This window comes from Adiantum capillus-veneris, chromosome 11 (assembly GCF_014529385.1).
Source record: "Adiantum capillus-veneris isolate H3 chromosome 11, ASM1452938v2, whole genome shotgun sequence".
Lineage (NCBI taxonomy): Eukaryota > Viridiplantae > Streptophyta > Polypodiopsida > Polypodiales > Pteridaceae > Adiantum > Adiantum capillus-veneris.
Window position 1 is genome coordinate 978,266 of NC_140941.1, and position 144,179 is coordinate 1,122,444.

Consider the following 144,179-nt stretch of genomic DNA (forward strand, 5'->3'; position numbering starts at 1 on the left):
AATTAGCCTCTAATCATTATTATGCATAAGTGATGAACGCATCTTTGCTCTACCCACCATAGCCTTCAACCATCAACACATCATCTCTAACATAAGAGTATATATGGTGTGTATAATCATAGCACAATACACAAATCCACACGAAAAGTGAACTTCACTTTACACATGAGATGGGAAGCCATTTGTCCATCAAAGTGGCATATACACATAACATAATGCATTGAAGAATTTCTACACATCAAATATGCATCAAAACTAGCATACTCATGGGCATGACCATGAGAATCAAGGATAAGAGCATACAAGATTTGGTGTTTACTACTTGCTTAATCAGTGCATGTACACTCAAAAACCTTAAGATTGACTACTCACTTACCAAAATATGAAAACTACACACAAGCCATGTGTTTTCCTTTTGCTCTCCATAAGGCCTTTTTCATTATGTGGATCTAATAGGAGTTCAAGGGAAGGCACATCCAAGAGTGAGCAAGGAGAGATAAGACCGTGTGTGTGGGTGAAGCAACACTTGCAACACTCCCTTATTTTATTATCAGCTATAAAGAATGATACAAGACAATGTTTAGCAATTAGTAGTTATGTTAGTGGCAATGTGATCCTAAAGACACATTGGTACTAAAAAAGGTTGTCCAAAACACATTTCTAGCACTTTCTAATTGTGCTACAAAGCACTTTGTCTCATTGTGATATATTAACTTCTTTTAAGCTCGTCCATAATGGGAATAATGTCATGTGTGCCAGCAATTCCTTGTATCTAGTTAAGGGAGTCATTGAAATTGTGCTTCCTACTACAAGTGGTAGTTCTTTCACACTTGTTGATACACAATGTGTACTTGGGAACAAGATGAATTCATTGTTTGTCTCTGCGCTTACCAGACTTGGTCTTGTAGTAAAATTTGTTGCATAACAGATGTATTGTTCTTGATCTGATTTTGCATGAGACAATCGTGGCATCTCATACTTTGTTTTATGGGTTGTATAAGGTCAAAGTTATAAAATAAATATGTGTAGAAGGAATAATTTCACTTCGAGGGGAGATTGTATCTAGTGCTCTATGTCTTTCTTGTTCCCTCCTCTCTTCCTCTCACCTATACCTTCACGTGCATGCATAGCGCTCCCATCTTGCAAGTGTGCATGATGCATTCTCTCCTTCTCACTTGTTCCTTTAGCATCTATACACACTTCTCAATCGGATACAACCCTCAAGGTATGTAGGATTTTCTTGTGCTATTCTGCATGTATGTGTTATTTTGCAAGGATGCCATGCCTCCAACTAATGCAATTCTAATTATTGTTCTCCGCGGACCAAATGAGAATCACATTGTTGATTTTAATAGTAATTTGTGTGCGTCTTTTGAAAGTCTAATTTGGGTCTTCATCATAATCTAGGTATAAATTTTAAGCAGTGCAATGAAATATTGTTTCATATCAGACAAAGTATATTGAAAAATTGTTGTGTAGATTTGGCCTTGAGAACTACAAGCCTATTGCTACTCCTATGAAGACAAGTTTGAAGCTTAGTGTTCATGATGCTGGAGGCTATTTTGATGTTGTCCTCTACCTATAGGTTGTTGGTTGCCTGATTTATGTATGCATTACAAGGCCAGATATTGGATATGCAACTTCACAAATGAGAAAATTTATACATGGCCCAAGGCAAAAGAATTTCCGAGCTTTATGTAAGCATTAGTCAATCTTTTTCTGCTTGAGTGGAGCTATACATGTTGGGTTGTTTTATCCCAATTGAGTATCATTGTCGTGAGATTTACTTGCTTTTTGGACTTAGAACAAGTTGGTTTCTAGCACGTGTGCCCCGTGGTTTTAGCTTCATACTTGGAAACTCATGCATATGTGGTTGAGCAAGAAGTGGCCTACTATGGCCACTTCTAGCTATGAAGTTGGGTACAAGGTAGCTTTAATATGGTTGATTGTGTTCTTGGAGGGGTCACTTACAAGAAATCACCAATATCACATGCGTTCAAAGGGTATCAAAAACCCTTGTATTTACATGCTATAAAGTAATAGAACAACCTTTTTTTCATAATAACAAAGTTACCAATTCTTTCCCAAAATGAGATAAAAATTCCCTTCTATAAATATAATTCTATTAATTCTTCCTAATAAAAAAACCCTTATGTTGAACTCATGTGCTATATTAGCATGCCTATGGGTGATGACCCCCCCCCCCCCCCCCCCCCCCCCCCGGGGCCCCTCGATTGTGTTTACCTCTATCTCAATCGACATAGCCCATTGGTCATTGGCAAAATCAAGTGTTTGATTCTCACATGAAGCACATTGACATGCATTATCAATATGTTAGGGAGAGACACGCTGCAGGAAAGATTAGTTTGGCTTATGTGCATGCGTGGAATAACCTTGCGGATCTTTCATAAAGATTCTATCTTGAAAGAAGTTTAGATAATTTTGCAAAGTTTTGGGCTTATTCTCCTTTGTAGATTGATTACATTAGGGCATGGAAATTACCTATACACTAGTGTCAGGTCATGTTCATAGCATCAGTCCCAGGGAGAAATTGTGACCATGATATGGTATGTGAACAAAGTGACTATTGAGGCACTCTTTTCCCTCATCTTGTGTGTATACCACCCATCATTCTAGGGCAACCCTAATCTTTCTAATACCCTACTTGGTAATATTACTTCCTTTGTGTATGCGTGCGCGTGCGCTTCCTTTCGTTCCAAGATTTGTGTATGTTTTCTTGCAACCTTGTTTTCAACATACCATAGACTAGCAACAATCAACTTGAGTCCTTTCTGAATTTTATGAAAAAGTTCAAAACGATAAGCTTCACTATATCTCACTTTTTGGAAGGCCAATTATTGCTTTAAATGTAAGATAGACTTATTCAAGAGTTCCAAAAGATAAGCATCACTTTATCTCACTTGATGGAAGACGACAATTATGGATTGTGAATGTTGAAAGGGAAACTTATTCAAGAGTTCCAAAGAGATGTCCTTTGTGCATGAAAGAAACGCCCATAAAAGAACTCCACATTTTGCAAGTTGTCCACTTCTTCTCTCTTCACTCTATTGGTTGTCTATGAATATATGGTACATATTTGAAACTCCATCGGTGCGCTCAACAAATTTCCTTATCATAAGAGGAGGGATAAGCATCTCTAGTATACACAAAATAGAACAAAGTATCAACTTTAAATAAATTCCTCATGGAATAGTATGAGAAATCAAGAATATTTATGGTTTGATTTGTATATTAAAAGATAGCCTGACTGACAACTTCCTTGTTCTTTTGTCCACATCACCTAACTTCTTCACTCTTCCTTTTTAAGATTCTTCACCTTACTCTTTCTTGATGGAACTAAGATCAAAGAGCCTTTAGTATTAGTGCACGTGGAATCCATGACTTACTCTTTCTTGATGGAACTAAGATCAAAGAGCCTTTAGTATTAGTGAAAATGGAATCCATGACTTATCTTGTCCAAGTGTTAGGGAACAACAATAAATACAATTGTTGTACCTGGCTTTCTTATTCCTTTCACGGAAGCCATGAGGATTGCAAGTTATTGAGAAGAATTTGCAATATAGTTTCAAAAGCAAAAATAAAAGCATGTGATTTGGAAGCTTCTTTAGTTGAAACACACATAAAACAAAAAAAAATGGAATGGTTTTAGTCATGCAAGAAATTCTCTCTAAATGTACCCATAGTTATGAATGCAACTTTGAATGAAGAGAATTGATGGAAGTTTTCTTCTTAATTGGAAGTCTGCACAATTCCAGCTTTTAGAGTACTTTCTTTTGGGTTTCTTTGTCAAAATATCTTAAATCTTTGTATATTCTCTTGTTTGATTTTTTTATATCCATGAGTTCAAAAATCTAACATGCTTGTGTTACAACACTTTCAATGCTTTGGATGTAAAAGTACCAACAAATTCATGTTAGTGGTCATATATGTGAAGATTATCTCATGTTAACTTTGAGGATGACAAACATACAATAGGCCATTTTGCTTCAAGTGCTACAATGTCCATCATGTCAAGAGTTCCATAAACTCAATGATTATGACAAACATTTGGATTGCTTTGATTGTGTAGTTCTAAATTTGCTTGCTATGTCATTTAAAAGTATTCATGTATGTTTAATCATCTTACTTTTGTTGTGCCCACAAAAGTTCATTAGGGTAGTCAATGTTTACTAAAGCATCTATGTAATCTTTGTTTTGGTTATTGCTCTTCCTTTCCAAAACAATTTTCAATAAGAGCTCCATGGAAAATCTCATTTGTGTGCACGAAGATGTTTGCAAACCATATGAAAAAACCATTTGTTAATGATTATTTGAGGCACACGTCCAAGATGTATTCTTAAATTTCAAAGTTTCAAGTTTTCTATACAAAAGGCAAAAAACTATGAAGATTACACTCGGCACACTTTGTTTTGATTAAAGAGCCAATACCTGTAAAAAGAGTTTTTAGCATTTTTAGGTTATCATTGAGTAAACTATGAATCTACAATATAGCTAAGAGGAAAAGCAGATCTTTCATGGAGATGGTAGTGTATGGTGAAGAAAGGCTTTTACTTGCTTTTATGTGTTGAAGCTACCATGTTTACCACTCATGTACGCAACACATGTCACAAAGGCTTGTAACTCAATATGACATTTAGCATGGCAAAAAGCCATATAATGTGCACCTTGTGTGTTTTGCATGCATGCCATATGCATAAGTGACCGAGCAATCTCTCGTTGAAACGGATGATAAGTAATGATATGCAAGTCCAAAATCAATATTATCAATTTTGAGAGAAATCCCATTAGAAGACGTGGAATGGAGTCTCAAGGTTTAGTTTGCTGAAACATGCACCACATCAATTGAAAAAATATCGTGCTATACACAAAAGCAAACATGCATATTTGCATATGCAGAGCTTTATAATAGTCCAACTGAGAGCATCACATAAGCTAAATGAGAAGTGCAATCATTACTTTGCACATGGACAATGTACTTATATTGCCGACTTGAAGGTTGATCTCATAGAGAGCCTCTCACAATTCTATTTGAAGAGTTAATCCTCTTCCTCATATGGAGGACAACTGACAGCATCACGCTTATCCTCACATTTATGATGGCCCGGAGGGATTTCACACAAGATTGAATCCCTGTACAAGACTTGTCCATGGCTGATTAGGTCATGTTTATCCTCACACTTGTTATGACCCATACGGGTATCACGTGGACTATTATTTGGAAAGGGAAACCTTCTCCCATTCTATGTCAATGTGCTGGAAGAAGGTAAGTATAATACAGGTAATTATGCATGCTTTGCGGGTTTGAGATGAAACTCAACTTTTCTTGGTGTCACAGAGAAAAGTACGTTGGCTATCACGGTCTTCCACAACCTGGGCAATGACGAGGTACTTTGGAATCTTTGGTGGGTGTGGCTGCTTTGCTGGTTTCAGGTTCCTTCAAGAATTTTGCTTTTCCTTTATTATCCCCTTTGTTTTGAGCACCGAGAGCATTATTTTGCTTGTTCTTTCTCTTATTCAAACATTTGTCATTCAAGGTGTAGAGAATGGTCCATTGTTGACCATTCCCCCGGAATCTAGGAGCATGGATTCAGGGTGAATGGTCAGCAAGGGAGTATTCCCCGCCGTAAAGTGTCGGTGGGAGGGGGGCCAACACACTGGGCACTTGGAATATCCTCCACAACGTCGCTTTTGCACAATCATCCTCATGAAACTGGCACCGACCTTGCACAGCGTTTTATACACCGAGAGCATTATTTTGCTTGTTCTTTCTCTTATTCAAACATTTGTCATTTAAGGTGTAGGGAATGGTCCCTTGCTGACCATTACCCCGGGATCTGGGAGCATGGATTCAGGGTGAATGGTCACCAAGGGACCATTCCCGGACGCAAAATGTGGAGGGGAGGGAGGCCAACACATTGAGCACTTGGAATATCCTCCACAACGTCGCTTTTGCACAATCATCCTCATGAGACTGGCACCGACCTTGCACAGTGTCTTTATACCCCGAGAGCATTATTTTGCTTGTTCTTTCTCTCATTCAAACATTTGTCATTTAAGGTGTAGAGAATGGTCCCTTGTTGACCATTCCCCCGGAATCTGGGAGCGTGGATTCAGGGTGAATGGTTAGCAAGGGACTATTCCCGGCCGTAAAGTGTCGGGGGGAGGGGGGACCAACACACTGAGCACTTGGAATATCCTCCACAACGTCGCTTTTGCACAATCATCCTCATGAAACTGGCACCGACCTTGCACAGTGTCTTTATAAGTCAAAGGTGCACCTCTGTTCCAAGTCCAAGCTACAACAGCACTCTGCCCTACATCAGCGCTGCACTACTATGGTCCTTCCACCGCATCGGACATTCTGGGTGCTGACGTGGGGAGCTGTAACTGGATTTCAATAGTCAATTCTGGCTGCAGATGTGTCAGATGCTGAACGCATCCCAACTGCTGAGACGGCGGCCATGGTTCTGTGACGTCGTCGTTGTCGTGGGGAGGTAGGTTTTCTTATGTATCTGCTGAGGTGGCAGAGATCCAATGGCCAGCTCCGAAGTGCTGCTGTATAATGTACTGCAGATGGAGGGGCAGATCTGCCTGTAAACCAGGCCCCAACCTTGACGAGAGATGAATTGGTCATAATGAATGCAGTATTCCTGCCTTGAGAAGCCCGGACAATGTGCGTGTTACACATTACCAAACTTGATAGTGTTGAGAAAACATCGACTTTCTGAGCCAACATGGAAGCCACGTATGCTGAACTATCAAGACTACATGCCCACCCAACCAGTGAATGAAATGCCACTCTCTTCTAATTCTAATTCCAACATCATCTTTGATGTCACACGTTGTTGGCCACTCTATAAATAACAAAAAGAATACACCTTCAGCCTTCTCAACCCAAAAAGAGTAGGCACGGCTTGCATGCATCTTAAATCTCTACATTTAAATGATTACAATAGAGAAATTTCAGTGTGACAAAATCTGTTCGGCTCAGACAAGGTCGTATAACCTAGCAAACCCTTGGTTTTGATTGGGCTATTGCACTGGCCTAAGCAGGAGTACATGAAATCAGAAACCTAATTACAACAAGTCATCAAAGAAACCTGAAGCTGAGCCTGAACTTTGTGCTTTCTTTGGGTTTCTTTTAGCTTTCTTCCTCTTTGGAGCTGTCAAACATCACATTTAGTTCAGTTGCTGGAAAGGTTTCAACAAAGAATTCCTTTTCTTTAAAGAAAACTACTGAAAACATTGTCCTATAATATACAGTATCTAGATACATCCAGGGTCGATCTACATGCAAAACAGCGTCTGTGGGTTGCTCCACTCTATTATACTACCATCAGCGATGGCATTCTAAGTTTCAAAATGAGGATTTGCAGCTACATCCAGGGTCAATCTACACGCCAAACAGCGTCCATGGGTTGTTTCAATCTGTTTTACTACCAGCAAGGAAGCATTCTGACGTCAAGAAATCTTAAAATGAGGATTTGCACAGACTGCTGACTTCAGAAAACAAGTCATACACTACACTTGTGGGATGAACTGCAGTGGCTGAGCTTAAACAACCCTTGATCTCAAATGATTTAGCCTAAGGTACATCTTGAAAAGGAACCCCCATTCATGAACCTCTTAATTCACATGCCAAAAGAGAAGGCAAATGGTAATAGAGGAGTTAACCTTTGGCCGCTTTTTCGTCAGAGTCCATATCAGAGTCTTGATCGACAGTTTTGTTGTGGTCTTTAGAAGCTTGACCCTCCAGTGCATTCAGTTCCCCTTCGTGCAAATAGCTTACATCCCATAACTGCCACAAAGCATGTTGATTACATACAGGATTATCCTCAAAGCTTTAAAAAAAAACCTTCAAGGAGATCACATACACACTACACATGCACTTACCATGCCAATAAAGGTACTGAAAATCGCAGGCATATAGCAAAGTCACCAGAAAAAAGCACCTTGGTTCAATAACTTGCTTGCATACATTCGAACTAGTCACTAAAGCACTCATAGATTGCTCTCAGGATTAGTTTGCATGCACAGAACAAGTATTAGAGCCAGTCAATTTGCATAGATTATGCAAGCTCTCATCTAGAACGAAAACAAGACATGTAACACCGAGAGCATAAAATCCTCTTCTTTGCAAGGGTTGCATTTGAACATGTTGGAAACACTAACAACTTTTCTAAATAACTTTTCAAGCATTTTTTAATCATTAAACAACTTAAATTCTTGACGGTTTTTTCAGAGGTATTTTCCCATGTTTCTTCATATATTAATGGTTCTTGGCACTTTATTGCTTTTTGTATGGGAGGCAATGGATCCCACATATATTTAAAAAAGGAAGACAATCTTCATGCCAGGGTATTAACTTTAAAATCATGTTTCAAAGGTTTTGAACACCATCTGTTTTTACGTCTGGCACTAGCTTGACGTTTGAGTCCTTTGTCCACAAGCTCTAGAAGAGTGTCACTTGTTAGCCAACGTGCACACCAAGCACATCAATGAATAATGCTGATCATTCTTCTAGATAACTCGGTACGAGTCTGTTTCCTGCCCCCTAGCTGGGCTACTGCAGGTTAACTACCCACGGTTAATTCCCCCCTAAAACAATATCTGTACCATCAGAGGCGTATAAGATAATGATACCCATTTGGAATAACCAGTGTCTGGCACAATATCTGAAAGATCATGACAGTTCCTTACCATAGCAGCTACATAATCTTACATGTTAAAAGTAACAGCCTCAGTCTGCTGAATGGAGGATCTTAAACAATGCCCTGGCATCCCCAACAGTGAAGGCCAGGCATCCTCCAAAAAAGAGAACACGATCTCTTTGTAATGTAGAGGGGTCCAAACAATTGCCTGCCTTGCTGAATAAGGAGCCCTCCGTCCTCTTCTTTAATGGTTGGTACAAATTATCATAGCCCAAAGTTACTTTTTTAGACGGCCTAGAGTTTGGTTAATTACTACCATGTCATAAAGTCTAGTCATCACTCATTGTCTAGTCATCTAGCATCTCACTTATTAATCCAGTCACATAGACAGCTCTTTACATTAATCTTGCCATTGTTTACACATCAATCTAGTGTCGGCCTGTGCCAACATTTAGAGGTTCCATGGTATGTCGAGCCTGCTCAACCATGCCTATTGAATGTTAATTTGTACCAGTCCTACATGACCCAATAGTATATCCGGCACATATACCCTGATGATCATGCCTTTATGTGTGTCAGCCTAAGGGTACATTTCTCCTCGAAATTAAAAAAGCTGTAAATTCATAAAAAATTTATCCCACGAATGTTCAGTCTGGACCTCACCCTTTCGGTTAAACGGTCTTCATATTGCATTCTTTCACTAGCTCCTATCACATATCTATCAGGTATATAATCTTCTTAGCCAAAATGCTTCAATCATCTTCTTTCCTGCTGCTTTACAATCTTTAATGGAAGAAAAACTCCGGCTAATTTACTCTTCTTAATTGTAGCATATTGGATGAGATTGTACAAGAAAAAGAACGTGTTGAGATCTTAAACCACTAGTTGCAACACTTGACCGGTGGGAAAGTATCGTAGTAGACTTAAATCACAGAAAAGTGAAGAGACCAGAATTGAATCCACCATATGAGGTAGACAATCACCTTCAGATGAGAGGCAGAGGTCATCTCGGAGATTATTGGCCCCTAAGGTAGGCGTCCCTCGCAGAATTTATTTATGTAATAAACAGAGAGCACTCACATGCTGATTACAAGTAACTCATTACGTGGCTGGCTGGGCTTGTTTTGTAGGACTAAAATAAGTGGCAAACTCTCATCCATTATTACCCCCTAAAAAAAGTAAATTGGCTATAAAGAATCACCCGAAAGCATGCAAGATGTTAACAGAAGCGTGTTTCCTTGAGATCTCATCAACTTGGATACAATGGAAACCCTGAAGGTCCTCCGGATGGTTGTGGTCGTAACTTGTCTCAAAACTCAACTGTAAAAGGCTCAAAAGAATCTCTTCTCTAATCTGGGTAGTATGTTAGGCAGCTCATACTGGTTGGAAGATCTAATACCCTAAGCTAACACAAGTACACTATGCTGCCTAGTCCATTCTAAATGTGCTAGGGTCCTCCACAGCAAGAAATGAATTTAAGTTGCCAGGTTGTTGAAAACTTTACCATGCAAAAAAAAAAAATCAAAAAAGGATATGAAACATTGAATGTAGTTCTTTTACCTTTAAAACATGATCATGTGATGCACTCCCAACGACTTTCTTATTAGAACTGAGAGCTGAAAGGTTTCAAAATGAAAGTGGATAAGATTCTCTTCCATTTGACCTTTGTCAAGAGAAAGAACACTTAAATACTCGCAATAGTATACCTAATCGTTCAATAGGGAAATCGGCATGCTCTCCAATAACCCCTATCATCTTATTGGGAAGGATAGTAATAAGCCTGTCAAAAAAAAAAGCATACCAGACCTATGATAAGTCAAATCACATATAATGATTTTACCTCAAGTATGCAAAGAAATCCATGCACTGTGAATCATACAAAGCATCCAATGGCAACAATGCAAAACAGACAAGCTCCTCCATGAGTTTAAAAAGATTTTCATGCACAACTTCCTCAAGATGCAGTTATAGTCAACCATGGGAAGCTTTTTATCTATCAATTACAGCTAGCATTGTCCCTCCGCATGTGAGCTGCTGGGTTGTTCTAAAGCTCAGTGCTACAGAGAACAAGAATGCAGAAACTCAAAATATTAAATGGGCGTTTAATTTTCCTAAGCTATTGGAGATGTTTGAGCAGCTTCAGCCATTTAAACTTTAGCAGAGTATAAGTAGAAGCTTTCTGTAAAAATTTCAACCGGAATAATATGAAAAGATATAAAAATCAAAACCTCAAAGACCTACAAAAGCCCCTAATGGAAAATGTAGCACTCAGTTATCTACCACTCTTAGAACCTGTGATACCCTTTGTTCTTGCTGTATTAAAAGAGGCCTGGTACCTGATTAAGCCATCGCTTGATCCAGTCAAAATAGTATCTTCATCGAACTGCAAATGCAGAAATATAGTAAAACATAACCATGGCAATACATAAGAATCTCCATAGAATGCTACTCAGAGAAACCAGATGACAGCACCACAATCTGCCTATGCAAAAACCAAAGTCTTGAGTTTGATACACATACCTGATTAACTAGATCAAATTCCAAAATAATGCCAACTCTTTTAAAGCAAGCAAAGTATTAGTTTGTAAGAGGATAAAACATTACCTACAACATTATTGACTAAAGCTAGCCCTAGCCTCTGAAGAAAAAGAAAAAAGCGACGAGACTTTGCTTTGGTGAATCTATCAATCGCTTTGATTTGTTTTTTTCCATTTAGTGACTTAACTCCTTGATGCTGTTGTTGGGTGTGTGAGACATGCTCCACCGCATGGGAAAGCTCTCCACCAAAAATACTCTAGAAGCTTGATTGCATTTGCCTAGTGCGTGCACATATATCCTCTTGTATGCTTTTTCACCTTACCTAGGCTAGATGCTCTTCCACAATTGCTCAAGGTATCTATGATTGCATATCATATGTTGAAAGCCCAAGAGGCTGCCCAAGCCCTAGACAAAACTCTTTCGATACACTGTCATTGTAGGGTTTCATTTGCTTGTGCGTTAGTCTTGATTTCAATTCTTTGACCTTGAGTTCCAGAAGGTATGCCAAAATTATAGGAAGCATACCATTCCTCGTGCCCCATTTTGATGAAACAAGACATACTGCCCTCTATATAGCCTTTATGAGTTCAACTTCAACAGAATAAATAAACACTTCCTACCTAAGGGCGAACATGACCACTATGCTAATTTATCTTATTGACTTGCAACATGCCCGACCTTTGCTGATTGAAGGGCACAAAATGCAAATCTTGACCATTGCTTGCAGGCTAAAGATAAAAACCGGAACACTCAAATCAATTCATCCAACAGACGGGGGAGAGCCAGCTCTCTACATTTTGGACAGTGAACAAAGAGCAGAGGCTTTTCTTGGGTAAGTTGGAAGTTCTTTTTTGAATCAACTTGATGAGGTCATTGCTTTTAAGAAGTATATGACCAAGATTTATAGAAAGTCTCTCTGATTTCAAAATCCAAAGAGCAATTCAAGTACCTCAATCGAAGGGTGTTACTTTCAAGCTCATTTATTGGGCTTCTAAGAAGGTTTCTTTGCTAAGCTTCCAATTTCTTGAAGATTGAATCTTAATTCATATCCCCATGAGTGCGCTCTGATCATCCTACGGTTCTAATTTTGCACATAGCAGACTAGACATTGCCCAACCATTCAAGCAATAAGATCTTCCTCACTTAACAAAGGGTGCACCAATGGAGAAGAATCTCTAGACAAATTTGATGGAAAAGGCTTCCATACATTATGAAGAGAAATTATGGTCTGTAGTCAAGCCCAATTCCAAGTAAAGGATGAGCAAGCCTTTGGTATCCTTCTTGCTTCTTTGGATGAAAATTTTATATACTACCTAGGTACATGCAAAACAACCCTAGAAGGATGGCTAGCTTTAGTGAAATACTTTTGGAGCAAAACCTAAACTTCCAAAATTTCTGCAATTGTATGGCATTACTATGAAAGAAGGGAGGAAATAGACTCAATTGTACTCAACTCAAAAACATCTAATGCCCAGATGATGTAGAGGACCAGGTAGCCCTCTTACTCCAAGCTGTATCAGATGAAAATTATGGCCAAATAGTAATTCTACTAAAGGAAAAGGTGTTAAGAGTTACACCATTCTGCTACCTCACAAAGGATATGCATACTTGTGTATACGGCTAGTCTGCACTCGGGTTGGCCAGCCTTGCATTGACATTTAGGTTCCACGGGTCCTCGCCCGGCCAATTTGTGGCTGGCCAGACAATTTCCTGCAGTATTTTGTTGGGTCGTGGGGGTCTCTCTCTAGGTTGGCCGACCTAGCCCCTTGGTGGGTACATTCTCCAATATCCATCTTTCTTCAAAACAAGAAGCATTGGTGCACAAAAATGTGAAGTGCTAGGTTGAATTAGACCCTTCTTGAGACATACTTTTACTTGGTTCATTATTTCCTCATTCTAGACTTTCCTCACTTTGTAAGCTAGCCGGTTCGGTCGCGTCCTACCAGATATCAAATCAATCGTATGATCTTCATGTCTCTCAAGAGGTAGCTCTCCCGGCAAACTGGTAACCTTAGTTGTTGGTTTCTTTCCAATGATTTTTGTTTAATTTTTGAGACCCTCTTTTTGAAGTTGCAAATGGTCGGACATTGTATGGCCAATGTGAACGGTAGTTTCACACGCAGACGGGAAGTTGGTCGGCACTAGAACTGGTAAAGTAAAAGGATGTCTAGGCTCAGTTCAAGATCATGTAGGTTCCCCCATCGCACTTAGCAAGTTGGTGGATACTAGGAACTGAACTCAATAAAGGCATAAAGTCAAGGTAGGATCACCAACAAAAAGTATCCGGCAGTTGGGCCACATTGTACTTTTGGATGCGGTCCCAATGAGGATAGATGGTTAGATGATCAGTGGCAGCCCAATGGAAGCATCTCCTAAAAATTAGGGAACTGCTATTTTGGGCCGTGAAATGTGTTCACGTCATTACCTTCGGTATGACCAGGGGAACATTTTATTACTCTGCTGCAAAGTCAATTGATACACCAGTTGAGAGATTTTTAAGCAGGAAGTCCAATGCGGAGAAATTGCATGTATGAGTGCCAAGTGGCACTTTTTGGTCAATTTACCAAGTCTGGATAACTGACTTTTTGGAGTAGTTTTGGAGGCTGTTAACTATGATTTTCAGCCATTTCTCTCCATTTTTGAGCTTCCCATGACTTTACCTTGGACTAAGGAGCTCATTTTTAGCATTGGAAGGCATCATATGCGTGTTTACAGGGTTGTTTTGCTGCGTTTTCAACGATACGTAAGTTTTGGCAGCCATGGAAATCTTTCCCTTTTTGCATCTATTTGTTCACACATGCATTACAGGTCAAGGGCAGAAGAGGGGACGCTCAATTTATGTTGGGGGGATGCTTCATTGAGAACCTGTCACAGGTTAAGAGCTATGGAGTGCTTCCTTTCCCTCTTATGTACAGTGCGGTGCCAGGAGTGATGCCCTGCACACTACGCACTGCTCTCTCTCTCCCCTATGAGCAGTATGTTATGCCCCCCTAGTGGGCTTTTCATTTGACCAATGTACAGTTATGTGGGTTCATGTGCGATTGCCGAGGCAAGAGCCTCTTGCACAGGTACTGGATAAGCTAGCGGCTAATCCCCCGCAGGTACAGGTGAATTCGGAGTGGTTTCACGTCAGAAATCTCGTCCGATTCAAAGGGCAAGTAGCCCTACAGGTGCAGGAGCTCGAGGTCTTGCTACAAATGCGACCGGCACGCGAAACAGAGCCCAAAACAGGGAATTACAGCCTGCTGTGTATTTTTGCAGGTTTAGGGTTTCGGTGCTAAACGGACCCTAATACCCCCATGAGGTTCGGGGACGCGAGGGGACCGCTGTAAAGGTGATCTAGCGCATTTTCGGGGCAAAAAACAGAGAATTTAGCGTGCTGCAGATTCTCACCAGGTTTTGCAAAGTGTCCGTATGCGTCGGGAAAGTCATCTATTACGTCGGGATACTGATTGTGAAGTGTCCTCGTACAGTTATGCTGTTGAAATCGGGCCAGAACAGGTGTTTCTTAGCCTTGATTGTGCGGGGTAGCTCGTAGGAGATCACAAGTTTTATTCCCTTTGTTGAAGAATAAAGAAATACCGAAAGAGGTGCCAAATTTGGGGCCTACAAGTTGTCGGTGTCTGCTTGGAGCATTCTAGCTCCCGAGCCGTGTGTGTACTAAGGTGTTAATGCCTATTACAGGTTCCCTTTGCAAAGTGCTCTGTGTGTGTGTCTAAAGAAAAGAATTTCGGGTGAAAGCCAACACCTACCGCCCCACCCGCCGGTTTCAAGGTTCCATTGCCGGGACATCAATCACTTTTTCCTCAAGAAGTGAGCCTCGGTTGTTTTGGGTAAAGACACAGAGTACAAGAATGCGGGATTACACTATGGCCGACAAAGGGAAGGGCATTATGGAAGAGGGTTCCACATGTTCGCCCTGCCAAAAAGTGGTCAAATTAGGGCTGATTTTCTGCTGCATTTTTAGGGTTTGCAAGTATGAACCAAGATGAGATAGGGAGAGGTCTCACGGTGGTACATTGGCCACTTGATCTCTTGCGGCAGTGATGTGGGTCTGCCAGATGACACGTTGCTTGCCGATTCTCTGAGGTGATTGCTTGGATTCTATGACGCATTGGTAAATCATCTTGAAATTTGAGCTTGCTTGGTCGTGGGTGGTATGTCAGTGTTGTGGAATTATGCTCGTTTGCAGAGGCAAGAGCCTCTTGCACAGGTAAAAAGTTAAGGGACAGGTTGCAAGATGCTATGTGGTGAAGTTCAAGAACTATCCACCTATGGATGCAAAGTGGATGGAAGAGCATGAATTGTCAGAGTCACCAAATGTTTTGCAGCTTTACCTTGAACCCTTCGCGTTACAGCCTACATAAGCCCCAACCCAATGTCTGCAAAGGAGGGGTAATGATAAAGCTAGCACATCAAATGTACTCATGGATTCAGTGCAACAGCAGTGTACAGTTTGACAAAAGTATGAAGGTCTCTCATTAATATGTTTTGACAGTCTTTCTTGCGGATACATGCGATGATAAAAAGGTGCTTACCACAGAAGATCATCTATGGCCTGTATTTATGGTATGCAATCGAGGACGTTTGCGATTTCAAGAGGGGGTTGTGTCACGAGGACGTGGCAACTGCTAACCTTAGTTGCTGGTTCCTTTCCCATGATTTTTGTTTAATGTTTGAGACCCTCTTTTTGAAGTTGCAAATGGTCCGACATTGTATGGCCAATGTGAACGGTAGTTTCACACGCAGACGGGAAGTTGGTCGGCACTAGAACTCGTAAAGTAAAAGGATGTCTAGGCTCAGTTCAAGATCATGTAGGTTCCCCCATCGCACTTAGCAAGTTGGTGGATACTAGGAACTGAACTCAATAAAGGCATAAAGTCAAGGTAGGATCACCAACAGAAAGTATCCGGCATTTGGGCCACATTGTACTTTTGGATGCGGTCCCAATCAGGATAGATGGTCAGATGATCAGTGGGAGCCCAACGGAAGCATCTCCTAAAAATTAGAGAACTGCTACTTTGGGCCTTGAAATGTGTTCGCGTCATTACCTTCGGTATGACCAAGGGAACATTTTATTACTCTGCTGCAAAGTCAACTGATGCACCAATTGAGATATTTTTAAGCAGGAAGCCCAATGCGGGAAAATTGCATGTATGAGTGCCAAGTGGCACTTTTTGGTCAATTTACCAAGTGTGGAAGAACAGAACTCGTAATTGACTTTTTGGAGGAGTTTTGGAAGCTGTTAACTATGATTTTCAGCCATTTCTCTCCATTTTTTAGCTTCCCATGACTTTACCTTGGACTAGGGAGCTCATTTTCAGCATTGGAAGGCATCAGATGTGTGTTTACAGGGCTGTTTTGCTGCGTTTTCAGCAATACGCAGGTTTTGGTAGCCATGAAAATCTTCCCCTTTTTGCATCTATTTGTTCACAGATGCATTACAGGTCAAGAGCAGAAGAGGGGACGCTCGATTTATGCTAGGGGGATGCTTCATTGAGAACCTGTCAAAGGTTGAGAGCTATGGAGTGCTTCCTTTCCCTCTTATGTACAGTGCGGTGCCAGGAGTGATGTCCTGCACGCTACGCACTGCTCTCTCTCTCCCCTATGAGTAGTATGTTATGTGCCCCTAGTGGGCTTTTCATTTTACCAATGTAGAGTTATGTGGGTTCATGCGCGATTGCCGAGGCAAGAGCCTCTTGCATAGGTATTGGATTAGCTAGCGGCTAATCCCCCGCAGGTACAGGTGAATTCGGAGAGGTTTCACGTCAAAAATCTCGTCCGATTCAAAGGGCAAGTAGCCCTACAGGTGCGGGAGCTCGAGGTCTTGCTACAAATGCGACCGGCACGCGAAACGGAGCCCAAAACAGGGAATTACATCCTGCTGTGTATTTTTGCAAGTTTAGGGTTTCGGCCCTAGACAGACCCTAATACCCCCAGGAGGTTCGGGGACGCGAGGGCACCGCTGTACAGATGATCTAGCGCATTTTCGAGGCAGAAAACAAAGAATTTAGCGTGCTGCAGATTCTCGCCAGGTTTTGCAAAGTGTCCGTATGCGTCAGGAAAGTCATCTATTGCGTGCGGATACTGACTGTGAAGCGTCCTAGTACAGTTATGCTGTTGAAATCGGGCCAGAACAGGTGTTTCTTAGCCTTGATTGTGCGGGGCAGCTCGTAGGAGATCACAGGTTTTATTCCCTTTGTTAAAGAGTAAAGAAATACCGAAAGGGGCGCCAAATTTGGGGCCTACAGGTTGTCGACGTCTGCTCGGAGCATTCTAGCACCCGGACCGTGTGTGTACTTAGGTGTTAATCCCCGTTACAAGTTCCCTTTGCAAAGTGCTCTGTGTGTGTGTCTAAAGTAAAGACCTTCGGGTGAAAGCCAACGCCTACCGCCCCACCGGCCGGTTTCAATAGGAAACCTATTCTTGATGGTATTCTTATTCAACGCACGGTAGTCAATACACGTGCGCCATGAGCCATCCTTCTGCTGCACTAGGAGCACTGGGGAGCAAAAGGGTGAAGAACTAGGCTGAATCAGCCCCTTCTCTAATAACTCCTCAATCTGGCCCATAATCTCTTTCTGTTGCGCCGCACTAACCCTGTAGGGAGGTCTATTTGGTGGGCTACACCTTTGCACCACATCTATCTGATGGTCCTCAGGTCTCTCTGGCGGCAATTGCGGCGGTAATGAATCAGAAAAACAGTCAATAAACTTTTGCAAAAATGCTGGCCTTTCTTTATCTAGCACAGATAAATTTGATTGATCACTATCTGAGACATCACGTGCAAAGATCAAGTACACAGAAAGATGATTCTTTATTACACAAGTGATAGCAGAAGCAGATACAACAGGGACTGACTCTCCTTTAAGCTTTACATCCAAGATGTGAGTTTTGCCCCTATGCTGTACAGTGATCTTTTTGTTGTAGGCATCCAAAACTCCATGCACTCGAAACATTCACGGGATCCCCAACAAGGCATCACAACCTTCCAACGGCATGATGTAGAACTCTTCTGTGTCCACATGTGACTAGATATGTAGACGCAGTTTTCCAATGATGGGAGTAACACACTCTGAGTGGCCAGGACATGCCAACCCTGCCTCTGATGTGTACCCCATCTCTTCAGCTCTGATACCCAGCTTCATAGCTAACTCTGGTGAGATAAAGTTGGCTTTGGCACTTGGATCAAAGAAGATAAGTGCCGTCTGATCCCTAACTTTACGCCATGCCCTGCATAACTCACTGGCATCTGTGTTGGGCCTGTCACCCACCATGTCTGGCACTAAACCTGCCGTGGGTTTAGGCTTCGTGCCTTTCTGGTCTTCTTTATCCTCTGAGTCAGCTAGTCTTTTCCTTTGCGAACAGTTGATAGAAAAGTGACCAGGCTGCTCGCATATAAAGCATTTGTTCTCAGCCATCAGGACCTTCTTTTCCTCGAGCGACTTGCGCACAAAAGGCTTCCTTTTCTGTTTCTTTGCCTGCGCTCCAGAAGTCCCGGCTGAATCCTTGTCTTTGGTGGCCTTTTCAGACCCCTGTGACGCATCAGGAGCCGTTTTTACAAAGGGCTTCTTCGCTGAATTTTTCTTTTGCTACCCTCCTTTGTCGCTGCTCGGAAATCCACTGTCCTCTCCTTTCAACAAGGCAAGACCAGTGTCGCAACTTCCATAAGCTGATTGAGGGTAGCCACTCTGTTCTTTATACAGTAATCGCGAAACCCTTTAGGCAGCCCACAACAGTACTTCTCTATCTGCTCTGTCAATGGCACAAATCTGTAGGAGGTCACTGAGAGTAACGCTTTACAAAACCTCCTATTGTACTCCAGCAAGCTCTTGCACGAAGCTGAAGTAAGCTGGTGCTAATCTGTCATGACGTCGGCTACAAATTCATTTGATAGCCAAGCAGATGCAAACATTTGCTTGAAGTAAACCCAAGTGGCGGGTGCTTGTCCTTGCATTAACAATGTCGTCCACCATGTAAGCGCATTGTCCTTTAAGAAAGTGGCAGCTTTCCTGACCTTCGAGGCCTCTGTAAAATTCCCTCCCGCATAAGCTGTATCAAACTGCTGGAGGAAAGTGAGGGCCTTTGTCTTATCCTCGAAACCACTGAAGGTACTGAACTTTACAACTGCACCACCTTCTTTGTAAGCCTTCGGCTTCTCTAGTGCCCCCAAGTTGTCATAAGGGATGGTCTGCAACATGGGCACTGTAGTAGGCATGATCGGCACATCTTTGCCATTGACATTTTGCGTCAAAGGTGCAATATCTAGCTGCTGTCCAGAAAAACCAGCCATGCCAAAATGACCCTGTGGCACCCCAAATTGGCCCTGGTTGCAGTGAAAACCCTGCTGCATGCCCATACTACCATACATGGGGTTTGGCATAATGCCTTGCATACCCTTGAACACTGTTTCTGGCATGTACGGTTTACTTCCAGGCGTATAACCAGCCATACTTTGGAACACTGATCCACCCCCGAAATACCCACGATGTACCGTGCGTGGTGGAAAAAATGAGTGCATAGCCTGGTATCCAGTTCCCTGTCCATTCAAGACAGCATGCTAGCTCTGAAAGGTGGCGGACTGAACTGGCATAACCTGTGGAATAGGCGCTCTAGCCACATGTTCAAGCACAGGAGGAACCTGTTTTGGAGCCCCTGACTCCGCAACATACGAGTGTTCCCTTTCCTCCCGAGCCGCATGAAGTACCTGGACTTGAGCATCAACAAGCTCCGTACGCAGCGTAGGTTGCCTATTTTGCTGTTGCACTGGTGGCGCTTTCAAGAACTCCATAAACCTTGGATTCTGCACCAGCTGCGAAAAGACATTCACCGCGGCAACTAACTGAGTCTTGAACGCATCATCCTCAAGTTGCCCAGTCATAAAGCCCTGTACCACTCGAGGGACATTCACATTGACAGGAGGTACAGACTGACGTGGCCGTGAGCTCTCGCCAATCTCGAAAACCATAGGGATCTCCTGCCTGTCCTTTGAAGAGGAACCCTCTTCCATAATGCCCTTCCCCTTGTCGGCCATAGTGTAATCCCGCGTTCCTGCACTCTGTGTCTTTACCCAAAACAATCCAGGCTCACTCTTTAAGGAAAAAGTGATTGATATCCCGGCAACGAAACCATGAAACCAACGCGTGGGGCGGTAGGCGTTGGCTTTCACCCGAAATTCTTTACTTTAGACACACACAGAGTACTTTGCAAAGGTAACCTGTAACGGGGATTAACACCTAAGTACACACACGGCTCGAGAGCAAGAATGCTCCGAGCAAACGCCGACAACCTGTAAGCCCCAAATTTGGCGCCCCTTTCGGTTTTTCTTTATTCTTTAACAAAGGTAATAAAACCTGTGATCTCCTACGAGCTGCCCCGCACAATCAAGGCTAAGAAACACCTGTTCTGGCCCGATTTCAACAGCATAACTGTACTAGGACACTTCACAGTAACTGTACTAGGACGCTTCACAGTCAGTATCCCCACGCAATAGATGACTTTCCCGACGCATACGGACACTTTGCAAAACCTGGCGAGAATCTGCAGTACGCTGAATTTTCTGTTTTCTGCCCCGAAAATGTGCCAGATCACCTGTACAGCGGTCCCCTCGCGTCCCCAAACCTCATGGGGGTATTAGGGTCCGTTTAGGGCCGAAACCCTAAACCTGCAAAAATACACAGCAGGCTGTAATTCCCTGTTTTGGGCTCCGTTTTGCGTGTCAGTCGCATCTGTAGCAAGACCTCGAGCTCCCACACCTGTAGGGCTACTTGCCCTTTGAATCGGACGAGATTTCTCACGTGAAACCTCTCCGAATTCACCTGTACCTGCAGGGGATTAGCCGCTAGCTAATCCAGTACTTGTGCAAGAGGCTCTTGCCTCGGCAATCGCGCATGAACCCACATAACTGTACATTGGTCAAATGAAAAGCCCACTAGAGAGGCATAACATACTGCTCATAGGGGAGAGAGAAAGCAGTGGGTAGCGTGTAGGGCATCAAACCTGGCACCGCACTGTACATAAGAGGGAAGGAAGCACTCCATAGCTCTTAACTTGTGAGTGACAGAGAGCAAATGAGGCCTCTCCCAGCATAAAATTCAGCGCCCTTTTTTCGGTAGGAGAAAAGCGCATGAAAAGTTGACACTTGGCGCATTTACAAGCATTTTCCCGTTTGGGGTTCGCCGCTTAAAAATCTCCCGACCGGTTGCCTAGTTGACTTCGCAGCAGAGTTGTAAAGTGTTCCCGTAGTCATACCGGAGGTAATGACGCGAACACATTTCGCGGCCCAAAATAGCACTTCTCTAAATTTTATGAAATGATTCCGTTGGGCTCCCCGTGGTCATCAGACCATCTATTCTCATTGGGACCGCAGCCAAAAGTGCAATGTGGCCCAACTGTCGGATACTTTTTGTTGGTAGTCACACCTTGACTTTAGGCCTTTATTGAGTTCACTTCCTAGTATCCACCAACTTGCTAAGTGCGACGGGGGGACCAAGGTGGTAAGGTACATAAGGTACGGTACGTATTCGGTACGACCTGTACGTAGTACCGAATAGATAGAGTTGTTAGGTACGTAAAATTCGTAGGCTTTTTTTTTTTAATTCCAAAAACCTACAATATGGTCTATACTTGATACAAAATTCATAAGTATCACTCCAAGGATGTTAGTTCACTATTCTATAAACCAAGGCAAAGCTTTCATACGAGTTCCTGATCGTGCTTGCCCTCCTATATTCACCACCGCAATGACGTTCGTGTGTGCTCTATAAATGCAAGTTGTATCGAAATGTCTACAAAACTAGGTGTTGGGATAAGGCTAAAGAAGGGCAAACCAAAAATTCTTGCCACAATAGGGTTTATTTCCACATATTACCCACAGCACTGCAGGGGGGGGGGGGGGGGGGGGGGGGGAACCGTACAGTACGAATCCGTACGGTACGGTACCGTACGGTACGGACGTACCGTACAGATCCGTACATACGTACGGATCCTACCTTGGGGGGACCTATATGATCTTGCTCTACGCCTAGACATCCTCTTACCATACGGATTCCAATGCCGACCACTACCCATCTGCGGGTGAAACTACCGTTCACATTGGCCATACAATGTCCGACCGTTTGCTACTTCAAGAAGAGGGTCTCAAAAATAAAACAAAACCCCTTGGAAAGAAACCAACAACTAAGGTTAGCAGTTGCTAGTAGTTGCCACGTCCCCGTGACACATGATATAAAAGTCCTTGTGCCCTAGTTATACCAATCCACCAGCTATGCGCCCAACGTGGTGACCAGATATTGCGACCTCTTTGTAATTTCAGGCACGATGATGTATGTGCCCTCCCTACTGTACTTACAGGGCACTCTGTGTGAAGTAGCAAACATATGACCATAACATGTAGCTTGTGAGGAAGAAGTAGTGTTTACCATGCAACTGTAGTTTGCCTATGACAAGGGTAATGTCGACATTACTGCCCTGGAGCCGCTAAAACCGCAGCCATCTGTGGTCCCATTCCTTCAGGCATTATCCCAAGCCGATCCGCTGGCTCTGGTGAGATGAAGGTGGCCTTGGTTCCTCCATCGAAAAATATCAGGACTTCCTAGTCTCGTACTTTGCTCCACGCTCTATAGAGTTCACTACTCCCATCCTTTTGTTCCAAGGTCGCTCCCACAAAATCTGGAACCAGTCCTACCTTTGTCTTTCCTTTCTTTCCAGATTTGGAACTCTCTGACATGTCCTCAGCTTGCTCCTTTGGCTCTTTCTTAGGACACTTTGCAAGCATGTGTCCTTGTTCCCCTAAACCATAACACTTGCCCTCTTTGTAGTACTCTGCACGTTGCTCTACTGTCAATTTCGCGCCATTGGGTTTCTTCTTCTGTTTCTTGCCCTTCCTCTTTTTCGGAAGTCTCTTTCCCTGTTGATATGGACACTGACTTGTCTGATGGATAACTCAAGGAGCTTACTTTGGATACTCTAGGACTTTTGCTTCAAATAGCACCGTCGGGTCTCTTTTGGTAAGCCACAACAACACGCTCCATCTCCTCCAAAAAAGGGATCTTTTGAAAAGAAGCCACTGGCAAAAAGGTAACCAAAACCATTGACAATAAGTAGCCAAAGTGTCGTCTTTTGTCATCCTCAGATGGTTCCAAGCCGTAATGATACCCTCCTTGGTCAACCATGCCAAGGTGAACAATCTCTTGAACTTTACCCACATTTTCGGAGCTTTCTTATGGAAGAGCAAGGTCGACCACCATGTCTGAGCATTACCTTTAAGATAAGATGCCGCCTTTCGTACCTTGGAGGCTTCTGAGAAGTGACCCCCAAAGAAAGCGGTGTCAAACTATTGTATGTGGGCTCTTAAGAGCTCGATGGGCATCCTTAAAACCTAAGAAAGTGTCAACCTGTATGGCTTGACCCCATCCCTTAACTCTTTGGTCTTCTTTTTCTTCTTTTCCAAATAGTCATACTGAGCCAGTCTCATAAGGTGGTTCTATTTCTTACCATAAATGGTTCCAAAAGTGTAAGAATCACTATCCAAACTTTTTGAACAAGACAAGGTGTCCCCCTCTGAACTTCTAGATTGCTTTCTGTGCTTTCTAGACTTTGTCTTTGATCTGCTTTTCTTGTCCTTTCTTCGCTTCTTCCGCCTCCTCTCATCCTCACTAGAATCAGAGGACGAGGAATTTTCCTCAACGCGGTCTTGTATACATCTCCAATAGCAATGATGATAGTCACTTTTATAATCAATTCTACTAAAACAAGTAGAGCCCTATAATCTATCACGTATATCATCAATCTCGAGTATTAGAAACCTATTCTTGATGGTAATCTTATTAAGAGCTCTGTAGTCTATACACATCCCGCATAATTATGCTTCCAAAAACATAGTTGAACCCATAGCTAAAGCCAAACATGCATAAGACAAAAAACACTAAAACAATTGTCAACATTAACACTAGTTCTGTAGTTGGACATTGAAGTGCCCTGAGCACTAAAGTGTCTTGTTTTCCTACCAAGTTTTGGCAATTTAATTGTCAAGATAGAAACAAGTCTTTTACACCTTGTTTCTACCATAGGTTATGAGGGAAAAAAAACATTGGATTTTTCTCCATGTCAAAATACAAGCCCTATGGAGAGAATTATGGTAAGTTCTAAGCAATAAATTTTAGTAAAATTTTATGCTATTTTGCCAAAACAATAAAATGCTTATATCCTTTTGTAGAGATGGTCTTTTTTGCGTTTGTAAAGGCAAGTGTTAGTACTTAGTGTTTCAAAACAATGGAATGACCTTCAAGGACTTGTTTCTAAGTCAGTTGCAAGTTATACACATAATTGCAGACTTAAGCACGTACTGACTAAGAGCATAATTTTGGTCTTCCAAAGGTCCTCTCATGGAATTGGGGCTATTCTAGTGCAGTTTGACAACTAAAAATGACTTTATATGTTGAAACCAAGAAACTACGTATTTTTTCAGCTCCCTACCTCAGTTAACTCTCATTGCTTGAACCTATCTTGAATTTTTTATTGTGCAAAATCTCTTGAAAATCTCGAGTCCTCCAAGGTTTTAGGTGCCCCAATTGTGTCCGTACCATGTACTTCGACACATCCAGTTGATCTACATGGAAAATTTGAAGTTATTTGAGGTTTTGAATGCTTATGTCCTAAAAATTAAAATATCAAAGTTTTTTCATGCGCAAATTTGAATATTTGAAACAATCCAATAATTGTTGCTTACCAAAGCACTTCTACTTGCCACCTTGAGTACTCAATGGAGAGGGTAAGCAATGTATCACTTTCTAAAACTCACAAATACATCCAAAACATATTTTTCTTTGTATACAACGATATGATTGAAATGGTCATATCAAACATGTAGAACTTCACATTATTTTATATACTCTCAAGTAAAATTTTTTGCGCATGAAACTTGCAATTATATATAGCACAATTGTGGAAAAATCATGTACGATTTTCTACAAGGACTCTTCATTTTTCCTTGAGCTTATAAAGTCAATTTCTTCAAAGCATCAATAGCAGGCTTACGAAGGTCCACTTGATGAGTAGTATAATTCTTCATCATGATAGCTTCTAAAATGAAAGGTTATATTTTTGAGACTCTCTAGCTGACATATTTAAGCATGTCGAGAGGGTTTTCTTAAAAACACCGTATGATGCAAGTAGCATTGAATCTGGATTTCTCAAAAGAGTGTCATGTTTTGGTACCAAAGTAGTGTTAAACCATCAAAATTTTTCAACTTACTAGTGATAACATGAGAGAGCAATGACTCTAGGTTAATGCAAATTCTCAATCCTACCAACCTAGAGAAAAAAAATAGCTCATTCTTAATGATGCTACCTACACCTATGCACAATTCTGGCTATAGACAAGCTAACCTTCTATTAGAACAATGTCAAAAGCAATAAATGGCACCGAGTTCAAGAACAAGGGGCAAGTCAACCTTGCAGAGTCAAAGGAAGAAGAAGACAAGGAAGAAGTAGGGAGCAATCTCCATGTTTACACAATGCAAAGTGATTACAATGAACAATGATGTACTATAGAGGATATGGATGATCCTCAACCTCTTCATTGAGTCTATTTTTGGGGTAGCTTAATAGCTTGGTCCTAGGTGATTCATTGTTTGAACATAAATATCTTTAGTCTATGTGATACCATGATCCAGTGAGACTTGTTTATAGCCTATGTGTCATATTCTATGTTACTTTAGTAGCCTGTGTAGCATTATGGTCTCTATGCAGTTCGATCACTAATCCAAATTGCAAGGTGAGGTTTGTTGGGCATGTGGTCTTTGTCCTGTGTACCAACATATGGCGTGCATCCTCACTTGTTTAGTCATAGCCTATGTGACACTTTTCCATGTGACCTCTTTATGACTTCATTATTTTTCACTTTGTTCATCTCTTGAGTATTGTGTCATTGATCAATACTTCAATCATCATGAATGCTTCACTGATTAGACCTCCATAGAATAACATGTGAGACATGCTCCACACCATGGGGAAGCTCTCCACCAAGAATATTCTAGAAGCTTGATTGCCTTTTGCACCTTTGACTAGTACATGCACATGTATATGTGGGTATACTCCACATATAGACATCCAAGTTTTTCACTTTACCTAGCCTAGAAGCTCTCTCCACATTGCCCCCCAAAATATCTATGCCTACACACAATGCAACTCATTTCATGCCTGCCCATGATTAATCATTGTAAAGAGTTTCATTTACTTGTGTCAGTTTTAATCTCAATGCTTAATATCATGAATTTATCCGCCCTAATAGGGTGTCTCAACAGCTACTTGCTTTTTCTGACCTATTGGTTGTCCGACAACCTGAACTGCTGCTATTGTACTTCTCCACAGTAGGCACTCCTTTCATTAGAAAGCCAAATAAACTTGAAGCAGGGTAACAAATTATTTGTTGATGCAGCAGGACATGATATCACTGTGCAGCTAGTAACACCTCCAAAAAAAAAAGGCTTCTCTTAGGATTCGATAGAATACGAGTGTTATAGAGGAAAATAACTCACTTTTAACATAGATTCAACCGATTTTGGATGCCCAACAAATCGATCACTGAAAAGGCAGAATCAGTTAGAACCTTTAAATGTTTTGCTAAGCTTACACTTCTGCACACAATTTATCTACCTGCAATCTTTGAAGTAAGGCCAAGAATATAAAAGGAGGACTCCTTCTTGTGAACCGCATACAACTTTACGCCCATCCTGCAAAGACCGTACAACCATTAGAGGGAGTTGAAAAGAAAAGTAAGTTGCTTCAGCAAATATTATTCTGCCTCCTGTTCAAAAGATATTTAACACAATCTTAGTTTAGCAAACAAGCAAGTATATGACAGAGAGAGAAGTAAAGAAGATCCTGTTGACATCTTTTAAGGCCAACATTGCCTAAGACAAATTTGTATACAACATCATCACATCTCTACAGCCACCAAATGGTACAAAAATAAAGTGACTATACAAATAAAATAGCTGCATGGGGACATTGTGAGAGCGTTGAAGTGTAATGCTGGCTATGCACCTCAATAATGCACGATGGCCTAACAGATAAAGAGAGGGGCCACATAATACTGAAATTAGGTGAAGGTCCAGCAATCCAGACCCCTCATGGCCAAAAAGTACAAGCTAGGATTACAAGAGTTTGCATGAGGGGCAATTTCGACACAGAAAACAGGGAAGTGGCAACAGTAACCAACATGGGCCATAACTATCCAAAACCAACACACTCTGGAGACACCTAGAGTGGGCACCGGGCAGCCCTAGCCTACCATGGTCACTCTGAGGTCGGATTCCTGGCTGTAATGCCTAGAGTTAGGTCATCCCATGAATCCCATGTCACGTCAGATTCCGTCTCTAGGGCATCCTAGGCCTTCTGCTTATCATCAACACACAAAAGCAGAATTCCTGTCATCAGTCCATTTTCCTTGTGGATGTAGAGATCCAGATAAGTTGCTGCTCTCTAGAAACCCACCCATTTCCAAAAAAAAGAAGTATCTATCCTCTCATTCTGACCTATGACGAGCCTACTTTAGGCCATTCAATGCCTTCTTCGACCAATATACATACCCTTGGATTCAGAAGTCTAAAATCAGGGAGGCTTACTAAATATACATGATATCGCCTTTAAGAAAGGAAGATGTCATGTCCATCTGGTGAACCAGCCACCTCATCTTGCTAGCTAGAACAAGAACCATCCTGATAGTCGCCATCGAAGCGATGAGGGCAAATCGTCCAACCCACTAGTGTACTTTTATTTAGAGGGGATATGAGCCCCAAACCAAAAACTGGCAACATTTGGACCAAACCTGTACATTACGAGATATTGCCCATGTTTCATATATTGGGTATGTCCAAGATATGCATAGGTTCACTAAATAAACATACCTTGACAAGTACAACAGAAAGCAACTCATCTTCGGAGAACTCAGAGTGGGCATCCACCTGTACAGGAGACAAAATGTGAACAATGCACTAATGTGTAAGCTTCTACATCCCAGAAAAGCTATAAAGTTTCGCACCTTGTTGCTCTGCAGATTGCACACTGAGAGTGTTCCATCACCACTGAACACCACAAAAATAACATTACACCCAATTTGAGCCAACAGTCGGCTATCAAAACCACATGTTCAGAAGGTAGAGATCTGAACTATAGTCACCTGACTCCCAAAAGTTGTGACGTACTTGCAACAAATTCAAGATCAGATATATAATCTTCATGAGGGCTGAAACTGGTGCAGCACTTGTTTTGCCGAGTGTCCCAAACCTGCTTATTACATCACAAGAACGTTCATGACTCTGTCCTTGCCTAAATTCCTTATTATATGCTCTCTCAAATATACAATTACCTTAATTGTTCCATCATCATCTCCCGATGCAATTGTGCACTCTGTAAGGTTGATCAATCGATTGATTGGGGAGCTTTTATCATTTCCAAACATGCATACAAAAACCAACTAAACTATCAGACCGGCAATAGTTTGCATTAAAAAATAGTCGTCCTTAAAACCAGAATCTAGGATCCTAAAGGAAAAAACATTTTAACAAACAAGGTCAGTGGTTGTGTCTGAAAGGGCCACAAAGTCTAATGATTTATAGATAAGATGATCAAGCGGTGACAACAAAGCCAAATACGCCATAGTGCCTTGGAGCATGGAAGAGAAAAGGCACCACAAGAAATAAGAGAAGTATAAGAGAGCGCTTCAGTTTTAGAAACGTGGAAACGAGTTTAAAGAAATGAAGAAGTCAAAATGCTTTTTCTTATGGCAAAGAGAATACAATTATGCTAAGGGATGGAAGTTTGCAACCAAAGAGTTTCCGAGGCCTTACCGGACCTTTCCTTCAATAATAAGCCAAATGTATGGAACGAGATCAGAGCAGTCCCAATTGGTGGCAGAATTCAAATTTGACGTTTAGCGCCAAACAGAATAAAGCTTTTTGCACGTAACAACAAAGTTCTTAGAACACTCATCATATAAAGTTACGATGAAATTTTCTAATAGCATGGAATTCAAACGAAGATGAGGTAAGTCTTCTAGAGATATCCTTAAGAAAATAAAACAAGTGATGCCTTTCCCTAAGGCCTCGAGGAGACGAGCCATTTGCACAAGTGCTCCAAAGAGATATTTAATGGCTTTGAGAAATCATAGACATCACCCTTGCCACACGTTCTTGTGTTGTTGTATGCAGTTGATATAATCTAGACTCTGTACCTAAGGTGTAATTGTCTCAAGATCAAAACCTAACTCTAAATAACCATTGTAACTAGCCTCTATCATGTAGAGGGTGGTCAAAGTCATCAAACAGTTGAGCACAGCTGAGCAAGTGGGTGCTCACCATAGTGTCATCACTTGATGATGTCGCACACATTTGACATGACGAAGTGTTACTGATGCGGCAAAGATGTGGCAGCACCCACCTGCTGATATGGTAGTACAAACAAAGGACGTGGCAGCCTGCTGACATGGCAACAAGTGGCTGGTCACTGACATGGGAGAGGGAGCAGGAGCGGATAAATTGCCAACGGTTGACATGGCTGGTTGCACATGCCTCAAAAGCAGCTTTAGCAACTGATGATGGGAGAGATTATTTGCACACAGCCAAAAACATCAGAACGCTGGTACGCAAATCGAAAAAGAATAGAACAAAAGAGATCACTAGTTTGAAAAAGAGCAGCCTGCCAGCGTGAGTTACTTTTGGAGTCACTCTCACATATGAGTTGCTTTCCAAAAGCACCTAGTTTTTGGGGCAGATGGGCTTTTTGTGATGTGGCTTTGCCAGTGTAAAAGAGCCCTTTAAGCGGATTTGGTGTGCAATCAAGGTTGCATTCCAAACTCGTATTTATCATTCTTTCAGTATTAGTACTTAACGTATTGGTTGTTACTTATACACACTCACCAGTACACATACAGGCAGCAATCTCATCCACTTGCAGTAGCGCTCAAATCAACCCCAATGTTTTGCAGAGAGCAAATCAGCCAGGCATTTTTGCAACCAGCAGCCTAGCATTTTTGCTCCAAGTCAGCAACCTGGCGTTTTGCTCCAGATCAGCCCTAGCACTAGCAATTCCCAGCAGTTTTCAGTTTTCAGTTTTCAGCTCATTGCCTCTCTAGAGATGTGCAAGATCTACTAACGGCAGCCATCCACATGCGGTCCAATACTTTGACAGCCAATTGAGCCTCTTCTCGGCCATTCCTTCGCCGCATCGAGTGCTCCAATTTCTGTCCATCATCGGCATCATCAAAATCTGTGTTTTCAGCCCTTCATTCCTCTCACATCAAGAGCGCAAATCAGCCCCAGATCTACCCCTTGGTGGCCATCAGCAATCCCACATCGAGATGGATCCAAAGGTGCATCAAATCAACCCCAAAGGTGCTTCATTTTGAAGAGTTACCACGCCATTCAAGTCAGTAGAGTTTGCACTTGAGGTATTGCATGGAGGGTTGGTTGGGATTCCATCGAGTGTCATTCTCCTCTACAAATCTCTACCTCTCTCTCTCATTCCCTCTCTTCAGGGAAATACAAGGAACCATCATTCATGCTAAGAAACAATCATTAGCGCAACGAAAGAAGTAAAGATTTGTGGAAGTGTAAAACCTAGATCTTCACCATTTCAATTCCGTTGCACCTGACAACAAGAGTCTTCCAGTGAATAGAATGAACGAGGGGAACCGGATGAAAGTTCATCAGAGGATTCCGCAAAAGCAAGGGAATCAAATGATAGTGCATCCAAAGGTCCGACAACCCAAGGGAACCAGATGCAGTTTCATAATAGGATTCCAAAGAAGACAGGGAATTTGATGATAGCACATCCGAGGGTTCAACTGAAGCAGGGGAATCAGTTGATGGTACATGAGAGAATTCTGACGATTCAAATTGAGGTGCCAGTGGACAGGGGAGGCCAACAAGGCTACCAAAAGGTCACATGGCACAAGAAAAGAACAGAAAGATAAGCTACGTCCAACGGATAATTTGATCAAGGGTACTTTTTGGGCCCTCAATGCAAAGTGCATGGAGGAGGAGAACATTGCAAATTCTCTTCATAGAGAGTTGTACCTTAAAGCTTTTAGAATATTAGCAATGCCTATGCCTAAAGTTGTTGGGTTAAAGGCCCAAATGGCCCCCTTTGTGTATAGTTTTAAAGGTTATTAACCTTTGGCCAAGTTCACATTGAACTTAACCACTAACTTTAAATTGGTCCTATACATTTTAATAAAGGGAATGTGAGTTCATTTTTAACTCAACCTACAACCCTAAAATCTGCCAAAAACCCTAAAATTGTAGAAACCCTAACCCTAACCCTAATGGCAGCAAGGGAATCCTGGAAAAAGCGCTGACATGATGACGTGGCACCGTACGGCAACTTTCCAGAAATTGCGGAGATGCTTTTACGGAAGATTTGCTTTTTGTTCCACGCAAATTGCAAAAAGAGAGAGAAAGAAACTTTGCTTTATTTTATGAAGCTCAAGAGAGCTCGTGAGAAAAAGAGCCTTTGCTTTTATTTTTAGGCTTTTGATTTGAAGCTTTTGGGGCTCTGCTTTTGGCATCCCTTGTAAACAATAAATATGTGGATTGGACTCCCACTCTGTAGAGCATCTCGACGCAAAGTCTGAGAGTGAGACCCGAACCACTCTTGTACTTTGAACATTGATTGATACAAAAAGAAATACCGAAAGGGGCGCCAGTCTTTGGGGCCAATATCTCTAGGCACGGAACTCCACCGGGCCAGTGCAAATCTATTATGAACTGTGAACTGTTTTGAAGTGGTTATTTGGTGCTGTCGCGATTGATTCTTGACTTGGAGTGTCCAAGTCTGTTACAGTGGTATCAAAGCACGGCCGATTTCTCTTCTACAGGAAATCCGATCCCAATTTTTTTTTCTGCAGCACCCATGGCTTCACGCTAGGATCAGTCGACTCCCTTTGCATTCGGAGATGCGGGAAGGGATCACAACGAAGATTCCGGCAGAGAGTACAGCCCGCCTCAGCCTACTCAAGCTGAGCAACGAGAGATGAAGCGTCGTCAATTGATCGGCGATGCAACAAAGATGATGCTCAGTTTTGCGAAGGGCCCAAAATTGGCAAAATATATGAGCGAGACTTCTTTTCAGGAAGTGCACGAGCAGTGGCAGAAAACCACAACACCACCCACGAAACCCGCTCTCAAAAAACCTTCTGCTCTCAAGACATATTCAGAGAAGGAATTAAAAGAGGTGGTTGATGCACGGATTGCTCAGCATTTTGACGCGCAGAACAAAGCTAAAAAGCACGGCAAAAAGCAGAAGAAACGCACTGACTTCCTGGGTTATTTGGGTCGTCAATCGACTTTTGATTAGGCAAAGAAACAGAAGAAGCGTGTTCGATTTGAAGGAGTAACGAGTTCTTCTTCTTCTTCTTCTTCTTCTTCTTCTGGCAGTTGTTCTAGCTCTTCAGATTCGAGCGAAAAAGAGTTAAAAGGCAAAAAGCGAAGCAAGAAACAACGCTTCGGAAAGGGTAAGAAAAAGGCAAAGAACTAAATCTCGCCCAGTGAGTGACAGTTCTACAGAGGACTCGTCTACAGAAAGTTCAGACTCTGATAACGGCAACTTTTATGCGAACAAGAAGAATTTTTATAAAGCCAACTAGTATGACAATCTGGAAGATAAAAGCAAGAAAGTCCAAGAGTTTAAGGAAGCGGACAGTCGATCAAATTTGACACTTTTCCAGGATATAAAGATGCTTCGAAGGCTTTGTCTTTTATACAGCAGTTTGACATCGCTTTCGCGGGAGGACGCTACTCAGAGCACTCCAAGATTCGGAGAGCTGCCACTTATTTTAAGGGGAATGCTCAAACTTGGTGGTCCACACTTCTTTTAAACAAGACTGCGCCAGTTAAATGGCTGAAATTTAAGAAGCTTTTTATTTCTTCTTGGCTAACTCAAGAGTATGAACGCGATATACGAGCTGCTTGGAACCATCTTCGGATGACCAAGAGACATACAGTGGACGCTTATTGCGAGAGATTCTGGAGCTCTTTTCTACCCGCCTCTTCATTCAAGAAGATCTCGTTCAGAGAACAGATTGAGCGGTTTACCTTGGGTCTACCTACAGAGATCCGAGATCACTGCTTAGAACAGAAGTCAGCTTCTATTCAGGAGATGATGAGTCATGCGAAACGGGGCTTTGCCATTCACTTTGGCAGTCTGACTACCCCAACGATGAGGTCATGACACAACAAGCCGACAGACTTCAGCGAATGAAAGTAGAAAGAGAAAGAGCAACCCAGAAAAGAAGGATGCACGACCCAAGCTTACTCCTCAGGAGAGAGCTCGCTTCATCAAGGAGGGGAAGTGCTTTAGATGCGGGGAACATGGTTATATCTCCGCGAAGTGACCTAAAAAGGCACAAAAAGGATAGAATGACAAGGAGGACGAAAGGCCTGAGAGTTCGAGAGCAGCTGAGGAGCGTGGAAGAAAAGGCAAGATGAAAACAGGACTGGTTCCAGATTGTGTGGGTACCGATCCCAACACCATGGACGAGAGTACAGAACTTTGCCGAGCTTGGGACAAAGTGAACGACCAAGAGGCCCTGATCTTCTTTGATGGAGGAGCCAAGGCCAACTTCATTTCACCAGAATTGGCGGCGCGGCTCGAGATCACCCCCGATCGGATGGGTCCACTTGCGGAGGCTATTCTAGCGGCACCCAGCAGGGACGTAGCCATTACACCGGTCATTGGCAAACTTCGGTTGCATTGTCAGGGGTATTTGAGGCATGATGACTTTTTCATAATACCTTTGGAAGGTTGTGATATTCTCTTAGGGATTCCCTGGTACCACAAGAACAACGCCATGGTCGATTATCGAGCGAGGAAAGCGACATTGACTACAGAGAAGGGCAGAACCATTGTACTTGACATTAAACTGAAGGGCGAGTCTGTCCCTATCGTATCGGCTTCGGCCATTTCTAAATTAATGAAATCCAGTCTATTTGTTTATTCGATCTTTATGAAAGAATTGAGCGATAAGGATAGGACAAATATGTCTAAACTTGATAAAGAACATCAAGATTTTCTCCACTCTCACGCCGATTGCTTCTCAGAGGGCCTACCAAGCGAGTTATCACCTGCTCGTCCTCAAGATCATACGATTGATCTGATACCTAGAAGCACACCACCGAACCGGCCACCTTACTATGTGAACCGAGCACAGAATGAAGAGATTATGAACAAGGAGAAAGACCTCTTGGAAAAGGGTCTTGTCCAACCTGGTACTTCACCGTATTGCTCTCCAGTGTTGTTGGTTTTGAAGAAACACAGATCTTGGAGAATGTGCATCGATTATAGAGCTCTCAACAAAATCACCATCAAGAACAGATTTCCGATTCCTAGGATCGATGATATACTCGACAGGTTACAGAGATCCTCGTGCTTTTTAGCAGGATTGATTTGAAGAGTGGATATCATCAGATCAGAATCGCGCCCAGAGACGTCTACAAGACAACTTTTCGGACGACTTTTGGGTTATTTGAGTTTTTGGTAATGCCTTTTGGCTTAACCGATGCTCCTGCGACATTTAACCAGATGATGGACAGGATTTTCCGAGAGTACCGACTATTTGTTGGCACTTTCTTTGACGATATCATTGTTTTCTCCAAGAATGAGGCAGAACACAGAAATCATCTGCTTCAGGTCTTTCACGCATTACAAGATCACAAGTTAGTGATTAATGCAAAGAAAAGTGAATTTTTCCTACCAGAGATACACTTTCTGGGACACATTGTCTTAGCAGCGGGAGTGCAAATGGATCCGGCCAAGATAGAGACTATCCGCGATTGGCCTGATTTTAGGAATTTCCATGAAGTTAGAAGCTTCTTGGGATTGCGTTCATACTAAAGGCGGTTCATTCGAAAGTTTGCAGAGGTTGCTTCCCCTTTGCATATCTTGACACAGAAAGGAGTCCCTTTCTCGTGGGGACCCACAGAGGTGACTGCCTTTCAGACATTGAGAGAGAAATTGACTACGGGACCAGTTTTGACTTTGTCGAACTTGCAAAAGTCATTTGAAGTATATTGTGATGCTTGTGGTCGTAGTCTGGGTGCGGTCTTAATGCAAGAAGGACATGCCATTGCTTATGAGAGCAGATTCTCAAGGCCGGAAATGACAACACAGATTTATGAGAAAGAGCTTTTGGCAATTATCCATGCTCTTACACAGTGGCACAGATACAGATTTTGCATATGTTTTCACAATGATACGGGATGGGGAGACAGTAGGGGGATATTCCATTCGGTATGGCTGCTTGATGAGAAAAACCATGTTGTGCGTTACACAGCCGTTGAGGGAAAAGGTTATGACTGAATGCCACTGTCCACCTTTTACGAGTCACCGCGGCATTGCTACCACCATGAAAGGGGTAGAGAGATACTTCTCTTGGCCGAGACTCAAAAAGATGGTGGAAGAGTTTGTGCGCAGTTGCTTAGTATGCCAGGAGGTCAAGTTTGGCACGCATAAAGCACAGGGATTGTTACAGCCTTTGCCCATACCCACCCGCCCTTGGGAAAGTATTGCAATGTATTTCATTTTTTATCTCGCGAGAACACAGAGTGGTCACGATGGTATCTGGACTGTTGTTGACAGATTTAACGAACAAGCTCATTTCATTTAAATAAAAAAAACAATCAAGCGGATCACTTAGCGAGACTGTTTGTGGCCTAGATCTTCAGATTACATGGCATGCCTGAGACGACTGTCTCCAACAGGGACCCCAGATTTACGAGTTTGTTTGGGAAGGCAATTTGGGAGAACATTGGCACGCGGTTGCAGTTCTCGTCATCGTTCAACCCGCAGACTGATGGGCAATCTAAGATTGCAAATTCAGTGGTTTTAGATTTATTGAAGTCTTATATCTCGGATCAGAAGACTCAATGGGAAAAGTACCTACCTTTGGTGGAATTTGACTACAATAACACAATACACTCTTCGACGGGGAAGGCACCATTTGAGATTGTTGAAGGTGCTGCGAAGGTTCCACCGTTCCTAAGCACGAAAGATAAGATTTTTGAAGCGGATGAATATACGCGAGACTTGGATACGGCTTTTGCCAAGGTTCGCGAGACTTTGCAGAAATCTCAAGAACGACAAAAAAAGGCAGCAGATCGCCATCGGCGCGACTTGAAATTGAAGGAGGATGATTGGGTCCTCTTACGTTTTGAGAAGGCACGCCTGAGAAAGAAAAAGAGAAAGGAGGGGCTTTTTCCAAAGCTTAGTATGCGATACTACGAACCTTTCCAGATCTCTGAAAAGATAAATGATGTCTCCTTCCGACTGAAACTGCCTGATACTTGGAGAATTCACAATGCATTTTATGTGAGTCTCTTGAAACCTTTCAAAGGTGATGTGCCTGATGATGGGGAGCCTGATTAGCAACCCGAAGTGGAAGAAAACGAGGAGATCCTTGTTCTTGAACAGATTTTGGAACATAAGTATACGAAGAATAAAGGTAAAGTCCGAAGGCAGTTCTTGGTTAAGTTCAAGAACTATCCTGCATTGGATGCGAAGTGGATGGAGGAGGAGGCCCTAGCAGATAGTCCTCAAATTGTGAAACTTTACCTCGAGGCTTTTGGTTTAGCATAGTCTACTCCAAATGGAACCCAGAATTCAGCTTGGCGGGAGATCTCGTGCAGTGGGATGCACAAGAGGAGAGTCACTCCGCTCCTTTGTCAACAGATGCCTTGATTTTGATACTAGAGTCACTGATGTCTCTTTGAGCTTCAGGGATATTGAAAGCTAACAGTATTCTACTGTATGACTTTATGAAATGGAAATCCTGAATATGATACTGATTTGTTCTTGACTTCTTTTTTAAGTGCAGGAACTGATAGTCGAAATGACTGCAGCATTTTGGTCTGATTAATCTCGAATAGACATGGTTGCAATAGGGGTTAGTCAATCGGACATCAATGAGGTCCCGATTGGATCTAGATGCGATTGCTAGCTATATTGCCGATAAATCATGGTCTAAGATCCGAATGAATGTTGAATGTCATGTGATGTCCTGTGATGTCTAGTGATGTCCTGTGATGTCGTGTGATGTGACTGTCGATTGGTACATGTGCTAGATGTGTGTTCCTAGTACGTAGGTACTAACAGTCAGTGTCTGCTAAGACGGTTTATGGCCTCTGTCAGTTTTGCAGGTGTAATCGAGGGCGATTACAATGCTTTCAAGAGGGGGGTATGTCACAAAGTGATGACATGCCTGCCCGAGAGCCTTATGGAAACCCTAACCCTAGCTGCTGTTGAAAACCCTAATTCTGGAAACCCTGACCCGAAAATATGCCAAAAATCCTAACCCTAACTCTAATGGCAACACGGGAATCCCGGAAAAAGCGCTGACATGATGACGTGGCACCGTACGACAGCTTTCCGAAAATTGCGGAGATGACTTCTGCAAGTCCGGCAAAGTCAAAACTGGTCCTGTAGTCAATTTCTCTTTCAAGGTCCAAAAAGCAGTCACCTCTGTGGATCCCCACGAGAAAGAGACTCCTTTCAGTGTCAAGATATGCAAAGGGGAAGCAACCTCTGCAAACTTTCGTATGAACCGCCTGTAGTACGAACACAGTCCCAAGAAGCTTCTAACTTCATGGACATTCTTCAAATCGGGCCAATTACGGATAGTCTCGATCTTGGCCGGGTCCATTTGCACTCCATCTGCTGAGTCAATGTGTCCCAAAAAGTGTATCTCTGGTAGAAAAAATTCACTTTTCTTTGCATTAATCACTAACTTGTGATCTCGTAATGCCTGCAAGACCTGAAGCAGATGATCTCTATGTTCTGTCTCATTCTTGGAGAAAACAATGATATCGTCAAAGAAAGTGCCAACAAATAGTTTGTACTCTCGAAAAATCATGTCCATCATCCGGTTAAATGTCGCAGGAGCATTGGTTAAGCCAAAAAGCATCACCAAAAACTCACATAACCCAAAAGTAGTCCGAAAGGCTGTCTTGTGGACGTCTCCCGATGCGATTCAGATCTGATGATATCCACTCTTCAAGTCAATCCTGCTAAAGCACGAGGATCCCTGTAACCTGTCGAGTATATCATCGATCCTAGGAATCAAAAATCTGTTCTTGATGGTGATTTTGTTGAGAGCTCTATAATCGATGCACATCCTCCAAGATCCGTCTTTCTTCAAAACCAACAACACTAGAAGAAAATACAGTGAAGTACTAGGGTGGACAAGACCCTTTTCCAAGAGGTCTTTCACTTGGTTCATAATCTCTTCATTCTGTGCTCGGCTCACACAGTAAGGTGGCCGGTTTGGTGATAACTTCTAGGTATCAGATCAATGGTATGATCTTCAAGACGAGCAGGGGATAACTCTCCTGGTAGGCCCTCTCAGAAGCAATCAGCATGAGAGTGGAGAAAATCTTGGCGTTCTTTATCAAGTTTAGACATATTTGTCCTATCCTTATCGCTCATTTCTTTCATAAAGATCGAGTAAACAAATAGACTGGATTTCATTAATTTTGAAATGGCCGAAGCCGATACAATAGGGATAGACTCGCCCTTCAGTTTTATATCAAGTACAATTGTTCTGCCCTTTTTTGTAGTCAAAGTCGCCAAGGTAGGATCTGTACATACGTACGGATCTGTACGGTACGGTACATCCGTACCGTACGGTACTGTACCGTACGGATTCGTACCGTACGGTTCCCCCCCCCCCCCCCCCCCCCCTCTGCAGTGCTGTGGGTAATATGTGGAAATAAACCCTATTGTGGTAGGAATTTTTGGTTTGCCCTTCTTTAGCCTTATCCCAACACCTAGTTTTGTAGACATTTCGATACAACTTGCATTTATAGAGCACACACGAACGTCATTGCGGTGGTGAATATAGGAGGGCAAGCACGATCAGGAACTCGTATGAAAGCTTTGCCTTGGTTTATAGAATAGTGAACTAACATCCTTGGAGTGATACTTATGAATTTTTTATCAAGTATAGACCATATTGTAGGTTTTTGTAATTTAAAAAAAAAAACCTATGAATTTTACGTACCTAACAACTCTATCTATTCAGTACTACGCACAGGTCGTACCGAATACGTATCGTACCTTACGTACCTTACCACCTTGAAAGTCGCTTTTCTCGCCCGATAATCAACCACGGCGTTGTTCTTGTGGTACCAGGTAATCCCTAAGAGAACATTACAACCCTCCAAAGGCATTATGAAGAAGTCGTCATGCCCCAAATACCCCTGACAATGCAACCAAAGTTTGCCAATGGCAGGTGTAATGGCTACGTCCCTGCCGGGTGCCGCTAGAACTGCCTCTGCAAGTGGTCCCATCCGATTGGGAGTAATCTCGAGCCGCGCCACCAATTCCGATGAAATGAAGTTGGCCTTGGCTCCTCCATCAAAGAAAATCAGGGCCTCTTGATCTTTCACTTGCCCCAAGCTCAACAAAGTTCTGTACTCTCATCCATGGTGTCGAGATCAGTAGCCACACAATCTGGAACCAGTCCTGTTTTCATCTTGCCTTTTCGTCCACGTTCCTCAGCTGCTCTCGAACTTTCAGGCGTGTCGTCGTCCTTATCATTATGTCCTTTCTGTGCCTTTTTAGGGCACTTCGCGGAGATGTGTCCCTGTTCCCCGCATCCAAAGCACTTCCCCTCTTCGATGAATCGAGCTCGCTCCTGAGGAGTAAGCTTGGGTCGTGTATCCTTTTTCTCTGGGTTGCTCTTTTTCTTTCTACTTTCATTCCCAGAAGTCTTTTCGGCTCGTGGTGTCATGTTCTCATCTGTGGGGTAGGTCAGACTGCCAGAGTGAATGGCAAAGCCCCGCTTCGCATGACTCATCAACTCCTGAATAGAAGCTCACTTCTGCTCTAAGCAGTGATCTCGGATCTCTGTAGGTAGACCCAAGGTGAACCGCTCAATCTGTTCTCTCAACGTGATCTTCTTGAATGAAGAGGCGGGTAGAAAAGAGCTCCAAAATCTTTCACAATAAGCATTGATTGTATCTTTCTTGGTCATCCGAAGATGGTTCCAAGGAGCTCGTATATCTCGTTCATATTCTTGCGTCAACCAAGAAGAAACAAAAAGCTTTTTAAATTTCAGCCATTTGACTGGCGCAGTCTTGTTTAAAAGAAGCATGGACCACCAAGTACGAGCATTCCCCTTAAGGTAAGAGGTAGCTCTCCGAATCTTGGAGTGCTCTGAATAGCGTCCTCCCGCGAAAGCGATGTCAAACTGCTGTATAAAAGACAAAGCCTTCGAAGCATCTGAGTATCCTGAAAAAGTATCAAACTTGATCGAGTGGCCACCTTCCTTAAACTCTCGGACTTTCTTGCTTTTATCTTTGAGAAAGTCATACTGGTTGGCTTTGTAAAAATTCTTCTTGTTCGCATAGAAGTTTCCAATCATCGGAATCTGAGTTGTCTGTAGACGAGTCCTCAGTAGAACTGTCAGGCTCGGGGCGAGATGTAGCCTTCTTTACCTTTTTCTTGCCCTTCTGAAGCTTTGTTTCTTGCTTCGCTTTTTACCTTTTCTGTCTTCTTCTCTCGAATCTGAAGAGCTAGAAGAACTATCAAAAGAAGAAGAAAAAGAAGAAGAACTGGGTACTCTCGAACACGCTTCTTCTGTTTCTTTGCCTTGTCAAAAGTCGACTAACGACCCAAATATCCCGAGAAGTCAATGCTTTTCTTCTGCTTTTTACCGTGCTTTTTGGCTTTCTTTTGCGCGTCAAAAAGCTGAGCAATCGGTGCATCAACTACCTCTTGTAATTCCTTCTCTGAGTACTGTTTGTGATCAGAATGTTTCTTGAGAGCAGGTTTCAGGGGTGGTGTAGTGGTTTTCTGCCACTGTGCATGCACTTCCTGAAAAGAAGTCTCGCTCATATATTTTGTTGATTTCGGATCCTTCGCAAAACTGAGCATCATCTTTGTTGCATCACCGATCAATTGACAACGCTTCATCTCTCTTTGCTCCGCCTGAGTAGGCCGATGCGGGCCATACTCTCTGTCTGAATCTTCGTTGTGATCCCTGCTCGCAACTCCAGATGCAGAGGGAGTCGACTGATCCTTGCGTGAAGCCATAGGTACCGCGGAAAAAAAAATTGGGGATCGGATTTCCCAAAGAAGAGAAATCTGCCGTGCTCTGATACCACTGTAACTGACTTGGACACTCCAAGTCAAGAATCAATCGCGACAGCACCAAATAACCACTTCAAACAATTCACAGATCACAATAGATTTGCATTGGCCCGGCGGAGTTCTGTGCCTAGAGATATTGGCCCCAGAGACTGGCGCCCCTTTCGGTATTTCTTTTTGTATTAAAAATCAATGTCAGAGTACAAGAGCGGTTAGGGTTTCACTCTCAGACTCTGCGTCTAGATGCTCTGAGAAGTGAGGCCCTCACTGCATATTTAAATGTTACAAGGGATGCCCAAAAGCAGAACCCCAAAAGCTTGAAAGCCAAAGTAGATTCTCTCTCTCTTTCAATGAGAGTAAAATAAAGCATGTTCTCTCTTTCTCTCAAAGAGTAGCCTCAAGAAAAAGCAACTTGCGTCACCTTGGCTTTTCCCCAATTTTTCGTTATTCACGCCGCAAAATCCAGAAGGCTCCGTACATTGTTGCCACATGGCACTGCCCCGCCTAATTAGGGTTTCCAGTCAGCAGTTAGGGTTAGGGTTTCCAGAAATTAGGGTTTTTGGCAGAAATTAGGGTTTGCAGGAATTTTAGGGTTTCTGGCAGAATTTAGGGTTTTTGCTGTCGGTAGCCACGTCATCACTTTGTGACATTGAATGCTTTTGGGAACAGCTTTTGGGGCTCTGCTTTTGGCATCCCTTGTAAGATCTATAAATTAGTGGTTTGGCCACTCACTTCTCACAGCATCTGGACGCAGAGTCCGAGAGTGAGTCCCGACCACTCCTTTGTACTTTGAGTTGTAGATTAATATAAAAGGAAATACCGAAAGGGGCGCCAATCTTTGGGGCCAATATCTCTAGGCACGGAACTCTGTCGGGCCAGTGTCGAATCAATTGTGAATTGTGAACTGTTTGAAGTGATTTATTGTGGTGTCGCCGTAGATTCTCGACTTGGAGTGTCCAAGTCTATTACAATGGTATCAGAGCACGGCCGATTTCTCTCCTACGGGAAATCCGATCCTTTTTACGCGGCACTTATTGCTTCAGACAGAGATCAGTCAACTTCCTCTGCATCAGGAAATGCGGAAAGAGACGTCACAACGAAGATTCACGCGAGGAGTACGGCCCGCCTCGGCCTACTCAGGCGGAGATCGAAGAGATGGAGCGTCGACGATTCATCGCCGATGCAACAAAGATGATGCTAGATTTTGCAAAAAGACCCGCAATTTGCGAAATTTATGAGCCAGACCTCCTTCGACGAGGTGCACTCACAGTGGCGACAGACCACAGAGCCACCCGTCAAACCGGCGCTGAAGAAACCTCCTACTCCAAGGATGTAACACAGAGCAAGAATTAGAAGAGGTGGTTGATGCACGAATTGCTCAGCTTTTTGACACGCAAAACAAAACTAAAAAGCACGACAAGAAGCAGAAGGAAGGCGCTGACTTCTCGGGTTATTTGGGTCGCTAGTCTACATCAGAAGAAGCGTGATCAATTTGAAGGAGTATCCAGTTCTTCTTCTTCTTTTGACAGTTCTTCTAGCTCCTCTGACTCGAGCGAAGAAGATAGAAAAGGCAAAAAGCGAAGCAAAAAGCAAAGCTTCAGAAAGGGCAAGAAAAAGGCAAAGAAGCCTAAATCCTACCCCGTGGTTGACAGTTCTACAGAGGACTCATCTTCAGATAGTTCGGACTCTGATGACAGCAGCTTTTACGCAAAGAAGAAGAATTTTTATAAAGCCAACCAGTATGACTTTCTGATAGACAAAAGCAAGAAAGTCCGAGAGTTTAAGGAAGGTGGGCAGTCGATTAAATTTGACACGTTTTCTAGTTATAGAGATGCTACGAAGGCTTTGTCTTTTATACAGCAGTTTGACATAGCTTTCTCAGGAGGGCGTTACTTCGAGCACTCTAAGATTCGAAGGGCTGCCTCTTATTTTAAGGGGAATGCTCGAACTTGGTGGTCCACGCTTCTATTAAACAAGACAGCGCGAGTTAAATGGATGAAATTAAAAAGGCTTTTTATTTCTTCTTGGCTGACTCGAGAGTATGAACGCGGCATACGAACTGCTTGGAACCATCTTCGGATGACCAAGAAGGATACAGTGGACGCTTATTGCAAGAAATTCTGGAGCTCTTTTCTACCCGCCTCTTCATTTAAGATCTCTTTCAAAGAACAAATTGAGCGGTTTACCTTGGGTCTTCCTACAGAGATCCGAGATCACTGCTTAGAACAAAAGTTAGATTCCATTCAAGAGTTGATGAGTCATGCGAAACGGGGTTTTGCCATTCACTTAGGCAGTTTGACCTACCAGATGAAATCATGAAGCAAAGGGCCAAACAAACTTCGACAGATGGAAGTAGCAAGAGAAAGAGCAACCCAGAAAAGAAAGAAAAGAATGCACGACCCAAACTCACTCCTCAAGAGAGAGCTCTCTACATCAAGGAGGTGAAGTGCTTTGGATGCGGGGAAACTAGGCATATCTCCGCGAAGTGCCCTAAAAAGCCACAAAAACTTGAAAGAACAGAACAACAAGGACGATGAGAGGCCTGAGAGTTCAAGAGCAGCTAAGGAACATGGAAGAAAAGGCAAGATGAAAACAGGATTAGTTCCAGATTGCGTGGGTATTGATCCCAACACGATGAACGAGAGTACAGAACTTTTGCCGAGCTTGGGGCAAAGTGAAAGACCAAGAAGCAGTGATCTTCTTTGATGGAGGAGCCAAGGCCAACTTCATTTCACCGAAATTGGCAGCACGGCTCGACATTACTCCCGATCGGATAGGACCACTTACAGAGGCAGTTCTAGCGGCACCCGACAGGGACGTAGCCATTACACCTGTCATTGGCAACCTTTGGTTGCATTGTCAGGGGTATTTGGGGCATGAGGACTTCTACATAATGCCTTTGGAAGGTTGTGATGTCCTCTTGAGAATTCCCTAGTACCACAAGCATAGTCACAAGGGACGCATTCCAGCACGGGGAACGGGGGACAGGGCTCAAATGGATTTTTAGTGTAAAAAAGAGGGCGGAACGGCAAGTGGGGATAGAAAAGTGGGGACGGGAAGCTTGAAAAAGGGCGTCCCCTGTTACTACAACGTCGTGGTCGACTATCGGGCGAGGAAAGTGACTTTGACCACAGAGAAGGACAGAACCATTGTACTCGATGTAAAACTTAAGGGCAAGTCTGTCCCTATTGTATCGGCTTCGGCCATTTCTAAATTAATGAAATCCAGTCTGTTTGTTTACTCGATCTTTTTGAAAGAGTGGAGTGATGAGGATAGGACAGATATGTCGGAACCTGATAAAGGACGCCAAGATTTTCTCCACACTCATGCCGATTGCTTCTCAGAGGGCCTGCCAGGCGAGTTACCACCCGCTCGTCCTGAAGATCATACCATTGATCTAATACCTAGAAGCACACCACCGAACCAGCCACCTTATCGTGTGAGCCAAGCCCAGAACGAAGAAATTATGAACCAAGTGAAAGATCATACCATTGATCTAATACCTAGAAGCACACCACCGAACCAGCCACCTTACCGTGTGAGCCGAGCCCAGAACGAAGAAATTATGAACCAAGCGAAAGACCTCTTGGAAAAGGGTCTTGTCTAGCCTAGTACTTCACCGTACTGTGACGAGTGCGAAGCGGTGTGTGCAAGTGAAAGAGCACGCGAAGAAGTGCATGGTGTGCACCTTGGAGGGGCGAGTGCAAGCAGAGAGATGGGCGCTAGCAGAGAAGAGGGAGAGAGAGAGATAGCGCTAGTTTTTGGAAGGGGAAGAATTGAGTGAGTAAAATGACTCACCTTCCCTTTATTAAAACTATAGGACCAATTTTAAAGTTAGTGGCCAAGTTCAATGTGAACTTGGCCAAAGGTTAATAACCTTCAAACTATACACAAAAGGGGGCCATTTGGGCCTTTAACCCAACAACCTCCCACTTAAAGGCATAAATGGCGCCTTTAAGCTACGTGACTCCCACCATCTCTATACATAGATGATGTTGTGCTTTGGATAAGCACTTAGTGAGAGCATCTGCTCGATTTTGTGATGCATGGATCTTAACCAATGTAATAAGGCCATCCTCAAGCACTTCTCGTATGAAGTGATACCGCACATCAATATGCTTTGTGCGTGCATGAAACATGGCATTCTTTGCCAGGCATATGGCACTCTGGCTATCTATGCTTGGCAGGCAAACCAAACTCACTGCATAGGCGTGCTAACCAAATAGCTTCTTTAGAGGCCTCAGTGGCTGAAATATATTCTGCCTCTGTAGTAGACAATGCAACAATCTTTTGCAATCTAGAACACCATGAAACAGCACCTCCTTCAAGAGTAAATACATAGCCACTTGTGGATTTCCATGTATCCACATCACCAGCCATGTCACAGTCACAAAATCCCCTCAACTCCAATGGTCCTTTACCATAGCAGAGGCAATTGTTTTTAGTCCCTTTCAAGTACCTCATAATGGACTTCACTGCATCCCAATGCAACTTGCCTGGATTAGCCATAAACCGGCTCACAACTCCCACTGCATGGGCTATGCCAGGCCTAGTAGCAACCATAGCATACATAAGTGAACCACAAGCTGAAGCGTAAGGCACACTTTCATGTCATTGGCTTCTTCCTTTGACTTGGGGCAATCATCCTTGGAGATCTTGACATATGGCTGTAATGGCACGCCTGCTACGCCAAGAGGCTTTGCTTCAGCCAGTTAAATCTGTCCAGCACCTTTTAAATGTACTTTTCTTGCGACAAGTACAATAGGCGCTGGTCTCTTTGCCTTCTAACACGCACTCCAAGTATATGTTCAGCTGCCCCAAGGTCTTTCATTGAAAATGCAGATTTCAGCTGCCCTTTAAGAGCATCAACAGTGCTTCTTTTCTTTGCAACTATCAACATATCATCAATATAGAGCACAAGAATGATAGGGCTGCCATCTTCATCACGTTTGGTATACAAACAATGGTCTGCATGGCTTCTTTTGTAACCATGTTTAAGCATGAAGCGATCAAACTTCTTGTACCACTGTCTACGTGATTGTTTCAGCCCATACAAGCTTATATTGAGCATACATACCAAATGTTCCTTGCCAGGAATAACAAAACCCTCGGGTTGCTTCATGTAAAGCACTTCTTCCACATCACCATGCAAGAAAGCGGTATGTACATTCATTTGGTCCATTTCCAAATCAAGAGCAGCCACTATGGCAAACAATACATGCAAAGTGGTCATCTTCACAACAGGAGAGCACACTTCTTGAAAGTCTATGCCCTTGGTTTGAGCATATTCCTTTGCAACTAGCCTTGCCTTATACTTGGGTTTTGTATCAACAGTCTTGATTTTATACACCCATTTGTTAGGAATAGCCTTCCTTCCTTTGGGCAATTCCACCAAATCCCAAGTATGATTAGCATGCAAAGCTTTAATCTCTTCCTGCATAGCAAGCTCCCACTTGTCGCTGTGCTCACATGTCTTTGCCTCTTTATACATAAGAGGCTCTCCCTCATCTGTCAACATAATGTAATGCAAAGAGGGATCATATCTGCTCACAAGCCGTCTTTGACGAGTAGACCGCCTCACCCAATGATCCACATTATCCGGCAATGGGTTTACATCAGGTTGCATGATAAAATAATCAACAATGGGCTGCTGTACATCATTTTCAGCACCACTTTCAGCATTGTTTCGTGGCTACAAATGCCCTTCAGGAGCCTCAATTTGCTGCCCAACATCATCTGGCTCAAACACCACTGGATCATCTACATTTTCAACCATATGTGGTGCATCGTGAGGGTCAAAAATTGGCCTAACAGGTGGCTGGTCATGCTGAAATTTGACCCTTTTATGGTCATGCTTTGAGGCACAATTGATTTGAAGCAGCCTTGCCTCATTAAAAACAACATCCCGGCTGCATACAACCCTTTTGAGCTGAAGTAACCAGATCCTGTAACCCATTTCGCCTTCTTCACCATATCCCATGACAAGGCTTTTAATGGACTTGGCATCTAGTTTGCTCCTCGACTCGGGTCTAACATGCACAAAAGCTTCGCAACCAAAAATGCGTAAGTGATCATATGAAGCGGGCTTGCCAGACCAAACCTCTTCAGGGATGTCACCTTTCAAAGACATGTGAGGGGATCGATTGCATATATGGACTGAAGTTTTCAAAGCTTCTCCCCAAAATCCATGAGAGAGATTAGCTGTGGACATAGTTGCCACGGAGTTTCGAAACATTTCGTTTTAAACGAGTTTCAAAAGTTTCGAAACGGTTTCATCCGAGAAAGAAACGCCAAAACAGAAGTTTCGTGCAAACTAAAGAAATGTACGTAAGTTTAAGTGGTATAAGCTGAGATCTATGTTTTAAGCATTACCTTACAATTAGACATGAAAAAGAGGGAGAATAAGACTAACTTTCATCATTAGAACCTAGACAGAAGCTACATTCATGACATTGACGATTTCATGACCGACACAAAGAATAAGAGGCTTCAAGGTTTACATCTAACATGAGCTCTACGAGCAACAAATCAAACAGGATCAACTATCAAATTCTCCTCTTCCTCCCCCACCCCCTCCTCCTCCTCATCCTCATTTTCTGAATCCTCATTATCACTGGCTGAAGATTCATGAAAGGCCTCTTGCGGTGCAAGACTAGTAGTAGTTGTCTGGGCTCTACTAGTAGCTGTTTGAGATCGTGTAATATGAGTAGGGGCTGAAAGCTCCTCATATAACATGGCATAAATGTCCCTCTCCTCTTGAGGAATCTCTGGTACCTACTTACATTTGTTGATGTCGATCGCATCTGGGTTAACCTGTTGAGGCTCTATCTGATATTCCTTTTGCTCCAATAAACGTAGATTGCAATGACAAAACACAAGTCTTTCCAATTGTTGGGTGGAAAGCCGGTTTCTCTTCTTCGTATGAAAGAGTGCCCAAGTACTCCAATTTCTCTCACAAGGGCCAGAGCTACAGTCTTGCGAGAGAACTCTCATGGCAATGTGTCTCTATATAAGAGCAAAGACAAAAGATCAATAGAAGTCAAAGACTCAATTCACGTAGTTAGTGAGTTGGCATGAACTTATACTTAGATGTTCCCTCATACGTACCAACTCTCCTCAGGAGTAGCAATGCCATACTTCTCCCACCAAGATACTGGTTGAAGTTGTGTCTCTCGGAGTAGCGCAGTAGGCTTACCAAACATGTTAGTGCCATTCCGATAGGAAAGAAGCTGATCCTCTAGCTTCTTTACCATACCAACATCATCACCAGCCAAAAGGTTAATGTAGTCACTCCATCCTTCCTCTAGTTCCTCATTGAGGAATTGCTCTTCTGATCTCCACAAAGGATGTAGGATGTGACTAATAGCATGGATAGGTTTATGGAACCAATTCCATCGGTCGTTCCATATTTCTCTAATAGCTTCGACTCTAAGAGAGAAAACATTAAAAAAATCAGATTTAGAGACGTCAAAGTTGATGCAAATATTAGAGACTAGCTACTCACTTTTCTTCAGATAAAGAGGAACATGCATCAAGAGACTCCCCAATTTTGTCTATAAACTCATATAAGAGACCCATAGTGCTGCCCTCCATATCTGTTAGCCGTATGACACTATAGAGAGGGTTAAGCACTTTCACAAGTGCCTCCACATCTTGCCACCAACTTTCATTGAAGACCATAAGCCGAAAAGCAAGCGACTTTGGTGTCTCCTTTTCATCCCAAGCTTCCCACTCACGAGACATCACCGTTCGTGAGAGTGTTGAGCGTACTCTTGCAACCCTCTCTAAGACAATGAACATAAATGCAAACCGTGTCTTGGAAGGCTTTAGAAGCTCATAGTCGCTTTGTGCCCTGAATATGCTGAGTATATTCGGCCGCTTCGTGACAAAATTCACCATGCTATTGGCAACTGAAAAGGTTTGGTTGATCCAATCAAGCTTCCCAATATCTTCAATCAAAAGATCAAGATTATGGGAAGCACATGGTGTCCAAACAATCTTTGGAAACACATCTTCAAGCCTGCGTCCCATGGAGACACAATTGGACCCATTATCTGTAACAACCTGCACAACATTATCTTGCCCGACATCCATGATTGCTTTCCGTATGTGAGTCCAAATAAACTCACCCGTAATGACAAGACCAGGCGTAGATGCATCAATGGCACGAAGAAACTTAGTTCCTTTGCATGAGGATACTAAGATGTTGTAAACTTGCCTCTTTCGCACATCCGACCAGCCATCACATAAGATAGTGCAGCCATACTTCTCCCAAGTAGGTGTTAAGGTGACTAGCTGCCTTTCCACATTTTCCTTCTCCTTTCCAAGACCCTTCGTGCGCATGGTCTCATATGCGGGGCCCTCCCACTCGCAACCGATGCGATGTGTGTGTGTGTGTGTGTGTGTGTGTGTGTGTGTGTGTGTGTGTGTGTGTGTGTGTGTGTGTGTGTGTGTGTGTGAGAGAGAGAGAGAGAGAGAGAGAGAAAAAGAAGTAGCTTACGTTGTGTGTGTAAGAGAGAGTTTTCTGTGTGCGCAAGAGAACCCAGCAGCATAAAATACTTACGCTTTATGACTTAAATTACCAAGTGTGAAAATATTTAAAAACCTGACCAAATGTGAAACGTTAGGAGCAGCCACATACACATTACTTTTTTAAATGATAAAAAATCAGCGCTACAGCCTTATGAAAACTTACGGGCCTTACTCTTACATTTGAAACGTTCAAAATTAGTCAGAAACGTTTCATGCGTTTCTTCAATCAAGAAACGCGTTTCTTGGCAACTATGGCTGTGGACAGCATGCACCTCACCCTCTCACAAAGTGTCCTATTGAATCTTTCAACCACACCATTAGAAGAGGGGTTGTATGGCACAGTAAGCTCCCTCTTAATGCCCAAATTTTCACAAAATTTGTTAAATTCAGCACTTGTGAACTCCCCCCCATTGTCCGTACGCAAGCATTTTAGCTTTTCTACCTGTTTGGGTGGTCACAAATGCATGAAATTTCTTAAACGCAGCAAAGGCTTCATCCTTAGATTTAAGCAAATAAACCCAAATTTTCCTAGAATGATCATCAACAAAGGAGACAAAATAGCATGCACCTCCCATAGACTTAGTAGGCATGCTACATACATCAAAATGTACAAGATCAAGCACACAAGATTTACGAGACACCAGAGTAATAAGAACGCTTTACTTGCTTGCCATATTGACATTCATTACAAAAGTCAAGCTTTGTGCCCTTAGCATCAAGCTTGTTCAAAGTACAAAGTCTAGAAAGGCCCTTTTGGCTCATATGGCCAAGCCTCTTGTGCCACAACTTCATGTGAGAGTTAATTTCAGCAATGCAATAAACTTGCCCAACACGGCCTTTCCATGCATGCAATTAAGTGCCCCTTTCTTTGTGCCCTTTACAATCAGCCTTGAGCCTTTAGTCATTTTCCATGATCCTCTCTCAAACAAGATGTTGTAACCATGCATATCCATCTGACCAACAGAAAGCTGGCTCTTCTTGATTCCCGGCACATATCTAACATCATGCAAGACAAGCTCATTCGTGCCATCTATGGAGAGATGCACAGTGCCAATACCCTCAATGAAACATGCATGATTGTTTCCAAGGTATACATGGCCACGCTTGCCTACATCAAAAGTAGAGAAACACTCCTTGATAGGAGTCACATGAAATGAAGCACCAAAATCAACAATCCAAGTCTGGGAGAATGCATCATTGACAGTCAACAAAGCATCAATAAGATCACTCTCGGTGATCTGTGTCACAAAGTGATGACGTGGCGGACAGCAGAAACCCTAATTTCCGGAAATCGCGGAAGCTAAAAAATAATAATAATAAATAAAATTTAATGACGAGCGATGCGAATCTTGCTTTTTCTCTACACCATGAGAAAGAGAGAGAACTTGCTTTTTTTTTTTTTAAGAGACTCTCTAAGAGAGAGAGAGAGAGAGGGAGAGAGAGAGAGAACTGATGCTTTTTATTTTTAAAAGCTTTTGGGGCTCTGCTTTTGGGCATCCCTTGTAACCTTTAAATTAGTGGTGAGGGCCTCACTTCTCAGAGCATCTCGACGCAGAGTCTGAGAGTGAAACCCTAGCCACTCTCTTGTACTTTGACCTGATTAATAGAAAAAGAAATACCGAAAGGGGCGCCAGTCTTTGGGGCCAATATCTCTAGGCACAGAACTCCGTCCGGCCAGTGCAAATCTATTGTGATCTGTGAATTGTTTTGAAGTGGTTAATTGGTGCTGTCGCGATTGATTTTTGACTTGGAGTATCCAAGTCTGTTACAGTGGTATCACAGCAAGGCCGATTTCTCTTCTACGGGAAATCCGATCCCCGAATTTTTTTATCCGCGGCACCTATGGCTTCAGGCAATGATCAGTCGACTCCCTCTGCATCTAAAGATGCGGGCTAGGATCACAACGAAGATTCAGACAAAGAGTATGGCCCGCCTCGGCCTACTCAGGCAGAGCAAAGAGAGATGGAGCGTCGTCAATTGATTGGCGATGCAACAAAGATGATGCTCAATTTTGCCAAGAACCCGAAGATGGCAAAATATATGAACCAGACCTCTTTGGAAGAGGTACAAATGGAGTGGCAGAGAACCACAACACCACTCCCGAAACGGCTCTCAAGAAACCTTCTGCCTCCAAGAAAATATACGGAGAAGGAACTGGAGAACGTGGTTGATGCACGCATTGCTCAGCTTTTTGACGCGCAAAAGAAAGCCAAAAAGCACGGCAAAAAGCAGAAGAAAAGCACTAACTTTCCAGGTTATTAAGGTCGTCAATCGACTTTTGACAAGGCAAAGAAAAAGAAGAAGCGTGTTCGATTTGAAGGAGTACCCAGTTCTTCTTCTTCTTCTTCTTCTTCTTCTAGTTCTTCTAGCTCCTCGGATTCGAGCGAGAAGACAGAAAAGGTAAAAAGCGAAGCAAGAAACAAAGCTTCGGAAAGGGCAAGAAAAAGGCAAAAAAGGCTACATCTCGCCCAGACACTGACAGTTCTACTGAGGACTCGTCTACAGAAAGCTCAGATTCCGATGACGGAAAGTTTTATGCGAACAAGAAGAATTTTTACAAAGCCAACCAGTATGACTTTCTCGAAGAAAAAAGCAAGAAAGTCCGAGAGTTTAAGGAAGGTGGCCACTCGATCAAGTTTGATACTTTTCACGATACTCAGATGCTTCGAAGGCTTTGTCTTTTATACAGCAGTTTGACATCGCTTTCGCGGGAGGACGCTATTCAGAGCACTCCAAGATTCGGAGAGCTACCTCTTACCTCAAGGGGAATGCTCGTATTTGGTGGTCCACGCTTCTTTTAAACAAGACTGCGCCAGTTAAATGGCTGAAATTTAAGAAGCTTTTTATTTCTTCTTGGTTGACGCAAGAATATGAACGAGATATACGAGCTGCTTGGAACCATCTTCGGATGACCAAGAAAGATACAATCAATGCTTATTGTGAACGATTCTAGAGTTCTTTTCTACCCGCCTCTTCATTCAAGAAGATCTCATTCAGAGAACATATTGAGCGGTTTACCTTGGGTCTACCTACAGAGATCCGAGATCACTGCTTGGAACAGAAGTCAGCTTCTATTCAGGAGTTGATGAGTCATGCGAAGAGGGGCTTTGCCATTCACTCTGGCAGTCTGACCTACCCCACAGATGAGGCCATGACACAACGAGCCGGACAGACTACTGGGAATGAAAGTAGAAAGAAAAAGAGCAACCCAAAGAAAAAGGATGCACGACCCAAGCTTACTCCTGAGGAGCGAGCTCGCTTCATTAGAGAGGGGAAGTGCTTTGGATGCGGGGAACATGGACATATCTCCGCGAAGTGCCCTAAAAAGGCACAGAAAGAACAGCATGATAAAGACGACGACAGGCCTGAGAGTTCGAGAGCAGCTGAGGAAGGTGGCAGAAAAGGCAGATAGAAAAAAAGAACTGGTACCACATGGCGTGGGACCTGCACCGAATCTAATGAATGAAAGTACAAACTTTGCCGCTTTTGGGGCAAAGTGAAGGATCAGGAAGCTCTTTTGAAGGAGCCAAGGCCAACTTCTTTTCACTTGGAATTGGCGGCTCGATTTGGAAATTACGCCCAATAGACTGACGCCACAGGCGGAGGTAGTTCGACTGGCACCCGGATGGGATGTTGCCATTACACCGAGCATTGGCTGGATTGCAATGACAGGGGTGTTCAGGGCACGCGAGTGACGTTCTACTCTGGATCCCTTGGTACCACAAGAACTATGCCGTGGTTGACTACTGGGCCGAGAAAGCGACTTTGATAAATGAAGGGCTTAGAGATTGTACTTGATGAACTTCAATTTCTTACTCATTCTTTGGGAGAGAACTGAACGCTAGATAAAGGTTGAATATGTTTTGACCTGATCAAAAGAAACCCAAGATTTTTCTCCACACTCATGCCAATTGCTTTTCACAGGGCGTGAAGATCAAACCATTGATCTGATACCTCGAACCACGCCACCGAATCGGCCACCTTATCGTGTGAGCCGAGTACAGAATGAAAAGATTATGACCCCAGTGAAAGACCTCTTGGAAAAGGGTCTTGTCTAGCCTAGTACTTCACCGTATTGCTCTCCAGTGTTGTTGGTTTTGAAGAAAGACGCATCTTGGAGAATGTGCATCGATTATAGCGCTCTCAACAAAATCACCATCAAGAACATATTTCCGATTCCTACGATCGATGATATACTTGACAGGTTACAGGGATCCTCGTGCTTTAGCAGGATTGACTTGAAGAGTGGATATCATCAAATCAGGATAGCGCCAGGAGATGTCTACAAGACAGCTTTTCGGACGACTTTTGGGTTACTTGAGTTTTTGGTGATGCCTTTTGGCTTAACCAATGCTCCTGCGACATTTAACCGGATGATGGACAGGATTTTTCAAAAGTATAGGCTATTTGTTGGCACTTTCTTTGACGACATCATTGTTTTCTCCAAGAATGAGGCAGAACACAGAGATCATCTGCTTCAAGTCTTTCAGGCATTACGAGATCACGCGTTAGTGATTAATGCAAAGAAAAGTGAATTTTTCCTCCCAGAGATACACCTTTTGGGACACATTGTGTCAGCAGCAGCAGGAGTGCAAATGGACCCGGCCAAGATAGAGACCGATTTGAGGAATGTCCATGAAGTTAGAAGCTTCTTGGGACTGTGTTCGTACTACAGGCCGTTCATACGAAAGTTTGCAGAGGTTGCTTTCCCTTTGCATACCTTGACACAGAAAGGAGTACCTTTTTCGTGGAAACCCACAGAGGTGACTGCCTTTTGGACATTGAAAGAGAAATTGACTACGGGACCTATTTTGACTTTGTCGGACTTGCAGAAGTCATTTGAAGTATATTGTGATGCTTGTGGTCGTAGTCTAGGTGCGGTCTTGATGCAAGAAGGCCATGTCATAGCTTACGAGAGCCGTTTGTTCTCTAGGCCGGAGATGACAACACAGATCTATGAGAAAGAGCTTTTTACGGTTATCCATGCTCTTACTCAGTGGCGGCATTACCTACTCGGAGCGGATTTTATTGTCTTTACAGACCATCAGAGTTTGCGCTACTTCTTGTCACAGAAGCAGCTTTCGGAAAAGCAGATGCGGTGGGCGAACATCTTGTCACAGTTCCACTTCCAGATTGTCCATGTGCAAGGACAGAAGAATGTGGTGGCAGATGCTTTGTCTCAAAAACCGTTGGTTCTGGCTATTTCCATGATACATCATAGGAGCTTCAAGGATATGGTCGATCAGTATGCCACAGATACAGATTTTGCAGATATTTTCACACGGATACGGGATGGGGAGACAGTAGTTGGATACTCCCTTCGGGAAGGCTACATGATGAAAAAGACTATGTTGTGCGTTACACAGCCGTTGAGGGAAAAGGTTATGACTGAATGCCACTGTCCACCTTGTAAGGGTCACCGTGGCAATGCTACCACCATGAAAGGGGTAGAGAGATACTTCTTTTGGCCGTGACTCAAAAAGGACGTGGAAGAGTTGTGCGCAGTATGCCAGAAGGTCAAGTTTGACAGGCATAAGACACAGAGATTGTTACACCTTTTTACCCATACCCACCCGCCCCTAGGAAAGTATTGAAATGGATTTCATTTTTGATCTCCCGAGAACACAAAATGATCACGATGATTTTCCGATTACATGGCACATCTAAGATGATTGTCTCCGACAAAGACCCCAGATTTATGAGTTTGTTTTGGAAGGCAATTTGGGAGAACATTGGCACGCGCTTGCAGTTCTCGTCAACATTCCACTTGCAGACTGACGGGCAATCTGAGATTGCCAATTCAGTGGTTTTAGATTTATTGAAGTCTTGTATCTCGGATCAGAAGACTCAATGAGAAAAGAACTTACCTTTGGTGGAATTTGCCTACAATAACACGATACACTCTTTGACGGGGAAGACGCCATGTGAGATTGTTGAAAGTGTTGCGAAGGTTGCATCCTTCCTGAGCACGAAAGATTAGATAGTTGAAGCGGATGAATATTCGCGAGATTTGGATACGGCTTTTGCCAAGGTTCGCGAGACTTTGCAGGAGTCTCAAGAACGACAAGAAAAATGCAGCGGATTGCCATCGTCGCGACTTGAAATTGAAGGAGGATGATTGGGTGCTCTTACTTTTGAGAAGGCACGCCTAAGAAAGAAAAAGGGAAAGGAGAGGCTTTTTCCAAAGCTTAGTATGCGATACTACGGACCTTTCCAGATAACTGAAAAGATAAATGATGTCTCCTTCCGATTGAAACTGCCAGATACTTGGAGGATTCACAATGCATTGCATGTGAATCTCTTGAAACCTGTTAAGGGTGATGTGCCTGATGATGGGGAGCCTGATGAGCAACCCGAAGTGGAAGAAAACGAGGAGATCTTTGTTCCTGAACAGATTTTGGCACATAACGATACGAAGAATAAAGGTAAAGTCCGAAGGCGATTCTTGGTTTAGTTCAAGAACTTTCCTGCATTTGATGCGAAGTGGATGGAGGAGGAAGACCTAGCAGATACTCCTCGGATTGTGAAACTTTACCTCGATGTTTTGGTTTAGCATAGTCTACTCCAAACGGAACCCAGAAACTCAACTTGGCCGAAGATTTGGTGCAGTGGGATGCACAAGAGGGGAGTTACTCCGCTGCTTTGTCAACAGATGCCTCGATTTTGATACTAAAGTCACTGATGTCTCTTTGAGCTTCAGGGATACAGAGAGCTGACAGTATTCTGCTGGATGACTTTATGAAATGGAATTCCTAATTATGATACTGATTTGTTCTTGACTTCTTGTGAGTGCAGGAACTGATAGACGAAATGACTGTAGCATTTTGGTATGATTGATCTCGAATAGACATGGTTGCAATAGGGGTTAGTCAATCGGACATCGATGAGGTCCCGATTGGACCTAGATGTGATTGCTAGCTACATTGCCGATAAATCATGGTCTAAGATGCGAATGAATGTTGAATGTCCTATGATGTCTCGTGATGTGATTGTCGATTTTGTACATGTGCTAGATGTGTGTTCCTAGTATGTAGGTACTAACAGTCAGTGTCTGCTAAGACGGTTTATGGCTTTTGTCGGTTTTGCAGGCGTAATCGCGGTCGATTACAATGCTTTCAAGAGGGGGGTATGTCACAAAGTGATGACATGGCGAATAGCAGAAACCCTAATTTCTGCCATAAACCCTAAAATTCCTACAAACCCTAATTTCTGCCAAAAACCCTAATTTCCGAAAATCGCGGAGGCTGAAAAAAATAAAAATAAAAAAATTAATGACGAGCGACGCTTTTTATTTTTAAAAGCTTTTGGGACTCTGCTTTTGGGCATCCCTTGTAACCTTTAAATTAGTGGTGAGGGCCTCACTTCTCAGAGCATCTAGACGCAGAGTCTGAGAGTGAAACCCTAGCCACTCTCTTGTACTTTGAACTGATTAATATAAAAAGAAATACCGAAAGGGACGCCAGTCTTTGGGGCCAATATCTTTAGGCACGGAACTCCGCCGGGCCAATGCAAATCTATTGTGATCTGTGAATTGTTTTGAAGTGGTTATTTGGTGCTGTCGCGATTGTTTTTTGACTTGGAGTGTCCAAGTCTGTTACAATCTGCATGTCCCGTGAATGAACATTAAGAGAGGCATCAAGGTCATAAGCATCATCATCTGACAAAGTGGCACACAAGATGTCCTCTACATCTGACAGCTCCTCAATCACAACACTAGATGCCACGTTGGCCTTCTCTTTGTTCTTTGAGCTATCCTGTGCATCTGTCTTGACTTCCTTCTTCTCTTTCTTTTTGTCTCCGCCATTCTTTTTCCGTTCTAACTCAGCTTTGTAGTACCACCCTGGCCTTTGCTGGCATTTCCCCTTTCCTTACTCTCTCTCTTACTCCTTTGTGCATAGACATTCTTCTTCTCTGTCCTGCCTCTAACCATGTTGGCAGAGCTGCCTCCCTCTCCACTTGCTTTCCTCCTAATTTCCTCATTCAAGATAGAACCCCTAACACCATCAAAGGTCAAATTGGGGTTATTCGACAATGAAACCACCAATGTTTCCCATGACTCAGATAAGGTCATAAGCAAGAAGATAGCTTTCAACTTATCATCAAAAGGGGGCAAGCCTGAATCCTGTAACTGCGACAAAGTACCTGCGAACAACGACAAGTGCTCTGCAGCACTCTTGGACTCATCTAGTTGCATGCCAACACGTTTTCGCATCAAATGCACTTGGTTGACAGGCGTTGTATTCTCATACATTCTCTTTAACTTCTCCCACACATCAAAAGCACTTGTGAGACTTTTCACATCAATGACTGTCTCATCGGTCATGGCCATTTTAATGTATGTAACTTCCTTCCTGTTCAGGCTAACCCACGCTTCATCCGTCATTCTATGGCTTTACCTGTTCAAGTGCCCATTCACAATCCTTAAGAAATACGATTCCTTGGATCCTGTCTTTCCAAAGGTCGAAACCTGTTCCATCGAACCTCCTAATCTCAAAGAGATTCTTCACATCCGAAGAAGATGAGGCCATAGTTGCACGAATAAGAGGGCTAATACGCTGAATTTTTGGGCAAAATGCACAAAAACTGGAGTATAGCCTCACAGAGGTGTGCCACTACAGCTCCAAAATGGTCACAAGAGCAATTTGGGGCAAAATAGATCGATTTGAGCATAAAAAACAATTTCTGAAATTTATACGCAGGAAATTTCAGCAAGCGAATTTGTGCTCAAAAACAACAATTTTAGTTATTTTTAGCCTCACAGAACATACATAAGGCTAATGCACAGCCTTTAGAAGCACGTATGAGCAAAAGCCCCAATTTGTAGCATCAAATTGCACAAAAATGAGCCACAAATGGTCATACATAGCCAAAATTTGTCAAATGTGCGTAGCTTGCATCAATTTTGCGCTTTCCCCAATGTAGTCGCATCATAAAAACACTTGCAAAAACCTGCGTAAATCTGAAATTTGTTGAAAACACCTGTTTTGGGACCTGTTTTTCGGCAATTTCAATGTTTTCGGGTAGCGGGTACCTAGAAAAGATGTTCCCACACCTTAATACATGATTTGCAAAACCTATATTTTGCTGTCATAACCTGTAATTTGCTGATTTTGACCTAATTTCAGCCTGTTATGGGTCAATTTGACTTGCTGGGAGCTCTCTAGTGTCCGGGGACGAGTCCTTTGGCGATGAAATTGCAAAATCTCGCGTGAAAGTTGACCTCCTTGGCTGGGTCACAGCGGCATTGCTACCACCTTGAAAGGGGTAAAGAGATACTTCTTTTGGCCAAGACTCAAAAAGGATGTGGACGAGTTTGTGCAGAGTTGCTTGGTATGCCAAAAGGTCAAGTTTGACAAGCATAAAGCACAGGGATTGTTACAACCTTTACCCGTACCCACCCACCCCTGGAAAAGTATTGCAATGGATTTCATTTTTGATCTCCCGAGAACACAGAGTGGTCACGATGGTATCTGGACAATATATTATTGACAGATTTAGCAAGCAGGCTCATTTCATTCCAGTGAAGAAAACAGTCAAGCCGGATCACTTAGCAAGATTGTTTGTGGCCCAGATCTTCAGATTACATGGCATGCCCGAGACAATTGTCTCCGACAGGGACCTCAGATTCACGAGTTTGTTTTGGAAGGCTATTTGGAAGAAGATTGGCATGCGGTTGCAGTTCTCGTCATCTTTCCACGCGCAGATTGACGGGCAATCTGAGATTGCTAATTTAGTGGAACTAGATTTATTGAAGTCTTACATCTCGGATCAGAAGACTCAATGAGAAAAGTATTTACCTTTGGTGGAATTTGCCTACAATAACACGATACACGCTTCGACGAGGAAGGCGCCATTTGAGATTATTAAAGGTGTTGCAAAGGTTCCACCGTTCCTAAGCACGAAAGATAAGATTTTTGAAGCCGATGAGTACACGCGCAACTTGGACACGGCTTTTGCCAAGGTCCGCAAGGCTTCACAGAAATCTCAGGAAAGACAAAAAGGCAACGGATCGCCATCGTCGCGATTTGAAATTGAAGGAGAATGATTGGATGCTCTTACGTTTTGAGAAGGCACGCCTGAGAAAGAAGAAGGAAAAGGAGAGGCCTTTTCCAAAGCTTAGTATGAGATACTACGGACCTTTCCAGATCTCAGAAAAGATCAATGATGTCTCCTTCTGACTGAAGTTGCCTGACACTTGGAGGATTCACAATGCATTTCATGTGAGTCTCTTGAAACCTTTTGAAGGTGATGTGCCCAAAAATGGGAAGCCTGATGAGCAACCCGAAGTGGAAGAAAACAAGAAGATCCTTGTTCCATAACAGATCTTGGCACATAAGGACAGAAAGATTAAGGGTAAAGTAAGAAGGCAGTTCTTGGTTAAACTCAAGAACTATCCTGCATTGGATGCGAAGTGGATGGAGGAGGACCTAGCAGATACTCAGATTGTGAAACTTTACCTTGAAGCTTTTGGTTTAGCATAGTCTACTCCAAATGGAACCCCGAATTCAACTTGGTCGGAGATCTGGAGCAATGGGTTTGCACAACAGGGGAGTTACTCCGCTCCTTTGTCAACAGATGCCTCGATGTTTGAATACTAGAGTCACTGATCTCTTTGAGCTTCAGGGATACTGAGAGCTGACAGTGTTCTACAATATGACTTGTTTAAGTGCAGAAACTGATTTGTTCTTGACTTGTTTAAGTGCAGGAACTGATAGACGAAATGACTGCAGCATTTTGGTCTGAATGGTGGTTTGCAAAAGAAATGGACTCTTCTCTTGCATGCATTTGTTGCAATGTTCGCTTAACAATACAAGTCATTGTGATTTTATGGTCAATAAACTGAATGGATGTAATGTACTTTTAGGCAGTAAAAATGTTTGCGTAGAATGATTCTCAAGTTGATTTGAAGGATAAAGATATATTTGGAAGCAACCCATGGTAATTCAAGAACAATTCTGAACACACACACTCACATGTAATCTCTGCATTACAATTTTGACAAATGTTGCTGAATGAGATTGAGAGTCTCAATTCACCATCATTTTGTCAAGAATAGAGTCGAGCACAATCCATACGTGTTAAGAATGTTCCAATGGTAAGCCCATCTCTAGTAGTACCCGTGCTTGTTTTGCAGTCAGATAAGTTTCAATCGTTCCAATCTCTCACTCTAGATAGACTTCTAACTTGGTTGCACATTCAAACCTCCCTTATGTAATGTCTGTGCACATCAAAAGTACAAAACAGAGTCGGACTCTCATTAGAAGTCTTAGGGAGCGTGATGAACACGATAGGAGAGTCCAGCCAGAAGTGGACCTATAGCACATTGTCAAAAGTAGCAAATCCATAAGATTTAAGGACAAAGAAGATCCCAAGTCGAAGAAGGACGATGCACTTACACAAAAGGAGCGAACAAACCACCGCCAATGGTGGAAGGGAGCTCCCCCTAGCCTCACATTAGCAGCAGCGTATGTCAGAAGTGCACACAGCTTAGAATAGTAAGAACCCTTGCATAACCCTCTGTCCACAAATGGTTGTATAAGGTGCAGTAGGTAACCAACGGGGTAGGTTGTCTTGACTAGAAGACGTGTATTCGCGGTCTCGTACCAGCCCGAATCGCAAAGCATGACAGGTGCCAGAATGGGCATGTCTTACCCGGTGTGTCTTTGCAGCTACATTTGGTGCAGCTCTGACTATGACACTTGGCAATAGGAATGAGGCAAAAGTCAGCGACCGAATGTCAGCAATGGCAGACGAGTCAGCGGCTTCTCAATCCTAGCACCAAAATAGGCATAAAGCGAGCCCCTTGGCTCTCATTTCACACAAGTTGCAGAAGACCCAAGTAAGACAGAATCTAGGCGTCCACTCATCCCCTCCCTCTCGTATTTTGGGTTCACAGTGGCAGCAGCCAGATCCCTAGCGTCTTTGGAAAATATATCAGCCTCACCTAGCGATCTTATTAAATAACAGGAAATTCATTTACAAAGTTAAAAGAAGGGAGTAATTTTAATTGGAGATAACTTTTCAAACCATAAGCATACCTATGTGCATTACTCAGACGAGCAACTGCTTGTCCTGTCTCTACGTTGGTTGCAAGGATCGAGCAGTCTGGTGATGCAGTCAATACATCTTCAAAAAAGTACTTCAAATATTAGAATCCCATCAAATCTAGATATGAAGCTTCCAATACTAAGCAGAAAGAGCATACAATGTCCATCTTCACCAAATCTTAAGGCTCTGCATGACTCGCTGTGTGCATCAACACTCCATACACTACACACTCAACCCCCACATAACATCAACAATTTTGAAGGCAGGTTGCCTTTATAGATGTCAGGTAAAGAAAAATCTGCAAATCCAGGCTGTACATGGATCTCGTAATAGAAAAAAGGAACCTGATGTGAAATGCAGAAAATGGCTTTCATGTCATAGGTCCTAAATTCAATTAATGCTCATTTCACTTGACAACAAAGCAGGGGCTTCAACTAAAGAGGCTCAAGAATAAACAGATTTTTTCCATAGCGGAGGGCTTTGTGAAAATAAGCTAGCGAAAATTATAGGAGTTCAAGGCTAATGATGATGCACAGTAGGTGAAAAGATATGAGGCTAACAAATGACAACAAGAAAAAAATACAGTCCAATATTATAAGTTTTTACTGATGGGAATGATTATACTGACTTGATTGATGTCAAATCAAATGTGAAATTGAACATTTTGAGGGAAAAGGAGGAGAAGAAGAAGAAGATTCCTGACCTCTGAGCATCCGACAAATCTTCATCAAATTTGAATCTGCAAAATGATTGTTTTGTTTATCAGTTCAAATTTACAAAGGAGTCAAAGGCCAAAGAAAACATGCACAAGCTGTGTTAACACGTAGTATACATCAAGATCCAGCCTGAATGCAAAAAATATGAACCAGCCAGAACAAAAGTAGACACTTCCATGAAACATGTTCCGTCAATTCTAGAGGAGACACACACACAGTGAATTTAAAAGACCAGAAAAATCCGTTCTATGACTGGTCTCATTGAAAATAATGTACACCCCCTCTTCATTTATATGGCTAAAGCTAACTCTTGTTCAAATGGACCTATACAAAAGGAAAGCTCTGTTTGAGAGTAACCAGCTTGTGCTATAGGTGGCGGTGGAAGGTACATCCCAATATCTGCCAACCAAACATGAAAACAACAGTCGACCACAATTTCATGTAGCTGAAATGTGATAGAAAATCTCGCACATTCTTTTACAAGCCTTGGCCATGAATGTCCACCCATACATGCATGTATGCATGCCTCCTTGAAAATTAAAGCCAAAAAATATAGGGGGCCACAAAAATAAGGCATTTAGTTGAGATATCTATGAAGCTGGGGATTACGGTCTTCTGCCAGAAAACATATACCTTCATGAGGTCAGAATAGTCTGAACTTCTAAATTATAAGACAGAATAAAAGACTACAAAAATACAAAGGCAAGGGACACAAGAAAACAAAAAAAGAAGAACTGAATCGCTTTATTCATTACTAAAAAAAACTAGATGAAAACAACCATTATTCACTCAAAAATGCTTTTAGAAAAGGCATAAGCAAAATAAGTTAAAGAAGCTTACTTGACTAAAACTAGAAAAGTACTCAACTTTAAACTAACAAGGATAAGACATCAGAAAGACTTCATCCTAGATATCAGACTTAACACGACCACTTCTAAAAGAACAGCTAACTTAACTAAAACTGGAAACAAGTACTCAACTTTAAACTAACAAGGATAAGACATCAAAAAGACTTCATCCTAGATATCAGACTTAACACGATCACTTCTAAAAGAACAAATTCTTAAATCTTAATGTAAGCTACATACTAGAATTAAATACTACTACGCCTCCTAGAAGAGGCAAAACATAACCAAAGTAGTACTCACTTCACTCCACGTCCAAACAGCAAGATTAAAATTATCACCTTTATCATGCATAGCCTGGACAAAAGCTATGGCATCCCTACTCGCGTCATCAGTGCCCAAGGGTAAGTGTAGGTTTTGTATTGAGTTCGTTCATGATTTAAACATATTCTATAAAACCAACGAACTGAGTTTTTGTCACCCCGGAGGTGATAGGCACACTTAGCTATGACAAAGGCTAGCATTTGTCAAGTAAGAGAAAAAATACTAAAAGCACTAAAGATCTAAACAACAAATTAATGTGTTACCAAGTTAAACAATAAGTGGGCTTTTAATCATATTGAACATTCCAAAGGAAAATGATCTCATTTGCATGCCAATAATACATGCGGATATCTCCCGATATCACATATGTTCTATGATGGGAATCCAAGATATACATGCTTCCGGAAATGTAGCGTTGGACGATTAAACAATCCCACCAACCTGGCTACCACACATATATCAAGCATAGAAGTCTTCTAGTGTACTCTCAAGCACAAATTTCTCTAGCTGAATTCTGTATGGAAAGAGTAGACACAATTGCTTAACTACTCTCTTGAGCATCATGAACCATGCTCTTGCCTTGCTCCAAAAAGGCTACATTAAGTCATTGTGGGTTCCAGCTGAAAGGCTTCAAGATATACTTGCAATAGCTGATGGATAGTTCTTGAACTTCACCAAGTAGCGTCTTGCAACCTTTCCTCTAACCTTCCTTTCTTTATGTGCCAATAATTGTTCAGGAACAAGGATCTCATCCAATTCTTCCACTTTGGGGTGTTCCTCATCAAGCATATTCTCTGGCACATCACCAACAAAGGGTCTTAGAAGACTGACATGAAAAGCATTATGTATTTTCCAGCCTTCTGGTAGCTTCAACATGTAAGCTACATCGTTGATCTTTTCCGAAATCTGAAAAGGACCATAATATCGCATACTGAGCTTAGGAAACAAACGTTCCTTGCCTTTCCTTTTCCGTAACCTTGCCTTTTCAAAGCGCAAAAGCACCCAATCACCAAGTGAAAATACAAGTTCACGACGGTGACGATCAGCAGGTTTCTTTTGCTGAGCCTGAGTCTTCTCAAGAGCAATCTTTATCTTCTTGTATGTTTCATCCATATCTTGCACACGCTTGTCTGCCTCAAATATCTTGTCCTTAGTCTACAAAATGGGCGAGACTTTCTTCCCTCCTTCCACTATCTCAAATGGTGCCTTACCTGTTGACGTATGCACCCCGTTATTGTAAGCATATTCAACCAATGGGAGATGGTGTTCCCAAGTTGCCTTGTGCTCTGACACATAACATTTGAGAAGATCCAGGACAGTACAATTTGCCTCTTCTGACTGTCCATCAGTTTGCGAATGAAACAAAGAAGAGAACTTTAGCGTAGTGCCCATATTCTCAAACAATGCCTTCCAGAAAAGACTCGTCATATGTGGACCCCTGTCACTGACAATTGACTGAGGCATCCCGTGATATTTAAAGATATTGCTCATGAATATCTTGACTATAAGGTGCAACGGAAGTGAATGTTGAACTTTGCTCAAGATGAGTGCTCCGAACTGTGCTCAAGGGTTCCTTTTACTTACGGAAGAGAGAGCCTTCCGTTTCTTTAGTGAGAGAGTGCAAATGATCACAACAAAGTGGTAAACACTATGAATGAAGGTGTTGAGACTGAGAGATAGAGAGAGAAGAATACGACACCGGACTGTTGTCAAACCCTCCTCCAAGGGCCCCACTCTTTATGGCCAGAGAGGTTTATGCTATTGATTGCACAATCCTCGTACAATGGTCTAAATGCAATGGTCTTGCCGACGATGTCGACAACGATGATGACGACGACGAGACGGGCTGAAAATTGAAAACGCTAAGGGCTGAAATCTGCGAATCTTGTATCTGCTGAATTCTGACTCTATGTCGATGACGACTGTCACAAACTGGTGACGTGGCTGCTGCCCAGTACACACATACCCGCCTTGCCCTACTGTCTGATGACGTGGCACTGTTGGACGGACAGTGCCTGCAAAATCCGGCACAGATCACGGAAATCCGTACAACTGACGTGGCAGAACTGCGTACGAAAATTGTTGGCAGATTTTGGGCTGCTTTTTGGCTACACAAGGAGGGCTGAATTCCTACGCAAATCATGGGGCAGCTTTTGGGAATAAGATGCTTTTATTTTAATTGCTTTATTTACTCAATATGGGCTTGAGAGTCAAAGGCTTTATTTTAGAAGGCTTTTAAAAACAGTTTTTGGGGCTCTGCTTTTGGCATCCCTTGTAACCTTTATAAGAAACCCTAGGGGGCTCCCTCTGCAAAGCATCTGGACGCAGAGTCTGAGAGCGAGCACCTGTGGGAGTTGTACTTTGCTAGAAGATTAATATAAAAAGAAATACCGAAAGGGGCGCGGTGTCACAAAGTGATGACGTGGCGGACAGCAGAAACCCTAAAAAACCTACAAACCCTAATTTCTGCCGCAAACCCTACTTTCCGAAAATCGCGAAGGCTATAAAAAAATAAAAAAAGTTTTTTTTTTAATGATGAGCGACGCGAATCTTGCTTTTTCTCCATGCCATGAGAAAGAGAGAGAACTTGCTTTTTTTTTTTTTTTAAGACTCTAAGAGAGAGAGAGAATTGATGCTTTTTATTTTAAAAGCTTTTGGGGCTCTGCTTTTGGACATCCCTTGTAATCTTTAAATTAGTGGTGAGGGCCTCACTTCTAAGAGCATTTGGACACAAAGTCTGAGAGTGAAACCCTAACCGCTCTCTTGTACTTTGATGATTGATTAATACAAAAAGAAATACCGAAAGGGGCGCCAATCTTTGGGGACAATATCTCTAGGCACGGAACTCCACCGGACCAGTGCAAATCTATTGTGATCTGTGAATTGTTTTGAAGTGGTTATTTTGTGCTGTCGCGGTTGATTCTTGACTTGGAGTGTCCAAGTCTGTTACAGTGGTATTAGAGCATGGCCGATTTCTCTTCTACGGGAAATCCGATCCCCGAAAATTTTTTTCCGCGGCACCTATAGCTTCATGCAAGGATAAGTCGACTCCCTCTGCATCTGGAGATGCGGGCAGAGATCACAACGAAGATTCCGGCAGAGAGTATGGCCCGCCTTGGCCTACTCAGGCGGAGCGACGAGAGATGGAGCGTCGCCAGTTGATCGGCGATGCAACAAAGATGATGCTCAATTTTGCCAAGGACCCGAAGATGGCAAAATATCTGAACCAGACCTCTTTGGAAGAGGTACAGATGGAGTGGCAGAGAACCACAACACCACTCCCGAAATCTGCTTTCAAGAAACCTTTTGATCCCAAACAATATTCAGAGAAGGAACTAGAAGAGGTGGTTGATGCACGGATTGCTCAACCTTTTGACGCACAGAAGAAAGCCAAAAAGCACGGCAAAAAGCGGAAGAAAAGCACTGACTTTCCAGGTTATTTGGGTCGTCAGTCGACTTTTGACAAGGCAAAGAAACAGAAGAAGCGTGTTCGATTTGAAGGAGTACCCAGTTCTTCTTCTTCTTCTACTTCTGACAATTCTTCTAGCTCTTCAGACTGGAGCGAAGAAGACAGAAAAAGCAAAAAGCGAAGCAAGAAACAAAGCTTCGGAAAGGGCAAGAAAAAGGCAAAGAAGGCTACATCTCGCCCAGAGACTGACAGTTCTATTGAGGACTCGTGTACAGACAGCTCAGATTCCGATGACGGAAACTTTTATGCGAACAAGAAGAATTTTTACAAAGCTAACCAGTATGACTTTCTCGAAAATAAAAGCAAGAAAGTCCGAGAGTTTAAGGAAGGTGGCCACTCGATCAAGTTTGATACTTTTTCAGGATACTCAGATGCTTCGAAGGCTTTGTCTTTTATACAGCAGTTTGACATCGCTTTCGTGGGAGGACGCTATTCAGAGCACTCCAAGATTCGGAGAGCTGCCTCTTACTTTAAGAGGAATGCTCGTACTTGGTGGTCCACGCTTCTTTTAAACAAGACTGCGCCAGTTAAATGGCTGAAATTTAAAAAGCTTTTTTTCTTCTTGGTTGACGCAAGAATATGAACGAGATAAACGAGCTTCTTGGAACCATCTTCGGATGACCAACAAAGATACAATCAATGCTTATTGTGAAAGATTCTAGAGTTCTTTTCTACCTGCCTCTTCATTCAGGAAGATCTCGTTCAGAGAACAGATTGAGCGGTTTACCTTGGCTCTATCTACAGAGATCCGAGATCACTGCTTAGAACAGAAGTCAGGTTCTATTCAGGAGTTGATGAGTCATGCGACGCGGGGCTTTGCCATTCACTCTGGCAGTCTGACCTACCCCACAGATGAGGCCATGACACAACGACCCGAACAGACTTCTGGGAATGAAAGTAGAAAGAAAAAAGAGCAACCCAGAGAAAAATGATGCACGACCCAAGCTTACTCCTGAGGAGAGAGCTCGCTTCATCAGAGAGGGGAAGTGCTTTGGATGCAGGGAACAGGGACATATCTCCGCGAAGTGCCCTAATAAGGCACAGAAAGAACAAAATGATAAAGACGACGACAGGTCTGAGAGTTCGAGAGCAGCTGAGGAATGTGGCAGAAAAGGCAGGTAGAAAAGCAGAACTGGTACCACATGGCGTGGGACCTGCACCGAATCTAATGAATGAAAGTACAAACTTTGCCGCTTTTGGGGCAAAGTGAAGGATCAGGAAGCTCTTTTGAAGGAGCCAAGGCCAACTTCTTTTCACTTGGAATTGGCGGCTCGATTTGGAACTACACCTGACAGACTGACGCCACAGGCGGAGGTAGTTCGACTGGCACCTGGATGGGATGTTGCCATTACACCGAGCATTGGCAAACTTCGTTTGCAATGACAGGGGTGTTTAGGGCACGCGAGTGACGTTCTACTCGGGATCCCTTGGTACCACAAGAACTACGCCGTGGTTGACTACCGGGCCGAGAAAGCGACTTTGATAAATGAAGGGCTTAAAGATTGTACTTGATGAACTTCAGTTTTCTTACTCATTCTTTTGGGAGAACTGAACGATGAATAAAGGTTGAATATGTTTTGACCTGAAGAAAAGAACGCCAAGATTTTTTCTCCACGCTCATGCTGATTGCTTTTGAGAGGGCCTGAAGATCATACCATTGATGTGATATCTGGAAGCACGCCACCGAATCGGCCACCTTATCGTGTGAGCAGTGTACAGAATAAAAAGATTATGAACCCAGTGAAAGACCTCTTGGAAAAGGGTCTTGTCCAGCCTAGTACTTCACCGTATTGCTCTCCAATGTTGTTGGTTTTGAAGAAAGACGGATCTTGGAGAATGTGCATCGATTATAGCGCCCTCAACCAAATCACCATCAAGAATAGATTTCCGATTCCTAGGATCGATGATATACTGGACAGGTTACAAGGATCCTTGTGCTTTAGCAAGATTGACTTGAAGAGTGGATATCATCAGATCAGGATAGCGCCAGAAGATGTCCACAAGACAACTTTTCCGACGACTTTTGGGTTATTTGAGTTTTTGGTGATGCCTTTTGGCTTAACCAATGCTCCTGCGACATTCAACCGGATGATGGAAAGGATTTTTCGAGAGTACAGGCTATTTGTTGGCACTTTCTTTGACGACATCATTGTTTTCTCCAAGAATGAGGCAGAACACAGAGATCGTCTGCTTCAAGTCTTTCAGGCATTACGAGATCACGCATTAGTGATTAATGCAAAGAAAGTGAATTTTTCCTACCAGAGATACACTTTTTGGGACACATTGTGTCAGCAGCAGGAGTGCAAATGGACCCAACCAAGATAGAGACTATTCGTGATTGGCCCGATTTGAGGAATGTCCATGAAGTTAGAAGCTTCTTGGGACTGTGTTCGTACTACAAGCGGTTCATAGGAAAGTTTGCAGAGGTTGCTTCCTCTCTCCATACCTTGACACAGAAAGGAGTACCTTTCTTGTCGGGACCCACAGAGGTGACTGCCTTTCAGACACTGAAAGAGAAATTGACTACGGGACCTATTTTGACTTTGTCGAACTTGCAGAAGTCATTTGAAGTATATCGTGATGCTTGTGGTTGTAGTCTGGGTGCGGTCTTGATGCAAGAAGGCCATGTCATAGCTTACGAGAGCCGTTTGTTCTCTAGGCCGGAGATGACAGCACAAATTTATGAGAAAGAGCTTTTGGTGGTTATCCATGCTCTTACTCAGTGGCGGCATTACCTACTCGGAGCAGATTTCACTGTCTTTACAGACCATCAGTGTTGGCGCTACTTCTTGTCACAGAAGCAGCTTTCGGAAAAGCAGATGCGGTTGGCGAACATCTTGTCACAATTTCACTTCCAGATTGTCCATGTGCAGGGACAGAAGAATGTGGTGGCAGATGCTTTGTCTCGGAAACCGTTGGTTCTGGCTGTTTCCGCGACACATCATAGGAGCTTCGAGGATATGGTCAATCAATATGCCACAGTTACAGATTTTGTAGATATTTTCACACAGATACGGGATGGGGAGACAGTAGCTAGATACTCCCTTCGGGAAGGCTACATGATGAAAAAGACTATGTTGTGCGTTACACAACCGTTGAGGGATAAGGTTATGACTGAATGCCACTGTCCACCTTTTACGGGTCACCGCGGCATTGCTACCACCATGAAAGCGGTAGAGAGATACTTCTTTGGGCCGAGACTCAAAAAGGATGTGGAAGAGTTTGTGTGCAGTTGCTTGGTATGCCAGAAGGTCAAGTTTGACAGGCATAAGGCAGAGGGATTGTTACAGCCTTTACCCATACCCACCCACCCCTGGGAAAGTATTGCAATGGATTTCATTTTTGATCTCCCGAGAACACACAATGATCATGATGATTTTCTGATTACATGGCACGTTTGAGACAATTGTCTCCGATAGAGACCCCAGATTTACAAGTTGTTTTGGAAGGCAATTTGGGAGAACATTGGCACGCAGTTGCAATTCTCGTCATCGTTCCACTTGCAGACTGACGGGCAATTTGAGATTGCCAATTCAGTGATTTTAGATTTATTGAAGTCTTGTATCTCGGATCAGAAGACTCAATGGGAAAAGAACCTATCTTTGGTGGAATTTGCCTACAGTAACACGATACACTCTTCGACGAGGAAGACGCCATGTGAGATTGTTGAAAGTGCTGCGAAGGTTCCATCCTTCCTGAGCACGAAAGATTAGATATTGGAAGCGGATGAATATTCGCGAGATTTGGATACGGCTTTTGCCAAGGTTCGCGAGACTTTGCAGAAGTCTCAAGAACGACAGAAAATGGCAGCGGATCGCCATCGACGCGACTTGAAACTGAAGGAGGATGATTGGGTGCTCTTACTTTTGAGAAGGCACGCCTAAGAAAGAAAAAGGGAAAGGAGAGGCTTTTTCCAAAGCTTAGTATGTGATACTACGGATCTTTCCAGATTACTGAAAAGATAAATGATGTCTCCTTCCGATTGAAACTGCCAGATACTTGGAGGATTCACAATGCATTGCATGTGAGTCTCTTGAACCCTGTTAAGGGTGATGTGCCTGATGATGGGGAGCCTAATGAGCAACCCGCAGTGGAAGAAAACGAGGAGATCCTTGTTCCTGAACAGATTTTGGCACATAATGCTACGAAGAAAGGTAAAGTCCGAAGGCGGTTCTTGGTTTAGTTCAAGAACTTTCCTGCATTTGATGCGAAGTGGATGGAGGAGGAGGACCTAGCAGATACTCCTCGGATTGTGAAACTTTACCTCGATGTTTTGGTTTAGCATAGTCTACTCCAAACGGAACCCAGAAACTCAGCTTGGCCGAAGATCTGGTGCAGTGGGATGCACAAGAGGGGAGTTACTCCGCTCCTTTGTCAACAGATGCCTCGATTTTGATACTAACGTCACTGATGTCTCTTTGAGCTTCAGGGATACTGAGAGCTGACAGTATTCTGCTGGATGACTTTATGAAATGGAATTCCTGATTATGATACTAATTTGTTCTTGACTTCTTGTGAGTGCAGGAACTGATAGACGAAATGACTGTAGAATTTTGGTCTGATTGATCTCGAATAGACATGGTTGCAATAGGGGTTAGCCAATCGGACATCGATGAGGTCGCGATTGGACCTAGATGTGATTGCTAGCTACATTGCCGATAAATCATGGTCTAAGATCCGAATGAATGTTGAATGTCATGTGATGTCCTGTGATGTCTGGTGATGTCTGTGATGTCGTGTGATGCGACTGTCGATTTTGTACATGTGCTAGATGTGTGTTCCTAGTACGTAGGTACTAACAGTCAGTGTCTACTAAGACGGTTTATGACTTTTGTCGGTTTTGCAGGCGTAATCGCGGTCGATTACAATGCTTTCAAGAGGGGGTTATGTCACAAAGTGATGACGTGGCGGACAGCAGAAACCCTAAAAAACCTGCAAACCCTAATTTCTGCCACAAACCCTAATTTCCGGAAATCGCGGAGGCTATAAAAAATAAAAATAATAAAAAACTTTTTTTTTTTTAATGATGAGCGACGCGAATCTTGCTTTTTCTCCATGCCATAAGAAAGAGAGAGAACTTGCTTTTTTTTTTTTAAAAGAGACTCTCTAAGAGAGAGAGAATTGATGCTTTTTATTTTAAAAGCTTTTGGGGCTCTGCTTTTGGGCATCCCTTGTAATCTTTAAATTAGTGGTGAGGGCCTCACTTCTCAGAGCATCTGGACGCAGAGTCTGAGAGTGAAACCCTAACCGCTCTCTTGTACTTTGATGATTGATTAATACAAAAAGAAATACCGAAAGGGGCGCCAATCTTTGGGGCCAATATCTCTAGGCACGGAACTCCGTCGGGCCAGCGCAAATCTATTGTGATCTGTGAATTGTTTTGAAGTGGTTATTTGGTGTTGTCGCGGTTGATTCTTGACTTGGGGTGTCCAAGTCTGTTACACGCGGGGCCAATACCTCTTGGCACGGAACTCCGACGGGCCGTGTTGAATCATTTATGAACTGTTTTGAAGTGAATTTGTGCTATGTCGCGGTAGAACCTTGACTTGGAGTGTCCAAGTCGGTTACAGTGGTATCAGAGCGCAGAAAGATTCTTCTTCTACGGAGGATCCGATCCTTTTTACAACGCACACAGCTTTTTGGGAAAGAATCTTCGTCCCTCGACCCCGGACCTATTAGCCACTCCACCCTTCATACATCGCGGATCGGGTGCGCTCCCGTCTTCATCGCTCTGTCTTACAGGGCATAAAGCCATTAAAAATCCCAGATTACACATGGGTCTTGGTGAAGAATCTTACAGAGATGACACTTCTCACTGCGAAGGCAAAGAAAGGCTGAAGATCCAGTGCGGGAACTGAAGAAAAGAATGAAAAGAATGAAGATTTTGGGCAAAAACAAATTCGGACAAGTTTGCTAGTAAAGGAGTACAAACGTCAACTGCAGATTGGCATATGTGTGAGCAGATTGATTAAGTACTCCAGGAACCCAAGATTGGTAATACACCTGACAAATTACCCGATTGAAAAGATTTACTCGAGATGGCATGTGGCCATTGCTTTTTCTCTCAGGTAGGGAGTAAAGCCGAAAAGACAGGCAAGTGCAGAAAAGCAGAACCTGTACTCTCAGAAAGACATGGACAAGCGAAGCAAACAAGCATAGCTTTGGAAAGGGCAAGAACAAGGCAAAGAAACCTAAGTTTCGCCCAATTTTTGACAGTTCTACAGAGGACTCGTCTTCGGATAGTTCGGACTCCAACGATCACAGATTTTATTTCTATAAAGCCAACCAGTATGTCTTAAAAGCAAGAAAGTAAAAGAATTTAAAGAAGGTGGACACTCGATTTGAATCCTTTGCGAGATGCTCGAACATGGTGGTTCACTCTTTTACTGAGAAAGGAAGCTCCGATTCAATGGTTGAAAGGCTTTTTATTTCTTCTTGGCTGACTCGGGAGTACGAACGAGATATACGAACTACTTGGAATCATCTTCGGATGACCAAGGGAGATTCTTTGGACGCTTATTGCAAGAGATTTTGGACTCTTTTCTACCAGCCTCTTCATTTACGAAGGTCTTGTTTAAGGAAGAGATTAAGCGGTTTTGTTGCGGACTTCCTACAGAGATCCGAGACTACTGCTTGGAACAAAAGTTGAATTCTTTTGAAGAATTGATGGGTCATGCAAAACGGGGTTTTGCGATACACTGACTTACCCCACTGATGAGAAACTGACTTCTAATAATGAAAGTAGAAACAGAAAGAGGTCCAAAGAAAGAAAAGAAAGATACACGTCCCCGACAAACTGTTAGAGAAAGGGCTTTTTATCTCAAAGAGGGGAAGTGTTTTGGTTGCGGAGAATTTGAACACATCTCCGCAAAGTGCCCCACAAAGGCACAGCAAGAACAGATTGAAGACAGGCCAAAGAGTTCTAGAGCAGCAGAGGTATGTGGCTAAAAAGGCAGATGAAAACAGAACTGGTACCATATTGCGTGGGGCCCAAACCGAATCAGATAAAGGAAAGTACAAAACTTCGTCGCTTTTAGGGCAAAGTGAGATCAGGAAGCCCTCATTTTCTTTGATGGAGGAGCCAAGGCCAACTTCATTTCACTTGAATTGGCGGCTCGAATTGGAATTACGCTCGACAGGCTGAGGCCACAGGCGAAGGTCGTTATAGTGGCACCCGGACGGGATGTTGCCATTACACCGATCATTGGTAAACTTTGTTTGCAATGTCAGGGGTGTTTAGGGCACGAGAACTTTTATGTAATTCCCTTGGGAGGTTGTGACGTCCTCCTCGAAATCCCTTGGTACCACAAGAACAACGCCGTGGTTCACTATCGGGCTGAGAAGGTTGACTTTGACAAATGAAGGGTACAGAGATTGTACTTGACGAAAGTCAGTTTCATTCCTCGATTTTCTGGCGAGAACTGAAAGATGATTGACGGTCGAATATGTTTTGACCCCAAAAAAGAACGCCAAGATTTTCTCCACACTCATACCGATTGCTTTTCTGAACCGATTGCTTTTCTGAAGGCCTGCCAGGCGAGTTGTTACCAGCTCGTCCTGAGGATCATACCATTGATCTGATACTTGGAACCACACCACCGAACCAGCCACCTTACCGTGTGAGCCAGCCCAGAACGAAGAAATTATAAACCAAGTGAAAGACCTTTTGGAAAAGGGTCTTGTCCAGCCTAATACTTCACCGTATTGCTCTCCAGTGTAATTGGTTTTGAAGACAGACGGATCTTGGAGAATGTGCATCGATTATAGAGCTCTCAACAAAATCATCAAGAACAAATTTCCGATTCCTAGAATCGATGATATTCTTGACCAGCTACTCCAGGGATCCTCGTGCTTTAGTAGGATCGATTTGAAAAGCAGATATCATCAAATCCGAATCGCGCCGAGAGATGTCTAAAAGCCAGCTTTTCGGACGACTTTTGGGTTATTTAAGTTTTTGGTGATGCCTTTTGGCCTAACCAATGCTCTTGCGACATTTAACCAAATGATGACAGGATTTTTCGAGAGTACAGACTATTTGTTGGCACTTTCTTTGATGACATCATTGTTTTCTCCAAAGATGAGGCAGAACACAAAGATCATCTGCTACAAGTCTTTCAAGCATTATGAGATCACAAGTAGGTGATTAATGCAAAGAAAAGTGAATTTTTCCTACCAGAGTTACACTTTTTGGGACACATTGTCTCAGCATCAGGAGTGCACATGGACCTGGCCAAGATAGAGACTATCCGTGATTAGCCCGATTTGAAGAATGTCCATGAAATTAGAAGCTTCTTGGGCTTGTGTTTGTACTACAAGCGGTTCATTACAAAGTTTGCAGAGGTTGCTTCCCCTTTGCATATGTTGACGCAGATAGGAGTCTGTCACGTGACACATCCAACCCTATGTGTCCGTGGACAAGCTAAAGGGATGACCAGGGTTCAGTTCAGTCAAGCCAGTCTAGAATAGGAAGTGATCTGGCACTTTTGTGAGTCTGTTCGCAGACCGTGCATGTCGTGACACTTAGATTAGATGCATATCCTCTGGTTGCACACAGCATGATCATCAACATTACCATCAGAATCTATCAGGAGCATTTTCCAGTGCATTAAACCTATTTTCTCTATTTAGACATTTTTCACTTATTATTTTTAAGTGACTTTTGTTGGGAAACTGGGTAGGGCAAACTGACCAAGCAAGTATATAAGAAACCCTAGCGCTAGCATTTCTGGCAGAAGAGGCAACAGGAGCATTGCTCAACAGGCAACTTCTCAAGCAAGAACCATCAAAGCCCAGCATTTTGAAGGCCCCCCACTTCAGCATTTTCAAGCATCATAACCAGCGTTTTCAGCCCCTTGAAGACCTGGCGATTTCAGCCCACAGATCAGCGTTTTCATCCTACATGCTAGCGTTTTTGGACACCAGTAGCCAGCGTTTTTCATAGACAACACCCAGCGATTTTCATGATCATGACCAGCGTTTTTTGAGACAGCAGAGACAGTGTTTGAACCAGCAAGGCAGCGATTTGCAGTAGCTGAACTTGGCGTGTTAGCAGCAGCAGAATTCAGCAGAAGACCCATCGAATTCAGCAAATAAAGAACAGCCCAATAGATAGCATTTTCAGCCGCCGTTCTCGTCGTCACCATCGTCTACAGACTTAGATCCACATTCCATCACAGCTTCGCAACTTGTATCAGCATCTTGTACCAGATTGTGCAATCAATAGAATAGACTTCTCTCGCCATCGAGAGAAGGGCCCTTGGAGGAGGGTTTGACAACTTGTCTGGTGTCGTATTCTCTTCTCTCTCTATCTCTCAATCTCAACACCTTCATTCACAGTTCCTATTCACTTTATTTGTATCCATTGCACTCTCTCACTCTCCCTTCCGTAAGTAAAAGGAACCTTGAGCACAGTTCGGAGCACTCATCTTGAGCAAAGTTCAACATTCATTTCCGTTGCACCTTACATTGGTATCAGAGCTTTGGTAGTGTTCTATATCACTCAAGGAAAGAACCACAGAAAAAACATTTGCTTGTTGCGATCGCACATAACCCAAGTCCTCTTGGGCGTGTCGATTCCTGATCGTGTTTTTGAAGAGTGACAGGAAACCCAAGAAAGAAGGGCTTGTCCAACCTCCCCTTGTTTCTCTTTTCACTCATTGAGAGCGGACCACGCACTTAGCAGCCGGCCAATCGACGTGAGGTGGGAAAAAGCAACCTTGGCGTGAGCGCAAGGCCGCCAAGGGGTGCACCCGCGGAAAAGAGCAGAACTCAGGTGAGGAGAAGAGTGCGGAAAAGAGCAGAACTCAGGTGAGGAGAAGATTGTTAGGTGCAACGAAATGAATGTTTGCGCTTTGCTCAAGATGAGTGCTCCGAACTGTGCTCAAGGTTCCTTTTAGTTCTTATGGAAGGGAGAGCCTTCCGTTCTTGATGAGTAGTGCTATGATCACGAACATAGTGAATGGACAATGTCCGTGCAAGTGTATGAGACTGAGAGATAGAGAGAGAAGAGAGATACGACACTAGAGACGTAAAACCCTCCTCCGAAGGCCCTACTCTCGTCGGTGAGAGTGGTCTACTTTTTGATTGCACAAAGTGGTACAATGCGTATGCAATGGACTGATGCAACTTGGACTATGCCGATGACGACAACGGTGATGACGACGACGACTTTAGGGCTGAAATCTGTGGTCTTCTATCTGCTGAATTTCGGGACTGTTTCGGTGGCTGAAAATGACTGTTTTGGCTGCGTTTTTATGGCTGAAAATGGGGGTTCTCCTGCATCCAACTAGGGGTGGATCTGTTGCTATAGAGACTGCTGAAAAACGCTGTTGTTCTGCTGTCGCTAAGGCTGAAAATCAAAAACGCTGGCTGACTTGTGTCCTTAGCAAAAACGCTAGGCTTGATGGAATCCAAAAACGCTGATGGGCTGAAATTGGAAACACTAGCTGTTGAAGGTGCTGGCGATGGGAGCAATCTGCAAACGCTAGGATGTTGGTGATGATGGCGATCAAGGCAAAGGATGAAAATGCAAGGGATCTGGGGAAAAAACCCAAAACGCTAGGGCTAGGGTGAGTGCTGAGGGGTGCTTAATGAGTTCTTGAAGGTTCCTGCTGAGAAGGTGCCTGTTGAGCGGGGAGCTCCTGCTGCCTCTTCTGCCAGAGAGTGCTAACTCGGGTTTGATTATATATTAACTTAGCAAAATTGCCCTACCTACTTTTGTTGGAAAGTCACTTAAAAATAATAAGTGAAAATACCAAAAATAGGAAAAATAGGCTAAATGCACTGGAAAATTCCACTGACTAAATCTGATGGATTCTGAAGGGAATACTGATGATCATGCTGTGTGCAACCAGAGGATATGCATCTATGCTAAGTGACTGGGCATCACGGTCTACGAATAGACTCACAAAAGTGCCAGATCACTGCTAATCTAGACTTGCTGAACCCTGATCATGCTGTAGCTTGTCCACGGACACATAGGGTTGGATGTGTCACGTGACAAAGATCCTTCTCTAACACAGATTGCAAGCGAAAGAAGAACCTCAAGAACTCAAGACCCCCAAGAACCCAAGACCCACAAGAACCCAAGTTCCTCGTGAACTTAAGAACCCAAGACTTCAGTGGATGGTCATTATCACAAATGGGATAGGCTTGGTCAAACTTGGCTTAAGCTTTAAGCATTCCCTTAAACTGCCAAATAAAGAGGCCCTCCTATACCTCATTCTCTTCCTAATGTTGATCAAAGCACCCTTAAAGCTATCAGAATCTCTAATGACATGATTAGTGCTATTGCACTATACTTGTTTACAAAACCTTGCTTGTTGAGAGCTTTGTACCTTGATGGTTGCCCTGACCCCTTCTCTTCTAGCCTTGCCAATTTCACCTTCAGCTCTCGCATGCCCTTTACCACCTTGTATAGCATGGAATCTTTCATTTTTGGACATGAAGTAATCGGCTTTGATGGCCTTTCTGATGCGATAGATAGAGAAGTACCATTAGATAACACCATTTTGTCTCGCCAACATAGTCTCTTAGCAAGTAGTGAGACTGCATCTTCGATTTCTTCAGTCTTATCTTCAATCCTTGCTCTGTATTCTTATGTACCAAGAATAGTTCAAGATTCTCTTGGATCTCTGGACCTACAACTTGCATGAATAGTTTTGTCTTTTTCTACTCACGATAAAGTCACTTAATAATAATAAGTGAAAAATGGCTAAAAAATAGGAAAAATGGATTCTATGCATTGTAAAATGCTCCTGATGGGTACTGATTGTAATCTGATGATCATGTTGTGTGCAACCAGAGGATATGCATCTACTCTAAGTGTCTGGATATGCACAGTCTGCAAATAGACTCAAAAAGGTGCCAGGACACTTCCTAAGCTAGTTGAACCCTAGACATGAAGTAGCTTGTCCACGTGCACATAGGGTTAGATGTGCACGTGACATTGACCATGTGTTTTGGCTTTATCTTCTTCCTAACAGGGATGAAATGGGCTTGCTTACTGAACCTACAAATGATAGTCCAAATCCCATCATTGCCTGTTTGCGTCCTTGGAAGATCAAAGATAAAGTCCATCGCTATGCTTCTATCAGGGATCGGCAATGGCTGCAACAATCCCAGTTGCTTTTGCCTGTCAAATTTGACTTTTTGGCAAAATAAGCATGATCTTACAAATGTGTCAACATCTTGACGCAAAGCTAGCCAATAGAAGAATGCCTCAACCCCTTTCATTGTTGCATCAATTCCACGATACCCAACATAAGGAGGAGCATGACTTTCCATCAAAATCTTTGGCTGTAACTGTTTAGTAACGCATAACTTTCCATACATCATCAGAAAGTCGTTCTTAAGCATATAGTGCTCATGATGTTGCCCATCAACAAGTTGGTCATAGATCCTTGCAAAATATGAATCTTCAGCACACTGTGTCTTCATTTCGTCTAGTTCACAATGGTACGGAATTGACACTACTGAAATTTGGGGCTTTCGTGACAACGCATCAGCCACCATGTTCTTTTTCCCTTGCACATGCACAATCCGAAAATGGAACATTGACAAGATGTTTGCCCATCGCATGTGCTTCTAAAACAACTACATTTGTGTGAGAAAATATCGCAAGGTTTCATGATCTGTTTGGACAACAAAATCAGCCCCTAGCAGATAGTGTTTCCAACTAGTGAGAGCATGAATTACTGCCAGCAATTCTTTCTCATAGTGTTAGGTGTAGCGGAATCAATGTTGAACTTTGCTCAAGATGACTCCTCCGAACTGTGTTCAAGGGTTCCTTTTACTTACGGAAGGGAGAGCCTTCCGTTCCTTTAGTGAGAGAGTGCAATGGACACAACCAAGTGAATGGACACTGTGAATGGAAGTGCACGAGACTCAGAGATAGAGAGAGAAGAGAATACGACACCAGAGACGTTGTAAAACCCTCCTCCAAGGGCCCCACTCTCGATGGCGAGAGTGGTCTACTATTGATTGCACAATCTCTACAATGCTTGCACTTGCCGATGATGTCGATGACAATGAGGACGACGACGACGAGACGGCTGAAATCTGAAAACGCTAAGGGCTGAAATCTGCAAATCTTTATTTGCTGAATTCTGACTCTATGTCGATGATGACGATGCGACGACGACGCGCTGAAAACGCAGATGCTGAAATCTGCGTTTTCCGGGCTGAAACCTTGCAGAATCTGACCGTGCGGCGAGGATCTATTGCGGGAAGGTGAGATCTGCGAGGTTCGGGGGTTCTACTTCAGAGTCTGGCTGCTAAAAACTGAAAACGCTGGTGCTACTATGGATTCCGTCACGAAGGAACTGCAAAACGCTAGGTCGCCTGCTGCTCCAAAAACGCTAGGGCTGAATTCTGCTGCCGGGGGAAAATCCACTAACGCTAGGGCTGATCTGCTGTCGTGAAGTGATTCTGCTATGTCTGCTAATGTCGAAGCTCCTCTGCAATGCAAAATCGCCAAGGCTGATCTGTCCTTGCAAAAATGCTAGCTTAATACTGAGTTGCAAAAACGCTAGGTCATGCTGTTGGGGGTCCTGCTGAGAAGGTGCCTGTTGAGCGGTGCTCCTGCTGCCTCTTCTGCCAGAAGTGCTAGCACTAGGTTTCTACTTATACAAACTTAGTAAATTTGCCCTACCTAGTTCCCAACAAAAGTCACTTAAAAATAGTAAGTGAAAAATGTCAAAAATAGGAAAATTAGGTTTACTGCATTGGAAACTTCTCCTGATGGATTCTGATGGGAATGCTAATGATCATGTTGTGTGCAACCAGAGGATATGCATCTAATCTAAGTGACTGGTCATGCAGGTCTGCAAACAGACTCACAAAAGTGCCAGATCACTTCCTATTCTAGACTGACTTGACTGAATTGAACCCTGCTCATGCTGTAGCTTGTCCACAGACCCATAGGGTTGGATGTGTCACGTGACATCCCCTCCTTTTCAAAGTGAGGCACTGGTACTGAACTGTATGGCGTCGAGGGAGATCGCCAATAACATCCGGAATCCAGGAAAGGACTCTTCGTCGGCCCACTCTGATGCGTGGGTCGTGCGATACTTGAACTTCATAAAGGTCTGCAACGCTTGCTTCTTTGGGCCGCGCCGAAAGCGACGGTCTTCTGTGGCTCCTTCAATGCTTCAACTTCGACGAGAGTCATGCTTCTTTCTTCTTCAAGAATCTCCATGGCTGAAAATTTCTTGAAACCACTTCCAACACAAAGCTGGGAAAAAAATTGTCTTCCTAAAAGACTGTGCATGCAATGTACATGAACAAATAGATGGAGTGCCAAACCGTTCATCAAACACACGCAAACAATGAGATCGAATCTTGTCTTGCTGATCTAAATCAATCAACTGTGGCAAAACACAATGGAAATGCCCATGCTTGGTGTTGATACTCTTTCTACAACTGTCAAAGTTCAAGGCTAACTTTTCTACTAGCAATGCTTTGTACCTATCCTTCTCAAGCTTGTACGCAAAAACTTTTGAAATAAGAGACTTGACTCTAAATTTAAGGTCCTCCAAATTTAGCTTCGCGTATAGCGTAGTAAAGTCAAAACTTTGGAGACATAAAGGAGAAGATTTCTCCTTAAGGCTTCTTCAAGAGTTCAAAAACTTTAAAATCGGAATCACACCTACTGAATCATTTAAAATCCAACTTGAATCGGTAGGTACGTCTGCTTCCTTTAGCATATTTTTCCACAATTCATTTACGCTAGGTAAAATAGCTTTGAAACAATAACTAAGCCATTTGGAAACCTCGGTCAAAGAGGTGTTATAAGAAACAGCTATAAATCTAGGCTTTATAGGGTTCTTGTGGAACTTCCAAACGGTATATAAAAAAGGTAATTTAGGCTGGCACTTGAAACCAAAAGACTTACAAAAGTCTTTGTCACGTGACACATCCAACCCTATGTGTCCGTGGACAAGCTACAGCATGACAAGGGTTCAGTCAGTCCAGTCAGTCTAGATTAGAAGTGATCTGGCACTTTTTGTGAGTCTATTCGTAGACCGTGCATGCCCAATCACTTACCATAGATGCATATCCTCTGGTTGCACACAACATGATCATAAGCATTCCCATCAGAATCCATCAGAATCAATCAGGGAAATTTTCCAGTGCATTTAGCCTATTTTCCCTAATTTTGACATTTTTCACTTATTAATTTAAGTGACTTCCTAACAAAAGTAGGTAGGGCAGTTTTGCTAAGAAAATATATAAGCAAACCAAAGTTAGCATTAAATGGCAGAAGAGGCAACAGGAGCAAGCTCAGCAGGCAACTTCTCAACAAGAACTTAGTGGTCTCCCTCCAAGCAAGGGACTCAGCACCTTGGCGTTTCCATCAAGTGGTCATCGCCACACCTCCCAGATCCTAGCGTTTTGCATCAGTTTTGCCATCGCCAGAAGACCCCAGTGCATAGCGTTTTTGCATCAACATCCTCGCCAACAAAGCAGCACCCCCTAGCGTTTTTGGAAAACATCATAGCTGGCGTTTTTGCCTCATGACACCATCGCCACAGATTCTTACAGCTAGCGTTTTTGCAAAGCTCAGCATACCTAGCGTTTTGACAATTTTCAATCTCAGCCTGCAGCGTTTTTCAGCAATGAAATACTTGCAGATTCAGCCCGGAAAGACCAACAGTTTTCAGCCCTTAAGAACCTCAGTTTTCAGCCCTAAACCTGCAGAATTTCAACGACAAAGACCATCAAAAAACAGCCCCAAAATCAGCGTTTTTGGACTAACAGCAGATTTCAGCCCATAGCGTTTTTGGACAGCAGATAAAAGATTGCAGATTTCAGCCCTAGTGTTGGCCTCGTCATCCCCGTCGTCATCGTCGACATAGCCTAGAATTGCATCAATCATATGCATCCCCATTGTACCAGATTGTGCAATCATAAGTAGACTACTCTCGCCGACGAGAGTGGGGCCTTCGGAGGAGGGTTTTACGTCTGGTGTCGTATCTCTCTTCTCTCTCTATCTCTGTCTCATATACTTGCACGCAGAGTGTCCATTCACTTTGTTTGTGATCATAGCATTCTCTCATTAAGAACGGAAGGCTCTACCTTCCATAAGAGCAAAAGGAACCTTGAGCACAGTTCGGAGCACTCATCTTGAGCAAAGCGTAAACATTCATTCCGTTGCACCTAACATTGGTATCAGAGCTTTGGCAGTGTTCTGTATCACTCAAGGAAAGAACCACAAGAGCCACTGAATTTTTTTTGCTTGTTGCGGTCGCACGAACCCAAGTTCGCTTGGGCGTGTCGATTCCTAATCGTGTTTTTGAAGAGGGACAAGAATCCCTAGAAAGAAGGGCTTGTCCAGCCTCCCCTTGTGTCTCTTTTCACTCATTGAGAGCGGACCGTGCACTTAGCGGCCGGCCAATCGACGTGAGGTGGGAAAAAGCAACCTCGGTGTGAGCGCAAGGCCGCCAAGGGGTGCGCCCGCGGAAAGGAGTAGAACTCAGGTGAAGAGAAGATCCTTCTCAAACACGGTTTGCAAGCGAAAGAGAACCTCAAGAACTCAAGACCCCCAAGAACCCAAGAACCCAAGTTCCTCGTGAACTTAAGAACCCAAGACCCACAAGAACCCACGACTTCAGAATGGTCATCACTCAAAGCGGAATGGATACTTCGCTTGGAGGTGATGAGCATGAGAGAGGCGAAGAAGAATTTTCCCCACCAGGAGGTTTTTCCGACCCTCCCCCTTTCCCATCTACGTCAAGGATTGCACTAACTCCTATGGAGGAGTTGAAGCAGTTGTTTAAGCAAAGACAGTTAGAACGCGAAGAAAGAAAAGCAGAAAGAGAAGCAGAAAGAAAGGCCTACGAAGAACGAAGGGCAGCCATAGATCGTGAATACAAAGAAGGAATGGCAGCCATAGAGCGTCAGTACGACTTGGAAGAAAAAGAAAGACAAGCAGAATTTGATCGCGAGAACAAAGCAAGAATGCAAGAGATGTTGCGACTCTTCTCTCAAGTGCAGGCACAGATGCAAGAGATTCGGGAAAAGGAGTCTCTCTCAATCTCTTCTTCTCCAAAGCATGACACATAGGATTTGCATGATTGTGAGAAGCATGATGATTTGAATGACAATGATTTGCATGATGATGATTTGATTGACAATGATAAGCATGATGATTTGATTGACAATGACAAGCATGATGATTTGCATGATCAAGATGCGATTTCTCACAAGCATGATGATTTCCATGAAGATGATGTGATTGTTCACAAGGATGATGTGTTAGTGGATGCTTTTTCTAGCGAAGCTAACCTCGTTGCAGATTCGATCAATCACGAAGGATCGATCTTGACTTTCGAATCGAGGTCCAAAGAACCCCTTCAGGAAGAACCGATCTTGGCTCTCGAGCCTCGGTCCAAAGAACCCTTACAGGAAGTATTATGTGTTCACATGATTGATACGCACGCATTGTTCGAGTGTTTCATTCGTGATCGTTTCCTGTATTTTAGTCACCGTCTTTATGTGATCCCTTTTACTAGGCATGACATATTGTACGTTGAGCAAGTTTCACTCATGAATGAGCACGAATATATGCGGTTTGTTCATGAAAAGCTGAAAAGTATGCATTCAAGGAAGTCACATTCCACGTCTCTTCCTTGGCATGACACATTTGTAGACAGAGCACATGAAAGTATGAGCACCAAGCATGGGCATTTCCGTTGTGAATTGCCACAGTTGATTGCATCAGATCAAAAGAGAAAGATTGGATCTCATTGTTTGCGTGTGTGTGGTGAACGGTTTGGCACTCCGTCTATTGGTTCATCTACATTGCATGCACAGTCTTTTAGGAAGACGAGATTTTTTCCACTCACTTTACATGGAATAGGTATGTTCATGGTTTTGTGTTGGAAATGGCTTCAAGAATTTTCAACCATGGAGATTCTTGAAGAAGAAAGAAGCATGACTCTAGACGAAGTGGAAGAATCGAAGGAGCCACAGACGACTTTGTCGCTTTTAGCGTGGCCCAAAGAAGCAAGCGTTGCAGACCTTTATGAAGTTCAAGTACCGCACGACCCGCACATCAGAGTGGGCCGGCGAAGAGTCCCTTCCAGGATTCCGGATGCTATTGGCAATCTCCCTCGACGCCATACAGTTCGGTACCAGTACCTCACTTAAAAAAGGAGGGGATGTCACGTGACACATCCAACCCTGTGTGTCCGTGAACAAGCTACAGCACGACAAGGGTTCAGTCAGTCCAGTCAGTCTAGATTAGAAGTGATCTGGCACTTTTTGTGAGTCTATTCGTAGACCGTGCATGCCCAGTCACTTACCATAGATGCATATCCTCTGGTTGCACACAGCATGATCATAAGCATTCCCATCAGAATCCATCAGAATCAGTTAGGGGAATTTTCCAGTGCATTTAGCCTATTTTCCCTATTTTTGACATTTTTCACTTATTAATTTAAGTGACTTCCCAACAAAAGTAGGTAGGGCAATTTTGCTAAGAAATATATAAGCAAACCAAAGTTAGCACTAAATGGAAGAAGAGGCAACAGGAGCCAAGCTCAGCAGGCAACTTCTCAACAAGAACTTGGTGGTCTCCCCTCCAAGCAAGGGACTCAGCACCTTGGCGTTTCCATCAAGTGGTCATCGCCACACCTCCCAGATCCTAGCGTTTTGCATCAGTTTTGCCATCGCCAGAAGACCCCAGTGCATAGCGTTTTTGCATCAGCATCCTCGCCAACAAAGCAGCACCCCCTAGCGTTTTTGGAAAACATCATAGCTGGCGTTTTTGCCTCATGACACCATCGCCACAGATTCTTACAGCTAGCGTTTTTGCAAAGCTCAGCATACCTAGCGTTTTGACAATTTTCAATCTCAGCCTGCAGCGTTTTTCAGCAATGAAATACTTGCAGATTCAGCCCGGAAAGACCAACAGTTTTCAGCCCTTAAGAACCTCAGTTTTCAGCCCTAAACCTGCAGAATTTCAACAACAAAGACCATCAAAAAACAGCCCCAAAATCAGCGTTTTTGGACTAACAGCAGATTTCAGCCCATAGCGTTTTTGGACAGCAGATAAAAGATTGCAGATTTCAGCCCTAGTGTTGGCCTCGTCATCCCCGTCGTCATCGTCGACATAGCCTAGAATTGCATCAATCATATGCATCCCCATTGTACCAGATTGTGCAATCATAAGTAGACTACTCTCGCCGACGAGAGTGGGGCCTTCGGAGGAGGGTTTTACGTCTGGTGTCGTATCTCTCTTCTCTCTCTATCGTTTTTGCATCAGCATCCTCGCATAGCGTTTTTGCATCAGCATCCTCGCCAACAAAGCAGCACCCCCTAGCGTTTTTGGAAAACATCATAGCTGGCGTTTTTGCCTCATGACACCATCGCCATAGATTCTTACAGCTAGCGTTTTTGCAAAGCTCAGCATACCTAGCGTTTTGACAATTTTCAATCTCAGCCTGCAACGTTTTTCAGCAATGAAATTCTTGCAGATTTAGCCCTAAAAGAGTAGCAGATTCAACCCGGAAAGACCAACAGTTTTCAGCCCTTAAGAACCTCAGTTTTCAGCCCTAAACCTGCAGAATTTCAGCGACAAAGACCATCAGAAAACAGCCCCTAAATCAGCATTTTTGGACTAACAGCAGATTTCAGCCCATAGCGTTTTTGGACAGCAGATAAAAGATTGCAGATTTCAGCCCTAGTGTCAGCCTCGTCATCGTCCACATAGCCTAGAATTGCATCAGTCATATGCATCCCCATTGTACCAGATTGTGCAATCATAAGTAGACTACTCTCGCCGACGAGAGTGGGGCCTTCGGAGGAGGGTTTTACGTCGTCTCTGGTGTCGTATCTCTCTTCTCTCTCTATCTCTCAGTCTCATATACTTGCACGCACAATGTCCATTCACTTTGTTTGTGATCATAGCATTCTCTCATTAAGAACGGAAGGCTCTACCTTCCATAAGAACAAAAGGAACCTTGAGCACAGTTCGGAGCACTCATCTTGAGCAAAGCGCAAACATTCATTCCGCTGCACCTAACAGTCTTGATGTTTCAAGATAACCTCTTGAATTGAAAGATCACAATCATTGTAAGTCTAAGAGTTTACTTCACCTAACAAACATTCTAAATAGAACTTTTTACACGTAACAACAAAGTTATTAGAGCACTTATCTACGTAAGAGATTACAAAATCACAATGAAATTTCCTAAGAGCATCACGATCAGAAGAAGATAAGCTATCCCTTCCTGAAGAAACGTTCAGAGAGCAACATGCTAATTTCAAAGCATCATGCTCATCATTATCATCCAAATCATCATGCTCATCATTATCATTCAAATCATCATGCTTATCATCATGCAAATCCTGTGTGTCATGCTTTGGAGAAAAAGACACTGAGAGAGTCTCCTTTTCCCGAATCTCTTGCATCTATGCCTGAGCTTGAGAAAAGAGTCGTAAGAACTCTTTCATGTGTTGGTCGCTCTTTCCTTTGACGGCAGCTGCCATTCTTTCTTGGTGTCTGCGCTCCATTTCTGCTTTTCTTTCTGCTCTTCTTTCTGCGTGTCTGCGTTCCATTTTTGCCATTCTTTGTACATGTCTTGCTTCGCGTTCTAACTTCCTTTCCATAAACATTTGGTCCAAAGCCTCCATAGGCGTTCATGCAATCCTTGACGTAGATGAGAAAGGGGGAGGGTCGGAAAAACCTCCTGGTGGGGAAAATGCTTCTTCGCCTCTCTCATGCTCATCACCTCCAAGCGAAGTATCCATTCCGCTTCGAGTGATGACCATACACTGAAGTCTTGGGTTCTTGTGGGTTCTTGTGGTCTTGGGTTCTTAAGTTCACGAGGAACTTGGGTTCTTGCGGGTCTTGGTTCTTGGGGTTCTTGAGGGTCTTGAGGTGCTTCTTTCGCTTGCAATCTGTGTTCGAGAAGGATCTTCTCTTCACCCGAGTTCTACTCCTTTTCGCGGGCGCACCCCTTTGCGGCCTTGCGCTCACACCAAGGTTGCTTTTTCCCACCTCACGTCGATTGGCCGGTCGCTAAGTGCACGGTCCGCTCTCAATGAGTGAAAAGAGGCACAAGGGGAGGTTGGACAAGCCCTTCTTTCTTGGGATTCCTGTCACTCTTCAAAAACACGATTAGGAATCGACACGCCCAAGCGAACTTGGGTTCGTACGACCGCAACAAGCAAAAAAAATTCTTGTGATTCTTGTGATTCTTTCCTTGAGTGATACAGAACACTGTCAAAGCTCTGATACCAATGTTAGATGCAGCGGAATGAATGTTTGTGCTTTGCTCAAGATGAGTGCTCCGAACTGTGCTCAAGGTTCCTTTGGTTCTTATGGAAGGTAGAGCCTTTCGTTCTTAATGAGAGAATGCTATGATCACAAACAATGTGAGTGGACACTGTGCGTGCAAGTGTATGAGACTGAGAGATAGAGAGAGAAGAGAAATACGACACCAGAGACGTTGTAAAATCCTCCTCCGAAGGCCCCACTCTCGTCAACGAGAGTGGTCTACTTATGATTGCACAAACCGGTACAAACGGTATGCATGAGACTGATGCAAGTCTAGGCTATGTTGACGATGACGACGGGGATGACGAGATCGACCTAAGGGCTGAAATCTGCAATCTTGTATCTGCTGTCCAAAAACGCTATGGGCTGAAAACTGCGACTAGTCCAAAAACACTGATTCTGGGACTGTTTCTGTGGGTCTTTGACGCTGAAAATCTGCAGGTTTAGGACTGAAAACTGAGGTTCTTAAAGGCTGAAAACTGATGGTCTTTCCAGGCTGAATCTGCTACTCTTTTAGGGGCTGATCTTGATGGTCTTTCTACTGCTGAAAATATGCAAACTCCAGGATCTCCAAAACGCTAGGGCTGCATATCTGCTTGTCGATGCAACTGTTGCAAAAACGCTAGCTGTTGGGGCTACCTAGCGATGCTGCTTGTGGTCAAAAATGCTAGGTCTATGGTCTCCGGCGATGAAGCTTGTTGATGACAAAAACGCTAGGGCAAGGGCTTGAAGGCTGTAAAGGCTGAGATCTGTAGCGGCTGAGGTGGGGACCAAAAACGCTAGAGGCTGGAATCTGTAAAACGCTAGGGGCTGGGTTCTGCTGGCAATCCTTGCTTGAAGGAAAAACGCTAGGGCTGCTTGGTTTTCCGCGGTGAAGCTTGGAGATGGAAACGCTAATGATGAGTCTTACTTGGAGGGGAGAACCGCCAAGGTCTTGTTGGAGAAGTTGCCTGTTGAGCTTGGCTCCTGTTGCCTCCTCTGTCAATTAGTGCTAGCTTTGGTTTGCTTATATACAAACTTACTCAATTTGCCCTACCTACTTTCCAACAAAAGTCACTTAAAAATAATAAGTGAAAAATGTCAAAAATAGGTAAAATAGGCTAAATGCACTGGAAAATTCCCCTGATGGATTCTGATGGGAACGCTTATGATCATGCTGTGTGCAACCAGAGGATATGCATCTACACTAAGTGTTTGGATATGCACGGTCTACGGATAGACTCACAAAAGTGCCAGATCACTTATAAATCTAGACTAACTGGACTGACTAAACCCTTGTCGTGCTGTAGCTTGTCCACGGACACATAGGGTTGGATGTGTCACGTGACACGTTATTGGGGCTTGACCATGGTTCAACATGCGGTCCACCATTGAAGCGCATTCCCTTTCAAGAAAGTGGCAGCCTTGCGTATCTTTGAAGATTCCATGAACTTTCGTCCAGCATAAGCTGCATCAAACTGTTGTATAAAGGTCAAAGCCTTCAGTTGATCTTCAGTTCCTCTGAAAGTTTCAAACTTCACTTCCTGCCCACCTTCCTTGTAATCCTTTGGCTGAATCAAAGGAGCCACATTATCATAAACAGGTGCCTGCAAAAGTGGTGCTCCACAATTGCCAATTCCAACACTAGCATCACCTGTCTTACCTGTCATATCTGCATTTTGGGAGTATGGCTGCAAAAAACCAGCCATACCAAATTGTGTTCCAGGCAACACCCCCCCTTCTGCGCCGTTCCCATTCCGGACCCCTTCCCATTCCCCCGTTCAGCAGGGAGGCCCATCGCCGTTCCCGTTCCGCGTTCTGGGTAACTCTGGTACTGACAAGCTCACGAGAGGGCAAAGAAGGGACCAAATCTGTAGGGCCACACTACCACTAGGGAAAGGAGAGAACATGGAGAAAGGAAGGGTCCACACTCCAACAAAACCTCCTCGAACTATTGTCATTGTTGGCTAAGGGTCTCGCACCACATGCTCCACCTCCACCTCTAAACCTCATCCATCGAAGTCGGATGATCAAACAAGAAGTGGGTATGGCAATAAAAAGTATCCCCCTCTGCCTATCGAAGCCAACTCCAACACATGCACTGGAACATGCACCTGAATTGTTGTATACCGGATAAACAAGAGTCAACTGAAGCTGGAACTGTACCTTCCATCCTTAGATGAACAATGGAAAATCAAAGAATGTCCTTTGCTTCAAGAAGGGAAGAAATCCCCCTCTGTCATCCTCAATCCACAATCTGGAACAAAAGTGCAACTGCATCATTAACCTGCTACCCATTGGATAGGTAGCTCCGTCGACAATTCCAAGAAAGATGTGCATCTACAAAAGGCACAACAAATCTGCCAAATCATTTCCTCGATGAAAACACAGCCATAGAAACCTCCTCCATAAGTGAGGAAGAAGATCCTGCTGCTATACAAGCACTTCTCTTTGAAGGAGCAGCTAGAAATGAATAGCTCCCCCCAGGATCCAACCACCGCATGCTTGCTTCCCTTGCGAGAAGGCACAGTAACATGAGTCCATCTGGAATAACCAAAGCAATCCAGCACTGCTACACATCCTAAAGTCTCCATCGGGTTCCCCTTGGAGAAGAGAGGTCGGGGTCATCAAGGGTAAAGACGAGAAAGTTGTAGATGAGGATCCAAGGCCTCCACATACTTAAAGCTGCCCCAAACTTGGAGAAAACCAGAAAAAAAACAGCAAGCTTCTTCTCTCTCAATCATGTCCAAAACCGCACCAAATCAGCACATCCGAGCACTCAGGTGGTCGTTTCACCATAGGCCTTTCATACCATGTCAAAGGTGGCAGCGGAAGATGCAATGAAGACAAGAACTCGCTCGTGATCCGATGAGTACCTCAACTCTGATCTCGAACACATGCAATGCAAAACAATGAACAAGGCACACCTGTGGAGAAGAGAGATCAATGAGGTAGAGAGAGACAAGACATCTGAGAATGAGAGAGAGAGAGAGAGAGAGAAATGGAAAAGGCTCTCCATGCTGATAACAATTTGCTCATACAAGTGACCAAGGGTGGTCCGGCATAGAACTGACATGCCCGATGGATAGACCCAAGGACACTACTGCGGCTAGTGACACTGCCAACTGCTCCTGCACACAAGACCACTGTCACGATCTCGTCATGGGTTGCCCTTGCCTCCTGTGGAACCGAGGTTCTGGCAAGATCTCCTCTTGGCACGAAGGCTGATCTGAAGGGAGAAGGAACCGGATCAGGGCTGCCCTATGGTGTGGCTGCCCCATGACAAACATGGATCTACTCCTCTCGAATGCCTTTACCATGATTGAGGTGCTCTGCATCTACCAGATCATAGCGCCTCCATGTATCTACGCCCAGAAGGAAAAACGCTAGGCATGCTCTGGAAAACGCTAGCCTGACCCCTGTTGTCCATGAGGAAAAACACTAGGCTGATGTGGAAAACGCTAGGGCTGAACTGGCCCACCTGCCCTCTGCATCACCTAGGGCTGCCCGCTAGGGGAGCCCTATGCTCCCCCGTGCTTGCACACGACTGTACTCCCATAGAGCCCTGCCCTCACCTATATACCTCCAAGAGACCAGGTCGCCAGCTGTCCACCAACCCCCACGACCTTGGAAATGGGAGAAAAACAGGAAAGTGACACCAAAGGCCCTGTGGGCTGTAGGGAAAATTAGGGAAAAATACTAGCAAGGCTGGGAAAAATACCCCCAACCTACAGGAGCCTAATGGCCATGGAACTGAGCCAAAATCCAAGCTAAACATGGCTAGACACGACCCGACATGACAAAACAACCTCACACTGACCGGGCACAGCCACAAAAAAGCCCTCACTCCCTAGCACCTATACCTGGGAGAAACTCGGACCGACTGGACGAATCCGGAGAGATGCCTAAACTCCAACAACTGGCCCCAAAGACTAGCACCCCTTTCGGTATTTCTTTATTATTAATGCTTCACAAAGTACAATGTCCAAGGGTCCTCGTCTCAACAGTGCTCCCAAGCTAATCTGCCCGAGACTAAGGCCCTGGCAGTTTATTTATAGGACCTAGGCCTTCCCAAAAGCAGTGTACATGAAAAGTTTCGAGTCTAAAAGCATCTGCCCAAAAGCTGGCCAGCGCATATCACGGAATTTCCGTACAGGTGCCACGCCAACAGTTATCACACAAGGACAGTGGAAAGTTTGCAGAAGTGGAAAGTTTGCAGACACAATGGTTAAAACTTGCATTGACATTGCATGGTCTACATAGAAGGATCTCCAACAGAAGATGGTCAAATAGTAGATACAATATATATTCTTGTACCTGTTCTCTTCAAACAGTGACGTGTGTTGAATGAATCCTTCTATGGCCTCTTGATTTCAAGTATATTCGTTGGCACGGCGGTGAAGTGTTGTGGACATTGTCATCCGTTCCTAGTTTTTTCTCTATTTCCTAGGTGGGGTCTTAGATTCATATTTAGAATGGAAGGTCGTATTGCTACCTATGCTATGCTCGATTGATAATACTTGCTAGGGTGTGGTCTTAGATTCCTGTTTAGAAGGAAGATCGTCTTACTACCTATGCTATGCTCGATTGATAATACTTGTTGTGAGTGTTGCAATTGCCTCATGGCCCATGCTTTATAACCACAAAGGATTTGTATCGCTTGCGTAAACAGTATGTTTGGTTAGAGTAGTAGATTCTTACTCACAGAGGATTGTTGATTCTTCTTAAATTGCAAGATTAAAAATGCTTTGTAAAAGTTCTACACTTCCAGGCTATGTTTGGAAGAGTTACAGATCAGATTGATGAGGATGATCTTGAGTCTGTAAGCCCTACTGCCTTCTACCCACGGATACTTTTCCAAAGGAAATTGGTGAACTTCAGCAGGTTGACTTTGGCTTTCCTCTGACTCTCTGACGCGTGATGAACCCTACAAAATTTTTCTTCTTAAACTTGAAGGCCCGTTTCCTTCTTTGCAAGCATGTTAGCCAAAACAGTGAACACAGAATCAAAAGTTTATCACCGAAATAGACCTCAATTTGCATACTGCATTTGCAGGAGAGCAGTTACATTAAGTGTTCACAACAGCATTTGTGCTCCTAGCTCTCCCCACCAGATTTACGTTTTCCCATGCCACAGCACCTATAATTATATTCACTATGCCTCCCACTTCTACAAGCTCTCTCTCTCTCTCACTCACACACACACACACACACACACAACAAAGAGACACAATACTTACAGCTGGACACGACCAGTGATGAGAGCGGCAGCTACAAGAGAGGAAGATGGATGGAAGGCCAGGTCGAAAGGCTGCGCCTCCAACGTTATGTCCATCGTCCTCAGAGGAAACGGATTCGCGAAGTACCATTGAGTTCATTAAAACCTTTGGAAATTCTCACCCAAAAAAAGGAAAAAAAATTTGAGAAAAATAACTGAATTATTGGAGATACAGATGCCCCTAAGGTAGCATAGGAGCTATCCTTACTTGTGATACAAAGTGAACAAAAGGGAATTGGCCTGAAGCTTCTTTGCCCATTGCACATATTCATAAAAACTATACATTATGTCATTCTCGTAATAGAGCTCTAGCTCAATTAATAAGGCGCTTGAATATACCTCTTTGGACTGTGAGATTAGAACTAGAGAATGGGCTTAATTCAATACAATGATGTTGACACATACAAAGTAACTACGAGACTATAATAGAGATACAACGTGAGACTGGAGCTAAGACTAAGACTAAAGCTAAAGATTTGACTCAATTGCAGACATTGATGTTGACTACACACTAGGCAACCACTAGCTATATCTATGCAATCAACTACCAATGATAGCCACATGGAAGCCCAAAATCTATTATGGGTACCACTTTTATGCTCCCTCACCTTTTTCTGTCATTAGTGTGCTTTGACTCTTCATTGCAGTCTATCAATTGTTCGTTAGTTGCAGCATTGGGGGTTGTTCCCTCCACTACTACCATCTCCTATCCTTCTGTCAATGTGTCCAAACTATTCTTTGCCACTTGCCGACCGTCCATCAATTGCCTTGTTGATACTCTTTAGAGATTGTTCTAGTCACTTCCATTTCTGACCCCTTTCTGAATTTTTCAATCTCCCAAAAGCTAATTCTCACCAAAATATGTACACATTGAACAACCACTTATACTCTAAAATTGAGTTATGTCCTTTAGTGAATAGTGCTTGATAGTAGTTTGAAGATGTAAGAAGAAGTGTCTATTTTATGATTTCATTGGAACAACGTATAAAATAGCATAATGGTACTCTAGTAGTCCTAAGAAGTTCATATGTTCCATATCAAGAATTGGGTCTTCTATGTGCAATTGATCACTCTAGACTAAAGTATTGAACCCTCCAATACAACAAATCAAGTTTTTGATAGTCTAACATCAAGAAGAAACTGAATCTTTAATCTAGAATAGAACCAAAACAAATTCATTGTTACCATATACATGTGGTAGTGATGTGTTTGAACACACTTAGGACCGCCAGGGCATTTTTTCCCTCACTAGGAGGTTTTTCCCCCAGTGCATTGTATATACGCCCATCATTCTAGGGCTATATATCTTTCCATTTCACACTAGTAATACACTCTCTGTTGTGTGCCTTGAGCTTCCTTCGTCTTCTTCAAGCTGTGTGTGTTTTCCTACAACCCTAATTCCAACAATTGGTATTAGAGCAGGTTGCGTCCTCCCGGGCTTAGTCATCGGCAGCTCCATCACACACCTTCTCACGTTCTCTGATTTCGGTGAGCTTTGGCGAGCGATCGTAGTTCAACTAGTATTTTGGGCAAGCTTAAAGAGCTTAGTCTACACAGATTTTTGATTCGGGCTTATTTCAGCCTCTGTTTCCACTACAGGCATACTACGCAGGCTATTTCGTCGTTTAGTGCAAAAATTCTGTCAGTGTCGTTTTTTGCAAAACAGGTCCCTTACCGTCTTCTGCAGTTTGTGCTATATATCATGTGTTGTTCCCGCTTTCCTTCTCCTCTTTTCGGGCAATTTTCACATCAAGTGTAGCATTTACCATGGCTGACAACAACAAAGATGTGTTCAAGATGTTTGCTACTGAGGATAGATTGGATGGGGACAATTACCCTATGTGGGCTTATATGATGCAACATGTTCTTGTGTTAAAGGGCGTTTGGAACATTGTACAAGGCATTGATGTACGTCCTGGCTCTGAGGATACAGGCAATGTTGAGGATGTTGCAGGTCTTGCTGCAAGGATTGCTGCTATTAGAGTTGTTTTGCCTACGGCTGAGCAAGCTCGTTGGGGCTCATGCACTGATTGCGTTGTCTGTGAAGTGCACTATTACTCCTCACATTTGTTCAACAAAATCTGCAAAACGTGCTTGGGATATTCTAACTGGTCTTTATGCAAGTCACCATGAGGCAAAAATTGCATTGTTGCTTAACGAGCTGGAGTCAAAGATTATGCATGAGGAAGATGACTTGGACACTTTCCTTGTTGGTGTCAAGGATATCAATGAGCAAATTATTTCTGCAATTGAAGTCATTTCAGATAGTTCCCTTGTGCAGACTATTCTTGATGCCTTGCCAGATTCTTACCAGACTTTTGCTAGTACTTGGAGACTTATGACCCAAGGAAATCCTAAAGTTGTCAAGTTTGGCGCATTATGCACATTGTTGTTGCAAGAGTCACTTTCCAAAAAAACCAAGATTAGACAACGTGCAGTTGAACAGGTCTTTATTGTTGCTCAAAGAAAAGGTGGTAACAGCAATGCATCCACTTCTTATGGTTCTTTTGCGAGTGGAAAATCACACGTTCCTAATGCTTTTGCTGGCAGCAATTCGTCTGGAAATTCTGGTGATAAGGGAAAAAAGAAGATGCATTGCCATTATTGTAAAGCTAATCATCACTTGATCAAGCAGTGTCCTAAGTTGAAGGCCAAAGAGGCTAAGAAGAAAGAGGTCGGTTCCACTACTAATGTTGGTTCCACTACAAATGCAGCTATTGTGAGTCTTCTGTGAAAAGAGACCATGATGCTGATGTTGATGCAGAATGGGCTTTTAGTGTAGAGTGTACCTATAATCGTGTTGTCCATTATGCATGCATGTCAGTTGCTACAGATTTACATGTGTGGTATTTTGACAATGGTGATACAAAGCACGTTACCTCACATATTGATTTGTTTACCTCTCTTGAGTATGTCCCTCATGGGAATTCAATCACTTGTGCCAACAATGCCTCTTATCCGGTTTAGGGAGTTGGAAAGATTGTGCTTATTGCTGCAAATGGTAGTTCTTTCACACTTGTTGATGCACTTTATGTACCTGGGATCGAGAAGAATCTTTTGTCTATTTTTGCACTTGCTAGACTTGGACTTATAGTCAAATTTGTGGATGACAGATGTACAGTACACGATCTCAGTTTCAATGATGAAATTGTTGCATCTGGCATATTATGTCGTGGGCTACATAAACTCACTTTGTACGACAAGTGTGGGCAGAATTTTGCAAATACAGTTGTGGATTCTAAGGCTATTTTAGATGCAAAACTTTGGTGTGCATGTTCTGGGCATCTGAATTTTGCCAATTTGCTGCGTTTGCAAAAATCTGAAATGGTTGCTTCTTTGCCGCCTCTTGAAGCACTTGTCAAACATGTTTGTGAAGGCTATATTTTGGGTATATGTAGCGTTTGAAGTTTCCAAAGGATGGTTCAGCTAGGGGCACATGCAGGTTGCAGCTTGTGCATAGCGATGTTTGTGGACCCATGCAAACTCCATCCTTGGGCAATTACCTTTACTTCGTGACTTTCATTGATGATTACTCCACGCATGCATGGGTATTTCCGCTTAAAGAAAAGTCCAAAGTATTTATATGCTTCAAACAATCTTTGGCTATGGCTGAAAATGCCTCAAAATGTATTATGGGCACCCTCTGTTCCGATAGAGGGGGGGAGTATATGTCTCATGAATTTAATGCATTTTTGGCTAGTTGTGGGATAAAAAACCAATGTACAGTGCCTTATACGCCTCAACATTATGGAGTTGCTAAGAGAAAAAACAGGTCGCTTACAAAAATGACACAATGTATGGTCAAAAGTCAAGCTTTGCCGCATTCGTTTTGGCTTGAGGCCATCATGTGTGCCACTTATGTACTTAATAACTGTCCTACAAAAGCTTTGTAGTCTATTACTCCATATGAATCATGGCATGATAGAAAACCTTCTATTGAGCACATGCGTGTTTTGGTTGTTTGGCATATGCTTTGGTGCCACAAACGCAGCACAAAAAATTGGATGATAAGGCTGTCAAATGTATTTTTAGTGCTGAAAGCAAAGGTTACAAGTTGTATCATCCACAAATGAAGCATACCTTGGTCTCATGGGATGTTGTGTTTGTGGGAGATTTTATTCAACCCTTGTTGTTACTAGAGACAGTAATGTCAGCTCACAAGACATTTATGACAATTTGTTGCCTCTTTTCAATGGTGGAAGTTCCAATGTAAATTCCAATGAGGCAAATGTACAGCCTATGGGGGTTTCTAAAAATGTTACAGACTCGTTACAGATCAACCTATTATTGATGCAAATGTACATGATGTACTTGATGAGGAAAGGACTGAGAATGAGCAAGCTAGAGGTATGCCTAAATGGCTGGTGCATACTTTGTGTGACAGTAAATTGGGTGCACCTTTGTCTAGTCGAATTCGTTCAAGTTCTCGCCATGCATCTTATGCATCAGATTACTATGCTTTGGTTGTGTCTAACTTACATGACGTTTAAGAACCTCTATCTTTTGATGAAGCACAGAATTCAAAAAATTGGATGACTGCCATGCAATCAAAATATGATGCACTTATAGAAATTGACACATGGACTTTATGTGATTTTCCTCCTGGAAAAAATGCCATTGGTACGAAGTGGGTTTACAAGTTGAAACGCAAGCCGAATGGTGAGATTGATCGCCATAAGGCTCGACTTGTTGCAAAAGGTTATGCACAACAAGAAGGGATAGATTATGAAGAGACTTTTCCTCCCACTTGTCATATGACTATTGTGCGTTTTCTATATGCATTGGCAGCTCATTTTGGTTTGGATGTACATCAGTCAGACATTGTTACTGCTTTCTTGAATGGTGACATATTTGAGGAAGTTTATGTAACGTAACCTCGCGGTTTTGTCATTAAAGGGCAGAAAGATAAAGTGTGCAAATGTAAGAAAGCTTTGTATGGGTTGAAGCAATCTCCTTGTGCTTGGTATGAGAAGGCTAACACTCATTTGGTCAAACGAGGCTTTCATAACAATCCAATAGAAAGCACATTGTATGTAAAGCGTGAGGGTGATGTACTTCTCATTACAATTGTCTATGTAGATGATTTAATGACCATTGGACCAAATGAGAGAAACATTGCTAAATTTAAGGCTGATTTGAATGCTACTTTCAAGATAAAAGATTTGGGGTTGTTGCATCATTACTTGGGCATATAGTTTAAGCAGTGTGATGGTGGTATTGCCTTGTGTCAGAAAAGTTACATAGAGACCTTGCCATGTAATTTGGACTTGAAGATTGCAAACCTATTGCCACTCCCATGGAAACAGGTTTGAAATTGAGTATTCATGATGCTGGTGATCATGCCGATGTCATTCTTTACCAAACTGATGTTGGCTGCCTCATTTATGTATGCAACACGAGGCCGGATATTCAGTTTGCAGTCTCACAAGTCCACAGATTCATGCATAGCCCAGAGTCTAAGCATTGGTAGACTGTCAAGAGGAATTTTTGCTACTTGAGTGGCACTTTACATCTTGGCTTGTTTTATCCCAAGGGGGGATCATTGCCGCCATACTTACATGCTTCTTCAGACTCAGATTGGGCTAGTTGTTTTGACACAAGAGTGTCCACAAGTGGTTTTTGTTTCATGCTTGGCAGCTCATGCATATCATGGTTGAGCAAGAAGCAACCTATTGTGGCCACTTCCAGTTGTGAGGCTGAGTACAGGGCAGTCTTCACAGCTACGATTGAGTGTGTATGGCTCAGATGCCTTATGGCTGATTTGGGTGTTGGATAGGACACTGCCAACACTATCTGTACTGACAGTAATAGCGCATGGCAGTTGTGAGGAACCCAGTTTTTCATGCTTGCACAAAGCACATTGAGGTGCATTACCACTATGTTAGGAAGAGGCTCTCACTAGGAGAGATCAGCTTGGCTTATGTGCCAACACAGGACAACCTTGCAGATCTTTTCACAAAGGCATTGTCTCGTGAGAGTTTGAAGCTTTTTGCAAAGCTTTGGGCTTACTCCCCTTTGTGGACTAATCATGTCCTCAGGGCATGGCACTTCCCTTTACTCTATGTGCCAGCTCTCGTTCACCGCATCACTCCAGGGGGGAGTCGTTACCATATACATGTGGTAGTGATGTGTGTGAACACACTTAGGACCGTTGGGGGTATTTTTTCCCTCACTAGGAGGTTTTTTCCCCCGTGCATTATATATACGCCCATCATTCTAGGGCTATCTATCTTTCCATTGCACACTAAGTAATACACTCTCTGTTGTGTGCCTTGAGCTTCCTTCGTCTTCTCCAAGCTGTGTGTGTTTTCCTGCAACCCTAACTCCAACATTCATATCATAAGGATTGAATCTACCATAATCTTAAATCAAGATTTTATAATCTTAAAAATTAATAGCATGATGATGGTGTCAATTGAGAGGTATAATCTCAAAAGGTGGTTGTTGTCGATGAGAATACCTACCTAATCAAATTTTCAATCAAGTTTTCAATTCTATTGGATGGACATTAACATTGTCTTCATTAAAAAATAAATAGCTAAACGGAAGAGTAGTTTGTATTGTTTAGAATGGTTAATTATCTTTATGCCTCAACAAATTCATCTCTACAAAATTATCCATAAAACAAGTGTTCAAAGGGTTTAAAATAACCCTTTAGTTAGATGCAATGAGGTAATAGAATAACGCTTTTTTCTTTTTCTTTTTTTAAAACTTATTATTTCCTTTGCAAATTGCAATGAAAAACATGTATAATAAATGCAACTGTGTAAAGCTTTTTATAAATTTTATCAAATGAAATATCCCTTCGTTTGAACTCTCATAATACACTTACATTTTAAGGAGTAACCCCCTCAAGCTTAGTATAGAGTAATGAAACACTCAAACTAATTCGGGTCAATGTCCATATCCCAAAAGTAAAAAATATAATCTTCAAAATTGTCATTACTATAGTTTGGCATTTTGAAAAGAGTAGGTCAATGAATTTGATCATAATCATCCATGAAACAAGTAGTATCAAAATCATCATTCACGTAATCAGATGATATAGCTTCCAAGATTGGTAATTCCATTGAGAGAACCGAGTTATTTTCAACTCTAGTCTTTGTATCATATTTATTATTTAAAGAATCAATTACCAAAACCAAAAAAGTTGTTATTGATGCATACTTATCGTCAATTACTACTGATTGTTCTTATGAAATTAATTTATTACTTCTTGGAACATTAAGATTGTTGCTTTGGACAATCCTCAAATGTGTAGCTTGATCAAAGTTGGAGTGCTTGTTTGCCACAAGACCCCTATCAACTTTAGATAGAAATATTCAATCATAATCATCACAAAAATTGATCAAAAAAATGGTTCTTGACAAAAAATTGAGGCTTATAATATATTTGTCTCTACTATACTTGCATCAACAATGAGGGAGAATATTTTTTGGCGAGCGCTTTTTTGGAATCCGATGAGCATATTCCAAAAAGATTCTTTCTCCCTTCTTTTCTCAACTTCGTTCTCTCTCTCTCTCTCTCTCTCTCTCTCTCTCTCTCTCTCTCTCTCTCTCTCTCTCTCTCTCTCTCTCTCTCTCTATCGTTCTCTTAGAATTTTTTCCTTGGTAAACACACCTCGATCCCACATTGTCGTCAATCTCTCTCTCCCTCCCTCCCTCTCTCTCTCTCTCTCTCTCTCTCTCTCTCTCTCTCTCTCTCTCTCTCTCTCTCTCTCTCTCTCTCTCTCTCTCTCTCTCTCTCTCGCAAACCCTAAACCTAAGCTAACCCTTGCGAGTCTCCCCTGGGCGAGGGCGGCCCTGTGGGGGGCGTTACGTCCAAGCTCTGCCCATGCCCAAGATAACAGTGCCTGCTACATACCCATCATCATTTTTTTGTTGCGACCTGCTCGTCGGTGCAACTGGCGACCTGCTGTGGTTAACTCCTCACCTTCTACCATCGCCCTTTGTCTCAGCCCGTCGAACCACCCTCTGGCCCGTCGTACCGAATCCCCACTCTCTGCTCGTCGATACCATAGCTTGGCTTCATGCCTCCAAAAAAATTTTAAATCACCATAAGCCCTCAATCCCACATAGCCCAACCGAAATTTCCGGCTCGATGTCGTCCTTTGGCACCCCTACTGCACATAGAGCTTTCTTGTGGTGGCAGCGGCACCAAGGAAGGACCCGCCGCCCGCTAGGAAGCACGAAAAACAGCCCTTGAGGCTCATATTCAAGAACTCGTTAGGGAGAATGAAAGACTCAAAGAATGTCTACGCAAGCTTGAAGATGCGAAGGAAGTAGAGAGCCAAGCTCTACTTGTGAAAGCACACGAGGTTGAAAACGCTTTTGTTGAAACTGTCAAAGCAGCCCAGGAAGAATTCCACAAAGCAACTCGTAAAACGATTGTCAATGAAGTTCAAGTAGCCTTACAAGAAAATCGGCTACAAGAATCTGTTAGCCTCAAGGTCCGGATTGGAGGACTCCCCTCACCGTGGTGCACATACGAAGACACTCTTGAAGATGCAATCGCCAAGCTCAATGAAATTCTCCAACTAGTAAATATCAAGCCAAAAACCGTCTCATGCATCAATGACACACATAAAAAGGTGCCACCCCAGCATTGTATCCTTACTCTCAAGGACAAAGAAGAGTGATGGAAGCTACTATGCCAGTCTCATCTCCTAAAGGGAACAAAGCTATGGATCGCCAAAGAATTGACACTGAACCAACTCAAGACCAAAGCAAGTGGACTCAAGAAGATGCACGAAGCTCGCAAACAAGGTTAATGGGCAGTCTATCGAGGTGGTAAAGCCATCATCCAAGAGTTTCAAACTACCAAACCGGCTCCCCCCTCACCTGAGCCTTTCTAGGTTTCATCCTCCTTTTTCTTTTCCATTACCCTCTTGATGGACCCTCAGTCCTTAACTGATATGTATCCATGCTTCACTTGAAAGCAGGCATTGTAATGTTTTGTTTTTTGGTTCGATAGGTCATATCTGACCTCCGTGGACAATAATTCAATCTATCAATTTCTCTCTCTCTCTCTCTCTCAGATTTTTTTCCTTGGTAAACACACCTCGATCCCACATTATCATTACCATCGCTTTTGCTCCCTTTCTCTCTCTCTCTCTCTCTCTCTCTCTCTCTCTCTCTCTCTCTCTCTCTCTCCCTTACCCCACCCATCGGTTCTCCCTCCCTCTCTCTCTCTCTCTCTCTCTCTCTCTCTCTCTCTCTCTCTCTCTCTCTCTCTCTCTCTCTCTCTGATTTTTTCCTTGGTAAACACACCTCGATCCCACATTTCATCACCATCGCTTTTGCTCCTTTTTTCTCTCCCTTGACTCTCTCTCACCCCACTCAACGGTTCTCTCTCTCTCTCTCTCTCTCTCTCTCTCTCTCTCTCTCTCTCTCTCTCTCTCTCTCTCGAAGTATACACCTAAATCAATTTACATCAAGATTATTGCCAACAAAAGGAGAGATTAAAAGTTATATAACCCAAGATAATCCAAAACATCTTTGCCAAACGTCCAATTGCTACCCAATCTATATCAACTTCGCCAACTACAATACATGGCGGAAAATGTGCCACAAATGTACAATCATCGGCTTCACTCCAAGTTTGGATATGTGCGTTCACGGCTAAGAGCATTGTAGACATGTACTTTACTTAGCATGGGTTGATGTATGAACATGTTTTCATTTTGGCTCAATGCAAGAACTCTCAAGAAAATGAAGTACAAGTGCTTGCAAGCCAAATAAGATTTTTTCTTGGCCTCCCTATCGATGAAATCATGGCATGTGCAATAGGGTTCATCCTTGATGTGCACCTCATACACCCCCACATGTCCATCTACTGCGATGCTCAACCTTGAAGACTTCATGTGCTTTGTCTACAATGCATTTCTCTTCAATCACTTTTGCCTTTAAACAAAGAGCGAGCCCAATTTTCTTAGCTGCCTCCTTTGAAATGGAAGTCCAAAATTTGACTCTTATGCCATTTCGTAGTATTGAACCACTGCTACTTGCTTTTGTTAAAGTGGAAGAGGAATCACCTCCACCCCTAGGAGGAGTTCGCATGGTTGTTGCACTCTCTTGGTCTCTTCCAATTGTCTCCACTTGAAATCCTCCTTCAGGTCGTATCTCAACTTCTTCATCTGTGATATTTGTTCCTAGATCAACCGGCCAAGTTATTTGAGGAGGAGATGGCCTTGGTTCTATATTATGATCCACCACATAGCAATGAATAACATGTCCGGGACAAAACTAGAACCATTGTCTGAGTAGCCCATTTGGATGTTTTCTATACCCCTCAAAGGATGGTGTAGGAGTCCCTTTACTGCATGCCACAATATTTTGTCCACATATCTTTCCACCGCTAGGGGTGCCATTGTATGTCACATGACTACCGATTAGGGTTCTTCTGATTTCCCACATAGCTTCATTGACCTTTGTACGAAAACACAAATCTTCGTCTTCTCTTTGGAATTTTCAGTTCCATCTACTACCCCTGAATCTTCCGTGAAAATGATCTTCCTTGGCCTTCCATGTGTTGTGCAGTCTCGTGTTTTTGCATTGTACTTTGTTCTACGTGTCGATTCATCCTCAACATCAATCACAATCACTGGCCCTCGCTTTTGCCGAACCGTTTCTTTGTCTCCTTCAAGCGGGGTACGAGCCTTATACATGGGTGTTCCAGATGTAGCTTCATTTACTACTCTTATCACTTTGTGCTGGACTAGAGGAAACTCTTTCCTTTAGCCTCTTTAGTGAAGGACCCTTTTCAACATGCTTACCTTGAGAGTAATAAATTGCCTTTGTGCTTTGTAGTATTGCATTTGCCATATCTGAAGTACACGCATCATACAATGAGATTTTTCTTTTGAACCCTTCGCATGCAAGCTAGCTACCATGCTTGCTCTCGTCCAAGTTGGTTCTTGGAGTGTTTGCCCCATCAACACTTCTCTCTATTGCTGACATGATGCTCTCCCAATGTGCAATACGCACCTCCCACCAACTCAACCAAGAGTCCATTGCAGAGATGTTTTTATCCATGCAATTTCCATTATGCCACCATTGTTGAAGTAGATGAGACTCCGCTACATCTGCCTCTTTAGAGGGGGCTAGACGCCACTTTTTGCACATGTCTTAGATCCTGCATGCTGCAACAGAAGACAAGCAGATTAGTAAACACGTTTTCAGTTGTTTCTTAAGATATGCCAAAATATTGAAATATGTTCTTAAGACAACAAACCCTAGATCATAAACGTGGCATTCCATGGTCACCCAATCCGCCACTCGGTGAGTGTGATCAAATTGCACCCAAGAGTGTCAAAGATCTCCAGATCCACTTCGTCGCATTTGATTAACCGAATCCAATCCTGATGCAGGACCTACTATAGACATCTTGAACACAAAACATCACTCCCCTTCCACTCCTTGCCCGAGAAACTTGCTTTTGTGAAAAAAATCATATGTGCAATCTTTTTTTAGCCACAGCAAGGAGTCCACACCAAAGCTCTCCTTTGTTGACCCATTCCTAGTTGCAACCACGGACCTTTGAAACCTATACTTTAGAGTTAAATTACTTTGAAATATTATGTCCAAACAAGAGAAAATGAAAGCATCCTCACCAATTGTCCTCCACCAAGGGGCCCATTGCCTCAACAACATTTAGAAATTCTTGCTCACCAAGAACATGTCTGGAGCCCCCCTCTTGCATCAAAGTTGTCGTTACAATTTCCTTTGCAACACACATTTGCACCTTTGTTGCGCATGCATGCCTAACCACACTGAGAACTCGTGCAACCATTTCTTTGGTTTTATCGGTGAGCCCTTTTGAGACGACCCATCCCGCATGTCATGTTGGTGAGTTCCTTTATGTACCATTAATCTGCTCATACTCTCATCCCTTGACATAACATAATATAGGAAGCAATCACATGTACGCAAACAAATGGGCTATTGACCGCAATAGTGAAAATTAAGCTTACCACCTAGTCTGTCGCAAAACTCACCCATGCAAGGTAATTTTAGCATGCTGCCATTTGACTTCCCCAAAATTAACCAATTTGGGACAACTTTCATTGAGACATTGTAGAGCACCTGCACACGGACTTTTGCAACACACTCTAAGAAATGCAATATTTGAGGTTTGCGGTTTGGTCCAATCGTGTGGATCATACTTATGTTCCATAGCATTCAGTGGATGAACCTTTCCTAAGGTCGGTGGAAACTCAAACATCATGTTACCATTGTATACCTTTGGTATTTCTGACACTTGTTTGATTTCCACTATCTTTGAAAGAAGCTTCGTCAAAGTGTTGGGCTTTGTCATTACATTAAAAAATGAAAAAATACTATTTGAACTGCTTACCTCAATAGAGTTTTGCAATGCTTGTTCTCCAAAGAGTTGTTCCTTACTTGGACTAGTAAGGTCTATGTAGGAAACATCCACCAATGGAATAGCCATGCTAGTATAATTTAAGACTGTGTCATCTTTGACTAGCACCATGAACTTTGTAGAAAGAGATTTGTCCACAACATAAAACTCCTCTCTCAAGTGATTGCTTTTTCTCTCCATTGGCACTGTCAACTCTTCACTCCCAACCATGACAATTGCATGCAAAGCAGAAAAAGTTTGTGGCAAAACATGCTCTTGTAGATATTTAATTCCGAAGATAACCTTCCCATTGGTAAAGAGAAAAGCCCTTTTGAAAGAAGGGAAGACTATAGTACATGACATGATAGTCGAGTAGAAATCTCTTGCAAAAGCTTGAAAAGATGAGAGTGAAAGTGTTTAGTTGCATTTAGAGAATTTAAGAGCATTTTATATTGGTCTTAGTAGTTATTAAAAATATTTAATAATTTTTGAAATCCCCCCATGCCTCTCTCTCTCTCTCTCTCTATCTCTCTCTCTACGCATAGATGTAAAGTCAAAAAATTTCTGAACAATGGAAGGCTTTGCTGTAACAGCATCTCAGAATTGAACAAATTGTCAAAACTTTGCGTTTTTGTTGCCGACTTGAAGGCAATGTCGGACAAAACTCGCAAGGGTGGAAAATCCACACTTGCCATGGAGAATGATGCAAAATCTCCAAGGAATTTGGATGCTAATCCAACCACATCGTCTACAACATGGGAGCAATGATCATGGCTTACTTGGTCTCATTACAAGAAACCGTCAACGAGCAAGGTGAAGAGTTGTGCACACTTGCAATGGAGAATGTCACTTTAAGAGTTCTTGTTGTGGAGAATGACCACCTCAGGAAGTGTGGGACGGGTGTCTAACCTCACTCCTGTCTTATTGCAGATTTAGCGAGAACCACGATTAAATTGTCAATCCATGGGACGAAGCTGACTCGACTAGTGCATAGAGGCTACAAGAGGTTGTCAATCTCTCGAAAACAACAAACAACTCGCATCTAACTCAAGCTACACTCAAGTGACTGAAATCACCAAAAGCCAATCGCTCATCGGCAAACAAATCACATCCGTTACAACATCAAGTGACATCCAAACGTAACGAAAATTCTAGGAAAAGTTTGGAAGACCTAAGCACACATGCTTATGTTCTCAAATCCCACTTTAGGTCAAATGCAAAAATCGCGATTATTAACAGCAGTGGATTTTTGACCTAGTTGTTTTCGATGCAAAATGCATCTAAATGCCTAGCAATGATGCCCCAATACCCCGCCTATGCTTAGTTTTTGATTTTGAAGTGTAAATTCCTACTTATGATGAAATTAGGCCGCGGGTCGGCGACGCCAACAACTACGAATTATTGTGAAATGCTTACGTCAATGCGTAGAGCTCTTACCTGCGACTGCAATGCCACAAATGCGACTGTAATGTGACAACCGTGGAGGGAGTAGGAAGCACGGAAAAGAAAGAAGTGAGCACCGTTAGCTCACGCTGTGTATTTCATTATCCAAAACTTTAAAATAACTTACAAAAATTGGCTTTTATACCTTAGCCAAGGTTTTTGGTGGTCAAAACTAATAATCTGGGAGCTCTAACTAAAGATGGGTAATGACAGGTTGATACAATCTGGAAGCTTGTAGCCTCGGCTCATCAATTACAAGGTTTATCTGGAAAATAGGAGTTACAATATTTCCAATTTATCAAAATAATAAGTGTTTTTACAATGAGAGCTCCAAAAAATGATATTCGAGTTAGCTTGCTGCTAACATTTCCCCCTTCCTCACATGTGTCGTCCCTTGATACAGCTTTATGGGCTAAAATAGTCTTCGGATTGACGGCTGGCGAGGTGGTCTTTAAGTGCATGCAGAGCCTTTTCGTATCTGATCTTTCTCTCTTTGTCTGGCACCTGCAAAAGTTGCATAGTGAATCTGTTTTTAAGCTCAACTGCGGAATAGCCTACAAATCTTGATGTTAGGTTGCTGATCTCACTGGCCCAAAAATCTTCGTTCGCCAAGTGAATAACCCTGTGTAGAACGCTTTCTCAAACACGAACATATTATGAGAAGGTAAGAACATACAGTGGGCGTAGAAGCCATAGAGGACTTCTTCTGAAGGTTGACCATTGAGATCGTAACATAAACCTTTATTGCCCTTGAGGAATGACATCCACGGGGCTCCTGCTTGCTATGGCTCATGAAATACTTCTGTGGAAGTGAGCAACAATCGGTAAATTTTATAAAGCATCGCACATGATAGATCAAGAAGACTTTTGAAGAATGACATGGTGCCCGTTAGGGTTTTCACCATGTATTCTTCTATCGGCGATCCCTTTTCTGGAGCTAGCAATCTTGGATAAACTTGGATAAACCAACTGCTGAGTTAAAGAGAGTTGGCCGCTCTTGGTACATGACAAAAAGTTGGATCCTTTTGAAGGGCCGCAGGTGCTCTTGTGAACAGAATCAGGTATCTTGGATTCTTGTTCAGCCAGCTCTTCCTCCACTTAGGGTGGTCTTCATCTGCGCCTTCTACTTGCATGTCTTTATAAAGCCTTTCTTTGACCTAGAGCAACTCCACCTTTATCAAGGGATATGGCAGGGATTGCAGATGCCATTGTGTATTGATTTGATTGGGAGTGAGTTGAGTAACATTGACAGAGTGGAGAACTCTCAACTCCCAATCCATCGCTGCTTTCCACTGCTCATTCGTCTCTTGTGTAACCTTTTCATTGAGTGGATCTTCCTCAGCTTTTGACAACTGGACTATTGGCACTTCATCTGCTTCGGTTAATGGTACTTGAAAATCCTCTTTGCCACCTAGCCCTTCTGATGGTTGTGTTTCCATCTGAGCAAAAGATACTGAGGGAATATCAATGTGTGGCTGCTCTAAAGTTCCTGCTTCTTCCTGTGTATCTTGCTGTCCATCTCTCAGCAGTTGGTTGACTCTCTTTAACTCGGCTATTTCCTTGAGCATCTCTTCTTCTCATTGCACCCGCATTAATGCCAGGTCTCTACGTTGAGACTGCTCCAGCTTTAAGCTCTAGCTCAAGGTCTTTGTTCTTTTCCTCTAGTGCTTTGTACACTTTGTCTGTTCCTTTGATTGTGGCAACTGCGGGATTTTCTCTAATCTGTCGCAAAAAGGTTGCCTGATCATTTATTCTCTGCTTTGAACATTGCAAGGAGGCTATTGCGACATCTAGCTGCACTTGAATCTTCTGTACCGACAGAGTTGTAGTTAGAAGTTCGTTAGTAACCTATGTCAGATGTTCGTCTTTTGTTTTGCAAGCATCTGTCAACTTCATGAGAAGTTCACCCAATTCTTCCATATCTTTTTGCTATTTGTCTCTTGCTAGTTGATGTTGTTCAGCTTCAGCTTTCAATACTTGGACTTGTGTTTGCAACTCGGTGGTGAAATTTAATCTATCTTCTAACTCTCTTTGAAGAGAGTCAATCACCATCTCCAGCTCTTTAGCCTTTGTGCTGAGGCTAAGTGCTGCTGATTGGAGTTTTTCTGTCATATCCTTCATTTGCTTTGCATATTCATTGACTTGCAGGATTACCTCATCATTGGTTTGCCAATTTTCATTTCTTGTGAGCTGCCTAGACATTTTGGCAGTCTTTTGTGACTCTCTTGGCACAGTCGTGGCGGCTGGTTGTTTTTGCCCTTAAGGTTGTGGTTGGCCTTCTTCTGCTTTGTCATCTTGAGGCTTCGTGGATGCCTCGGCCATTTCGTGATGGGTGAAGGTAGAAGGTGTTTCCTTTGTTTCCTATTCTTTTGTCTGCTCACACTTTGTTGACTCCTCTTGTGCAGGACTTGCTGCCCTTTCTGGCTCTCGTTCTTGTGCTTTGGCTTGCTCCTGAGTAGTGGTTGTCTGTTGTGCAGATTCTACTGCTGCTTCTTTCTGTTCAGGCTCTATTTCCTTAGTGGGCTCGGCTTGTGTAGTCCTATCTGCTGGTGGGCTTGCCATTGGGTGGTCACGTTGTTCTGTAAATAGTGAGGATGGTCTTGGGGACATGCCACCTTGTTCATGTTGGGCTTCTCCTTGTGCGATTGCTTCTTCTGCTTGTTTTTTGCTGCTCCGCTGCCTCTTTAGCTTTTCGTTCTACTTCTTGGGCTTCTTTCAACTTCAATGCTTCTGCCTTTTGATACATTCTTTCCAATAACTCTATGGGGTTTTCGGCCTCTTTCCTAGCATGGTTCTTTGTTCTTGGTCCTTTCACTTCAATGGGTACCCACTTCGCAGGGTCCTTACCTTGAGCTTGGCGGCTGCGTTCATAGGAGTGTTTTTCTCTCTGAAATTTTTCCTGCTTCTATTGTGGCTCCTCCTGATGTGCTGCCACGGCTTTTCTTTTCATCTCTACCCTTTGGAATCTTTTTTCCTCATTGTCGGAGCTTTCGTTGCTATGTCTTTTTGGAGAGCTCTCAGCAAAATCTTCATTAGATTTGTAAGTTCTCTTGGTAGATCTTGTGGCTCGAGGGGATGGTTGTGGAGACACGATCCATGTGTTTTGATTTAGGACCAGGTTCCATATTATCTGCCATGCCGATAGCATGGTAGGCAATTCGTGTGAGTACCTCAGGTGCTCCCAGATACGTTATCTTACCCTCTTTCTTTGTCCCCTTCAATGTGGACAACACGTACTGCGCGCAATCGATGGGTTGCCTGGTTTTTGACTTTAAAACTTGTGTAAATATGGTCTCAACCGCATGATTGGGTGTTGTGTACCTTGGCGGTCTCCTTGCGAAGAAGTGGAAGTGTTGGTGGTATAACCTTGCTGGTTCCTCCACTTGCTTCTGGATAAGATCGGCAAATGTCACAGCAACGGTTTCCTTGGTGAAAGTGCTTGCTATTTTTCTATTTCTTGCTCTCATCATCATCCATTCTGTTGGCAGTTTCAGAGCTTCGGCCACGATCTCTTTCGTAATTACTACTTTGACTTTGTTCCCTTGTTGGTCAGAGATCTGGGATGTCCCATCTTCTTTGATCGTGGATAAGAGCTCATAAGCTTTCTGGAAATCCACTCCACATGGTTCTTGTTTGTAGAACTCTCTGAGCCCAAGCCTTCTGTTAGCTTCTTTTGTCTCGGGCTTTGCTGCTACATCATATACTTCTTTTGGTAGAAGTTGCAGTTCTACCTGATGTCCTTCTTCGCTTTTGAATCTACCTGTGAATAGTGTGGTGTTGTTCTCCTCCAAATGTTCCTTCGATAGGTAGGTCGCTTTGGTTGTTTTTACTGAACTGGGGTCCAGTTGGTATGGTGGTAGCTCTTGCAGCTTCTCCTTTTGAGAAACCCTCTCCTTGGCCTTCTCTATAGCTTGCATGGCTCCTGCTAAGTGAATAGAGTGTCAAAGTTAGCAAATTTGGTAGATTCTGCTCGAAATGTCCTTCAGTTCGAATTGCTGATAAATTGAGTCCAATTCGCTTCAAATCAATTTTTGAACATGCATAGATGCATAAAAACATGTAAAGGTCAAATTCATGAAGTCAAAACAAAAAATTGCAACAAAAGTAAATAATCGCAATTATTTACAATTGAGTAATTTTTTCAATTTTTTGCAATTTGACATTATAGGCTGAAGTATATACCAAATAGATACTCCGAGTGAAATATGAGCTCATTTGAGTGCACAGGATGAAAATGGTACCAGATTTAGGCTTTAGGTCTCTCAAACAGTAGATGTGAAGAAATTTTGAGATTTTGAGCTCCACATTTGTTCAAACTTGGTTGGTACGTTTAAAACATCAGGTACTTCGGTCCTATGATGGCAAAGTTGCAAATTCCCCCCATCTTGGCCAAAAAGTAAATAATCACGATTATTAACTTTTTCATTTTTTGGTACAACTTGGTTCTAGGCATGGTGTAGACCCTGTTTGGCCAAAAAGTAAATAATCACGATTATTAACTTTTTCATTTTTTGGTACAACTTGGTTCTAGGCATGGTGTAGATCCTGTGTATGTGATATGAGGTGATTTTGATAAAAGAATGTGACTCATAACTCAGAAATTGGTCTGCAAGGACTTCTTTGCGTTTTTTGATAAATTTTCAAGTTATAATTGATCATTTTAGCTCATCCTTGAAAGTTGGCATGTAATAGGTGTGTACAAGTGATAGGTGAGACGATGATACAATTTTCAAGGCAAAATATTGCAAAAGTAAATAATCGCGATTATTTACAAAAGTCAACATTTTCTTGCAAAACTTGGAAATTTTGAGCTAAACACATTCTATACACCTAAAACAAGTCTTAAATTGAATTTGGTAAAATTTGGTCTTGCCGGCATCACTTCGTGCTTTGTCGACTCTAAAATCACCAATTTTTGTGACTACATGGCCTGTAGAGTTGGTTAGTCACTTTTGAGGCTATGGACTTGTTCGCTACATAGTCCTGAAGCAACTCATCCAGTTTTGACCCATTTGGAGTCAATTTGTCTCGTATGTCCAATTTGACGCTTTGTAGCCTTCGAGCCGTTATCTGCTTTTCGAGGGCTTGGCTTGATTGATTTTATGAAACCAATCATATATATTGTGTATAGACCTCGTATGCAAGATGTCTGTGGAGTCAGAATCCAATTTTGGCATCTGCTAAAAACCTACCTTTTCTACTTGGGACCCCCTCGACCCTTGCCGAATGGTCAACTCTTGATATAGAAGTGTTCTATTATGTTAGGGTATGCTACAGTTCAAATCTCATCCGATTTGGTTGAGCTGACAGGCCGCTATGGTCGATTTTTGGTCGTAGATCTTCGTGCACTGATCGGATTCTAGGGTCTTTTCCAGGGGTTTAGACTAGCTATCGGCCGTATAAAATGGATCATTGATAAGTATAGAACTTACCCTCATGTCTTGTGTGAGACGGCGCTGAAAACAGGCAACTGTGGACTCCGAAAAATGCACGCGAAGGAGGTCGAAGAGCTCTCTCTCCAAAGGCAACAAGTGCAAATGAGGTGATTTTAACCTACCTTGGGTATCTATACTCAAACTTCCCGAAACATTTTTTTCCAAATTCCCCAGTTAGTCCTATTAGGCCGTGAAATCTATGTTAGACTCAAAAATTTCCCCAATCGGATTCCTATAGCTCATTCTGCCAGGATTCTATAATAGTAGGTCTGGCCACCTAATTTAGGCTTCCCACTTCCATCTGCCGATTTGATTGATTTTTTTTTGTGCTTGTCCGCCTTGTCTTTCTGATCATCAACGTATCTTCAGTTTTTCCATATGAGGCTGGTTACACATAGAACGCCCAAGTTTGGGCATGCTTGCGTGGATTCTAGGTGGCAACGTCGAATTCGATGCGTAAAAAGTGGAGTGCCCAAGACAAGGGACAGCCAAGCTCCCCTGTCCATCGATGGGCGGGGGTGGAGCTCACGTCGCGACAGCTGGAAGACTCTGACGCAACCAATAGCCTACGCACCAACTGTGCTATTATGCAGCTTTTATTTTATTGTTACTTGAGGCTGGGCAGACAGGTGTGTAAAGCTCACCTGCCCACCCCAAATTGAACATGAGTCGGTGCCCATTAGTGTGTAAACGGCCTGAGCTCCTTTGCTACTTATTATTAATTTTTAACATGTTTATTGAAAAAATGAAAGAAAATAACATAATGTTTATTGTACACTATTTACACTCATCGGGAAGATATCATCAATTAATTTTTCCCTGTTGATAAATTATAAGGGAATTATTAGGTAATTTTTCCAAAACATCACACGTTCACATTAAACTTTTTCGTCCCTCTTCAAACATTGCCTTTAATTACTTAGTGCCCTTCCACCCCTCCTAGATGGTGTACTCTAGGACGATTGTGTGCATGGGTTGAACAATCGTGTCTATGGATAGCCTTGGTTGGCTCTAACGTGCTTTGAAGATCAATGCAGCTCAAACCAATATGTTGTGCAAGAGTTGGGTCTTGAGTAATTAACTCAAGGGTTTCTGATGTTGAGGCTTTCTGTTGCTGTCTTCCAAAGAGCAAATCTTGTAGCTTGTGTGCTCTCTGCTTGATTGTACCATGAAGATGCTTTAGCATGCTGATTGCCTGAGCTGGTGGTATCACTTTTGACTCTTGTCGAGCTTTTATCCGCCATTGATATCTTGGTTTGCTTGGTGCAGACTGTCGTGGTTGAGTCTTCTGAGACTTAACTCTCCATTGCTTGATTGGTTTTACGGTTTGCGAAGAAGAAAAGAGCTCTTTTTTCTTCCAATTCCATTTCGTGATAGGTTCCTTGTTCGGAGGTGCTCATCTTTGTGTTTTGATCTTTGGAACCATCTTTGGTATTGTCGATGATGTTTTGGGCACCCAGATTTGAATCGGCTTGTCCTTAAGCTATGCTTTTGGTACCCAAATTTACCTGACTCCTTGCATGCTACTTATAGAATTTACTTGTTGATAGGATGGAGAAGATTGATTACTTTGTGGTTTGCTCTGCTAGTAACTTCCTTTCCACTCCTCCTTGCTGCTTGGTGCAATTGGAACAATGAGTTGTCCTCCTTTAGGTGATAGCTTGAGCTGATTCGTATCCCAATCTAGTACTACCTTGTACGTCCGCATCCATGAGATTTCAAGAATCATTGTCTCACTCATGTGTTCATTTGGCAAGCATACAAACCGATGAGGACATGAACATCCATGTACTATCACATTTAAGTTGACTACTCCCAATGTTGGTGTTGGGTTCTTGTTGCATCCTTTGATAGTCGTTATTCCTGCTGTCAAAGATTGGCTTGTTGCTTTCTTGTACGTGGAATAACTGATTGCATTTACTCGAGCACCTGTGTCGACCAATGCATTTGTGATATGGTTGTTGAGATGTACTTTGATGCGAAGGTCCATTCCATCTAACCATTCATTATCTGTTGACATTGCATCTTTCTACAATTCCCATTGTCAGTCATCTATTTTCAGAGTGTTGATGGGAATCGGTATTTGTTGATTCTTGAGAGCAGCTTTCATCAATAACTTGCTATTGTTTTATCTTCCTTTGCTTAGATGCATGCATCCTTTTTAGCAATTCATTGGTAAGTGGCAAATTGTACTTCTTTAAACGACAGCCACTAATCCAATTAGCCATTGGTTCACCATCTAGGGTGGACAACTTAACTGCTCCTTTTGGAGACACATCTTCAATGATAAACGGTCTGTTCCCCTTTTTTCTTGAACTTGGGAATGTGTTGCTTAAGGGAATAGACTGTCCCCTCTTTTGAAGATCTTTGTAATTATATGGGAATTAAAAAAATTGCTTTTGTTTCTGCTTTTGTATGTGAGCTACAGCAGTTAGCCTTTGCTCATCTAGCTTTTCTAAATCTTCAAGTCTTTCTGACAATTCATGTCCAGTCCATTCAAGATCCTTAGCTACCCATAGTGTCGGCAATAGAAATTCTATTGGTAGTATGGCATCAAGACCATAAACAAGGTTAAAGGGAGAAGCATTTAAAGCTGTTTTGAATGAAACTCGATAAGCCCATAGAGGTGCATGGAGATTCATTTCCGAGTTTGTCCTTCGTGAACTAACGACTTTAGTCAATACCGAGCTAAGAATTTTATTTGTATGCTCAACTTGTCTATTTGCTTGTGGGTGGTAGGGAGCTGATTTATTATGAATGACCATAAATTCATTAAGTAGATACTCGATTATCTCATTGAAGAAATGAGTTCCCCTATCATTGAAAATTTCTATTGGTAGTCCATATCTTGTGAACACATACTCATATAAGAATACGGCAATGGTTCTGGCATCATTCTTTTGAGTTGCTTTAGCCTCGGTCCACTTGGTTAAATAGTCCGTAACTACAATGATATATTGAGCTTGGGTTCTATAAGCAGGTGGCTGTATTGGCCCAACAAAATCTATACCCCATTTTGCACTAGCCCCCTTCATTGGTTTTAAGGGCATGCTATCTACACGTGTTGGCATTTTTGCTCGTTGACAAGCATCACACCTTCGAACATACTCTTTGGCATTTGCAAAAAGTGTTGGCCACCATATGTCTGCCAGTAAGATTGCTCTTGTAGTGCTCTCACTAGAGAAGTGACCTCCAGCTAATCCAACATGTGCTTGTTCTATAATTGGAATATACTCGTCTTCATTTGCGCAAAGACGCAAATGTTGATCCTTACTGTTAACCCTCACGGCACACGGACACCCCATTACCTACGACGGACGTGTATTATGTATTTGGTAGAGTCAGGTACCGGGCTTGTCGGACCAATAGGGAAGGTAGAGTGATCGCCGATGAGAGGCGCACTTTAACTTGGACATTCAAGAGATTAGTTGGTTAAGCATGGGCGCCCAAGTGTGAATGGGGTGAGCTCCTATAAAAGCCAACTAAACCTAATTTTTACTCATTCTCTCATTTGTGCAATTGAAGAGTGCTCTTGCTCCATCTCCATCTTCTTCTTCTTCACCTCCTTGTGTGTGTGTGTGTGAGAGAGAGAGAGAGAGGGAGAGTGTGTGTGCGATCGAGCATTACGAAGGCACGACGGCGGCAAAGCGGTTGAGCGTGGCACGACTGCAGCTTCTTCTTCATCGCGGCGAGGAATCCACCACGAAGGCGAGCGTAGAGCGGTGAGTGACACACCCTTTGTTTTCTTGAGCTTGCTAGTTTAGGCTTGTTGTGTGCTTAGAGCCGTTTGTGGCTCGCACACGGTGTATTGGCAAGTCCCTTGCTTCGACAGTGCGGCAAGGAGCGCACATTTTTGGCGCCGCTGCCGGGGATATGCCCTACACTAAGCTCGGTTAGCACTTTACGCTTCCTTGTGGTGCAATTTCTATCATAGGAAAGGCAGGGAAGGAGTGTGTGGAGATTTCTGTTTTTTGCGTTTTCTGCATTTGCTGTCAAGTTTCAATTTCTGCTATTGTCTGCGTTTTTTCAATTTCTGCAATTTCAAGTTCGGCGTTTTCAATTTCTGCAATTTTTTGCATTTCTGCGTTTTTTCAATTTTCTGCAATTTTTGCAATTTCTGCGTTTTTTCTGCAATTTCTGTGTTTTTTCTGCAATTTCTGCAATTTCTGCAATTTTCTGCAATTTCTGAATTTTTGCGTTTTTTCAATTTCTGCGTTTTCTGAAATTTCTGCATATCTGCGTTTTCAATATCTGTATTTTCTGCACCAAAAAGAAAAAGAAAAAAAAATTCTGGAATTTTTTTTTTCAAAAAAAAATATAAATTAATCAGAAATTAAAAACGCGAGTGAGCGGGCGGCGAAACGAACGGGTTGGTTTGTATAAAAGATAGATAGGGATCGGGATCATTTTCCCAAGCCCAAGCCCAAGACCAAGCCCAAGCCCAAGTCCTCAGTCTTATGATATATACTAGGCTCACTCTTATATATATACCCTACTCCCTCAAGAGAGAATGAGAGCATGTGGGACAAGTCCTCCACTCTCCTCCTTTCTCTTCCCACTTGCACCCTTAGACTTTCTAGTTTGGGCCTAGTTCCCTACTGGAAATTGACAGTTTTAGGGATTCCGAGGGCATAGAGTGACCAAACGGAGGGCTATAAAGCACGGCACGACCCTCTGACCGATACACTCGTTTCGAGCTATCACACGGCCCATTCCACGACACGCTCTAAAAAATCTAGCAAAAAAAAAACAAAAAACACGCTAAAAACTAGTCACAAGGCCTCCTAGAGCAGCTTTTTGACACCTTAGGGTATCAAAAGCACATGCACTTACGCTCTGGACGAGTGCTAGAACACGAGCATATTGAGGGTGCCTCTGTTCATACGGACACCCATTACCCATCCACGATAAGCTCTAGACCCTCAGCGGGGACACAAGGTAGCACCACCCAAGAACCTAAAATAGCTGCTAGTGATTCCTCCTCCGACTCAGAAATCATGGAAGCATACCCTACCCAAAACACTGAGAGAGAAGGCCATGCACCTCCCGAAGCTCCACAGCCTAGTACTAGTATGTTTAGCCGTTTCATGGAAACATTAGGTAGAGCTACTCGCTCGGAACCTGATGCAAATGAAGCACACGAAGGGGGTGGGGAAGTGGACTCTCCTTTCACATCGCACGTGGACCCCACACCCCCAAAGAGTGTCCATGTGGATATCCTACCAACTTCTTACCAAGAAGGCCCTGTTGAGCTGCCTCCTTCAGAAGTTCCCTCTAGAGTACCGTTGGTGACAAGTAAAACCACGGGGAGCAACATTGCTTCTACCTCACAAGAAACCGTTAACACGTCGACTCTAGAAGGATTGTTCATTAATGATCATTGGACATACGACCTCCACACTGAGGTGTTGACGGATCTACACTCTGGCCACGCTTACCATGTAGGATGGATAGAGATTGTACAATCCACCTCTAGTGCCACGAGCATCGAAGATCAACAGAAAATGATCTGTAATGTTATCCATGGTATTATTCAATCAGAAAGGCAAAACCGAGGGGTAAATATACTCTCAACTGGCCCCATGAGATTTCTGGATACGAGCAAGGCTCAACAGCCTACTCTATCACAAATGGAGACTCCTCTAATGAGCCCCATGGACCCATCTTACGTCATTTCACCTGGGGTCTCTGTGCAATCTGAGCCTCCGAGCGAAAACTTTAGCTTCCCTAACTTGGCTCAACCCTCTATCAAGGAAAACACAGTGCTCACTCCAGGGATAAGCCTGACAGAGAATGTACCGATGACATCTACGGTTAGCGCAGTGCCACTACCTAGTGTCGTAGTACCTAATATGGGGCCTCGACCGTATGTGCCTCTAGCCCCTTATGCACACATGGCCCCCACACCTCCAATTGTACCACTTGCTTATGCTCCTCGAGTGCCGCTCCCTAGCCCTTATCCGAGTGGACCTATGCCCGGTTATGTTCCATATCCTGCATCATCCACACATATGCCAAGACCGGTACCCGTTCCTCTCCCACATATGATTCCAAGAGTACCTCCACCGGCCCTGCCTCCTCACATAGGTGACTTGGCAGCATTTGCTCAAACCATAGGTCGATCTATCGCGGAAAATATGCGTCACGCATCTGATAGAGAGCCTAAAAGTAAGGCAGTACAAATTGCCAAACTCACGCAAAAATTCAATGGGGACGAAGATGCTAGAAAACACATTGAAGTGTTTGAACAAGTATGTGATTCCTTAGGGGAACGCAACGAACTACATAAGTGCAATGCCTTAAGCTTGACATTAAGTGGGAAGGCTGGAGATTGGTATAGAACCCTAAGGGTGGACGAGAAAACAATCTACCCTACCCTTCGAAGGTTGTTTCTAAAGGAGTACATACGAGAAGGTGTGCTTTGGGGTGTAGCATCTCAGCTACAGAAGGCCGAACGTAAGGAAGGAGAGTCAGTAAGGGACTTCATTAGTCGTCTAAAGCACTTAAACTCTCGCTGCCCTGTAAATGAGCGCTTCAACAATAACCAACTGCTTGATCGATTCATTCGAGGGTTGAGGAATGAAGGAATCTATAATGGACTAGTGATTAGAGGTATCACAACCTGGGAAGATGTCACTGCCAATGCAATCCAATTAGAGGACAACTTGATGATAGCAGGCATGAGGGTGTCTACCGACACGAGATCCACTAGCTCACAAGCCATTGAGTATGAACCCATGACTGCAAAGCCCATTGCCAATGAGCCAAAGGTATTTGAGACATTCTTGACAGACCTCACCAAGGCAATCCAAGAGTCTCTTAAGGATAATCGACCCCCTCAAAATAGTCACATGTATCCAAGAAGGGAGCAACAATGGTGTTCCATTTGCTTAGGTCCACATAGCACTAGTGAGTGCCCTACGTTTAGAGTAAAATTTAATGGAACTTGCAACGCATGTGGTAGGTATGGTCACCAAGCTAAGGATTGTTTAATGATCAAACGTATGATGGCAAATAGACCACCTGTAGCCTGGACGGATGCACCTCGAGCTCCTGTATTGATGCCTACTCCACCTGTTGAGCAACTACCGCAACACATGGTCCCTAGATCTCAAAATGTTGTACAAGCTACACCGTTACCACCTCCTGTGCTAGGACCGCAGCCCCCGCATCCAAGAGTCGCCCCTATGAACCAAGTGGGTTGCGAGCCATCTAATGCTTATGCAGATGGTTGTGAGGAGGAAATAGACACTAGTATTGCCTACGGACTTGATACATTGGAAGAGTGTCCTATATACTACATGGAAGATTGTTGGGGACAAGTCAAGCCGGTTTATCAAGCTGCTACTCTCGCATCCAGAGGTCAAAATATCAACACCCAGGCTAGGAGGCCACCTCTTCAATGCTACGAGTGTGGTGGACCACATCGAGTAGCGGAGTGCCCTATTAGGCTGCAAAAGAATGCTGCACAGATGCAAATGAATCAAGGGAGCACGTCTGCAATGCCAATACTCACATGTAATCGTTGTGGCATAGATCACTTGATTGCCCAATGCCCCTATAACCCAAATGCGCCTAAAATCACACCCCTAAATTTGGTCAAAATTGCTAGTGTGACATCGCCAATACCACCCGTCGCACCCGCTTATGCGATTACACGGTCCATGCTTCAAGGGCCAGGACATATCCTCGAAGAGAGAGATACCGCGTCAATTATCCAAGCAAAGAAAAAGAAGACACGAAGGAAGAAGTCGCAGAATACGGAAAATTCAAAGCCAAGTTCCAAAACAAACATAGGAACAGGAGATGACCCCGTGTATATGAATGACCTCGAGGATGATTCAGATTCAGTCGAGACAATGGAGACTAGAACCAATACCACAAAGGGAAAGACCGACAAAGAAAACCGTAACATGGAACCAAATGAAAACCGAATGAGAGAAAACCATAAAGAGCCTCTGAAAACACCACAAGTGTTTCCAAATCCAATCCAAGACCCCCAAGATAAACCGCAGGGGCAAAAAGGGAAGAATCGTAAAAAGAAGATTGGGACGTATCCAAACCCAGTAGACGAGATTAAGCAGGTGAAACATCTAAGAGATTTAGTGGAGGAGACTCAAAGGAAACTAGAACCAGAACCCATGCAGGTCAAAATTCATGACACAGTGTTTCCCACGCAAGTTCATCCACCCCACATGAACCATAGACCGTTAGCCATATCTAGTATCATCCAAGAAGGGAGTGAGGACGGGACATCAGAAAGTGAGCATACACCTTTCTTGTTGGAAAGGATGTTTAACGAAGGAATACCTGATCCCATTGAGGAATATGAGATTCCATCCTCACCAGTTCCTAGTCAAGGACCTACACCCTGCAAAACGCCAATGATGGTTGCCAAACTAGTGGACTTCATGTCTTCTGAGGTCCGAACCACGATCATAGCAAAGCTGTATGGAGATCCTGAGTTATTCCTTGCACTTCGAGCATTCCTTAACGGAGAGCTACGAACGGGATTACCGCAGTTTGCGCAACCAAATAGGCCTGACTCGATTATGATTGATGAGGAAAATCATGTGCAATCACTTGACTTAGATGGACACGAGTCTGTGATCGAGGTACCCATTAACGAATTAGGGCAGTATTTTGAAGGCGACGAGTCTAATGCGACCCTACCCATCACTACCAAGGGATTAACTATAAAGGGAATTCTTGATGGTGGTGCGGGAGTTAGCATCGTTACAAAAGATTGTTGGGAATCCATGGGAAAACCCCGCCTCAGTGTTACTAACATTGTGGTAAAGATGGCAAATGGTACCATAGCCAAACCTATGGGGATGCTCAAGGATCTTAAGATCAAAGTTCTAGGACACAAGGTACGACATAAGTTCATTGTAATGGATTTCTCTAAACACCTTATGTCATATGAAATGATTTTAGGACGACCATTCATGAGGGAAGCACAAATGGTTCACGATTGGTCTAAAAATCATGTCTATTTGCAATTCCAAGACTCTGTCCTTAGAGTGGATTTGGTGACTGGTAAGGTACACCCCTTAGGGAGTAAAACCATTATTGATCATCGCTCTGACACCACAGTTCACTCGGCCCCACTACAATATTGTTACACTTGTAAGAAGGATACAGACATTGGCCAAGATTCTCCTTACATGGATGTGTTACCGGGTATGACGGAATCAGACAATGTGGATTGGGTCCACCTAGCATCAACCATAGACACTTGGGGAAATAGGGGGACGACCTGGGTAACACCTGAGGGGGATGAAATGCCTATACCCTTAAATATGCTACAAGCAATGCATATCGCTTCCAACAAGACTCATCCTAAGGTAACGAAGAAAACATACAAGTGGGTCCCTAAAGATTCTTTAGTGACCATATCTAGTGCTAAAAAACAGAAGCCTTGTAAGAAACGTACCACTCACTCCAAGAAATGTAAAGAAACGCTGCGTTGGATTCCTAAACGACTTTTGGAAGCCCAAGGATACTATGAAGGAAATGATCAAATCTGGGTGCCCAAACGTAAAGTGTACTCTTACCTGTCACCTGGCCCATGTAAACCCAATCCTGTGGCTCCAAAACAAATTGAAAATCGCGGAAAGGAAAAAATCATGGAATGTTACACACCTGTTCTAGAGCTAGTTTGGGTACCAAAGAAAGAACGATTTGTTCCACCTAGCTCAGGAACAGGGAAATCAAATGAAGCTTCTTGCTCTTCATGTAGTTCCTATATGCAAATAGAAGCTTCGACACAACCTCCACCTACCACTGTACATATCCATCCAAGCACGAAAGAGTTTGCACCTTCCGGGGTAAGTTCACCACCTACAACAACGTTGCAAATAAAATCCTGGGAGAGTACCTTACCACCCTTGCAACTTGACGAGGCACCTAGGGTAATAGAAAACTACTGGCAAAAATCCTCGCCTATTACCAACTGGAATAATTGGTTTCAAAGGGTGACAAGCTCATTTCAAATGGTATGATCTACCCAAGGAAGGGGGGAGTGTTTGCTGACAGTCATCATTCATTTGTTTCCCTCTCAACCTTTTTCCCTGACCTCTCAATTCCAATCTTAGGGAATGTACATATAAAGCTTTATACTCACAAAAAAAAAAAGAAAAAAAGAGCAAGAGCAATTAGCAAACGAGTATGCACATTAAAAGTCAAAACATTGACTCAGACCTACACATGTCACATCTGGTACAGTGAAACAGAAACCTATGCCATAAAACACCTTCGATCCTCATCACCTGAGTGATGGAGGGTAAGGTAAGATTAGTACGATAGGAGTGTTTCTGTTTTAGAGTTGAGTGATTAGCGAAGTTCTCTTTTCCCACTGATGTGCCTCCTAGAGGTATTGTTTTTGTTTCCTAGTGTGTACAGGAGCGTGTTGATATTGATAGGATTTGGACCTTCATGGAATCTTTATCTCGACTCACTCTTCAAATCAAGCGCTACCATCGACACAAACAGGTGTTTCTTGTCCATTAGCATTGCCCTTATCTTTTTGCATCCATGTTTGTCTGCTTTGATTGTGATTGGTAGCATACTATTCAGCGCATTGGCTTAGTATCAAACATTTAATTCAATGCAATCTTTTGTCATAATCACTTGTTTAGGTGTAAAAATCAAGCAGTCCGACTAAGCTAGTTTGACCAAGCTAGATATTAGAAATCTTCTCTTAATACCATGGGGAATGCCTTCCTAATAAGCAATGGTTACTTAGGTTCTTAATCCGATTTAGGCAGCATTGTATGAAATGTACTAGGGCTTTCTAGTGGGCTTAACCCTAGTGACCTTTAGCTTAAGTATTATAAAGGGAGTTTACTAATGTGATGAGCCTCGGGAGTGTAACAATGTTATATGACCCCCCAAAGTTACAAAATTTAAATGCTGAAAATGAACAAGCAAAAAATCAAAGTGCCACAATGTAAAATTTTAAGCTGGAAGAGAAATCTCGGCTTGATTTGGTACTTCACTCACATGTATAGCCTATGGTACTAGAGCCCTAGAGGTTCCCAGTGTGGGCGCTTTTCCTTGAAAAGCAAAAAACCCAAGGCATACAAAATAAGCACACACATCAAAATTGAATCAATGTGAAAAGGCTTTGGGGGGTCAAAGAAAAAGTAATCAGTCAGGCGATGATTTCATGAGAAATTCCTTTTATGGTAGCTTAACTACAAGGTTTTCTAGATATAGCCTCTAGTCAGCCCTCGAACATGAATACTTGGCTCTCGCGATTAAACAACTTAATTGACCACAGAAAATTAAGAAGCTTACCCATGGTATTAATACTTGATCTCTAGTGCCTTTCGACCGTCAAATTAGTGACCCCAGACTTGTTTAATTTTTTACCTTTACATCTGTTGATGCATTTGATTACATTGCAATTTAATGTTCATTGCTATCAAATTGTTTGAAATTCTTTTACCAATCAATGTGTCTACCTAAAACTGCATATGCTTTTTAAGAGAATGCCATTACTGTGCCAATGTTGTTTGATTTTGCAGTGACTGAAGAAGGCTAAGGACATTCATCTCAAATGCTCTTCCACCCCGACGACCCAGCTTCAACTCAATAGCTTCCGAGGACGGAATCTACATCAGGAAGGGGGGCATGTTAACCCTCACGGCACACGGACACCCCATTACCTACGACGGACGTGTATTATGTATTTGGTAGAGTCAGGTACCGGGCTTGTCGGACCAATAGGGAAGGTAGAGTGATCGCCGATGAGAGGCGCACTTTAACTTGGACATTCAAGGGATTAGTTGGTTAAGCATGGGTGCCCAAGTGTGAATGGGGTGAGCTCCTATAAAAGCCAACTAAACCTAATTTTTACTCATTCTCTCATTTGTGCAATTGAAGAGTGCTCTTGCTCCATCTCCATCTTCTTCTTCTTCACCTCCTTGTGTGTGTGTGTGTGTGTGTGAGAGAGAGAGAGAGAGAGAGAGGGAGAGTGTGTGTGCGATCGAGCATTACGAAGGCACGACGGCGGCGAAGCGGTTGAGCGTGGCACGACTGCAGCTTCTTCTTCATCGCGGCGAGGAATCCACCACGAAGGCGAGCGTAGAGCGGTGAGTGACACACCCTTTGTTTTCTTGAGCTTGCTAGTTTAGGCTTGTTGTGTGCTTGGAGCCGTTTGTGGCTCGCACACGGTGTATTGGCAAGTCCCTTGCTTCGACAGTGCGGCAAGGAGCGCACACTTACCTCTCTGATACAATTGGTTTTCTATAAGAGCACAGTCTCTTGCTTCAATTTCAATTGTTCGTTGACGGCGTTTACTCATATCCTTAGGAAATGTTTGTCTTGATAAGTAAGTGGCTAGATAGTTACTCCACTTAGGAACAACGACATTTGGAACAATGTTACATGAGGTATGGGTGTTTGTTTTTTACATTGAGGACAATTCTTTACAAAAGAGCGAACATCACTCCTCATAGTTGGCCAAAATATTCCAAGTCTCAAGATCCTTTGCATAGTTTGATCTTCCGTAAAGTGAAGTCCTACTATGGTAATATGTGCTTGACTTAGGTATTGGGTTTTCTCTTTAGAATTAATGCATAAGAGCAAGATTCCATCTCGATTTCTTTTGTATAGCCTACCAGCTAGTAATTGATACATAGCCGATTGCTCAATTAATCCGATTGTAAAAGGAAGTGGTATTTGCGAATCCACTTGGGCTATGGTCATCAATGATAGCATATATTTTGAGCATCGAGGTATCATTTCCACGGAAAACAGATATGCATCTGGTAGATCATCGTCTACCCCTTTAGGTGATTCCCCTGAAACAATCCTTGACAAATGATCTGCTCTTTGATGAGTGGTGCCTTTTTTTACAACCACAGTGAAATCAAATTCCAGAAGAATGATGAACAATCTCACTATTCTTCTTGTGCTGCATGGCTTGTTGACCAAGTACAATAAGGCTTGGTGGTCCACAAAGAACACAAATTTGTTGGCTAATAGGTAATGTCTATACTTTTCTACGTCATAGATCATTCCTAATCCTTCCCTTTCGGTGGTGGTATAATTCTTTTCTGCCTCAATTTTCGGCTAGCATAAGAACTAGAAACTTCAAATTTTCCATCTCCTGGTCGAGCTAGTATACACCCAATGGCAAAATTGGAAGCATCTACATGTATGTGGAATATCTTATTTTAATATGGTGCTTTCAATATTGGAGATAAAGTGAGAGCTTGCTTAAGCTTCATGAAGGATTCTTCACACTCATCAGTCCATTCAAAGTGTGTAATCAAGCTATACATAGGTTTTCCAATTATAACATACATGTAAATAAACCGTCTGTAATATCCACAATGTCCCATGAAGGCTTGAACCCCCTTGACTGTGGTCGGTTTAGACAAATCAACAATAACATGAATTTTGTCCATATCAGTAGCTATGTCATTTTTAGACACTATATATCCAAGAATATTTCCTTGTCTGCCCATGAATGTGCACTTTTCAGGATTTAAGCAAATCCAATAAAGTCTACATTTTTCGAATACCTTTTTGAGGTGTTCAAAATGATCAACCCGGATTGATGAATGTATGCATAGATCATCCATATATACTTTCCAAGAATTTCCTAGGATATTGTTTAAAATCATGGCTCATCAATCTTTGGAAGGTGGCATGAGCATTAGTTAACCCAAAAGGCATGACCCGATAGGAAAAAATACCCCATTCTGTTGCACAAGCAGTTTTATACTGATCTTTTGGGTCAACCAAAAGTTGATTGTATTTCGAAAATCCATCTAAGAAGCTGTAACTTTCTTTTCCTGCAACTCATTCTAAAACATGCTCAGTGATTAGAAGAGGAAAGTTATCTCTAATGGTAGTTGCATTCACTTTCTTGAGGTTGACACACACTTGTAGTTTTCCATTTTTCTTGGATACTATCACAATTGGAGACACCCAATCTGTGTATTCAATTTCATAAATGAATTCGGCTTCCTTTAGTTTTTCACTCTCTTCTTTGATCTTTTTGGCAAATGTTTCATTATATGTATATGGTCTTTGTCTACTTGGTTTCACATCATCTCTCATGGGTATAGTATGTTGACAGATTTCTGGATCAACACTCTTGAGATCCTTGTAAGACCAAGCAAAGATATCTCAGTTTTCTTTTAGTAGGCTTAACAAAATCTCTTCTTCTTCTTCTGCTAGGTCATTTGCAATGTAGGTAGTCCTAGGCTCTTCTCCTGGTTCGGCTAGATCTATTTTTTGGCCCTTCGTAGGACTCGCCCTGTTTTTGTAGTTCCCTAAACAGGTTGTTCCACTATGATTTTTTGATCTAAGAGAGTATATTTCTTGTAATGAGATGGAACACTCATTACATCTTTACCATCCTCTTTTGTGGTTTCCATTTCAGTTGTATATATCTCCTTTAGAGCTTTTTTCAACTCTTGATATTTCTTTTTCCACTCAAGTCGTGTGATGGTTGAATCCTTAGCCTGTTTTTTTGGCTTCGCTTGAGTTTCCTTTCTCATTTTTCTCGATGTTTTTTTCGATCATGTTCTTCCTTTAAAGGATATCTACTAGTGATTTTGTCCTTGACACAATCATGTGCATCTATCTGCAGTAGGAACTGTGTTCTACTAGAGATTGATGGCATAGGTCTAGCTTTCAAATTTCTAGTGTCTCTTTTTCGCCTATACCATTTCCGTCTTCTCGTTTTCTGGTTAGGAAAGAAAAGAAACTTTTCCTCCCCTCCTTTCATGAGTAGCTTAGCTCTCACATGTTCTTTTTCCGACCCCGAATCATCTAAGGTAGCTGAGTGTTCTACTAACTCATCTGTTGCATCGTAGTAGAGGTCTGAAAAGACTTGCTAAGCTTTCATCAAGTCCTTGGGTTCCTCAATTTCAACTTCAATGTGGAGGGTTGAGATCATTTGTATGGGAATTATGTCATAGCCGTCTTTATTGCAAAATTGAGTAGGCATAGAGGTGTTCATGCATACATCCATTGTCGCTAAAATTTGAGTCCACTCAAATGGCTCAAACAAATGCTCTGGAAAGGGTTTAGGTACATATGCTTTATCCATGCAATCCCTTTCCAAGATACATTCTTCTCTTTTTTAAAGCTCCCGTTTGCTGAAGCTCCGCACATCCAAAAAGGAGTGTCTTTGTTCAACCAAGATGGAAGACGAAGAGGCTGAATCAAACTCTTGTATGGGCATTTTCATGACATCTCTATAAGTGTGATCTTTTAGATTAACCCTTGTTATCGATCCCACTTGCTTCAAGTATAGGTAATTGTTTCCCCAATCTTGGATGAGTTGTACTTTTCGCATGAAAGGTCTTCCCAATATGATTTCGTAATTGAGTTTTTTCCCAAAGTCTACTATGGAAAACGTGTGTTGATATTCAATCCCACAGGAATTAACTATCACTTTTTCAAGCAGTCCTAATGGTCTTTCAATGTGTCCATCAACCAATTGTAATTTCATTTGAGTTTGTTTAATGGCTGGTTGTCCCCAGGATTCCCATATTGCTTTCGTGGCTATGGCTATGCCTACCCCACTATCCAATATTGCCATGGTTTCAATGTCATTATATTTCACTGGAAGGGTTGTGGTTCCTTCTTCCCCTTCATAGTATTCTCTGACTTTGTTCATTGAAATAGATTGAATCTCTTTGTTGTCCTTTTATGTTTCAAATTTCCCAAATTTTTGCGATTAGCCCCGTTATTCCCACCTTATCGAGAGTTTTCTGTAGATCATCCCATAAATATGGTCTGATTTTTAACAGTTATCCTAAAGTAAGAGTGCATTGGATGGGTGTAGACATGATCGAATGGATGTAGTGTTTTCAAGGTCAACGGTTTAGAGATTCCTAAAGCTTCAAATCCGCAATCCCCATGCAAGGATTGTACATCCATGTCCATATCAGGAGGTAAATTGTCTAACCAAACTTCCTCTATAGGAGCTGACTTTAGAGTTAGGCTCCCATCATTGATCTCTCTAAATTTTTCCCATAAGTGTCCTGGCCAGTCTTCTTCTACGAATGGAATTCTGTCTAAGGCATCTTCGCTATCCGACACTATAAGTTCTGGCTCTTTTGTTTTGAGGTGGGGTTCTACCACCACTTTTGATTTTTCTTGATTGTCTTTTACCACAAGCTCCTCAGGTTTTGTCAGACTTTCAAGCTTGGGTTTTTGTTTTTCCAGCATCTCTTGTGTGATTCTTACCAAACTTTGATAACCTTCAAGCTTGGCTGCTTCCATGTCTGGAGAAGGATAGTTTTTTCATTTGTTTTCCATGTTTTGGCCTGCTTTAAGTCCCGCTTGGTAGGCTTCCAAGGCTGCATTAATAGGCTCATCAATTTTATCGACCAAAATTGATCCTCCAAATTTCACGGTGGTTTCCTTGATTTCGCTTCCAGTTTCTTTCACCTTTTCCTAGAATAGCTTCTTTGCTTTCTCCTCAATTTCAGCCCTTTGTTTCTGTTTCCTCATCTCATACCTTTTGTTTCTGCTTCGTTTGGTCTTTTGAGAGGAATTTTTTGTATTTTCGAATCATCAAAGGAGTTATGTTTCTTTTTCTTAGCCTGGGCTCTGGTGATTACCTTGATTGGAACAATCGGTTCACTCTCAGATGAGCTACTAGGGACTACGTTCACTAATGTTTTACCCTTGTTTAAAGGAATTTTTAGGACAATCTTTCGGGAACTCTCCTCCCTTTTTACAACATTGTATGCAATAAGCTTCAACTAGCTTGAGGTTCTTGTCACGCTCTGGCATTCATTTTTCCAATGATCATCTGCACCACAGTTATGATAGTTTTCCGTTCTTGGCTTAATCATGGGTCTTACCATAGGAGGTCTAACACCTTGGATAGACACATAATACATTGATGCAAGCTCTGGTGGAGTATAAGTCACAGGTTCTTCCATTGGTGGTGGGTGTGAATTGTACCAATCTCCTTCTACCATGACTGTAGACAAACTAGGCTCAGCATAGGGTGTAACATGCTCTAGTGCTTGTTCATCTATGACTCCCTCTGGATGCATGTACTTTACATACACTGCATTATGTCCTGGATATAGAGATTGTTGACCCAACACGGGTTGAGGTCTTTCCATACCCATAGGTGGTCTTTGAGATCGGCCCATATTAGACTGATATCTGCACATGGGTTGTCCTTGTGGCCTCATAGGCATGTATTGAACATTCCCATCATACTTTGGTTGGTAATAGCACTCTTGGTCTCATGGTTGGTCCATTTACCCTCAATTGCACACCATTTTTGTGGCCTAATTGGTTGTACCTATTAAGGTATCCCTTGTCCTGGTCTTCTCATAGGTGCTTTTTGCATGCTATTCATCATGTCATTCATCCTTTTGAGTATGTCTTCTATGGCTGAAAGTGGTGCTGCAGTAGCCATTCCCACTTGAACTGGTTTGGTGGATGTTGTTTTCTTACTTTGCTTATCCTTAGGGACATCTTCTTCGTTGAAAATTTCACAATTGTCTCCTAAGTCAATAGCATCGGACACACACTCTTCTAGGATTGTATGCTTCTTGCTATACAGTATAGCATGAAGTTCTTTGTTTAGCAGTCCCTCTAGAAACAATGATACTAGTCGTTCTTTTACAGGTATCTCTAGCTCTGGGCATTTGGAAATGTATTGTTTCATTTGAGTTGCACAATCCCTAACAGACTCACCTTGTTTCTGTTTAAAGTTGTAGATTTGAGCTATCGTATTGTGTTTGATCCCCATTTTAGAACAAGCATCTACAAATCCTTGAGCTAAGGTATTTAAGTCCATGATTGACCTTGGTGGAATGTTTTGGAACCATGTCAATGCTTTTCCTTCTAATGTCATTCCAAAACCCTCGAATTGAGTATGAAAATCGAATATGCGTTCTGCTCTTAGCACTTGCTTAAAGCTTACTAAGTGGTTGTGTGGATTCCCCGATCCACTGTATTTTTTGACCCACTTCTGAAAATCAGTTGGTTTGACATGTCCATTTGGTTCAACTCTCGGTCTCCTGACATTTGGTCCTGTTCCTTCAAACCAGTCTGTTGAAAATAGTGACTCATGTAGCCCTGGACTGGCTTTAGTGTCACCCGGTTTTCTTTATGATGAGGTGGTTTCTAGTTTCTTAACATTACTCTCAGAAGATCTCTCACGGTGTTCATCACTTGGAATAGTTTCTGGTCCTTGGCCCAATATCCAATCCCTTATGAAATACCCTTGGTACTTGGTTTTTTCCACCTCCTCAGGAGTCATCATGACAAAGTTGTTGTTATAACAATCCTTAAACAGGTAGGTTGGGAGATCTGCTAATCCCTTATCTTTGATCTTGAAGATATAGATGATCTTCATGGGTGAGAGTTGTCTTGATTTGGCATGCAAAGTCCACGGAAGATCCTTGACATTTATATCCTCCCAACAATAGACTTCGATCCTAGGATTGTCTGTACTAAGCCGTTTCAAAGGCTTCAAATCAACTTCATCGTATCCCTCAAATTCTAAAGTTGGTGGTCCTTCTTTTGCTGCCATATTTGGAATAATGGTATTTACTTCTAACCCCCATTTGTCCATCACGTCAAGGTTTTTGACTTGTAAATAATGAGTCCCATTTCTATCCATGTTCATTTTTCCTTGTTTGTTTGCCCTGATCTCCTCTTTGAACTCAATACCATGGTCATCAATGCGAATAGCATACTCTTTGTTAGGATCGAGGTAAACATCAGCTCCATGGTGATTAGTCTTATAAAATGAGAGAATATGCTTGTAGCACATTGTCATTCTGGTTTCTGAGTGAGTCGAGTAGGACGATATTTCAGATATTGAATCTGAGAAAGTGTCTGAGACTTCTTCAAGGATAGTGTGCAAGGGATTGTCCTAGTTCACACTCCCTTTAGTGGATACTCTACTGGAGGTTTCTCCAAGTATGCCTTGATTTCCTAGTACACGACCTAATCTAAGGTTCATAAAGACTTGTGAAGCCCTTGATAGAGTACTTACCTTTGGATTGACTTATTGTCAATTTCTTCCGCTTGACTTGATTGCAACTTCTGTCAAACTGCCAATTCTTTGTCTGCAACCTGATTCCTGTATCAATTTTGATCAAGTTAGCATTATTTCGCAAAGATTGTATAGTTTTTGCTAACTATTCTGATTGGTTTATGTGTATCACTATAAATCGAGCTATGGGAGTCAGCAATTGAGACTTTCAGATTCGACTTTGGCAAAAATCAAAGGATTAATCTACAACCTGAAAACTGAGTGAACATGTACCAATTTGGATCCTCTTGAACCCAAAATTTCCCTGTGGCCTTGTATTATGTTGGTCTAACACTGTACAAGTTCAAAAGTCAAAATTGGTGTCTTTGTGTAGCAGTAGTAAATAATTACAATTATTTACTTTTGTCAATTTTTTGCACTTTTTGGCTTGGTATACAATCTGTTAAGGTCCCTGAACAAGTAATACTAAGTTTGGACAAAATTTATTCAAGTTTAACAACTGTTTCGTGTCCACAAATTCGGTTTTCAAGAATCTGGGTTAAGTCTTACTTTTGTGATCCAAATTTTACCAAAATTGATTTTTGTGGTCTACTTGATATGCTTGACCTTGTGGTATACTCAAATGTGCAAAATTGTCAACTTTTGAAATAGATGTAAATAATCACGATTATTTACTCCAGTTAATTTTTTGCAAGTTTTTGTTCCAACCTTGACACAGATCTTCTAAGCACTTCAACTTAAGGTCTCTAGCCAAGTTTCATAAAGTTTGGACTATTTTTTGTCAAATGGTCATCAGTTTTCTGTCTGCACATTGACTTTGCAAATTTGGTCACAATTTTCAATCCAATGATCCAAATCTTACCAAATTTGGTTTATGGGCTTATTACAACATGGTAAAACTAGCGGTATGCTAACTTAGTCAAAAAAGTTAAAAAATGGGGTAGATGTAAATAATTGCGATTATTTACTTCTGGCAACTTTTTGCATCAATTTGATCAAGTGAGCATGTGCACTTGTTTATCACATCAATATAAGCATATGAATCAAATTTCATTGAGTTTGGACAAATTTTTTTCCAATTTACACTCAAGTTTCCAAAAGTCAGTACAAACTATAGTTTTTACCCAGTTTTTACCCAATTTGGTGATCCAAATCCTATGTGCCTTTACAAAAGTTGTTTGTATACATGCAATGAGTCACTGGTATCAACCTTGGTCAAATTTGAGCTGAAAGTAAATAATCGTGATTATTTACTTTATGCCCAAAATTAACACTTTTCTACACTTTTTCAATGGAAAGTCTTTTCATGAGTTATTTTAAGCCTATGAATCAAGTCAAAAATTAATTTGGCCTAGAATATCAAGAAAAAGCAAATAATTTGAGTTTTTACAAACTCTTGAAATTTTTACCTTAATGTGTCCTTGAGCTTACCCACTGGTTCATACAACTTTTAAGCATACTCTCCAGTCAGATTGAGTGGTTTGGAGTTATTCGTGCTATTTCTAGCCGTAGACCTAAAATTCTTCAACTTCAAATAACAACTCACAATGATTCTTTTGGAGAGAGCAATGTTCTGAAATCCACCTCGGATCCTACTTATCCTACTCCTAGGTTCTCATGCAATGGGGTTGTGAAAAGTATCCACAAACACCCATTTTCTTGTTTCTTAGGGTTTTTTGAGCATTGATCTTAAGACTTGTCTCATCTATCAATCATCCTCAAAATCCTAATATAGTTCTACAATCCTACAATCCTACAATCCTAAAGGCACTCAGCAAGTACAACTTACCTCCAAGCTACCTCTACACAGCAAAAGACGACAATCTTAAGCTATGCGGTTTCTAAAAAGAAGGTTTTTACTTTAGGAGATCCTAGAAGAAGTTAAGGGATGACTTCACAAGATGCTCATGTTTTTCTCTAGTTTAGATCTCTTTGATCCTCGGCAACGACGCCAAATGTGGGACGGGTGTGCAGATTTAGTGAGAACCACGATTAAATTGTCAATCCATGGGACGAAGCTGACTTGACTAGTGCATAGACACTACAAGAGGTTGTCAATCTCTCGAAAAACAACAAACAACTTGTATCTAACTCAAGCTACACTCAAGTGACTGAAATCACCAAAAACCAATCGCTTATAGACAAACAAATCACATCCGTTACAACATCATCAAATGATATCCAAACGTAACGAAACTTCTAGGACAAGTTTATAAGACCTAAGTACACATGCTTATGATCTCAAATCCCACTTTAGATCAAGTGCAAAAATCGCGATTATTAACAACAACGGATTTTTGACCTAGTCGTTTTCAACTCAGAATGCATCTAAATGCTTAGCAATGATGCCCCAATATCCCGCCTATGCTTAGTTTTTGATTTTGAAGTGTAAATTCCTACTTATGATGAAATTAGGCCGCGCATCGACGATGCCAAGAACTACAAATTACTGTGAAATGCTTACGTCAATGCGTAGAGCTCTTACCTGCGATTGCAATGCAACAAACGTGACTGCAATGTGACAACCGAGGAGGTAGTAGGAAGCAAGTGAGCGTCGTTAGCTCACGCTGTGTATTTCATTATCCAAAACTTAAAAATAACTTACAAAAATTGACTTTTATACCTTAGCCAAGGTTTTTGGTGGTTAAAACTAATAATATGGGAGCTCTAACTAAAGATAGGTAATGACAGATTGATACAATCTGGAAACGTGTAGCCCCGACTCATCAATTACAAGGTTTATTTGAAAAATAGGAGTTACATTATTCTCGATTTATCAAAATAATAAGTGTTTTTACAATGACAGCTCCAAAAAATGATATCCGAGTTAGCTTGCTGCTAACAAGAAAGTTCGTAAACAACACGCTTGATGCATCTTGAGAATGAAGTTCAAGAATGTAAGTGCTCTCTTGTTGACATGAATGTATTGAAAGAGCACTTGAGCAAAGTTGAGAGTAATCATGTATTGAAAGAGGAAACGATAGATACAAATACGATATGATGTATGTGAGATGAGAAATACATCCAAATCATGGGTTGATATATGTAAGGATAATGTGGTTTTACATCTCCTATCACGCAAGCCATTGTCCAAGCAAAGAATGTAGAGAATGTGGATACTCAAGAACTGCAAGAATGGCAAAAAACGCTCAAAGAACATCGTCATTCGTGGAATCAAGGAGAAAAGCATGGAAACACTTCAATCTCTTGCGATTGTTATTGAAGAGTTTTTTGCTACATACTTTAGCATGTCTGGAATCATGGCTTATGGTGCATATTGAGTTGGAAAACAAGGAGTCCCTCGCTCAGTAAAAGACCTATTGTATGTACCATGGTTGATGAGGTAAACAGAAAGATCATCCTTGACAATAGTTGGATCTACATCAAAGAAACGGGTTGTAATGCATATGAGAAGCGCACTCTTATCCAACAAAATGCACGTCGCAAAGCATATGAGGAAAGAAGCAAGAAGGTTAAGGTGTCATCTCAAGAAGAAAAGTCACTTGAGGAGGATGCAAGTCCACCCAACAAACAGGGACACATGATCTATGAGACCAACTCAAGCTTGCGAATAAGCTTTTGGAATTGTAACGGGTATCCATGGAATGAGGAAATTGGCATTGATGAGCTTACCAATGACTCCGATTTCTTGTCGAAACATGGGAGCATGGTGCGCAACAAATTCTTGGATTTGACAAATACGATGTGCATTCTTTGATGTGGACAAAAAATGCAAAGCAACATAGAGGCCAAGGAGGCGTAGAATGTATGATCAAAAAGGTTTGAAAGATGTTTCCATTGTCAAAGAAGATAAGTATGAACACTACTTATGGCTGAGAATCAGCCCACCAAATGGTCAACTCATGTTTGTGGCTGGTTGCTACATTCCTCACTATGACTCCGACTTTTATGTTCCCTTGGATATGGATAGAGATCAACCCTTTGTTGAACTAGAGAAAGAGCTTCATTACAAAGACCAGGGTGAAGTCATTGTCTTTACAGACATGAATGCTCGCACAAATACATTACAAGAAGATAAGTATAAACACTACTTATGGCTGAAAATCAGCCCACCAAATGGTCAACTCATGTTTGTGGCTGGTTGCTACATTCCTCACTATGACTCCAACTTTTATGCTTGTATGTTTCAAGAAGAATGGATGACTCATACATGTATAATCAAAGTTTTAATGATGCAAAAGAAGTGGATCACTATAGAAAGTCACTTCTACATATGTGCAATAGTACCGGAATGCTCATTGCAAATGATGTATCTTTATGGCAAGGCACCAATGACTTTACATGTAAAAGACACAATGGTGATAGCGTGATTGACTATATGTTGTTTTCGAAAGCCACTCTAGAATGCATACAAAGATTTATACTTGGTGAATGGAATCCGGGATCAGATCATAGGATGTTATGTATTGACCTCAAGTGTGGTAAAAGACCCAAGCATGTAGCCTCCAATCATGATGTGAATCACTTGTAGCTACATCTAGACTTCAAACAAACACTTATATATGCCGATATGGTGGACCAAATGTTAAGCATGACAGAGCATCAAGAGAGCCCAACATTAGAATGCAAGTGGAAAGTTTTCAAAGAAGTAATTTGCTCTTGTGCAAAGGAATGCTTTCGGTGAAACACATGTCTTGCAAAAGGTCTAAGAAGGGTAGCACCAAGAAGAAATGGTTTGACATGGAATGTAGTCAAGCCCAAAAACACTTGCTAAGTTTGGATGCAAGCAAAGACAAGGAAGTATACTTGGAACGTTCACACACATACAAAGCACTTGTTCAAAAAAAGAGGAGAAGGTGGAAAGTCAAAAAACAACTTCTTTAAGCGCAAGAGAAAGCACATGCATGTGGCAAGTTTTGGCAAAATCTAAAAAGCAAGCGTGTTGAGAGCTTTGGTGACTTGACTCTTGAGGATATGTATACACATTGCAAGAACCTCTATGAGCAACCCAATGTTGATAAGATGGAGTGTTGCCTCCCTTCTTTACCATTGAAGATGTATGCCGCGCACTTTAGAAACTTGCTACTCGTAAGGCAGGGGACCTTCAAGGCTGAAGTGATTAAATGGACAAGAGAGAAAACATGACATTGGATATATGATATTTTTAACCTTGCACTTTAGCATGGAATGCCTCATGATTGGAGTGCAAATTGGATCAAATCTTTGCACAAAGGAGGAGATGTAAACAATGTGAACAACTATCACACTATAATGGTTGGTTCTTTGATGGCAAAGTTATTCGGATGTATCATGGAGATGAAGATAAGTGAATGGGTTGAAAAGAACGGCAAATGTGCGCTTGGCCAAGTAGGTTTTTGAAAGCATCATAGCACTATTGATCACCTTGTCACTCTTCGAGTTCTTATGGAAGTGTCTCGCTTGAAAGGAAAAAAGTTGTATTGTTGCTTTATGGATTTCAAGAAAGGTTTTGACATGGTACCACGAGGAAATCTTTGGAGACGTATGCAAAGCCTTCAAGTGCCGAGAGAATTTATGCATGCAGTCTTTCGCCTCTACCAAAAAGTGATATGTCGACTACGTATGGGAGATGGAATTGCAGAATTTTTTGCAAGCACCATTGGTGTCAGACAATGCTAGCTTTCGCCAACCCTCTTTGGGCTACTCATTGATGAATTGGAATGCATGGTTCTTGATCGAAAATGCGGTGATCATGCTTTTGCTTTATGCCGATGATGTAGTGCTCTTGGCACATACTTTAGAGGATGCACAAAAGCTTATGAGTGTCTTGGAACTCTTTTGCCTACATAGCGGGTTGATTGTGAATGGATCCAAAACCAAGGTTATGCTTGTAAAGACCCTCAATGATGAAAATCCATGCATTGTATACAACAATGAGCAACTTGAAGTGGTAGATAGCTTTGAGTACCTTGGCCTTGAGGCTCCATCCAATCACAAACGGAAGGATTCACAATGCGTCACTTGGAAGCCGTAAAGAGGGCTTATTATGCATTTGAGAACATGTGCAATGCTGGAGAGATCAAGTGTTAGGATCTCAGAAAGTACCTCTTTGACACGTTGGTAACACCGGTGCTTCTTTATGGAGTGGCATCGAGAAGTCTACTTGGAAAGAGTTTGAGAATGTCCAAAAGTTTTTTGTCACCAACTTTCTCCAAGTCAAGACACAAACACACTACATGCTCTTACTTCTTGAGTCCGGATTGCTTCCCATTGAGTCTTGGACATGCAAAGGGTTGTGGAGTACATGCTTAAGACACAATGTAGCCCTTTGTATCGACTTCCTAGAATCGCATATGAAGCAAGTCAAAAGGTACAAAAGACATGCAAGAGCAAAATACTAAGTTCGGGGTGGATGCTTGACATCAAGAAATGGTTTGGAAGATGGGATGCATGTCACATGGTCAAGGATGCGTCGATCGACTCCCAAGTTAATGAGGCCTTACAATGCCAATGTATCACGGCTTGGGAGAAATCCGAAGGTTCTCGCTTCAGCCATTACACCACACACGTTGCCCCAAACTAGAAATCTCTCTTCTTCTCCAAACGAGGTAACCGAACCCATCCCTACATCCTTGAGCCCATCTCGATGAGTGGGATCTGCACCATTGCCTCCATTCGTCTTAGCTCCCATTCTCTACGCTGCGAGAGAGGACGTTGGGGCACTGGCAAGGAGTCTCATCGACTTGGTACCTTATGCCCTTGTCAAGTGCGAGAGAGTGAGTACCACACACTACTTGAGTGCTCAGCTTTTGACACATTAGGTCCTCTTTTTCCCCTATATTAAGCCATGAGCTCTCCCTACATACCTTCCTCTCCCAACCACGATATGGACTCTCTATTGCGACACTCATTTCAGCTATTTTTTTAGCATCGAGAGTCACTTATGACCTCCACTCACACCACGTGACATGTTCATTTGGTCCCATGGGTCATATTTGACCTCTGAGGACGATAATAGAACTATCTATCTATCTATCTCTCCCCTAGTGTGAACCGTTCCCTATCCTCCCATCTCTCTCTCTCTCTCTCTCTCTCTCTCTCTCTCTCTCTCTCTCTCACGTGAACCACGCCCCATCTCTCCCCCTCTCTCCTCGTGTGGACTGCCACAATCCCCTTTATCTCTCTCTCTCTCTCTCTCTCTCTCTCTCTCTCTCTCTCTCTCTCTCTCTCTCTCTCTCTCTCTCTCTCTCTCTTTGCGACGGCGACCGGGGGGGGGGGGGGGGGGGGGGGGGCAGGGGGGGCGGCGTAGGGGGAGGGGATGGGTCTCTCTCTCTCTCTCTCTCTCTCTCTCTCTCTCTCTCTCTCTCTCTCTCTCTCTCTCTCTCTCTCTCTCTCTCTCTCTCTCTCTGGGTGATCGGGCGGTGCAGGGGAAAAACGCAGCAGGGAAGCGGGGGTGTGGGCATGGAGCACGAGGGGGGAAGTGTGGACGGACGAGCGTGGGCAGGGGGCGTGCGGGGGACGGTGTGGGTGGAGAAGGGGGCAATGTGGACGGAGCAGGGGGGCGAGGGCAGGGAGCACGAGGGAGGTAGTGTAGGCGGACGAGCGGGGTGCGCCCTGTTGTCAATGTGGACATCGGGTCGCCTGCAGTCCATGTGGACTGCCACATGGACATTAAGGGTGCACCCCGTCCTACCTCTCACGCGTCCCCTCGCGTGCATGCTCCTTGTCTTCACCCTGTCTCTCGTGCTTCCTTGCGCTCGCTCTCCTTGTCCCCTACCCTCGCCCTGCCTCTGCGGCCCCCCCCATCCCCCTTGCTGTAGTGTCCCCCTGCCGCTCGCCCTCTCCCCCTTGGGCCCCCTGCTACCCGCCCATTGCCCGCCCACTGCCCCCTGCCACCCGTCCTTTGCCCCTCACGGCGCCTGCACTCGCCCCCCCCATGCCCCTTGCCGCCCGCCCTACCCCTTACGCCGCCTGCCTTGCGCCTCGCCCCCAGTTTCACCTCTTCCCTTGCTCCTCGCGCCCGGCTACCCCCGTGCCATGCATCCCTAACTGCCCCTCCTCCCCCTCCCTCCACGCTTACGTCCCTCCCCCCCCCCTCTGCGCTCCTTATTTTTTCCAACCCCCTTTCCCCTCTCTTTTGATAAAAAAAAACATTTCTTTTTTTTTTTGTCCCCCGCACCCTCCCCCTTTTTTTAATCCCCTCCCCCCCCCCCTCTCTCTTTTACAAATGCCTATAAAAGCTCACATTTGGACTTTTTATTCCTCTTCATAGTTCTACTCTTCCTTAAGAGTTCACGATCTATATCTTTTAGAGAAGCAAATTTTTTCTTTCATTCCTTTGTACCTTTCCAAACTTCTACTCCTACTCTCTTCTATTTCATTTTTCTTAAACCTTATTCCCACTCACTATACCTTCAACCCTCTCATATTACTTTCACCTTTCATTATTTCTCTTAAATCTTGTTGCTACACCTTCCAGCTCTCAATTTACTTTCACCTTCCATTAGTTCTTTGAAAACCATCGGGACCCTAATTATCAAACAATATGCCAATTTTAACAAGAAAACAAATTCAAAGATGGTGACCGTCAAGAATAGATGACGATTCAAATCACCCAAGAAGAGGATCCTCTGCACACCACTCAAGAGAGTGGTTTTGTGGTTGGAGAGTCCATTTTGACAACGATGCAAGTGCTTCCTTCGACGAGTGCAGTCACATCGACGACCATCCTTGCAAAAAACACGGGTAATGATGCTCTTACCGATTTCTTTGGTTGCGTGGTTGATACCCACATCTCATCAGGTTGGATTGATGCACATGTTGTGTCATACAATCACTTGTTGCCTCGCATCCCCCCTTACCATCTTTTGGACAACCCGACCATTAGAACAAATGATGATTGTGTGGCTGAACTAACGACCCGAAAGAGGTTACGAGCCCACAATGGCTTGCTTCATTGTGTCCGAAGCTTTTCTAGGACAAGATCCTATACTATTCGATAGAAGTGGCACTTATGGGAGAGAGTTAGTGATGTCAGCCACATTTGAAGACCAAATTAGAGACATCCTCAAGCTCTTTTACATGGAAGAAAAAATGTTTATTGTTCGGAACGGCAACCATCCACTCCATGTGTGGAAAGATTGGGTATTGCGATTCTCTACACCAAAGGTTAAGTGCACGATTGTGAAGTGCAACCTTGCGGAGATGGTTGAATTTATTTTGGTGCTCGGCATGATCAACAAGTAAGTTTCTTGACACTTCTATTGGTGCACTTGATATTATCAATTGTTAATATAATGTCTCATTTAAAATTAGGGCGACTCGAGTCCATGTGCCTCACACTACTGCGCACGACATATTCATGATGCAAAAATTAGCGCTTGCGGACCCACAGTCCTTATTGGACAAATTCAATGAATAAGATAGGACAAAAGCTTATAGGGAACTTTGTGGGACGGCAATGAACCGTTCAAAATGGCTTAGACTACCTATGGCTTTGCTAGCGCAACTACTGTGGAAGGTATTTTTAAATTTATAATACACATACATTAGGTAAGCACATAGGGTTGTGGGAAATGAGTTTGATTTGCCGATTTTATTGCAGGAAGAGTTTGATGCAATGGATCGCTGAAAACACAAAATTTACCAGTGAAGGGGAGTAGAGAGTAGTACATGCACGAAGATGATTACAAGGAGAACTATGATTTGGCAGTGAAAGAGATCGAGATTTTTTTTGTGCCCGAAAATGGAACATATTTTTTTCCAAAAATGCATCTCTTTTGTGGGTTGGGGAGAGAAGAGTTGGAAAATGACACCCTTCAAAGTCTCTGAGGTTGCACGAGCGCGGATTAGTTCTTCGGAGTAAGTACTATTTGCTTATGAAAGCATTGTTTGTTCTCCTTAATTAAGAATTTTATTCAATGATACATTGCAAAAAATGTCGCCTGATCGATATATTGGTGAAGGGCAATGCGTCGTTAGTGGAAGCATCTATTCCGACGTAGGAGAAGCCGTTCTCATAGTGGTTGAGAATGCACGTATATCCGTGGCAGCTTGAAAGGCGAGCGTACTAACACTAGAGTTTGGGGTCTTCTCTAGTATTGCCACATTACTAATACTTAATGTGCATGGGTGTATTGAGTGTGGTAAAAAAGATGGAGGCTGATATCTCCACGTTAAAGAAGCTGCATGCACGAGGTGCACAATATTGTGGCATGTCCCTTAGCGATGCACTGTAGGCTTTTTGACAAAAGCACTTTGGGAAGGTGTTTGTGTGATGGAAGCAAACCATACGAGCTACCCACGATATAGAGGAGCAGCCACATTTTGTTTGTACTATCCGACAAATGCTATACAGGTATTGAACTATACAATACACCAACTGTGTGTTATGAAAGTTAGAGTTATTCCTTTGTTTTTTGTAGATGGTGGTTGGACGCCCTTAAAATAGGCCTTCGTAGTCCATACCGCGAGCATCCCAGTGATGCGTGGGTGGAGTCTAAGAGAGAGGAGAGTGGGATCTATCCTGACGATTGGATAATGAAGCTCCATGGTAAGAAAACGTGGAGAGACTATCCATGGTTTTTGGACTATGTGGATGGAAAATTTCCTGAAGACGAAGCTGAAGCATACAACAGTAAGTAATGTTTTTCTTGTTCAAGTAATGTGTTTAATTTGCTATAATGTCATAAATTTTTTGTGGATTTGCAACATTGCACAAGAACGTAAAGGATAAGGGAAAAAGCGGGAGTGTCACGAGCAATCAACCTCCCACCGATGCCATTTCTCCTGGCACGATCAAGGGATGTTGAAGCCCAAAAATTTCTTAGGAAAGACCCAAACAAAGCAAGAAGAGAGGACCACTTGTCATCAATGATTTTTCAGAGTTTTCATAGTATCAGAGCGAAAGGAGCAAGCATGAAGGTGGGGGGTTAGATTATGGGTAAGGTGATTCGGAACGTCACTTGGAGCCACGGAGATCCAATCCTTCCCAAGCATCGAGATCGCAAGGTCCTGAGTGAACCATATCCATTGATATTGTTCAAAGATAGGGCAGCCACCGGGTGTCTATTTGGCCATCCGAACCACTTGACTCCTTTTTACTAGGTAAGGAATGCCACCACAAACAAATGTCTGTTTTAACAACAAGAACAAAATTGTGATACCTAGCATTTCATTAAATTTTGCGTTTGAGACAGTTTCGGCTCACTCTAATGCACAAATGGAAAAAATCTTAAGTGTTGGGGTCATCCTAGTACATCTCGTAGTACTTGCTGATGTATGCCATCTACTTAAGGCTATCATTGATCCAAAGATTTCTTTTGAGTGAGTTTATTACACTTTGGCTTCCACTTTGAATTTGGTAAGCACTCTCTCAATCTTCTTTTGCATGGTATTTATGTATTGCAAGAGCCTTTGAGTGATCCAATGTTTGATTGGATCTCTCTCACACTCCAAAAAAATGGAGCCTGACCACCAGCTTGGAGGTGTGCGACTTGTGTGGGTAGACCTTCCCACAGATTGCAAACTTGATTCTGCATCGGTGGCATACCCCAATGGAATGCATTCACTGTTGAGCTTGTTTCTAGTGTGTTCACATTGGCTACAAAGTTTTTACTACCAGATGACGTAGTAGTCATGGCATGTTGGGCAGACTACTTGGCACTCATCACCAAGGAGGCCCGCTTGCACGACTTTTGTCATCTTTGCACTATCTTTCTTCGTATGGTCGCATGCATGTGCACTGTGATAGATGACTTCATGGATGCAATAAGTTCTCAACCATTTCTCCACAAATTTCATGGCTGGTAGATATTGGTGCGTTTTTTGTTGAAAGCAGTACTCATTTTGCAGGTCGCGAAAATTGAAGGCCTTCCAATGATTCCACTGTATGATCGTCAATTAGGAAATGTGGCAGCTGACAACGATGGGTCCGAGTTTGATTGTGACATGATCCAAGAGCCACTACGTGATGAGCCATGGACGCTAGATGCCCTTGGAGCACCATTTCAGCCTGGAGTGGAGAAAAGAGAGTTCTTTGCTCGGTTAGTCAAGTAGGGCATCTTTATGATCGGTTCTAGCCATTGAACTACTCTGCTAATGTGCCATTGAAATGTTTTCTAATGTTTGTGCTTTTGAAAACAGTTGGTTTGGGTACCTTCACAAAGGTTGGGG

At 42.7% G+C, this 144,179-nt stretch overlaps 1 protein-coding gene and 1 pseudogene across 2 annotated transcripts; both read right to left on the bottom strand.

The window, feature by feature from the left end:
* Positions 1-6,894: 6,894 nt before the first annotated feature.
* Positions 6,895-93,935, bottom strand: WDR55 (transducin family protein / WD-40 repeat family protein). Of its 2 annotated transcripts, XM_086522774.1 has the most exons (15): positions 93,787-93,935; positions 62,635-62,670; positions 62,089-62,153; positions 61,922-62,009; positions 28,582-28,654; positions 28,393-28,499; positions 28,255-28,297; positions 28,121-28,177; positions 26,868-26,944; positions 26,750-26,795; positions 11,009-11,055; positions 10,379-10,452; positions 10,233-10,288; positions 7,696-7,819; positions 6,895-7,184 (listed from the first exon to the last, which is right to left on the bottom strand). In XM_086522774.1, exons 1-15 carry the CDS (start codon positions 93,879-93,881, stop codon positions 7,099-7,101), a joined length of 1,074 nt encoding a protein of 357 aa, XP_086378900.1. In that variant the 5' UTR covers positions 93,882-93,935; the 3' UTR covers positions 6,895-7,098. The 2 variants fall into 2 exon arrangements, with proteins under 2 accessions (XP_086378900.1, XP_086378901.1); XM_086522775.1 differs by lacking the exon at positions 62,089-62,153 and having other exon boundaries at positions 93,787-93,886.
* LOC147446794 (uncharacterized) lies at positions 47,880-49,736 on the bottom strand (annotated as a pseudogene).
* Positions 93,936-144,179: the final 50,244 nt, after the last annotated feature.

Excerpts from the sequence above, each read along its gene's own strand:
- WDR55 (XM_086522774.1), bottom strand. The coding sequence starts at position 93,881 with ATGGACATAACGTTGGAGGCGCAGCCTTTCGACCTGGCCTTCCATCCA. Across the intron at positions 28,178-28,254 it reads GCAATCTGCAGAGCAACAAG|GTGGATGCCCACTCTGAGTT; the intron begins GTGCGAAACTTT and ends TCTCCTGTACAG. Across the intron at positions 26,945-28,120 it reads TTTCTGTTGTACTTGTCAAG|GATGGGCGTAAAGTTGTATG; the intron begins GTATGTTTATTT and ends CGGTCTTTGCAG.